Raw genomic sequence first — 144,179 nt, 5'->3', positions numbered from 1 at the left:
TTGTCTTGTTCCATTTTTGATTGTGAATTCTGGGTGTGTGGTGTTGGGTAGGAGGAGTGCGGCTGTGGGTTGGTCGTAAAGGGTCCTTAGGACTTCGAGGATGGGGGTCAGGAATTTGAATTTTTGGAGGGTGGCAAACAGAAACGGCCAGAGTAGGCGGTCAAATACCTTTTCAGCATCCATTGATAGGAGGAAGGTTTGGGTTTGTCTTCTGTGGGCCACCCAAATTAGGTTGAGTGCCCGTCTTGTATTATCCGCTACATGTCTTGTGGGGACGAAACCCACTTGGTCGAGGTTTATTAGTTTTGGTAGGAGTGGTTGGATTCGGTTGGCGAGTGTTTTAGTAAATATTTTAGTATCTACATTGAGTAGAGAGATGGGTCTAAAGTGTCCTGGGACTAAATGTGTTTTATCCGGTTTTGGGATGAGGCATATGTTTGTCCTGAGCATTTCTTTTGGGAGTGGGTTACCCTGGAGCAGCGAGTTCCCTAGCGTTGTGAGATGTGGTATTAATGTATTTGCGTATGTTTTATAATAGAAGCCCGTGAATCCGTCTGGTCCTGGGCATTTGTTGGGTTTGATAGTTTTTAGTGTGATTCCTATTTCTTCTGTCGTGATAGGGGCTGATAGCATTTCTATCGCCGTGTTTGTTAGTGATGGGAGGGGGGTGTTCCGGAGGTATGTTTCAATGTCGTGGTTAAGTGTTGGTGGTGGGTCTGGATTGTGGTTATACAGTGACATGAAATATTGGGAGATCTGTGCTATGCGATCTGAGCTGTCGTGTGTGCTTCCCCCCCGGGGAGTTTATTTTATTGACACGCTTAGTGTGTGATTTGTGACGTAGTTTGCGGGCCAAGAGGGTGTCTGCCTTATTTGATTTCTCATAAAAGAGCTGTTTGCTCCATTGTAGAGCTTTTTGTGAGTCCTTAGCCATGTATGATTTGATGGCCTGTTGGTGGGCTTTGATCTGTGCTAGTTGTGTTGGGGTGGGTTGTTGTTTATGTTGGCTTTCTAGGGCTCTTAGCAGGAGGAGGTGGTTCTCTAGTTCTTTTAGTTTTTGTTTTTTGTGTTTTGTGGCTTCTGCTACCAGTTTGCCCCTTATGACCACTTTGTGCGCAGCCTGTGGATTCTACTGTGTCCGTGTTTAAGTTGTATTCTGTGAGCGTCATTTGGATGGATGCCTTTATTTCAGGGTTGTGCAGGAGTGTTGGGTTTAGTCGCCATGACCATGATCTGGCTGTTTGTGGGATTGAGAGTGTGAGGGATATTTCTGCTTGGTCGGACCACGTGATCATGCCTATAGATGTCGTGATATCTTGGGTCATAAGGGAAGGAGATATCAGGAACATATCGATCCTGGAGTAGGAGAGATGAGGGTGAGAGAAAAAGGTAAAGTCGGGGGGTTTTGTATTCTCCAGATGTCGTGGAGGCCTGATTGGAGTACAAAGTTCGAGAGTAGTTTGTCCGTTTGGCATTGTCGGTCAATTTGAGGGTTTATGACCGCATTAAAGTCTCCCCCTATAATCGTGTGATGGGAGGGGAATAGCTTGAGGTGAGCCTTGATGGCCGTCCAGAAGGGTGGGTCTGGGTTATTGGGGTGATTGCATATTTTTGAGTGCCTTGCTGTCCTGTTATAGTAAGGAATCTGCCCTGGGGGTCGGCTATGGTCTGTGTGAAGCTAACGGGGCATGTGTTCTGGATGAGTATTGCTACTCCATTGTGTTTTCCGTTCAGGGAGTTTGCTAAGTGGCATTCTTTATAGTGTCTATTTTTAAGTGGGAATGGTCTCGAGTTTTCACAGTGCGTTTCCTGGAGGAGTATTATGTTAGCACCTGTTCTGTTTGCCCATCGCATCAGCTGGTGGCGTTTAGCGGAGTTATTCAGGCCCTTGCATTTGAGTGAGATACATTTCATTTTTTCCATTCTGACTATGGGTGTGGGTCTGGCTCGTGGTTTATTATGCGGAGGATCCGGGGTCTTCCACCCCTTGGGTTGGGTGGTTTTTGAGGGGGGGGTTGTGGTGGGTTGGGTCGCAGAATGGGGGTCTGGATGTCTATTGGAGGAGGGGGGGTATGTAGTGTGTGTCGGTATACCCTGGTCTTTCTATAGGATTGCCAGGTGGTGTTGTGGTATTGGGTATTGTGTGGTGCCTGTGGGGTGGGGTTCGTGTACTGTGGTCCCCTAGTGGGGGGTGTTGTGGTTAGTGGTGAGGGAGAGAGGAGGAAGGTTTTTCACATTCCTGTCTCCCTCTCTCCCCCAGCACTTTTGGCGCTGTATCACTCAAGGTTACTTAGAGGTTTCTTTGTCTTGTCATAGCTCTTTATGTCAGGGCGGTTTGCAGTTCGTCGTTTTGGGGTTAGGTGTTTCGTGTTCGGTTTCTCGTCCTGTTGTGTCGTGCGGTGGTTTGTGTTGTCTGTTACGAGGTTCGCTAGGAGGATAAAAAACATTAGAATATATATATACAAGAAAAACTTTAACAGTACTAGGGATCAATGATATGTAGCTTAGTTCAACCATTTGTCGTAATGTATGGAGACAGTTGTTGTATCTTAGTGATGAGCTCTGCCAGCTATATTGATATATTTCCCCTTCTCTTCATTTCTGTTTGACTTGTTCTGGTATTCTTGTCATCCCTTCTCTCCCCGCCCCCCCCCCCCCTTCTTCTTACGTCAACTTCGTTGTATATACCCCTTTTTTTTTTACAAGCTATGTATGCACTTTATTGCTAATTTCTATTTAAACAAATATATATTAAGTATATATACTGCTTTTCTTATATTTTTACTTCACTTACTATCATGTGTGTTTCTATTTAGTAATGGTTATTTCAATATACTTTTAATAACCATCTGTATTATACTTTTTGCCCTTTCCTATTCCATTAACCAATATGGCGCACATGGACTCATTTAACTTTACTCCCACTTCTTGTTGGAGGAAACTGTGTCTGAGGAGATCATCACCTACACCATTATAGTTATACCGGAAACGGATTTCCTATGTTCACAATATACAGCAGCAGCACTTTGATGATGCTCCTTCTGGGGCGGGAAATTTTACATTTGGGAGGTTTAGGATTGGATGGGCACTAAGGGCATTTTAAAATGTTCTGCCTGGAAACCGGAAATACCACCTGGACATACCATATATGGACATTATAATTACACACCTGTTTCTTACTTTGCTATTAAGTTATATATAAATAGTATGTCTTTATTTTTGTTGATAGATGCAGCTGAGGGAGACCTGCCATGGGCGTAGTGCTTTATATTTTCACTACCACTCTGTTTGTTGTGTTCTAATAAAGTGTATTTTATACTTATTATTTTGGTTCCTGATCTTATATTCTGATCCAGGCCCTGGGGAGTCAGCACAGCTAAACGGACAAGGGCACATGTATGAGTGTGGGGATGGTGCTAGTAATTGGCTATATGTGTTTAGGGGAGTGGTTATGGGTTTGTAGTGGGGCAGGGATCATCTTACCTCAGTGCCTTTTGGGATTCTGGCCAGCAAACATCTCCCCTGCCTCTGCGCTCCTGTTTGTCCTGGGCCTGGTGACTTTTCCTGCTTGAGAAATGGCTGTGGATTCACTCCTGCTGCCCTCAGAGCTGCTGCTACCCTGGATGGCGGTAGGCACCTTCAGGAGCCATGTGCTCCCCTCCAACCTGTGGCCACCGGTGTGGGATCACCCCCCCCCCCGCGGTCAGACCTCTCCTGGGGCCTCCCACGCGGCTACAGCCCTGATCCCCCCCCTTCGGGCCCAGTATGGGAGCTGGAGCCCAGGCCCAAGGCACTACCAGGCCGCGTGTCAGCTCCATCTGCTCCATCTGACACGCGGCCTACATCATCTGCCACCCCCCGGCCGTGGACAGCGGGCCAGGGGGGCCAGAAGACCTGCTGAGGATCCTGGGGGGTCTGGGAGGCCTTCCCAGCCCCCACGTGGTCGGCGCACGGCAGATCCAGAACCAGGCCGGTGGTGGTGAGTGGGCCCCTCAAGGGCCACGTGGGGCACGGCTGTGCTGCCGCTGGGGGGTGGAGGGGGGTCCTCCCCAGGCTCTGATGGCTCCTCTGGGGAGGAGGGTCGGCTGGGGGGGGGGGTCCCCCTCTCCTCCCCGGGTTCTATCCACAATTCCTCCCTCACCCCCTGGGGTGTCATCCCTTGTCCCCTCTCCCTCTGGAGTCCTCCCCTGCCTTGGTGTTTACCTCCTCCCCCCACCTGTTGCTGCTTGTCTGTGTCCCTCTCCCCTCTCTGTGCTCTGTCTCCCTCCCTCCTCCCCCCCCTGTTGCTGCTGGTCTGTGTCCCTCTCCTCTCTCTCTGTCTCCCTCCCTCCTCCTCCCCTGTTCCTGCTGTGCTGGATGTCCCTCCTCTCTCTAAGCCCTCTCCTGGCTCTCTCTCTGTCTGTCTCCCTCCCTCCTCCTCCCCTGTTCCTGCTGTGCTGGATGTCCCTCCTCTCTCTAAGCCCTCTCCTGGCTCTCTCTCTGTCTGTCTCCCTCCCTCCTCCTCCCCTGTTCCTGCTGTGCTGGGTGTTCCTCCTCTCTCTAAGCCCCCTCCTGGCTCTCTCTGTCTCCCCCTGTCCCTTCTGTCCCTATTCCTGGTCCCTATGTCCCCCATCTGGGTACTCACCTCGGCTGCCCTCCTCTGCGGGGCTCTCCACTGTGACCTGCCCGGCCACACAGCAGGGTGGGTTCTTGTCCTTTCTCAGGGGGGCGATGGGGAGGGTCCTCCTCCTCACCGGCCGCGAATCAGAGGCCGGGCTGTTGTTGAAATTTAACGACAGTCACTGCAAATGGGGGCATCTTACCGTTTCCAGCACGAATGTTCCACTTGTGGGGGAGCCCATCCCGCCTCCCACTGCTTCCCACTGCTTCAAGCGGGGTAAAGTTGGCGAGATAAGGGATTTGGGGTCAGAGGGCGATGGCGCCAGGGGTCATGAGCGCGATATGCCCTTGGCTCACCAGTTTATAGGAATCGTCGGGCGGCTGGCATCCTACTGGATGGGTTGAGCATGGGTTTTGGACAAATACCGTCTGATTCGCCATTTATCGTACCCCCGAGTGGGGGGGGGTTTGGTGAATGACGACATCTCTTGGGAACTCTGCCGGGTATGTTATGCATCCTTTGACGTGGCGGTTGACATGTTCAGGGCCATGGGCCCTAGGGCCTTGTTGGCCAAGGCTGATGTGGATTCAGCCTTCCGTCTACTGTCGGTGCACCCGGAATGTCATCATCTTCTGGGCTGTGTTTTGTAGGCATGTATTACATGGATATGTGCCTCCCTGTGGGTAGTTCCATATTCTGTTGTTACTTTGCATGCTTCAGCATGTTCTTGGACTGGGTGGTGAGGGAGGAGACTGGGATAGACCCCTTGCTACATTACCTCGCTGATTTCATTTGTGTGGGTCCTGCCAATTCGACAGCCTGTGCGCTGCTGCGACGGGTTCTGGGTGAGGTGTTACATTAGTTTGAGATCCCGTTGGCACACAGCGAGACGGTGGGCCCGGTCACTTGTCTCAGCTTTCTGGGCATTGAGATAGACCCTTTGGCGGGGGACTGCTGCTTGCCTTTGAATGTGATTCAAGGCTGGCGGCGCGAGGGGGCCTTGGCCATGGGGCGGCACGAGATTCAGCTGCACAGCCTGCAGTCGCACCTGGGTGATCTGAATTTTGCCTGTCGGATCATGCCCGTGGGGCGGGTCTTTAACCGGCGTCTGGCAGCGGCGACAGCTGGGTTCTCCGGGCCTCGCCATTTCATTCAACTCAGTCGACCGCTGCGGGAGATTTTGGCGGTTTGGGACTCCTTCTTAGCTGCATATCATGGCCGGTCCTCCTGGCAAAAGCCCGAGGTTTCTAACGCCGACCTCCACCTATTTACGTACGCGACTGGCGCGGTGGGGTTTGGGGCCATTCTGGGCTCACAAAGAATGTGGCCTTTTTGGAGCGTTTCCCCATTTTGGTGGTGGGGGAGGTCTGGCGGTCACATTTTAAGTATCTAAGGGTAGTGTTTCAATGTGACAGTTTAGGGGTTGTTCAAGCCATTACTCGGCTCACAGCCTCCTTCCCTCCAGTGGTTCACTTGCTTAAGGGGCAATCGCCTCACAGGCGGATCTGGAGGGGACGCCTTGCCGGCGGACTCATGGTCGCTCAGTCTAGCAGAGTTACGGAATGGGTCCGTGGATCAGTTTCCACGGCCACTTGGACGTTATGCTCCCGTGCATGTTGGGGTATTGGTGATTCCTAGTAGGCCATGCGGTGGTGGGGTATTGTTTGCCACCATTCGGCGCCCTGCGGGTCATATCACTATAAGTATTTGACAATCCAGGTTGGATGTTTTTCGGGAAGGGTATGGCGGTTCGGCTTTTGCACTTTTCCTTTGTAGAGAACTGTGAGCTGCACCCAGTATGCACGGGCCCTCTTTTGGGTTATGCGGATGGGATTTTCTCTTTCCCATTCCCAATTTTTTGGGTCTTTCGCTCAAGTCTGATGGTTCTGGGGATTGTCGGCAAGGAATCTTGTGGCATTCCTTTCGGTTTAGCGCTGCCTTGGAGGCTTTTAGGATGGGTATGTCAGCGCACATGGCGCGAAGAACCGGGAGGGGGTATGGTGAGATGTCTCGATGAAGTAATGCTGGTTTGTGGAATTTGTTCAATCCTTGGGGGGGTTCGGGTTCAATTCTCAGCAGCGGTGGCTCATCCATTCATTCCTTTGAGGTAGATAATTAAGTACCGCTTCCTTGTGTACAAGTAACAATTCCCAGGGTGCACTTGGAAAACAGATAATATCTGGATGTCCTTTTCCTGGTTATACTCCCAGGTGGGATGCGGGTGTCCGTCCGGGAGGTGAGCTATTGGGTTGTGCGCCTTCTGGAGCGGAGGTTCGTTGGTTTGGTACCAGAGGTATGAAATGTGTTCGTTTTGGTTTCAGAAAAGAAGAGAGATTATGGTCATAGAGATTATTATAATAAGTTCTGGATGTGTTATACAGGACTTGTCGTATGTTATAACAACAGCGGTTAAAAAAAATAAAAATAAAAAAAATAATAATAATAAATTAATAATAATAAATAAAAATAAGGTCATTTCCCGTATTTTTTGGCAGCGGGCCCATAATCAGTGCATGGTACGCTGCCGTATGAAGCAAAATTGGAGGGCCTTTCGAGGTGTTTGAAGGTAAGGGGATTTTGGTTTGCCACAGGGTGTTTTCGCGCATGTGGCAGCTACTGTGTTCCTGGGTGATGAAGGTCGGGCTAGACCTTTTTTCGTCATGCCATGCAGGAAGTGGTGGAACAGGCCTGGTTGGTTTTGGTGGGGCTCCCCGCTGATTTTAGGTTTAAAACAGCGGGGTTTGTGGCGGGGAGCGTGTCCTTGCCAACAGGGTTGGGGACCAGATGGAATGTCAGGAGATGGACATGGTGGGTCTCAACCTCCCCTGCTCTGTAAGGTAAACTTTTAAGTTACCGAATAGGACGTGCCCATCGAGCAAAAAGCCGGCTGGTGGTAGAGCATTTAAGATGATGGGAATTTTTGGTTTGGACGAGGGGGGAGGCGAGACACCAGTGGGTAAAGTTTTGGTGCATAGGCACCTGGTTAAGTTCGTTGGCAAGGACGGTTATTTAAGTTGGAGGCTGTAGGGCAATAAGTGTAATTTATATGTTAATTATGGTATGTATATATTTATATGTTTATTTATATTTGAATTAAAGAAAATTAATAAAGTTCGGATGAGTCCTACAGTTGTAAGTTTAATAAATGCTGTGGCCTGTTTCATCCAATATTCATTGTTTGTCATTATTGGGGGGAGAATTGGGGTAGTCTCCTTACTCTTAGTCGCACCACATTCCCCGCTACGTACATACAAGGCCCTGGGGAGTCAGCACAGCTAAACGGACAAGGGCACATGTATGAGTGTAGGGATGGTGCTAGTAATTGGCTATATGTGTTTAGGGGAGTGGTTATGGGTTTGTAGTGGGGCAGAGATCATCTTACCTCAGTGCCTTTTGGGATTCTGGCCAGCAAACATCTTCCCTCCCACCCACCCTAATTTTCTGTTTTTGTTCCGTCACAGCTAGCGGGGAGCGCATCCTTGCCAACAGGGTTGGGGACCAGATGGAATGTCAGGAGATGGACATGGTGGGTCTCAACCTCCCCTGCTCTGTAAGGTAAACTTTTAAGTTACCGAATAGGACGTGCCCACCGAGCAAAAAGCCGGCTGGTGGTAGAGCATTTAAGATGATGGGAATTTTTGGTTTGGACGAGGGGGGAGGCGAGACACCAGTGGGTAAAGTTTTGGTGCATAGGCACCTGGTTAAGTTCGTTGGCAAGGACGGTTATTTAAGTTGGAGGCTGTAGGGCAATAAGTGTAATTTATATGTTAATTATGGTATGTATATATTTATATGTTTATTTATATTTGAATTAAAGAAAATGAATAAAGTTCGGATGAGTCCTACAGTTGTAAGTTTAATAAATGCTGTGGCCTGTTTCATCCAATATTCATTGTTTGTCATTATTGGGGGGAGAATTGGGGTAGTCTCCTTACTCTTAGTCGCACCACATTCCCCGCTACGTACATACATGTATCCAGAATGAAAACACTAAGGAAACCAGATACACTACATCAAGCTGAGAGTGTTGAAAATACCAAAGAGTCCAGAGCCAACCTTGAGGGCTCTCTAATCCGTGAGTGTCCTTTGTATCTTTTATGCGGATACCACATTCTACAGTGTATGCTATGTTGCTTTTTTGTTTCCTTTAATAGATTTCTGCATACCTACCCGTATTGCTGTGATCTACAATAACCATTTGTGCGCTATCACCTTATTTTACACTCTAAGATTTTGTATGTATAAGTGTTTGTGGTAACACTTGGGTGAAATTTTGCTGCACTGGTTGTTGTTTTTGTGGCGCCAACATATCTTTATTAGTTTTGCCTTTTTTGCCTTTTGGATCAACAGCAAAAAACAGGTGTGAGGAAGGCTGAACTTGATGGACGCAAGTCTCTTTTCAGCTATCTAACTATGTAACTATGTAACTATGATGTCAGTGTTAGTATCTGTGTCTCTGTGCATCTGCATGTGTGTCTGTATGTGTGTCAGTGTTTGTATAGCTGTATCTATGGGTGTGTCTGTATCTGCATGGGGCAGAAGAGAAGTCAAGGAAGCCTGGGGCAGAGAAGAAGCCAAGGGAGCCTGGGGCAGAGGAGAAGCAGGGGGAACGTGGGGCAGAAAAAAAAACACGATTTGAAATAACAGCAACTATATTAATAACAAATATTTTGCTAATATGAGGGGTACAATTTATAGATATAGGCTGCCAAGGAGTACTCAAGTGAAAAAAGGTTGGGAACCATTGCAATATAGCATGGTAATCATGATTGGAATATATATAAGGATAAGTGAGGTTTCATGGACTAGATTCCATTCTGCGCAAAGCATGAAAAAAACAATTTAAAATTGTGAAGTGTTTAAGATATGATATTTTTAAAAATGTAGTTATCTTTAAATTTGTAAAAAAAAAAATGTGATTTGAGTCAATAGCATGGCTGCAGGAATAACCCCCTAAGGACTGAGCCAATAGTACAAGTTGTGATCAAAACAAAATGTAAAAACAAAACCTGGAATTGTTTTATATGTCTGTTCAACTGTAATTCACCTCTTTCATATTAAATGCAACCACACATATCATATTTAATTTTGTTCAGGAGAAACAGGGCTTTCATGGCACATCAAATATTTATATATTAAACATAATTTAATATGAATAAAATATAAAAATAAGTGAGACATTTAAAAATGTTAGTTTTTTGGTTCTGCATGGCATTTTAACTGTGAATGTCATACTAATGTTTGCTGTTACTGCAATAAAGTACACATATTTGTATTCAGCAATGTCTCACAAGTAAAACAGTACCCCCATGCATAGGTTTTATAGTGCTTTGGAAAGTTACAGGGCCAAATACAACACATTAAATTTTTTAGTTTATACACATTGAAATTAACCAGACTGGTTTTGTTGCATTGAGACCGTATAGTAGCCCAGGAATGTTTGTGACTAAGTGGCTGCTAAAAAAAAGACTGGACATACCCCACTTGCAATACCTTGGGTCGTCTTATTTTGCAAATGGCATGCCATCATGGGGGTAATTCTCATTCCTGTGCTACCATACGGTCTCAAAGGCAACATAACCAAGCGGGCAGATTTCAATGTTAAAAAAAAAGAAATTCAAGCCTTGTATTTGACTTTTGAAAACACCATAAAACCTATACATGGGGGTACTGTTAAACAAATATTGTATACACAAGTATTATTATTTTTTTTTAATAGTAAAACGTATCACAACAATTATGTTGCCAGTGAAAGTACTGTTTGTGAAAAATGCAAAAACCGGCACTTTCACTGATGATATCATCATTGTGATATTTTTTTTACTGTTTTTAACCCCTTAAGGACCAAACTTCTGGAATAAAAGGGAATCATGACATGTCACACATGTCATGTGTCCTTAAGGGGTTAAACACTAATATTTGTGTTCAGCAAAGCTCCCTGAGTAAAACAGTACACCCCCATGTACAGGTTTTATGGTTTTCTGGAAAGTTACAGGGTTAAATATAGGGCTTGCGAGCCAAATTCTCTGGCCTTTCTGCCTGGGTTGTCGGGCTGGTCCCTCAGATTGTAATTAATAAAATTACTTAATCATGTAAAAATATTATATAAATATATTTGAAACATTTAAATATGAATATATATAATTTTATTTATTAGTTTTATTCATATACAGCTATATAGAGAGAGATATAGATATATAGATGCATATATACATTTATAACGTCACTCTAAATGTATTTTGAATTTAATATATATGTATATTAATATCAAAATACAGTTAGAACAAATTTAAATCAGTATATATTTTTTAATGTATTTTTATTATTTTATTTTCATTTTATATATTTATATATATATATATATATATATATATATATATATATATATATATTTAGATATATATTTAACGGCATTCTAAGTGTATTATAATATAAATTTATATAATTATATAAATATATTAAAATACACTTAGAATAATAGTTTATGTGTGTGCATATAAAAGTACTTAGATCATATATATATATATATGATCTAAGTAATTTTATTTACTTTATTAAACCTTTTAACAACTTTTATTAACTTTGAAAACTTTTTTCCAGGAGCCTGAGCTGCAGCCCCCTGCAAGCACTGCATAAGCCAGCTATTCTGGCCATGTGATCGCAAGGACCCCACGATCACATGGCCTGGGAGGATTTAATCGTGCAGAGGAGGGCTGCCTGAGCTCCCAGGCAGACCCCAGGATCCCAACCCGCCCGTAGGATCGGCAGGGACGTTCTATGCCACTTTCCGGCATTTAGAGTCACGCAAAAAAGGATGGCATAGAACTCCCTCCATCCTTAAGGGGATAAACACAAATGAAAAAACTGTAGCAAAAAGAAATTCTAATTCCAACATGGGAGACAAATTAAATACTGCTAGTGCTAAAAGAACAAGTGTATTTGATTAACCTGTTTTAAGAGCTTTGTGAATAGTGTGGCAGGATAGCCAGGCTCTGGACAAACTTCAAAAGCAAGCTTTAGGATAAAATAGTAGTGCAGTTTATTTGCACTTTCCACAGGTTATACAATGCAGTGCTTCACAGAAATAAATTAAACAAAAATAAAATAAATCCTACTTCAACTTGTTCCACTGCAATCACTGGAAGAGCTCATCTTCATTCACCTTTTACTGTACTATTGCTGCATCAGCATCTTCTGTCTTTATAAAGTTCCTGGCACTATAGTGGTCCTTTAACAGCCTCCTCTCTCCCAGCTCTTAGACTCCCTGATGCCTTCAGAGGCTGACCCATTAAACCACTAGTGCAGGTTAATTACATTCACCTGAAAGGGCTGACTTCCACCAATTAAACCTATGATGCTGGGAATAGAGAGCCCTCCAATCTGTTAGTTACATAGAAAGCCTCTCTGACCCTGCCACAATAGATATAAAGCAAAATGTATATTATAAAAACATAATAAAAAAAAATACAGGGTCAACCTAAACAATTAAAGTGATAGTGCTTTGATGCATATACTCACAATGCATATCATATATCTGCTCTATATCAAATGAAAATGCTAAATCAAAATGGGAAATGCAAAGATAGGTGATTTTGAGTAGCCTTGTGAAATTTAAACTGTATATATATATTTTGTGTGTGTGTGTGTGCTGTTCCCTAATCTGTATTTAGCAATAACATATTATAATTTTCCTACCTTTGAAATGATGAAGGCATGTATATATTCTTGTAAAAGGTCAGCATCCTTGCTATCACTGGAAGATTCTTGTAATACATTGGTTCCACTGCAATCACTGGAAGAGCTCATCTTCATTCACCTTTTACTGTACTATTGCTGCATCTGCATCTTCTGTCTTTATAAAGTTGGAAAAAAAGCCTAGGGCAGAATAATATGCCAAACAATACAGAGCAAAGCCTAAACATGTTTAGTTTCATAAGTCCTGAATAAGTAATACACTGTCAAACATAAATGGTAACCTAAGCTAAGACAAGAAATGGCAAGTATCCAAGATACAATGCCTCAAGACTGGACCACCAGTTGCTACACAAGTACCAGGATTTTGTGCCTTGTGGCGAAGCTGTCTTGTAATATATATATTGTTCTAAAAAGCTTCTGCTTTCTTCTACCCAAATTCCTCCATTCTTTTCAGAAATATCCATTTTCAGAAAAGACGGACAGAAAATGTAAGTAGTCAAACTTTTGCTAATGGTTTTACATTTTATCAAGTTTAGAGACTGAGATGATGTCTCAGAACTGGTGGGAAAGAAAGATGTGAGAATGAGAATTAATGTGTAATCCTGAATGGAAACTTTGTTAGCAAACTGGCACAATGTTTCTGTAACAAGGCACTAGATAGTCGAACTTTTTGATTTTTGTTTTTGTTTTTAATGGAGCACTATACCATACCCACTGCAGCTAATCGTTTTACAAATATTTGGGGTTGAGCTCCTTCACAGAGCTTCCATTTGCTCGCCTTATTAGTTTATAGACTAAAATGTCATCTGTGAGCTAAGCCCTGCTAATGATTCAAGATGAACGTACCATGTTGTTATTGTTTACTACTTAGAGTAGAAAGTAGTCAAGCATTAACATATAGTTTGACTACTTACATTGAAGGCGTCTAGGCCCCTCCTAAAAAAAAAAAAATGTATAATACTATATATGGATAAAATAAAAGATAAGCTTCCCCTTAGAAGGTAAAGATATTAAATTGGGCTGCTTCACACAAAATAAGAGTGTTTAGATACAAACTGTAAATATAAACAAAGAATACAGTGTGAGCACTCCTCTCATAATGTAGAAATAAGTAAACATTGGTAAATCACTTTATGTAACACTCACAAAATACAGAAAACGGCACTATAACATCATGAAATTGTGCCAATAACAAAATATATATCCTAGCTATGTAGAAAGAAGATATTTTGCAACAAATAGTCTCAAAATGACACAGTATATAGATAGACTGTTGACTCCTTGTTCTCAAAAAAACACAAGGGGATATTCTACTAAATGATGCAAACAGCAATGTATATAAATATATATATATATATATATATACATACATTCAAATATAATATAATATATATATATATATATATATATATATATATATACATACACAGATATTATGGTTACCTTGCTTTTCTCTTTTTGTCCACTTTATTTACCGGCCTACAGCATACATCGACTATCAACCGACTATTTCCTTTTATTGTATTTCTCTTCACCAGAGTATTCCATATCATATGAGAATGCCCCGAACACTAATTGGAAGGCATGGCCTGAAGTTGTGGGAGGGGCTATAGACCTACTTAAGGGACTCCCCCCTTTCCCTCACTTACCTTCGTTGGTCTAGACGAATAGCCCCACCCTCCACTCCCATTAACTATATTTTCTCTATGTGAGAATGCCCCGAACACAAATATATATATACACAGATATTATCGAGCAAATAATATTAAGTAGCAATGGATCGGCACAGAGAAAAAGTAAGGACCACCATAGAAATAAAACTATGTCTAAACAAATCACAAGCATCTAAAATAAAACCATAATAATCTAATTTAGACAGTTTCCCCTTTTAAGGGACTCCAATTCTGTCTCACACACCGTTACCTTGTCTAATGATTTGCATGCCCCTCCCACCACTCCACCTTTTCGCATCATCCATTAATACAACTCCTAGAGTGAGCCCTCTTTTTTACAGGCCTACCGCATCGTCATATAGTATGTGTTATGTCTATACTGTCTCAAGTACTTTCACTCATTATGGCATTATGCCCCGAACACAAATAAACATTGTGGTGGACCGCCTGGCAAATACACCCCAAAAACATACATAGTTACATAGTTACATAGTTAGATAGCTGAAAAGAGACTTGCGTCCATCAAGTTCAGCCTTCCTCACACCTGTTTTTTGCTGTTGATCCAAAAGGCAAAAGGCAAAAGGCAAAAAAAACAAAACAAAAAAACCCCAGTTTGAAGCACAATTTTGCAACAAGCTAGGACAAAAAATTCCTTCTTGACCCCAGAATGGCAGTCAGATTTATCCTTGAATCAAGCAGTTATTACCCTACATTGAAAGATTATATCCTTGAATATTCTGTCTTTGCAAGTATGCATCTAGTAGCTGTTTGAACATCTGTATGGACTCTGATAAAACCACTTCTTCAGGCAGAGAATTCCACATCCTGATTGTTCTTACAGTAAAAAAACCTTTCCTTTGCCTTAGACGAAATCTTCTTTCTTCCAGTCTAAACGCATGGCCTCGTGTCCTATGTAAAGTCCAGTTTGTGAATAGATTTCCACACAATGGTTTGTATTGGCCCCGAATATATTTGTATAATGTTATCATATCCCCTCTCAGGCGACGTTTTTCTAAACTAAATAGGTTTAAATTTGTTAACCTTTCTTCATAGCTGATATGTTCCATTCCTTTTATTAATTTTGTAGCCCGCCTCTGCACTTTTTCTAGTGCCATGATATCCTTCTTTAGAACAGGTGCCCAAAATTGCACAACATATTCAATATGTGGTCTTACCAGTGATTTATAGAGAGGCAAAATGATATTCTCGTCCCGAGAATGAATGCCCTTTTTCATGCATGACAATACCTTACTGGCCTTGGCCACTGCTGATTGACATTGCACATTGTTGCATAGTTTGTTGTCTATAACAATTCCCACAAAGTCCTTTTCGTGTGTTGTTATCCCTAATTCACTTCCATTAAGGGTATACGTTGCTTGTGTATTCTTTACGCCGAAGTGCATAACTTTGCATTTTTCAACATTAAATTTCATCTGCCATTTGAGTGCCCAGTCCTCCAGTCTATCTAAATCCTTATGCAGCAAAGTGATATCTTGCTCACATTGTATTATTTTACAAAGTTTTGTGTCATCTGCAAACACTGAAACATGACTTTCAATGCTGTCTTCAAGATCATTTATAAAAATATTAAATAGAAGAGGTCCCAGAACAGACCCCTGAGGGACACCACTTGCCACCTCTGTCCAGCTTGAAAATTTACCATTAACGACAACTCTTTGTATTCTGTTTTTAAGCCAATGTTCTACCCAAGAACAAGCATTTTCATCGAGACCGATTTCCTTGAGTTTGAACACTAATCTTTTGTGTGGAACTGTATCAAATGCCTTGGCAAAATCCAAATAGATCACATCCACTGCAACACCCTGATCTATACTTCTACTTACTTCTTCGTAGAACGCAATCAAGTTAGTTTGACATGATCTGTGCTTCATAAAACCGTGCTGATTTTTGCTGATAACCATATTCTTCTCAAGGAATTCTTGAATATTATCCCTTAATAACCTTTCAAATATTTTACCAGCCACAGAAGTTAAGCTCACAGGTCTATAATTTCCAGGCAAGGATTTTGAACCCTTTTTGAATATAGGAACCACATCTGCCTTCCTCCAATCCTCCGGAACACTTCCTGAAAGAAAAGAATCTTGAAAGATTAAAAACAGAGGTTCACTTATTTCTACACTTAGTTCCTTAAGTACACGTGGATGGATACCGTCAGGCCCTGGAGCTTTGTTTATATTAACTTTCTTTAGTTGCTGCAGCACATTGTCTTGAGTTAACCAATTACAAGTATTCTGCAAGTTTTTAGTAGCAATCATTTGCACATCTATTGCCATGGGTTCTTCTTTAATATATACGGAGGAGAAATAGTTATTTCGAATTCCTGCCTTTTCTTGGTCTTCATTAACTAACACCCCCGTTTCAGTTTTAAGTGTACCTATACTTTCATTTTTGGGTTTTTTGGAATTTATGTACTTAAAAAATGCTTTGGGGTTGGTTTTGCTCTCTTTAGCTATCATTTTTTCATTTTGAAGTTTAGCAAGTTTAATTGCCTTTTTGCACGCATTATTTGCTTTCTTATATCTTTTATAAGATGCATCTGATTTGTCTGATTTAAATGCTTTAAATGCCCTTTTCTTATTTTTAATCTCTTGTTTTACTTCTCTACTAAGCCACATTGGTTTTAATTTGTTTCTTTTATACTTATTTCCCAATGGTACATACTGAGAAATGTACCTTTCTAATATTTGTTGGAAGATGATCCATTTATCCTCAGTGTTCTTTTCACTAAAGAGTTTATGCCAGTCAATATATTGTAAAGCTTCCCTTATCTTATTGAAATTGGCCTTTTTAAAATTATATGTTTTAGTATACCCCATGTGTTTTTGTTTTTTTGAGTTTATTTCAAAGGACACTATATTGTGATCACTATTTCCCAAGTGCTCACCTACTTGAATGTTGGTCAAAAGATCAACGTTGTTTGTTAAAACCAGGTCCAGACAAGCGTCCATTCTAGTTGGCGCTTGTACAAGTTGTGACATGAAGTTGTCATTTAACAAGTTTAAAAACCTAATTCCCTTTGCTGAGCTACTAGTCCCTATGTCCCAATTTATGTCTGGGTAATTAAAATCTCCAATAATTAAAGTGTTACCAAGATTTGCAGCTTTCTCAATTTGCTCAAACAGCTGTTTACATTTAACAAGAACCCCCTCAAGTGCTATAGCACCAGATAGCCTGGATCTGAGCACCCCCAACATATCCCAAAAGCACTCAAATCTCACCAACGCAGCCGAAACGCCACCAGGGTATAATTTAGACCGACCGCACACAAGGCGCCTTCCCAAAAGAGTTCCATGAATTCAGGCTGAGCGGTTGATAAAACCAATGAATAAACTATGGGGGGGAGGGGTGACTAGGGTCCCCCCTTTGTATTTAGTGCCCCCACTCACCGCTCAGGGGTGGGGGCCGGAGGGACAATAGGTCCCCCTTATTGTTATTTTTAGGGCCCCCACCCACCACTCAGGGGTGGGGACTGGGGGGGACAGTAGGTCCCCCCTTATTGTTATTTTTAGGGACCCAACCACCGCTCAGGGGTGGGGGCCGGGGGGACCAGTAGGTCCTCCTTTATTGTTATTTTTAGGGCCCCCACCCACCGCTCAGGGGTGGTTGCTGGGGGGGACAGTAGGTCCCCCCCTTTTGTTATTTTTAGGTCCCCCACCCACCGCTCAGGGGTGGGGGCCGGGGGGAGGACAATAGGTCCCCCCTATTGGTATTTAGGGCCCCCACCCACCGCTCAGGGGTGGGGCCCAGGGGGGAGGACCCGTTTTTTATTTTTGTTAACAGTGAGCACTGTGGCTGCACACTGTTTAATAGACATGCCCCTACTCGCGGTATTGCGAGTAGGGGCACAATTTACTAATACTAAGTAATTTTTACTTAGTATTAGTAAATTTGGCCACAAAAAAAAAAATAGGGGGCGGACCGAACATCGCATATGTTTGCCGTCCGTGGCGATCGCGAACACGCTATGTTCGCCAGGAACTATTCGCCAGCGAACCGTTCGGCCCATCACTACTTGCAATAGTGTTCTAATGGATCACCTATAGACTCACCCTTATTTTATTTTCTTCATTCTCAATCCCCCAATAAAATAAAGTTCTCAGTCCATGGGGATATTTCATACATATAATTAAAGAGAATAAAAAATGGGAAGGGGGGGGGGGGGGAGTGATAGTATATACTTTTTTAATATATGTTGTGTTTTAGTTGTTTCTTTTTAATTATGTGTATGAAATATCCCCATGGACTGAGAACTGTATTGGCTTGTCCTGATGAAAGTTTGTGATGGCAAACTTAAACATTTATTTTTTATCTTGTATGCAATAAATGTTAAATTTAAATTATTTAAAATATGTTTTAGGAGTGCCCTTGCCTTGCAGCTTGCAGAAATTAAAAGCTCTGCTGATCTGCTGCTAATGTCTTGGGGCCAGATACCATCGGGCATGTACACAGGATTTGTGGAGTCTATGAGGCATCAGAGCGCTTTTGACATTACAAGGGAGATCTACATGATATTAAACAATTAAAGTGAAAATGCTTTCATATACGCTATTATAACTTTAACTTGACTATAATTTTCATTTGATCTAGAGCACACATACGATATGCATTGTGAGTATATACATGAAAATATTAAATACACTTTAAGTTCATTTGGAACTAGCACTATTTAATTTGTTTCCAAGTTGAAATTAGTGTAAGGCCCGTCAATCTCTGGGTACTGTGACATAACACGATATGGCTAAATAGTGGAACTGAATCCCCATATTTTTTATAGATAGAGATAGATGATTTAAGTAGCCTTGAATTATTTAAAACTGTTCTTTTGAGTGTGCACTATTTTTATATATGTGATTCAGACATTTAAGCACTGATGGCATATATACAGTTAGGTCCGGATATATTTTCATTATTTTGGCTCTGTGTGCCATCACAATGGATTTGAAATGAAATAACAAAGATGCAATTGATGTGCAGACTAGGGATGTGCATGGGCAAAAAATGTTTTCGGCATTCGGGACTTCGGTTCGGCACTTCAGAAATTCAGCACTACGGAACTTCGGGTAAGTGTTGGGTTAGGGTTGGGTTAGGAGTAGGGTTAGGGTCAGGAGCACGGTTAGGGTTGGGTTAGGAGTAGGGTTAAGGTTGGGTTAGGGTAGGGTTAGGGTAAGGCGTAGGGTTAGGAGTAGGATTAGGATTGGGGTTAGGAGTAGGGTTAGGGTTGGGTTAGGAGTACGGTTAGGGTTAGGGTTGGGTTAGGAGTAGGGCACTTTGGCAATTCAGTTCGGTTTGGACTTCCAAAATTCAGCCATTTGGACGCGAACCGAATTGCACATGTCTAGTGCAGTCCCCTTATTTCAAAGGCTCAAATCTAAATTGACAAATTAACATAAATAAAATGTACATTTTATATACTTTGTCAAGAATCCTTTGCAGGCAACGACTGCTTGAAGTCTGGAACACATGCACATCACCAAATGCTGGGTTTCCTACTTTGTAAGGCTTTGCCAGGACTTTACTGCAGCTGTCTTCAGTTGTCATTTGTTTAAGGCTGTTTTTGCCTTAAGTTTTGTCTTCAGCGTAAAATGCATGCTCAACTGGGTTGATATCAGGTAATTGATTGTGATCTGTAAAGTGTCATTGAATTTGGCTGTATCCTAGCAGACAATATATCCCTATACACTACAGAATTAGTTCGGCTATTTCTGTCACATCATCAATAAACACTAGTGACCCAATGTCACTGGAAACCATGCATCATACTGCCTCCACCTTGTTCCACCTTGATCTTAGTTTCATTTGTCCAAAGTATGCTCTTCTAGAACTGGGATGCTTTGTTTTATTTTCAGATGTTTTTTTGGCAAAGTCTAATCTGACTTTTCTATTCTTGAGGCTTATAAATGGTTTGCAGCTTGTAATGAACCCTCTGTGATTGCATTTGTGATGTATTCTCTTTATGGTAGACTTGGTTAATTATATACCTATCACTTGCAGAGTGCTCTCAACTTGCCTGAAAGTTGTGAAGGGGTTTTTCTTTAACAGAAAGGATTGTCCACCATTATTTTCCTAGGATGTCTAGGCCTTTTTGTGTAACACAGCTCACCAGCTCACCAGTGCAGTCCAGTTTTTTTTTTTCTCAAAATGTACCAATCTGTTGATTTGGTGACTTCTAATGTTCCTGCTAAATCTCTCATTGAGAGCACCTTTGATCTCTTCTTGTGGGTTAAGAGCAATCTCTTCCACATGTGAATACCATGCCTGGAATAAACTCCATACCTATATGCCTGCCTAATTGATGAATTGAGTCAATTGTCCAATTACTTTTGGTCCCTTGAAAAAGCGATGGCTACATATTAAAAATATGTCATTCCTAAACCCTTCCTCCAATTTGGATGCAAATACTCTCAAGTTAAAGCTGAGAAACTGCACTTTTAGTCCATATTCATCATTTTACTGTAACTTTAATTTATTTTTATAAGCTGGCGAAAACTTGTTTTGGTGTCCAAATATTTCCAAACATAAGCAAAACTGGAAAATACCTTCCAGCTATGATGTAAGGAACAATTATAACAATAAAACCATATAAAAGAAGCTAAAGTAATAAATAAATCATAACATTAGTAATGAATGCCTACTAACACACATGAGGAGACAGTGTATATCCCTAAATGACAATCTTAATGACCCACTGATAAATAACAATACAAGGCAATTATATACCAGTCTTGGGGTGGGGGGTGAGGGATGTATGTGCATATTGAGCATATTAGGTGCCCCTGACAACCAAGCTTAATTTTGTGTGGTTTTTTTTTGTACAGCTGAACTAAAGTGTGTATATGTATGTGTATATATACATATATATATATATATATATATATATATATATATATATATATATAATATATATATATAAATATATATAGTGGAACCTCAGAACTCAAACTTAATCCATTCCCGAAGGCTGTTCGAGTCTCGAAGTGTTCAAGAGCAAAATTAACATTTCCCATAAAAAATAATGTAAAATTGATTAATCTGTTCCAGACCCTTGAACGTTCCCGTTCTCGAACAATTCGGAAGTCGAACAAAAATTTGGAATAAAACATGTCTCGCTATGCTAGCGACCTTTGGTACCCGAACATACACAAAGAGCCACTTCTCATTTTCAAGTCAGACAATTATCATAAATAACTGTAATAACACCAACAGTAAATTTTTAGCAAGTTGAAAGGCAGGAACCACACAAATAAATGTATGGTGCTTATTAGAGTAATCTCTGCATTTTTAATGCACATAAATTACAGCATTTTATACTTATATGTATGCATTAAAAATGCAGAGATTACTCTAATAAGCACCTTACATTTATTTGTGTGGTTCCTGCCTTTCAACTTGCTAAAAAATTACTGTTGGTGTTATTACAGTTATTTATGATAATTGTCTGACTTGAAAATGAGAAGTGGCTCTTTGTTGTATGTTCTGGTACCGAAGATCGTTCGCATACCGAGCCATTTTTTACTCATGTCTCTTTGTTGTATGTTCGGGTACCAAAGGTCGATCGCATACCGAGACATGTTTGACTCAAAATTTATGTTCGACTTCCGAATTGTTTGAGAACGGGAACGTTCAAGTTCCGAGGTTCCACTGTATATATATCACAATATTGTGTAGTGAAACAGACATTGACCTGAGAATAAAGTACAGTTGCCAATGAGTACCAAAATGGTATAAAGTATGGTCTGGTTGTAGGAATTTAGGTAGAATCTCTTAAGTAAACATCCAAATGTAATTAAGTGGATACTTGCACCTATAAAGTATTTATTGGTCATTTTGTCTGTCGAATAAAAGGGAAACATAAAAAAGAAACGTGAATGTAGTACAACATGACTGCTGTGAACCAAACTAATATTTAATATTCATAGTCCAAACAACCAGCCAGCTAGGAAAAAAAAAACAACTGCCTAGAAAAATTAAATAGAAAAATTAAACTCAGTGCCAGTTCTTGTCTAATTTTAGTAGCAGGTCAGTTTGCCTCAGTAGTTGTTTCAGGTCACCTTGTGCAATATTTTTCACCAGATGGCCTTGTTATATTTTTTATTTTTTTATATTCTTACCATTTATTGTATTTCTTCATAAAATAAAAGGGGATACAGAAAAAAAAGGGGGGGGGGGTGTACAACAAAAAAAGGAATCCATGTTATCTTTGTACATATCAAAAAGGACATTGTTGTCAAAACAGAGTGTTATCATAATACACATCCTAAGATTTGATCTAGGATTATACTTCTACTGAAGTTGATATGTTTATTTTAACCTATTAAACTGTTAAATAGAAAGTTCCCAACATTCTGTCTCTTCCTCAGTTTCTCTCTCTTTCCTATTATTCCCTTTTTTTTCTTTTAGATCTTATATCTTAAATATTTATCTCAACCTAAGTTTGTCGATTATTTTCCTGCTATACACCCACAAAAAATAAATAAAAAAATTCTAATACAAAATTATAATTTCCCTTTCTCTCTTTTTCCTTCAAGTATTGACATTTATGTTATTATATCAGTTTACTTCCAGTTGCTTCAATGCTTTTTCATCAAATATAAGTTTTTGTACTCCCTTACCTTATTGAAAATTGAGTAGGAATGTCAGGGTAGACATTAACTATTCAAAAGATAACATTACTCAAAACCCATAAGTCATCTGTTTTCTACTCAGATACTAATTCTTTTTATTAGATTCAAGGTAAGTTTTCCACATTTGGACTATTTGTGGGCTCAGCTTCCCTATTTTTCTTTGGTTCCACATTAATATTTCATATTCTACTGTTGTCGACATTACTTCTTCAATTTCTTGTAATGAAGGTAGATCTTTGGACTTCCAATATCTAGCAATTAATAAAGACCCTGTGCTCAGTAAAAGGAATATAATTTTCTTGATTATTTTAGTAGTATTACTTGGGAGTAATCGGAGCAGTATTGTTTTTGGGTCGTGGGATATTTGCTGATTTGTAGTTTGTTTTATTATTCTTTCAATTTTCTTCCATAATATATTCACCTCTTTACATGTCCACCAGACATGCAACATAGTGCCTCTATCTGTATCGCAACGCCAGCACCTGTCTGGAGAGTCCGGGAATATAGTATGCAAGCAGGCCGGAACCATGTACCACCTATACATTATTTTCCTTGTTACTTCTAAATGTGCGGTGCTAGTAGTTAGTCCAGAATGTGCGTTGAAAATGTGTTCCCATTCCCTTATTGAAATATTCTGTTGAAGATCTTCTTGCCAATATTGCATAAATTTCCACTCTGCATTTTCCACTGGGTTGGCTAATATTTGATAGCATAAAGGCAGTGATTTTTTCGGCGGGCTTAATGATAGACATTTCTCTTCAAACTTCGATATAGAGGATTGCATCGTTTCTGTTCTTACCCGAACCTTTTCTGTATCTAAGATCGCTTTAATTTGTAGGTATGCAAATGTGTAACTTGCTGGTAATGAAAACTCTTTTTGTAGAGTCGAGAATGATTTTAAACCTGCTGTGGTACATAGATGAAACAGATGTGTAATTCCCATTTTTTCCCATTTCTGATATGGAAACGTTCCATTGCAGACGTGTACAATTTTGATTGGAGTCGCTAAGGCCCATGGGTTGGCTGTACATAATTTATCTCTGTACATATCCCATATTTTCACTAGATGTTTGGTAGAGGGCAACATATTTAAGTTTAATTGTCGTAGTTGTTGAGGTTTCCATAATAATGTTGAAAGATCCTGTGGTCCGCAATAATTATTTTCCATTGCCACCCATTGAGGGATATAATTGGTTGAATGAGCACTGATCACATTCGTGAGTATAGAAGAGTAGTAATATGCCTTTATGTTTGGTATCCCCATTCCTCCATTTTCCAGGTTTCTCATCAATAATGTTTTAGGCATTCGCGGGTGTTTGTTACCCCAGCTAAAGCGAACCATAGCAGCTTGCATAGCTGTTATATATTTTTGTGGGAGTAATAAATTCAATGATCTAAAAAGGTAAAATATCTTAGGTAATATTGACATTTTAAGTGCTGCTATTTTCCCTACCCAAGATAAGAAAAGATTCTTCCAGGATTTTAGTTGGTTATCGATTTCCTTCATTAATTTCGTATAGTTGACTAATAGGAGATCTTTTTCTTTTTTAGTGATTCTAATGCCTAAGAATATTAAATGATCTTCTCTCCAATCATAGGAAAAGCTTCCTTTCAATCTTTCATCTGTAGCTTTAGTTGTGTTGAGACACATTGCTTGAGTTTTTGTCATGTTTAATTTATAATATGATTGTTGACTGTATTGCTGCAGTTCTTTATGTAATGAGGGAAGTGATATAAATGGTTGGGTAATTGTTAAAAGAATATCATCAGCGAATATACTAAGTTTATACTCATTATGACCCACTTGTACCCCGTGTATGTTCTCATTATTTCTTATAGATATAGCCAGAGGTTCTAGGGCCAATACGTAAAGGAAAGGTGACAATGGACACCCCTGTCGGGTCCCATTAGTGATGCTGAAGGTCTTTGACTTAAATCCTGAGTAGAGTACTGCTGCTGTTGGTGTATTATAAAGAGCTTCAACTGCTGAGATAAATCCGTGTGGAAATCCATAGGCCAATAATGTTTCATGTAAAAAGTCCCAATTTAACCTGTCGAATGCCTTTTCGGCATCTAATGATAACATAATGCTTTCCTGCTTGGTGGTCTGTAATATGTTGTATAGATTTAACACCTTTCTAGTGTTATCTTGACCTTGTCTGCCGGCCACAAATACTACCTGATCCGAATGTATTAATGTTGGTATTATGTCCTTTAGTCGCTCTGCCAAGATCTTGGCATAAAGTTTTGTATCTGTATTCAGTAAAGATATCGGTCTAAAATTTTGGCAGGACTTTGGGGACTTCCCTGGTTTAGGGATAGTGATGACGTGTCCCGACAAGACCTCAGGTGGAAAAGTGCCCATCGTTTGAACAGTGTTATAAAAGCTGGTAAGAGCTGAGGCTAATTCTTTCTTAAATATATTATAATATATATTAGTAAAGCCATCCGGCCCTGGAGCTTTTTCTTTCGGCATCTTATCTATTTGTTGGAGGACTTCTTCTGTAGTGATAGGTAAACAAAGCTTCTCTGACTGAATTACCTCTATTTTTGGAAAAGCAATCTTGGACAGATATGAGCGAATAGATGTTGGCGTGGGTATTGATTGTGAGCTCTGATTTTTTAGATTGTACAACGTTTTATAGTAATGGGCAAAAGCATTGCATATTTGTACGGGTTGCATGACTTTATGACCCAAATGTGTATTGATAAAAGGGATTCTTGTCTGGGCCTGCTTATTTCGTATTCTTTGCGCTAGCACTTTGGTGGCCTTATTTCCTAATGAGTATGATGTCGCTCTAAGTTTTTTCAATGCTATACTAGCTTTCTTGAATTGAATTGATTTGATATCTTGCTGGACAGACTTTATTTGTTGTTGTAAAGCTTGGGTGGGATTTGTTTGATTCATTCTATGGATATCTTGTAATTTCCTTAGTAAATTAATTAATGTTTTATGGTTTGTTTTCTTGATATACGACGCTCTACTCAGTAATGTGCCTCGAATTACAGACTTATGTGCCAACCAAAGTGTCATCGGGTTTGTGTCTTCATTGTCATTATACTCAAAATATTGTTGTATTTCATTCCGTAGTTTATCTTTAAATGTGGAATCATTAAGCAGCTGTTCATTTAATCTCCATGGGCTTTTGTCTTTATATTGATATGAGTCCAACAGGGTTAGTATCACTGGGTTATGATCTGATTCTGCTGTAACACCTATCTCACAGCTTTTAACCAAATCCAGATGTGTGCTGAGCATAAAGTATCTGTCTATACGTGAATACGTATTGTGCACTTGCGAATGATGTGTGTATTCTCGGTCTTCTAGATGGATCGTTCTCCATATGTCATATAAACCATACGAAGCTAGTGTTTTGTTAGAAAAGTATTATGTGTATGTAGAGCTGTCAAATCTGCATTAGGTTCCATTATATGGTTAAAAGCCCCACATATTATCAACGTTCCTGTTTGAACTTTCTCAATTTTTTCCAAGATAGTTGCCATATAGCTTGCCTGATTTTTATTTGGGAAATAGCAATTGACTATTGTGTAAGTAATATTATTTAAAATACAGATAAGGATAATAAATCTGCCTTGCTGGTCTAATTGCACTGATATTAGATCAAAAGCCAATGCTTGACTCACCAGTATTGACACTCCTTTACTTTTGGTTGAAGATGTAGCATGGTATTGATGCGGAAAGTTTTTCGCATTTATTGTAGGATTAGAGCTATTTTTAAAATGTGTCTCTTGGAGACAGATTATATCCGCTTGTATGCTACGTAATTCTTTCAATAGGGCATATCGCTTATGAGGTATATTTAAACCTCTGACATTGTGTGTATAGAGTTTAATTTTGCTTTTATTTACAATAAGCAATTGGAATTATTTTAGTATGCTAGCCTGAATGTCAATACAGAGAGAGAAAAAAAAAATAAAAAAAAATAATTTATAATAGAAAAGGGAAAAAAAAGACCTAATTGGGTCAACTATACTGATATGTGCCCTACTATTGGCACTTCTTCGTTGGGGGAAAATATAAACGGATCCGGTTTTGCCGTAAGCAGCCCCGGGCCTAGTTAAATCACAAACTTCTCATTGAGAATATCATAGTGGAGAAATAAGCACGTAAAGGAGAGAGGGGAAAAAAAAAAAAACACACACACACACACAACCCCACCCCCACCCCTCCCAGCCCTCCTTCTAATGTTGTCCTAAAACAATATTGTAACACCTGCATTCCGGTACATTACATCCTGTTCTGTACATTAAACAATTAAACATTAGTAGGTATACCTTATAACATCTTGTTGCATGAGTCTTAGAAAGAAAAAAAAAAAAATGTATCTTATTTAAGCTATTGTTGATTCCTACCTCTAAATTATATTAAGCGTTTAAACTCTAGGTAATATACCTTATAGTATCTTGTTACATAAATCATATAGAACAGTGATCTCTAGTGCACCCTTATGCACAGTAAAAATTATTCTGAATTGAAAAACAAATATATATCTTATTTAGTTTCTTTTTTATTAGAGTAATTAACTTTATTAGTTAGGTAAGCTATTGCTGGTTACTACCTCTGAGTTTCTTTAAACAAATAAACATTATTTATTATACCTTATAGGTTCTTGTTACATAGGAGAGAGGGAGGGTAAAAAAAAAGAAAAAAAAAAAAGGAAGGAAAGTGGGGTGTGGGGGGAGGACAATCCCATTTCCTACCCAATGGATTCTAACACTTTTCGAAGGGTGATGTGATTCCAATTCCAATTCCAATTCCAAAAAAAAAAATTGCCTTTAGAATTTTTTTTGCATTTTTTGCATTTAGAATTTTTTTGCATTTTTTAGACATACATGCCCCTTAAATATACTCATAATATGATTTCCAATATAAAATAATATAGTTTAGCATTTTCTCTATCCTATAATACCCGTTATTGTTTATTCTTTATAGTACATAGTTTAATATTAGTACTATCCATTCTATCTGAATATATATTTTATTGAGATTCTTTTTAGTTTAAATTAAATAACAATCTAGAGATTAACAACCCAATTTTAAATATATCGTCTGTCTAGTAATAATATCTCTATTATCTTTGCTGCTTTTTAAAATATGCTGTTCTTGTTCAAAAATTGGGTTCTCCTCCCGTCTCCTCCCCTCCCCCCTCCCCTTCCTCCCCCTCTCTCTCACTTATTTTTCCGGATTATTTTACTCTTATTAACACACATTGTATACATTATATACTATTCATTTTTTTCTCTTTTTCTCCTTTTCTCCCTTTCTTTTCCTTTCCCTTTCTCTATCGTTACACTTCCTTTCTCTCTTTCGTTTAACATAACAAACATAACATACTGTATAATTTTGGAAAAACTGATCAAGATAATAATGAGGATGATAGTCTCAAACCCTTGTTGAGTTCACAGGAGTCACCCAGGTCGCCAGAGTCACCCACATCGCCATTCTCCTGTCTCCCATCGAGACTAACCGCCACCAGAGAGAGAAAAAACAAAAACAAAAACAAAAATCAAGAATGAGGGGGAACACTAGTTTGTTGCTCAGGTTAACATATTCCTCATGATATCCTAATATTTTCCAAATGTTAGCCAGCAATCCTTAATGGCTAAATGGCTAATCGTCAGATGGGGGGACTGGTGTTAAACCCCATTCCTGTAGGAGCTTGAAGCCTTTTGCTGGTGATGACACAGCATAAAATTTTCCTTCTCTGGTAATGAACAATTTTGCTGGATACCCCCATTTATATCTGATATCATTGACTCTGAGTAGTTCTATAATTTCTTTAAAGGATCTTCTGAATCTTAAAGTATCCTCTGACAGATCTGCAAATAAAAGGACTTCTTTATACTTCTCTGGTCGATCTTCTTTTGCTCTATACACCCTCATTATTTGCTCTTTCACATGAAAATAATGCACTCTCAATAGTACATCTCTTGGGCTTGAGGCCGGCAAAAATTGAGGTCTGATCAATCTGTGTATGCGGTCCAGCAAAAACATATCTTGTGGCAAATCTGGTAAAACATATTGAAATATTTCTAACATAAAGGTCTCGAGCTCCTGTGGCCCCACCTACTTTGGGATTCCTCGCACTTTGATATTATTACAACGAGATCTATCTTCGAGATCCATGAGCTTGGAATCCTGAGATAGCATTTTATCCTCTAATACACTTACACGAGACTTTAGGCCTGTCTAGGCAATAAAGACCTCTTCTACCTTTGTCTCTAGATGTATAGTCCTTGTGTCTAGCTTAATTATTTCTTCTTTTAAATCTGCAATGGCAGTTGCCACAGTTGTCTGCATTTGAATAACTGCTTTATCCAGCATATCCTGTAAAAGCTTTGGTGTGAGGAGGCCCTCTGCTTTTTTGACAGAGGCAGGTTTAGGAGCAAGTCTAGGGTCTGTATCTGTATCTGAAATTGTATCATCTTCTGTCTCAGCGTCTGTTCCATCTTGGGCCCCTGTGTCAATAAGCTTACTTTGTGTTGCTCTGACTGCAAAAAAAGCCCCTTTATCCTTCACCTCCTTTACTTCCACCAGCTTCTTTGAACGATTTGATCGATTTGAGGACATCCCAGGGTCCTTAATTCCTTCTGGGTCACTGGTAAGGCTCTAATATTACGTCTCTCACAGAGCTGCACACTTAAAGTGCTTCTAGCTCCCCTTCTCCTGCTTCTGCTTTCTGTCTTTCGTCTCTCCGTCTCGCACCCTCTTCCCTCCTGCCACCTCCCTCGTGTCTACGTCTTTCCGCCCCTCTCTTTCCTCTCTTTTTTTTTTTACGTTTTTTTGTGCGGTTTTTCTCTGAGGTTCTTTTCCTTTTTCTACAACTCTTTACAGTTTTCCTCCTCTGCCTCCACCACTCCCCTCAGATCTCACATTAATCACTATCTGCCTCCGCTCACCTCCTCCAGCATCCGCGTCCGCTCACCTCCTCCTCCTCTCCGAGCATCCGAGCTCTCAGGATGCTGGCTGCTAGTTCACTCGAATGCTTGATTCTTCTCCTCCATAACACCGTAACTCCTTAACTCCTTAACTCCTTAACTCCTTAACTCCTTAACTCCTCTTGCATGAAAAAGGAGGTAACCGCAAGAAAGAGATTAAAGAGATTAAATCAATCAGTTTTCTTTTTCACAGCTCACTCAATGTAATGCAACGCAACGCTCAAACGGCCCGGGTCTGCAATCTCGGGTACTAAGCTGCCATAGCTTCTGCTTCTGCTTCCGGTTTCCGGTCACGCCCCCGGCTCTTTAGATGGCCTTGTTTTAGAGCTTCATATCAGTCCACAATTTCCAAAAAGAGTGAATTTCTAAGGCCTCAAGGTAGTCGGGGAACTTATCCACAGTAAAGACTGATAATAGAAAACATGTAGCAGAAATTGGCTTCAGAGTCCAGTGACCTTGTAGAGTGGCCAGGATAGGTCAGGAAATATCATAATGTGTTGGTCATCAAGAATAGAGTGGGGGAGTTGAGGATCTCCTCTTTCAGGGTAAAATGGTATATTTTGCAGATATTTTCCAGGAATATCATCTTTGGAAAGATAGGCTATGCAGACTATCTTATTATATCAGAGTCTATGAAATGTACTGAGTGCTCACACAAAGCTGATCTAGAAGGGCACCATATTGTCTTGTTCGTTGGGCTCAGCAGCCTTCGAGTGATCTCAGTAATAATTTCTGGAGTAGCCTGATATCTCAACCAGGGCCAGGTCGGCAGGGTCTTCGGAAGCTTGAGAGCACTTTCTATTGCCCATCTGTTCAATGTAGGATTTAGATGACTCGGGATTGCCACAGTACGTCATGAGCTCTCAGGGAACATGTCTGCTCACATGGAAGGTGAAGACACAACCTTGGCAGAGATATCCTTAGGCACATAAATTGCAAGGAAACAGCAACATAAATAATCTGTCTATTTTATTTTTATGAAGATGTTAGTTTAAGTAGTAGCTAAGGAAAGAATTCTCCCCACCTTGCTGTTCTCTTTCTCAACAACACATAGATCATGCCTTTCCTACCCTTCAGACTTTCTCCCCGGCTACTGAACAAGAGGTGGCTGTGCTTCTCCTCTCACCTCACCATGTGCCCTCTCGCTCCTGTCCCATCTCACCTTATCAGATCTCTCTCCCCTTGTCTTGTGCCTTCCTTAAAAAACATAGCCCTGATCCGCCCTTTTCTTAAGCATGATGCTACCAAGTTGCTTGTCCATGCTCTAGTAATTTCCCACATGGATTATTGTAACCCTCTCCTTATTGGTCTTCCCAAAAGCCGTATTGCCCCGCTACAGTCTGCAATGAATGCTGCCGCAAAGACTGATTTTACTCTCTAGTCGGTCATCTCACACCTCGCCCCTCAGTCAGACGACGTTGGCGTGGGTGCGTGGTTATTGACTTTGGCTTCATTTTGACTTCCCTGTATTCTGGTATCCTTGACTTTTGGCTTTCCCTCATCGTTGTGTCTCATTCTGTGTCCCAGACCTCTGTAAGTATTCTGACCATTCTAAGGACCGGTAAGACGTTACCTTTTAATCCTAGGTGCGATACAGTTCTACGTGCTGGATCAACTAGTAAACCTGACATCAATCAATTAAGAAATGCCTTAAAACCCATCTCTTTGGGAAAGCCTGTGGCCTCCCAGAGTAACCTCTACCTCACATAACTGTCTCTTGCCCTCTCCTAAAGGGCAGCACTTTATTCTCTCCTCCAGCTCTGCTTCACTCCCACCTTATTTGATTGCTGTTTCCTGTCCTAATGTGTTTTATACCCCACCTCCTATATTCTGTAAGCTCGTTTGAGCAGAGTCCTCTTCAACCTATCGTTCCTGTAATTTTTCTTGTAATTGTCCTATTTAGAGTTAAATCCCCCCACTCATAATATTGTAAAGCACCATGGAATCTGGTGGCGCTATATAAAAGGCTATAATAATAATAATAATAATAATAATGTACACATTATACTCAAAAGTGTCTTTCCTTGATTTGTACTGAAGATCCAATGCAGATTTTAGAATTAAACCATTTTAATTCTGATTCTCAATGTCACTTTATTTATACTGTCAAGATTGTTTAAGAAAATATAAACTGCTTACTTTGGAAAGAAGTTGGATTAACTTTGGTTTCCTTTTCCTTTCAGGTTATAAGGCATCAGGGAATATCCTGCCGATTGTATCAGAATATAAAGAAGTATGAGGCACGCCAGACTCACTCCCCAATCGTCGGCTAATTCTTTCACTCTTCGGCGGTGTGCCACAGGTGTATGGCTCTCTGGTCTGCTGGCCTCTGCAGCCGCTCCATGTGGGTTGCGGCATGCAGGGAAAGGAAGATGAGCACTGTCTACCCTCCGGCTCCCCTCCCCTCCGGCGGACAGCTTTTACTTTATGCCTGCTATGTTCCCCATTGCTCCCCTTCAATGTTGAGATCTTGGGGGATCCATGGTGGCTTGCTCAGGGGAAGCGTGGGAAACAACCAGTTAAATTCCCAAACGGACATAGTGTCCCACCAACTTAGGGGGCTTGGATGCCTACCTTTACTAGAGGGATCTCCTAATTATATAGGTACACATACCACTCCTTGTGGGAGGATCTCTACTGTAACATTCACTAGGGGACCCTTACACGCAGACAGGACAGAGTAGAGAGAATTTCAATATCGATCCTTAGAATGGTTGGGTTATGCAAAAAGGGATAGTCAAAACACTAGCCGAGGTAAAGGGAAACAGAGGGACAGAATAACGAGAGTCAAAGCCAAATATCAGTAACCAGGAAATCCAAATAAGTGCAACGATCAATGGTAAACCAAAGACCACAACAGGGCACTGAGGCAAGGGAGGGGTTAGCTTATATTCACACAGGGTGTGTCTAATTGGCTAACCTCCAATTAGTGTTAACCACAACACGTGGGAGGAGTTTCTTCCCTCCCTTGTGGTCTCTGAGGTCATCACTGTGTGCCGGGTCACATGACCGGTTGCAGCACACATATAAGCATGCTGCTCTGGAGTCAGACACACTGCCAGTCTGGAGACAGGGACCAGATGACGCCGCTCGCGGTGATGAGGTAAGCAAGGTCATCGCGAGCGGTGTGGGAGCGGGGGACCTGACATCTACTCCCTCTCACCTATTTAAGGGTTCAGTGTTCAGTTGTTCTGTGGACTCTCTAGGGATCACAAGCCAGGATTTACCTTTGTTAACTCCTACAAGCCCAAATTTGCTTCCATTAACCTTACCTGCCTGGACTTTGCCTTTCTTTACCCGCTTATATTTGCCTTTGCTAACCCTTACCAGCCTTGACTTGCCTTCGTTAACCCTCATCTGTTAGGATTTGCCTTTGTTAACCATTACCAGCCTGGACTTGCCTTTGTTATCCATTACCAGCGAGGACCTACCTTTGTTAACCCTCACCAGCTTGGACTTGCCTTATTTTTTCTCACTTAGCCTGGACTTGCTTGACCTAACCCCTGCAACCCTGGACCTTATAGTGAGCTTTGCTAATTTGTTTGCTTATCCTGTCTAGAAGACTTTCTAAACTGTATTTGCTGAATGGTCCTGGTCCTATTACATTTGTTTGAAATCCTGGATTTTCTCATTTATGCCATTTATTTAATCAATAAAAACTTTAAGTTTAAGTGAGTATATTTTGTTCAAATCTCTGCATATTAAGCACATTCACCACAAACCTGTGACCGTATCCTTTGTATGAGGAATCAACCGATTTAACAGGAAAATGGTGATGTTGGCTTTAAAAGTGGCAATTCCTTAATCCAGTCCGGGTTGGCAAAAATAGGAAAATCTGAACTGGAAAATCGAATGAAAAGTCTGTCCCGAGTCGTTAACATCAAGTCAATCCAATAAGAGGAATAAGAGAAAGGGGACTATAGGTTAGTAACTAATCAGGAAGAAAGCAGTGGGAGAATCCAGAGAGACAGGAAATCAGTCCAAATATAGTGGGAGCAAACAGTAAAAAATAAATCCAGAGAGGCAAGCTAAATTCTTTAACGCAAAGTCACTCCAAGTACAGCAAAAGCAAACAGTAGGATAATCTGGGGAGGCAAGAAAAAGTCTTTAATGGGAAATTAGTCCAAGGTGGTTAAGAGAGAAGAAGGTGGTTGGTCCAAGGGAGAAGCAGTGCGGAACCTGGAAAGAGGGCGATCACACTATGCCAAACTATGCTTTTATTACTGTGCATAGAGTCTCTTAAATGCACAGACATGTACCACATGTGTGATAAACTAGGTTATACAATAACAACTCATTAACAGAAAATGTAAATTGCAACATTGAGGCTAGTAGTAGCCAAGCTGTGATTACAATGCAGACAGAGTATTTCTCCTAATCAGCCTTAATTTTGCCATCTCAGGTCACTACATTTTGTAGTAAATTGAATAAGCCCAAATTGTAAATAATAGGAAGGGTGTATGAATTTGGCTAGACCTAGGGTAGCAAAACAACACTAAAGACATCATGTGTAGATGATTGTGTTTTTTTTTTATATATAGGACTGATCTATCCAACATGTATTGTGAATGCAATATGGGTTTATATATACACAAAAATAGGTCCTGTGCTCAGACTCCCACTATTCCTGGGCAGCAACAACAAACATATCACACATCAGCCCCAATACATACAAAACAAGCAAAGAAAAAGTTACCTGCGCACTAGCCCCAATCCTTATGCTTATTTAAATAAATTATTTAGTAACTCCAATGGCCATTAGATGTAAGCCTACCTGCCACGTCAAGGCAAACCCCTTTGGTGGATCCTACACTAGCAATTCACCCTTTTGTATGGGTTCATGTATGCCCCCAATTGAGTATTTGGGTAGCTGGATACAGTTTTAAATATAATGCGATATCAAGTTAAGGGAACACTCCAAGAATTAATGTAGTCTTTATGGTGCTAGTAGTTCCCTGGCGTCCTCCCATTGTAAGTAGTCAGACCACTTTAGAATGGTTTGACTTCTTGCATGAGGTCTGCTCCTGCCTCCACTGCCTAAGCTAGGGAGCCAGAAGCACTGCATCTATGAGATATCAGCTGAGGTTCTCAGGCAATGAGCTTATTCTGCACTTCAGGGCTTCGCTTATGATAGCTGATTAGCTGATGAAAACAACCAAGCAATAATTTATGGCTCTCTAGGCTCCGATAGTGAAGACAGGAAACAGCGTTGTCCGGTGGACCCTAACAAAGAAGTCAAACTGTACTAAAACAGTTTAAATGTTTACAATAGGGGTGACAGAGCACTCCTGGCACCATAACCACAATAGTGTTTTGTAGTAGTTATGGTGCTTAGAGTGTTTCTTTAATACTCATAAAATTATGCCTATCAAAACTTACATCCCTAAGAGCTCCAAGAGCCCCTTAATGGGGTAAAAGAATAGGATAACAGTCTACTTCACCTACAGTGAGGGGAAAAAGGTATTTGATCCCCTGCTGATTTTGAACGTTTTCCCACTGACAAAGAAATTATCAGCCTATAATTTTAATGGTAGGTGTATTTTAACAGTGAGAGACAGAATAACAAATACAAATCCAGAAAAACGCATGTCAAAAAGTTATAAATTAATTTGCATGTCAATGTCTTAAAGGGAGTGCTCCTAATCTCAGCTTGTTACCTGTATAAAGGCACCTGTCCACAGAAGCAATCAATCAGATTCACCATGGCCAAGACCAAAGAGCTGTCTGTCCAAGGATGTCAGGGACAAAACTGTAGACCTATACAAGGACCATCACCAAGCAGCTTGGTGAGAAGGTGTCAACAGTTGGTGCGATTATTCGCAAATGGAAGAAACACAATAGAACTGTCTGTCTCCCTTGGTCTGGTGATCCATGCAAGATCTCACCTCATGAAATTTCAATGATCATGAGAACAGTAAGGAATCAGGCCATAACTACACGGGATGATCTTGTTCTTGTTCTTCTTTGATCTTGATCTCAAGGCAGCTGGGACCATGGACACCAAGAAAACAATTTGTAACACACTACGCCGTGAAGGACTAAAATCCTGCAGTGCCCACAAGGTCCCCCTGCTCAAGAAAGCACATGTACAGGCCCGTCTGAGTTTGCCAATGAACATCTAAATGATTCAGAGGAGAACTGGGTGAAAGTGTTGTGGTCAGATGAGACCAAAATCGAGCTCTTTAGCATCAACTTGCTGTGATTGGAGGAGGAGGAATGCTGCCTATGACCCCAAAAACACCATCCCCACCATCAAACATGGAGGTGGAAATATTATGCTTTCGGGGTGTTTTTCTGCTAAAGAAACAGGACAACTGCCCCACATCAGAGGGTCGATAGACGGGGCTTTGTACTGCCAAATCTTGGGTGAGACCTTAATCCCATATAAAATCTGTGGAGTGAGCTGAAGGTTCGAGTTGCCAAAGGTCAACCTCGAATACCTTAATGACTTGGAGAGGATCTGCAAAGGGGAGTGTGACAAAATCCCTCCTAAGATGTGTGCAATCCTGGTGGCCAACTTCAACAAATATCTGACCTCTGTAATTGCCAACACGGGTTTTGCCACCAAGTACTAAGTCGAAGGGGTCAAATACTTATTTCACTTATTGACATGCACATTTTTTGACTTTTTCTGGACTTTTTTTTATTATTATTCTGTCTCTCACTGTTAAAATACACCTACCATTAAAATTCTAGACTGATCATTTCTTTGTCAGTGAGAAAATGTTCAAAATCAGCAGGGGATCAAATACTTTTTTACCTCACTGTACACTGAAAACATAAAAACGTAGAATCTGACAGCAGGTAGGAACCTGTGACGGCATTAGTTCCTGGCCTTATCTTATATCTAGGATAGCCTTATGCCTACCCCATGAATGCTTAAACTCCCTCACTGTGTTAACCTTCACCACTATAGCTGGAAGGCTATTCCATGCATCCAACCCTCTGAGTAAAGTAATACTTCCTGAAATTAGTTTTAAACCTTTGCCCATCTAATTTAAGACTATATCCTCTTGTTGTTATAGTTTTTCTTCTTTTACTTATACTCTCCTCCTTTACAGTGTTGATTCTCTTTATGAATTTAAATGTTAAATACATCTCATCTTGCCTCCAGCAATCCATGAACCAGTTTAGTAGCCCTTCTCTGAACTCTCTCCAATGCCTCAATATAGGACCATATCAAATATGCTATACTCTGCCCTTGGATGACATTGTGTCCACATTATTAAGCAGAGCATGATTGTCATGCAATATGGGAAAGAAAAAGGATCTCTCTGCTGCCGAAAAGAGTGAAATAGTTCAATGCCTTGGACGAGGTATGAAAACATTAGATATTTCATGAAAACGTAAGCGTGATCATCGCACTATTAAGAGATTTGTGGCTGATTCAGAGCACAGACGGGTTTGTGCAGATAAAGGCACACTGAGGAAGATTTCTGCCAGATCCATGCATTAGATCAAGAGAGCAGCTGCTACAATACCATTACATAGCAGCAAATAGATATTTGAAGCTGCTGGTGCCTCTGGAGTCCCACGGACATCAAGGTGTAGAGTCCTCCAGAGTCTTGCAACTGTGCATAAACCTTCTATTCGGCCACCACTAACCAATGCTCACAAGCAGAAACAGCTGCATTGGGCAGAAAAATACATGAAGACTAATTTTCAAACAGTCCTGTTCACTGATGAGTGCCGTGCAACCTTGGATGGTCCAGATGGATAGAGTAATGGATGGTTGGTGGACAGCCACCCTGTTCCAACAAGGCTGCAACGTCAGCAAGGCAGTGGTGGAGTCATGTTTTGGGCCGGAATCATGGCAAGAGAGCTGGCCGGCCCCTTTAGGGTCCCCAAAGGTGTAAAGATGACCTCTGCAAAGTATGTGGAGTTTCTTACTGACCACTTTCTTCCCTGAAGAAAAAACTATGCTTTCCGTAATAAAATCATCTTTATGCATTTCATAGAATACCTCTGCATCATGGGCTGCTATGGGGATAAAAGGAGAGAAAATTATGGTGTGGCCTCCATCCTCCCCTGACTTCAATCCTATTGAGAACCTTTGGAGCATCCTCAAGCAAAAGATCTATGAGGGTGGGAGGCAGTTGATATCCAAACAGCAGCTCTGGGAGGCTATTCTGACAACTTGCAAACAAATTCCAGCAGAAACTGTCCAAACACTCACAAGTTCAATGGATACAAGACTTGTGAAGCTGCTATCAAATAAGGGGTCCTATGTTAAAATGTAACGTGACCTGTTAAAATGTTAAAAATGTTAAAATGTTGTTATAAGTTTGATTGAAATAGCTTTTGATTTCAGTAAATATGCTGCAACCACAACAAATGACAATTTTCAATTCTTTACAACCTATAAAGTGTTTTGAAACTTACTGTGCGTAATAATTTGGAACAGTGCATTGTAAGTTTTTTATGTTTTAAAAAAATACTGTTATCATTAGGAGGTTTGTTCAATAAAATTTGAGTTGCACTCTTTATAGTTGATGACATGAGAATTATACTGACTGTTATTTACATCAATTAGTTAGGTAAATGAGAAAAATATAATTTGCATAATAATTTGGAACAGGGTGTAACCCTTCCTTTCTTCAGATTCCTTCTGAGAGAGAGACCCGGGAAAGAGAGCACAAGCAATCAGGCAGACCCCCCTTGGACCCATAAAAAAAAAAAAGTTAGCGCAATATTCACTATTACCAAGAGAAGCAGTGGGGTTCTATAATCCTATAGGGTTTCTATCTGCTGTAACCAGGAATTCCATTTCATATACGTTTGTTTTGATATACCTCTTTCCATTTTTAATTGGAATTTAAGCTGTTCTTTCACTGCTAGCCATATTGAACTAGAGTATTAGGCCCTTTCCAATTTCTCGCTATAGACATTTCTGCGGCTAACAGTAAATGTATTACTAGAGGGGTGTCAAAACCAAACAACTGTTGTACCTTTATTTGTAGTGAAAAAATACAGCTTGTTACTGATTATATTCAAAAAATTATAAATCGGTGGGCAATTCCACCACATATGTAAGTAATCCCCTGTCCGATCCCCACATCTCCAGCAAGTATGAGTGCTGTCTGGAAATTTTCTATACTATCTAGATGGAACTAGAAAGTGTTTTAAAAAATGGGATAACTAGAATTTATATTACTATTGATTAAATTAGAAAGAACCTACAACTTCTGTTAATACTACAAATAATAAAAGATGTACTACAGCTACCTTCAAGCTTACCTTAGGACAGTCACACAGTCAATCTATCAGGAACTAAAATAAACAAAATAAGAACAGCAACCAGTTAGCTTCACTGATTGCTGTTAAATAAACACACTAACTGAACTAAAAATCAGTTCAAGAAAAGTAACTGAGCCAGGCACCATGTGACAAACTGACTCAGTTTGTAGTCAGCAGCACTAAAATTTAAAAAAAAAAATGTATCAGGAATAGTCTCAAATTTAACAAGTGAGAAATGACAGGCACACCAAGACTCACAGAAAATCTGTAAGACAAGTAATGAGGCTAGCACAGCACAGAAGCACAGTGTTTCACCATCAAAACTCAGTCAATAAGGGCAGAGAAAGATCCCCTGCCTGCTTTTATACTGCTGTTTGGTTATTTTTTTAAATCCCCACCCTACAGCATCATGTCATAGGAGTGAGCTAATTGGACAAATGAAAATCAGCTCATTCCCATAACCCTCCTCTTTGTTTCATAAAAGACATCCGAATGAACGAATAAACGAATTGAGGCAAATTAGTTCATTAGTTTCTACCATCCCCATATGCTAAAGCAATACATTAAAAAAGCACAAACAGTTGATACAAATGCACAAATGATTTGTTCGTTCTGTGCGCAAATGTTCAGCTCATTCACATTATTATTGCATCCATGCATTTGTATTGCTCATTCGGCAGTTTGCATTGCAATACATATTACACAGATGAAAATTAAGGAAAGGGACCTCAGTTAAGAAAAAGGATAAATGAGTAATTTATTACACATGAGTTTACAGAGGAAGAGGTTCTATTTCAACTGTCAAAAGTAAAGACAAATATGTCAATGGGACCTGATGGAATACACCCAAAGCTATTAAAAGAGCTTAGTGGTGTACTAGCAAAACCATTAACAGATTTATTTAACCAATCATTGATAACAGGAGTAGTCCCAGAAGATTGGAAGTTGGCAAATGTTGTGCCCATTCACACGAAAGGTAATAGGGAGGAGTCGGGCAACTATATGCCAGTAAGCCTTACTTCAGTAGTGGGGAAAGTGATGGAAACCATGTTAAAGGAAAAGATTGTTGAACATCTAAAAACACATGGATTTCAAGATCAGAGACAACATGGGTTTACTTCAGGGAGATCATGCCAAACTAATCTTATTGATTTTTTTGATTGGGTAACTAAAATTATAGATCAGGGTGGTGCAGTAGACATTGCGTACCTAGATTTCAGTAAGGCCTTTGACACTGTTGCACATAGAAGGCTTATCAATAAACTGCAATCTTTAAGTTTGGATTCCAATATTGTTGAATGGGTAAGGCAGTGGCTGAGTGACAGGCAACAGAGGGTTGTAGTCAATGGAGTATATTCGAAGCTTGGGCTTGTCACCAGTGGGGTACCACAGGGATCTGTACTTGGACCCATTCTCTTTAATATTTTTATTAGTGATATTGCAGAAGGTCTTGATGGTGAGGTATGTTTTTTTGCTGATAATACTAAGATATGTAACAGGGTTGATGTTCCAGGAGGGATAAGCCAAATGGCTAATGATTTAGGTAAACTGGAAAAATGGTCAGAGTTGTGGCAACTGACATTTAATGTGGATAAGTGCAAGATAATGCATCTTGGACGTAAAAGCCCAAGGGCAGAGTACAGAATATTTGATAGAGTCCTAACCTCAACATCTGAGGAAAGGGATTTAGGGGTGATTATTTCTGATGACTTAAAGGTAGGCATACAATGTAATAGAGCAGCAGGAAATGCTAGCAGGATGCTTGGTTGTATAGGGAGAGGTATTAGCAGTAGAAAGAGGGAAGTGCTCATGCCATTGTACAGAACACTGGTGAGACCTCACTTGGAGTATTGTACGCAGTACTGGAGACCGTATCTTCAGAAGGATATTGATACCTTAGAGAGAGTTCAGAGAAGGGCTACTAAACTGGTTCATGGATTGCAAGATAAAACTTACCAGGAAAGGTTAAAGGATCTTAACATGTATAGCTTGGAGGAAAGACGAGACGGGGGGATATGATAGAAACATTTAAATACATAAAGGGAATCAACACAGTAAAGGAGGAGACTATATTTAAAAGAAGAAAAACTACCACAACAAGAGGACATAGTCTTAAATTAGAGGGACAAAGGTTTAAAAATAATATCTGGAAGTATTACTTTACTGAGAGGGTAGTGGATGCATGGAATAGCCTTCCAGCTGAAATGGTAGAGATTAACACAGTAAAGGAGTTTAAGCATGCGTGGGATAGGCATAAGGCTATCCTAACTATAAGATAAGGCCAGGGACTAATGAAAGTATTTAGAAAATTGGGCAGACTAGATGGGCCGAATGGTTCTTATCTGCCGTCACATTCTATGTTTCTATGTTACACAATACTGTACAGACAGTACACTGCCTGTCTGTAATTCAAAAAGCCGAACTAGTGATATGAATGAACGAAAGGAACATTCATTCATACGCATTCGTTAGTTTGGCTCAATCCCATCAGATTTGATGGGAGTGAACAGAAATAACAAATAAAAGAATGAATATATTGCCATTCGTTCATTCAGTTACTAGTTTGGCTTTTTGAATTACACAGGCAGTGTAATACAAAAAGCCGGATAAATGAACAAACGAAAGGCTCACGGAAGAATTTCGTTGGATGCCAATCAGCGCCCAGGGGCCAAGGGTTTTTTTTGCCGTCCAGTCAGAAGAAAGGGCACAAAGCCCTGTTTGAACAAGTGCTCCTTCTCTGATTGGTTGCCCGCTCCCTGTGGCGACCAATCGGCACTTTACTATTGCCGACCAACCAGTTTGAATCGGCACAGTCTTCCATGCGGCCAGCAGGAACCCTACGGCTGTGAGACCGGCTCACAGCCCCATATTCCCTGCTGGCGCGCACCCCTCTCCCGGTGGATACGCACCCTCAGACATCCGCAGGAGAGAGCGTTCTCCTGGGCAGCCTCGTAGCTCCCAGAAAGGGGACAGGGGTCAAGTGATTACAGCTCCTTTCAGAGCGGGTAGGATGGTCCCTGACACCGGGATCGAAGACAGTGTACACAGGTTGATTCGGGAGACGAGTGCTCCCCCTGGTGGGCGTTTGGCAATACGAACTGGCGGCCACCCAAGGGACGCATGCGCCGCTCGTTCCCTTGTGTTCTGTGGTTTTCACACCTTGATAGCGAGGTGTGAACATTCTATTTGGAGGATCGGGGTGGTCTGGCATGGTTCAGAAGATGAATGCTCCCCCTGGTGGGCGTTTGGCAATATGAACCGGCGGCCACCCAGGGGAAGCATGCATCGCTCATTTCCCTGCGGTCTGCGGTTTTCACACTTCGTTAGCGTCTCCTCTGGGGACTTGGCTTGATGGGAGTTGAGCCAGTTCTGGGTGGCCCTTGTGATGTGGCAGGCCCACTCCCCATGTCTTTCTCCCCTTTCCGGGTCTTCCTGAACTTTAGGTGTTACTGCTCGGGAGTGACAGCATACCTGGCCAGGAGGATCTGTTTGATGAAGGAATAGTCCCTGATCTGGTCTTCTGATAACACCCGGTAGGCGTCTGCTGCCTTCCCCACTAATTTGCTGGCCAGGATGGTGACCCAGTCAGTGGGGTCCATGTCTTGGAGTAGGCACTGGCGTTCAAAGTCTTGTAAAAAATCATCAATGCCTTCTTCTGCTTCTTTGAACTCTTTGAAAGCATTGTACGGTAGTTTGCGGGCCGGGGTGGTTGCGCTTCCCGGCGCCCTCTCTTCCATCCTCTCTCCATCTGGGTTCGCAGGTGGTCGCCCTCTGTGTATTGGCAAGGACATAGGCTTGCGCCTCCGAAAAGGTCCTGCTGATGACCTCCTCTGAGAGTGTCTCTCTGAAGTATGCAAGGCGCCGGTCCACCTCCTTGCGCATTTCCTCCTCATCTCCGGCCCCTGGCTGGGGGGTAGGTGCCTCACTGCGTGCCTGGTAATCCTCCATGAGCGCAGCAGTCAATTCGGCCTTGTTATGACCACCAGGCGTTATCCCTCTGGCTTCACACAAGCTAGTGTAGGTCCCTTCAGAGCACTGTAGTCCATGGGTCTGTTGGCAGGGACATGGGATCACGCCGCTTGCCACCAGTTGTAGCGGGACCTGGGTAACCCAGCTTGATATCCCCTTTGGTTAGCATAGGTCAGACCCATTTCCCCAGTAACCGGACGGGACACAGTTCCAGGATACAACTTTGACAATCTTTATTTGGGCACACAGCTTTTGATGTACAGACCCCCACAGGGGGTCTACATCCAATACAACACAAAAACACATACAGGAGGGGGCTGGGTAATAGATAACCATCTCCCACTCTGGGAGATACTAACTAAACACAGCGACACGCATGAATACATTTTACATTCAGGGGCAAACACTTTGGGGTCCGGCGCCCCGGGACGGGAAGGGGTTACAGGGTTAACACTTATATAGCTAAAAGCAGGGCGATCGGATGTACAGAGCCGGAGATATCAGTGTCGACAGTCTATGGCTCAAGGCTCTGTACATCCCTGAAAGCAGTTCAATGGTGTTGCTTGGTTTCGTCCGGTGAATTCAAACTTCGCACCTTAACTTAACTTCGCCAATCAGCTGAAAGGGCACTAACCAAATCGCGCCAACTAGCGTTCAGGGGAGGAAGGAGTTTCTCCGCCCAATCCGAAGGAAGGGTGCGAAACTCGGCTGCACCAATCGGTGCTCGGGGAGGAGGGGGGTGTCGCCACCCAATCAAGGGAAAGGGCGGTTGCGCCAATTCACTGCAACGCCCAGGGACAAAGGGGGGTTTCGCCGCCCAATCAGAAGAAAGGGCACAAAACCCCATTTGAACAAGCGCTCCTTCTTCGATTGGTCGCCCGCTCCCTGTGGCGACCAATCTGCGATTTACTCGTGCCGACCAACCAGGAGAATGGCGCTGTCGGGATTACTGTATGATCCAGCACGTAGAATTGTGTAACACAGGTGACTGATAGGTAACGTATTACCGGGCCTTAGAATGGCCGCACTAACGTACCAAAGAATAGTCAGGAATAGCCGAGGTCAGGGCACACAGAAAGGGACACAACGATAAAGGAAAGCCAGAGGTCAGGGATGCCAGAAAACAGGGAAGTCAAAATCAATGCCAAAGTCAAATAACCAGAATCAATAACGCGCTCTCGAACAACCACTAGGAAAAACACGACAGGGCAATGAGTGTCAGGTATAATGAGGTTTAAATACCTGTTCAAATTTTCTGATTGGTCGAAATCGGTCTTGGACCACAAAACGTGCGAGCGAGGTGCATGCGTGACACCACACGTGTGCTAACGTCGTCAATCACGTGAGCGGACGTGGGGGAATATTTTGCCATGGATCCGCAGCGGCCGGCATCCATTAACATGCCGCAAGTGTCAGTCATGCAGACGCACGGCCGCTGGGTGCAGAGACCGCAAGGTGAGGAAGAATATGTTACATACCCCCCACCTGAAAACTGCCCATGGGAAGGACCCGGCTTAAGAGGAAACTTAGCGTAAAAATAGCGAATCTTGCGGCCAGCATCTATATCAGATGCCGGAACCCAAGAACGGTCGGCAGGCCCATAACCTTTCCAATCCATCAAGTACTGCAAAGTGCTCCGAGAAAACCTGGAATCATTTATGGAGGATACCTCATACTCTTCCTGTCCAGAAACAACCAACGGAGGAGGAGGGACAGTTGGGACAGTATATTTATTGCAAACAAGAGGTTTCAGTAAGGACACATAAAAGGTATTGGGGATTTTCAAGGAGGCCGGAAGGGCCAGAGAGTACGCAACAGGATTGAGCCTACGAAGGACACGAAAAGATCAAAGGAACCTAGGAGCAAATCTCATGCTAGGGACTTTGAGCCTGATGTTACGAGAAGATAACCAAACCCCCTCACCCACTTGGTAAACAGGGCTGGCACCTCGACGCGTGTCAGCATAATGTTTGAAACGGTCAGCAGCAGTCCTCAGGGAAGAATGAACTTTAACCCAGGTATTATGAATGAAAGCAAGACGGTCATCCAAAGCAGGAATAGCTGTGTCAGAAAAAACAGCCAGGAGAACAGTAGGATGTCAGCCATTATTAACAAAAAATGGGCTATGTCCAGAGGAGTCATGGTCAGCATTGTTCCTAGCAAACTCGGCCCATGGTAGTAATTTGGACCAATTGCCTTGAGTGCTATTAACGAAACAACGCAAATATAATGGACTGGTTAGCCCTCTCAGCTGTACAATTAGTCTGGGGGTGGTAAGAGGATGAAAAAGACAATTCAATCCCTAATTGTTTATTGAAAGCCCTCCAAAACCAGGACACAAACTGAGAGCCTCTATCTGATACTATATTGTGAGGAATGCCATGCAGACGGACAATTTCTTGTATAAAGATTAGTACCAGGTCTTGAGATGATGGCAATTTCTTGAGTCGGATAAAATTAGCCATTTTAGAAAAACAGTCCACAACCATGAGAATAGTGGTATAACCATTAGAAGTAGGAAGTTCAACAATGAAATCCATGGACAAGTGGGAACTCGGGACCTCAGGAATGGGAAGAGATTGCAACAAGCCACAAGGGAGTTTATGAGTCTGCACATACTTCTTAACATCCTTCCTGAGGGAATCCCACCAAATGATCTCATGATAGCAGAAGTGGATTTATTTATACACGGATACATTTATACACAGCAGACACGTTGTTGTGAAACACCTTCATGATTTTAAACGTTTCCCCCAAGGGAACAAACAATCTGTCCTGAGGTTTACCGCAGGGCGCCTGAGCCTCTATGATGGAGACAAGCAGCGGAGAGGACAATGAAAGGATAGTGGAAGCAATGATACATTCCAGGGGAATGATATTGGACGTTTCTTGCTCTTATTTAGACTCAGTATAAAACTGGTGTCGGTCTTGACATTTTTAGAACAAGGTCTATAAGTAATAAGAAAATTAAAGCGAGAAAGACATAGAGACCACCTAGCTTATCTAGAATACAATCACTTAGCATCTCCTATGTAAGCCAGGTTTTTGTGATCAGTAATGATCAAAAGGGGGTCCTTGGAACCATCTAAAAGATGTCGCCACTCCTTGAGAGCTAGAATAATGGCCAACAATTCCCTATTGCCAATATCACAATTGCACTCAGCAGGAGACAACTTTCTAGAGAAGTAACCACAAGGATGCAATGGAGTTTCCTGGCTCTCCCTCTGGGAGAGAACTGTCCCTACTCCTGTCTCTGATGCATCAACCTCCAGTATGAAAGATTTACTGGTGTCAGGATGTATCAATATGTCAGCAGAGGCAAACCGCTGTTTGAGAGTTTCAAAGGCTTTTATAGCCTCCTTAGACTATATCGTACTGCTAGCCCCCTTGCGTGTCATATTGTTGATGGGCTCTATTACTGAAGAAAATCCCTTTATAAATCTTCTGTAATAATTGGCAAATCCAATGAACCTTTGAATGGCTATCAACCCACTGGGTAAAGGCCACTGTAGAACAGACTACAGTTTTTTAGGATGCATCTGAAACCCCGAGGCAGAAATATTATATCCTAAAAACTGTACTTCAGACTGGTCAAAGATGCATTTTTCTAATTTACAATAAAGTTGATTTTTTTAACAAGGTTTGCAGAACTTGCTTAACGTGCTCGTAGTGAGTCTGAAGGTCAGGAGAATAAATAAGGATATCATCCAGATAAACAAAGACAAACAAGTAAATGTAATCCCTGAGTACATCATTAATGAAATCTTGGAAAACCGCTGGAGCGTTGCACAACCCGAATGGCATCACTAGATATTCATAGTATCCACTTCTGGTATTAAGTGCAGTCTTCCACTTGTGGTTTTCCTTGATTCTCACCAAATTGCAAGCACTTCTAAGGTCAAGCTTAGTAAATACTTTAGCACCTTGGAGTCTGTCAAATAATTCAGCAATAAGAGGAATGGGGTAGGCGTTCTTAATGGTTATTTTGTGCAATGCCCTGTAATCGATACATGCGCGCAACTCACCATCCTTTTTATATACAAAAAAGAATCCTGCACCAGCAGACAAGGATGATTTTCGTATATGGCCTTTATTCAATGAATCCTTAATATTCATTCATCTACTCTCCCGAGGTGACAGAGCATAGACTGCTCCCTTAGGTGGCATAGCACTGGGTAGTAGGTTAATGGAACAGTCATACGGTCCGTGAGGAGGTAGAGTACTAGACTGAGTTTTGCTGAATACTTCTTTAATGTCTCGGTATTGTATAGGAATCTCAGGGTTTTGAGGTGTACTAGTGTGCAATTCAATAGTGCCCACTCTTTTGGTGACAAGGCCCCAGGGAGAGTGCGCAGCTTAGCGGACAGGGGCACATGTATGAGTGTGGGATGGATGATGCATGATTGGCTATATGCTACATGTGGGAGTGTGAGATGTGAGGAAGTGGGTGGTGACAGATCAGACTGACCTCAGTGCCACTTAGGAGCCGGGCCAGGAACAAGTTTCCTGCCCACCCCTCCCTTTGCTGCTATGGGCCCGGGGGGTTGTCACAGCGAGGCGGGGGTGTGTCCTTGCCAAATAAGGGATGGTTTGGTAGACAGGTCTCATCCTCCCCCTGTCACTTATGGTGAACCTGGAGGAGGTACCAGGTTTGACGTGTCCCCACTGGGTTGTAAGTCGACCAATGGGGATCATTATGGTTGGGCCCCACTGAGTTGGTGGGGAGCCCTGAAAAGGAAGATGTTTTTATTATGCCGAGGGGGGGAGGTGAGAGCCTTGGGGAAGTTAGATTGGCAAGGACGGTTTCTTTGGTTACTGTATGACTATATGCTAATTGTTATGTTAATTTATGATAATTATTATTTCGTTATATGTTAAAGGAGTTATACAGTATTTGGTTGTGTTAATAAATGCTGTGGCCTGTTTTCTCCAAGAAGTTGTCTGTCGTTATTTGAAGGGGTAAGTTATGGTTTTATGGGGGATGAAGGGAATGCTATCCAATGCCCACTACATACATGCAATATACACCTTTCATTACAATCCTTACCCCATTCTAATATTTCCCCATTAGCCCAGTCAATATGAGAGTTATGCTTGCTATGCCATGGAAAGCCTAATATGATAGGGCAAGGTTTCGTGAGTAATCAATGGTTTTGAGAGTGGTCTCCCATCAATAGCTTCAATGGCTAGGGTGATAGTCTCTCTTTGATAGGTATAGTTTTACCTTTAACAAATTGAACGCCCATTAGGTTTCCAGCAGCACCGGAATCCATCAGGGCTCTGCATAAAAAGTTTTTTTGTGTCAAAGGCGATAGAAATATCAAGGAGAAACCTATTTTTATTCTTTCCAGAATAAAACATATACCGGGTCTTAGAATGGCCGGACTAACGTACCAAAGAATAGTTAGGAATAGCCTAGGTCAGGGGACACAGAAAAGGACACAACGATAAAGGAAAGCCAGAGGTCAGGGATGCCAGAAAAATGGGAAGTCAAAAGCAATGCCAAAGTCAAATAACCAGAATAACCAGAATCAATAACGCGCTCTCGGACAACCACTAGGGAAACCATGACAGGGCAATGAGTGTCAGGTATAATGAGGTTTAAATACCTGTTCAAATCTTCTGATTGGCCGAAATCAGTCTTTGACCCCAAAAGGTGCGCGCGCGGCCCGTGCGTGACATCACGCACACGCTGAGCAGACGCCGGGCTATATTTTGTTGTGGATCCGCAGCGGCCGGCGTCCATTAACATGCCGCAAGTGTCAGTCATGCACGGCCGCTGGGGAGGCAGAGACCGCAAGGGGAGGAAGAATATGTTACAGGCGCGAAACCAGTTTGAATGGTCTTCCATGCGGCCAGCGGGAACCCTGCGGCTGTGAGCAGGGACGTATTAGCCGCGAGGCAAACAAGGCATTTGCCTTGGGTGGCATTTTCCAGGGGGTGGCAAAAAACGCCGCCCCCAAATGCCCAGGGCAAATGCCTTGTTAGCCTTGCGGCTAACTGACAAGCCCTCTGGGCGGGCGATCTGCTGGGCGGCGCTGGCGGGCTGCCGAGGGAGCACTTCCTCTGAGCTGTCTGCTCAGCTCCCTCGCGCGCCGCAGAGTGAGGCTGGGAGCCGGAATATGAGTATATTGATATTTTACTTCAACCATCTGTAAAAGAAATGAAATCTTCCCTAAAGGATTCCATGTCCCTTTTCCTATTCTTAAATTCTTAAATTTTATCTGGCATCCAAATTCGCTCTATACTATTATACCACATCATAAGGGATGTGAAGCAGTCACCAGAATATTAAGAGAAGAGAATAAGATTTCAGAATCCCAAATTAATTTTATTATAGAGGGTATTATGATTATTTTAACTAATAATTTCTTCTGTTGTTTAGCTTCTTTTTATCTTCAGAAAAGAGGTACGGCAATGGGGACTAGGTTTGCCCCCAACTATGCTAACTGATTTATGGCTGACTGGGAGGCAGACGCTGTATGGGGTGATCATAGCTGGCGGGCAAACCTAGTCTGCTATTTTCGCTATATTGATGATTTTTTATCTGGAATGGGCCAGAAAGTTCTCTTATATTGTTTTTAGAAATTTTAAATCATAACAATAGGGGTATTATTCTAACTACTGAATTTAGCAGAGAGGAAATCAATTTTTTAGATCTTAATATTTTTATCAAAGAAGCAAGATAAACACCAAAACCTTTTTTTTAAGAAGGTGTGTACAAATACTGTGATTGACCAAAAAAGCTGTCATTATACCCCGTGGCTTGAAAGTGCTCCAAAAAGCCAGTTTTTAAGACTAAAAATAAATTGTTCTATATCAGAAGATATTAATACACAAACCACCATTTTAAAAAATAAGTTTTTAGAAAAAAAATTACCCAGAAAATAAATTAAACTCTACAATTACGAAAGTAGAGCTCAAGGATAGAAATAGTCTCCTTAAATATAAAGAAAAAAGTAAAAATAAGAACGTTCCATCAATCCCAATTATATTTGACTATAATAATAAAAATAGAGACATCAAAAAAATTATTCAAAAACATTGGCACATTCTACTTCAAGATAACGTCTTGAATGATATCATCCCCCAAAACCAAATATTATCTTTAGAGGTGCCCCTAATTTTAAAACATTCTCACTAAAAACTATACAAAAAATAAGACAATTAAATCCTCTACTTTATCCAATGCTAAAGGTTTTTAAATGTAGAAAATGTATCATATGTAGAAATACAAAAGATTTGGTTCCAAATAAAATCACGGATTTTAAATCCAATATCACCAATAAATATATATAATATAAAGCACTTTATCACATGCAACACAAAAAATGTAATCTACCTATTGGACTGCCCTTGTGGCCTCCAATACGTAGGCATGACATCCAGATGTTAAAAAATTAGGATATCCGAACACTGCAGAAATATCAAGAATGGTTATGAAAATCATACGGTTTCCAAACATTTTCTGACACACCACCAAAAAAATCCTTGCGATCTAAAATTTACAGCCATTCAAACATGCACAACCCTATGGAGAGGAGGAGAAATAAAAAAGATATTGGGAAAAAACGAAATGGAATGGGTTTTTAACTTGAAAATATTAACACCAGATGGCCTAAATGCGGATTTTGACTTTTTTTAACTTTTTATAATTATCCCCTATAACACTGTTTTATAATTATAAATATCATTTATTAATTATACAAATTTTCTTTTTTAAGAAATAAATGTTAATGTTTACTCTCCACAAAATGATATATTTTACTCCAATATTTATCCTGTTAATAATCTTATTTATCTTACTGTTAATGATGTCTTTTATAAGAAAAAGGGTATACACAATATATTTTTCCCCCTATATTTAACCTTATTGTCCTTTTATTTCTATTTTTACTTTGTCTCTATTCTATTTTTTATAATATTTATAAACCCCCCTCTCCCCTTGACATAACCAGTATATTGCTTGTGTTTGCCTTGAAGGGATGGGGGGATTTGAATTTGTGGCCCTCAGGGGTTGGGTATATTCTGCTGGTGGTGCACAAGCCCACTGACCTGTTTTTCCAGCTCAAATGTAAATTTGCCCCTGTCAACTATGTAACATTGTTTTTAGTTTTTCTACTTCCTGTTTATATGTCCTTTGACCTGTGAAACATGCCATGTGACCTCATTTAGGGTCAAAGGTCAAATAAGACACCATTTTCAATTTGTTGATTGTTTGGACCTTATATAAACCCACATGTGCCAGGCTAACATCATGTACACATGAAGAAGCCTTTTGTGGCGAAACGCGTTGTTTTTTAATCTAAATAAAATTATTTTTTCAGACTATTTTAAATACTTTTATATTTATCCTCATTTTTTTACCTGGCATATCCTAAACATCTGAAGCTTTTATACCATCCAAAGAATCCATGGTGGGGATCGTACCACCCAGGCGCTTTACACAGAGCGATTTGTCTGCTCTGTAAATTGTAAGTACATCTCTTATTTTATCCAGCACTTTTTTAATATAGAGAGCACTATGGGCCTTCTCTTGTATTTTTATTTCATATAACCTGCACTGAAAATCTCGTGAGAGGAATATCCTACATGTGGGGAATTTAAATACCACTGTATGCTGTTTTAACTCGAGCTGGTTATAGTTCCCATAAATGTGAGTTGGCATTTCTTAAACTCAGTGTTGTCTGTAGCCATACTCCTTTAAGTTACTGCACCATTGGTCCCCTCTGTGTGTGTTTTTTTTTCTTTCATATATGCTGATGAGAACTTTGACCCAAGATGTCCAGAGAATTTCTGAAGAATATACCTGTGGATTAGAGACTTTCATTTGCCTGTTTCCTTGGTATTATTTTTCCTATTATACATTTTATTTATTTACTTTGTTCTTGGCGCACCCTGTAATTGTTGTTTCCTGTTTTTCCAGCCACAAGCCTAGCCTCGTAGCTCCCAGAAAGGGAACCGGGGACAAGTGATTACAGCTCCTTTCAGAGCAGGTAGGATGGTCCCTGACACCGGGATCAAAGACAGTGTACGCAGGCTGGCTCGGGAGACGAATACTACCCTTGGTGGGCATTCAGCAATACGAACAGGCGGCCACCCAGTGGACGCACGCACTGCTCGTTCCCTTGTGGTCTGCGGTTTTCATACCTCATTAGCGAGGTGTGAACGTTCTAATTGGAGGATCGGGGTGGTCTGGCATGGTTCGGGAGATGAATGCTCCCTCTGCTGAGCGTTCGGCAATACAAACCGTCAGCTACGCGCCGCTCCTTTCCCTGCAGTCTGCGGTTTTCCGACCTCGTAAGTGGGGTGAGAAGATTCTAAGTAAACATTCTAAATGAAGTGCCGGGGTGGTCCAGTGCACGGGGCTCCAAAAGGTATATTGCAGGATTTATGGAAAAAATTACTGAAGGGGAATGTGAAAGTGGGGGAAACACACTTTCTAGGAGGGTACATCTATACATATAAAACAAGGCAATTCACAGTTTAGGCAGTCCCGCCACAGATAGGATTGTTGAACATCTAAAATCACATGGATTTCAAGATCAGAGACAACATGGGTTTACTTCAGGGAGATAATGCCAAACTAATTTTATTGATTTTTTTTAGGTAACTAAAATAATAGATCAGGGTGGGGCAGTAGACATTGCTTACCTAGATTTCAGTAAGGATTTTGACACTGTTGCACAAAGAAGGCTTATCAATAAACTGCAATCTTTAAGTTTGGATTCCAATATTGTTGAATGGGTAAGGCAGTGGCTGAGTGACAGGCAACAGAGGGTTGTAGTCAATGGAGTATATTCGAAGCTTGGGCTTGTCACCAGTGGGGTACCTCAGGAATCTGTTCTTGGAACCATTCTCTTTAATATTTTTATTAGTGATATTGCAGAAGGTCTTCATCGTAAGGTATGTATTTTTGCTGATGATACTAAGATATGTAACAGGGTTGATGTTCCAGGAGGGATACTAAACTGGTTCATGGATTACAGGATAAAACTTGTAAGGAAAGGTTAAAGGATCTTAACATGTATAGCTTGGAGAAAAGACGAGACAGGGGGGATATGATAGAAACATTTAAATACATAAAGGGAATCAACACAGTAAAGGAGGAGACTATATATAAAAGAAGAAAAACTACCTCAACAAGACTACATAGTCTTAAATTAGAGAGGCAAAGGTTTTAAAAATAATATTCGGAAGTAAAGAGAGGGTAGTGGATGCATGGAATAGCCATCCAGCTGAAGTGATAGAGGTTAACACAGTAAAGGAGTTTAAGAATGCGTGGGATAGGCATAAGGCTATAAGATAAGGTCAGGGACTAATGGAAGTATATCAAAAATTAGACAGACTAAATGGGCTGATTGGTTCTTATCTGCCGTCACATTCTATGTTTCTATGTTTCTAACTGCTTAGTGGGAAAAAATTTTCCCTTTTGAGAAAGATGCAAACCATCTTTTTTGTTCAGTTCATTTCTATTACAAATAGAGCTACCATGAGAAACACAACCACATCCTTAATCCTAACACCATTCACCAAGCCGCAAGTTAAAGTTCCTTAACTGAAGCAATGCCTAGGTCTATTCACTAAACTGAGAATGAATTGTGAATACAAAGTTAATTTAAAACTTAGGGCCAGAGGAGCAAAATAATATTTCCAGTTTGGCTATTAGACCTTAAATTCGAAATTCACTTTGAATTTTCACTTTAGTGAATATGACTGACAGTATTGCTGTATGACTACATTGACATTGAAGCATTTTATTGGCACTGTCAGATTACCAAGATTTGGTTATGCCTTGTTGAAATGTTAATTACTTCTATTAAACTGTTTTAAAAAAGTAGTAAAATATTCCTAAACCGTTTTTTCCTTCATGTATAATTGCATAACTAATTAGTTTCCTTGTCCCTGCATAGTGGATGCGCTTATAAACTCAATCCTTAAAATCTTAATTATAATTATAAATAAACAGAATAATCCCAGGTATACTGTTATCATTATTGTCTGGTGAATCTACAAGCCCAGTAATCTATGATGTATATTTTATAAAGGATAAAAGGATAGACAGACAGAATTTTTCGACACTGCGCATCTAAGTGACGCATTACAGACCAAGTCAAATTTAAAATTGGGTCATGTTAGAAAACAATTAAATGAGCTTAGTTAATCCTCTTGCAAAGATATATCTCTAGTTGCAAATCAGCTTAGATAAATAAGGATTGGAGAATCACAACTGTTACATTCTATACCGACATGAGTGAGGCAGAAGATCTAAACTATCCAAAGCAACTGCTTGAATATAAAGATGGGTTCATGGTCTCGAAGGTGAGAAGGGAATCAATAATTGTGTCCTTGTATGAATTTGTTTGTGTGTGTATGTGAATGAACATAAATTCCTGGGACATGTGACAAATAACTGATGTCTAAGTGTTTGTCTGACACTTTTGTATTGATGTTACCTACTCATTTAGACGTGGCTTACTCGTTTAGCTTAAATTCTATGCCTATGTATGTTTAAAGAAGGTTTCTTCCATTAAAATAAGCATCACGACTAGGCAGACATTCAAAGTGACTAGTCACCAGAAAGACAAAGGATCTATCCAACTGACACCCCCTAATTATCACGATGACAAGCCTTAGATGACACATCCAAACTACCTCTGCTACACTATGAGACTTCCTTTCCCTATTTGTTCCACTTGTGAGTTTCTACATTCTGACTTTATATCTTTATATACTTAGTGCACTATGCCTGTTTTGCGTTATCTCTTGTAGATTATTTTTGCAGAATGCGCTCCATCTGAACTTATACATAAGCAGTGATTTATGTGTGCACATCTTTGGCTGTATTGGTCTTCTGTTTAGAAGTCATTTTGAGCTGATTGGGGAAAACACATTTTAGTATACATCTATATTTATGTTAGCTGGAATGGCCAAAGTACCATATGCCCTGATTTGTACCTGAACATTAAAAGCTACATAAACTCCCCTCTCCCTCAGTCTCAGTGAACAAAAAGGAAAACTAAATAAATGTTTATGTATTCTGAGGAGTCTTGAACAAAATAAATGTAACAGTCAAATCTTTATCTCTTAAAAATAAAAAAAATATAAAAATTCATAAAACAAAACTGGAACACCCAGAGCATTATATGAGTGATAACTATTAGGATTTCCGATTGGGTACCTCTAAACTACATTTTTAAATTACAAAAAAATAATAGCAATATTTTGGATTTTTTTTTTTTATCATATTCTTGTCTAAAACATATCAAGCTATTACTGTGTTTGACAATGTGCTGGGCTTATTGCTATATTTATTTAATTGTGTTTTTTACCAGTCACTGCCTGTAACGTAGGCCTTTATTCATTTTTCTATTCATTTGGTGTCTCATTCTCTTGGATCAGAGAAATAAGATGTAGCGTGGCAGGGGTGTGGATCTCTGCGTGGCAGGGGTGTGGATTCCCAGTTAGTGTCGGATATAATCTGGGCTTGATATTAGTATTCCATATGACAACAGAGCTGCTGTCCTTTCCGTTTTGTTAATTATCAGACATATAAAACAAGAAGGCCATTACTAAATATGTGCTTTCTTTTGCTCACAGACAATGTTTACAGCATGTGAACTTGGAGTCTTTGATTTACTGCATGAGTCAAGTGAGCCTTTATCTACAGCAGATATTGCCTCTCGTTTGGAGATAAGCATCGATGGGGCCGATCGTCTTTTGAGTGCTTGTGTATGTCTAAAACTCTTGAAAGTAGAAATGATAAATGAAAATGGTAATATATTTCTGAATTATTTTTAGTTTGCTTTTTTTTCAAATCACATATAATTTTATTAGAGCTTTTTACAGTAAAATATCTTCTTGCAGAAAATATTACCTTTATTAAACAATGCTCAAACAATGCAAGGCATTAGGTCCCTCATAGATAATATGTTTTATCAATTCACAATAAATATATTATGTGGATGAATTGTACTACACGTTAGATTACATAAATAAAATAATGAATTATGAAGAACCTACTAAAACTGCTTTTTTTCACTCTGATAAAAAAAATCTGACTATATTTTCAGTTGTAATGTCAATAACAAACACTAGGGTTTTGTCTTCAGCTACCAAATAACTACATATTTTATCTTAAAGAAACACTATAGTTACTCAGATCACTTCATCTCAATTAAGTGGTCTAGGTGCAGGATCCCTATCCTCTTAACCCTGTGATGCAAAGTAATGGGAAGGAGATACAAGGCCATAAGTAATAGGAAGTACAGAGAGAAAAAATAACTGGGTTATAAGTGATCAAACACTGACAGCCTACATACCAAACCTCTCCCTTTTCAACTAACTCAAAAGGACAGGATTGTAAAGAGGTATGTAATGTGCAGTGAAGTTCATCAGTGCGTGTGAGGCAACAAAAAACAACACGTGCTTCAGTGCTAAACTGATCCAACTCCGTCAAGAGGCAGTCTGTCCTTCCTATTACCTGTGCCCTTGTGTCTCCTTCACATTCATTTGATTGTCTACATACCCTACTTAGGGATTTACTAATTATAATTTTCAGGTGATAGGAGAACAATACACTACAGTTTCACAATTCTTTGACACTTGTTACCATATAAACTATTCCACTTTCTTTCCTGCCCTAACTTTAATTTGTTACTTTTTTCATATTGAATTAACCTGTGGAATTATCATTTTTGATAGGTTTATATTTGGCTGATCCCATAGACAGCATGTGATTAAAGCTTAGTAGGTTCTCACCACACATTGATAAATTGTATCACTAAATGCACAATGCTACTTATTAGTTGCTTTATCTTATATATGTCTTTCTATGTAGGGATCTTCGTATAACCAGGCAGGATTCATTTGTATGACATTAGTCCACTTTTTTATTTATTATCTTTTGTTAACTATATATATATATATATATATATATTACTGCTCCTCCTCTTATTTCCTCTATTACATTTTCTTACACTATAGTCACCAGAACAACTATAGCTTATTATATTTATTCTGGTGACTATAATCATTCCGTACAGGCTTTTTGAAGTAAACCCTGTCTTTTTAGAGAAAATGCAGTGTTTACATTACAGGCTAGGGATACCACCACTGACCACTCCTCAGATGGCTAGTAGATTTGCTTCCTATGCAGCACTGCCATTCAATGTCTCCACCATCTGCATGAAAGCACTGAACTTTCCTCATAGAGATGTATTGATTTAATGCATCTCTATGAGAATATGCTGGTTGACAAGGGCTGTGTTTGAATTGTGCTGGCTCTGCTCCTGATCTGCTTCCATGACAGTCTTAGTCAATCCTATGGGAAAGCATTGTGGTTGGCTCACTTCTGATGTCAAGCAGACAGATCAGGGACAGAGTCAGCAGCAGCAGATTTGACTAAACATAAGATTTTACTATATTTTGGGGGGCAAGGGAGGTGCCAGGAGGGCTAAATGGTGGTTTTAACACTATAAGGTCAGGAATACATGGTTGTGTTTCTGACCCTAGAGTGTTTCTTTAATCTATGAACCAAATGATGAAAAAAAAGATGCTACAAGTGTACCGTAAAATATATAAAATCATTTATATTATGCATATATTTTGCATTATACTAATTTTGGTCTTGTTTTAATGTTTGCCAATAAAACAGTCATTAAGCATTATTAGTGCCAACAGCTGGTAGATCAGCTAAAACATACAGACAGGTTTTCCATGGTCCATGATTGTCTGTCCATATATATGTTACAGTTAAAGTGCAGAAATCAGTTAATATAAACATTACCTAGGTAATGTGCAGATTAACTAGGCTGATCAGTTAAAGTGCCGAAAATTGTTTCATTTCTCAAATATTTCTCACATTACCTAGGTAATCTGCACATTACCTACTAGGGACTCGTTAAAGTGAAACATTGTAATTCTTTTTAATTCATCATTTATTTTTCGGTTATTAATAATTACCAGATCACTCGTGTTGAGGTAGGTCTTTAGCATTATTTACCAGCGAAAAGAAAACCAACATATATAACGTGTAAAATGTTTAATGCAAGAAATATATATGTTGCCAAGTACAAATGTAGCTGGCATTAAGCACTGTTCGCCTATCGATTCCCGTCGTAAATATTTCGTTTTCTTTTTAATTCTTAAGCTTGCTTTTTAACTTTTAACAATTCGTTAGTAAATAGCATCTGATATTCCGTTTTTAATAATGTTGCTATTGTATTTTTTTAATGCATTTAACATATATTGATACAGTGTTGCCATTGTGTGTGAAGGTGTGGAAATACTAAGAGTGAAGGGTGGTAATGTTGCTGAGATTATATTTAAGTGCTCATTGGGCGAACTTTGCAAGCAAAATAATTGTAGGTTTTACCTCTGTAAATGTTTGAATTTTTACACTTTTAAAGGTTAATGACACAATTAAACACTACTCTCTAGTTAAACTTATCCTCGCTTTATTGGGGGTCGAAACACGTTTTTAAGTACTTTATGGTGCTAACAAATGAGAAGGGATGTGTCCAATAACTATGGTCGTGTACAACTGATCGAGTTCTTAGGGGATATCTTTAACTTGCCCACATTATGCAGACCTAAATAAAGGCAATTTGAACATTAAAGAGCAAATTAAAATACAAATTGCATGCTTCGAAACTTCAATTTGATTTGTAACACAGCTGAGTTTTGGAAGATTAAATAAAAAACTCTTTGCACAATTTGAAGACCTGTGAGTGCTCCCTAAAACTTATTTCTGTATATATATATATTTTTATATATATATATATATATATATATATATATATAATGTGATATTGCAAATTGCTAATTGCATTTACAATGCATTAGACGAGTGAATTGCTCCAAGATGGCATTGTTATATTTTCAGCCACAGAATAAAGATAACGTAACATAACATTGGTACAGTTCTTTTTACAAAGCTTGCAATTTTCTACATGTATTTGCAAAAGGCATAACATTTTTTATTAATTCAACATGAAGTTTAGTTGAATGTCCATTTGGGTAAAGGAGAAGTTTAAAATATATATTTTCCTTGTTAGTGAACTTTGTTGAGAAACTTTAATGTGCCTTTTACTAAAGCTTTACAGATTATTATTTTTTGTGCAACAAACTTTTGCACTTTAATAAGACGGAAGCCGTTAATTACCTATGTAAAGTGCGGAAAAATCTTGATTCCGCACTTTAACGTAGCAAATCAGTTAATGTGCACATTAGCTAGGTAATGTGCACATTAGCTAGGTAATGTGCACATTAACGGCTTTCGCACTTTAGTGGTAACATATACATAACTCACATCTAATCCCGGTAATACCGACATCTAGTTAACATTTACTGTTTTGCAAATTTTATAAAAAGGCATGTTTCACATTAATTGACATAGCAAGGTCATTAAAGGTCAAATCTAACTACCTACGTAATTAAAAAAGCCTCTGTGTTAAAATGTTTAGTTTTGCTAATATGTCATAGTTAAATGCCTCTTTTTTAACCATTTGGAGTCTTTGACAGGTCCTTCTTTAGAGCACCAGATACCTACACCTTTTACAATAATGTTTAAACAGTAATTCTGGTACTTGTAAATGTTCTTCCCTGGTATTATTTTAAATTCACTTTCTTAAAATATGTAACAGCTTGTTAATACTGAATGCCAATTGTAGGAAAGTTTACTATATAACTTAAATGACTCATTTATCTTTTTTTTCCTTACAAAGAGGTCTATACAAATACAGATCTTTCCAGTCTATACCTCACAAAGTCAAGTCCAAAATCGCTTTACCACATGATGATGTACTATTCCAACACCCTGTATACATGTTGGAATTTCTTACCAGATGCTATAAGGTACACTCTACAATTATAAAAAATATTAAGATACCTACCTGGTACCTTATTGTTTATTCCGTAATAAGGTTTAGAAATATTATCTTTTTATATAATTATCTTGTGATTAAAATGCCTATTCTTTTTTTTTTCAGAGCTAGATTGCAAACCAAGTTAAAAACAGATGGCTGTCAATTGCTATATAAATGGTACAAATAACATGCTTAAAGAATATCAGGGAAACTCTGCATGTTAAAGTATATATAAACAAATTAGGTGAGAGCAAGAACAGTGGTACATACACCAGATATGTATAATAAAAACATGCGATATTACCATATATCTGGATGACCTAAAATAATAAAATACAAGACATAGTATAGCCTGTATACAAAGATAAAAATAGGTGAAGAATAAAATATCCCACTCACGTATTCCTGAGCCTTTATAAGTGGCTCAGACTAAAGGCGTATAAACAGGAGACCAAATCGCTGAAATAGTGATGGAAGATTCACTGCACACTTTAACTTTTCCTCCTGGACGTATTTTTCATAAAACACCAAGCAGGAATGTAGATGCAAGAATACAAACTTTAATTCACACAATACAGCTTAAAATCTGGATCTCCAGTAAAAGATATTGCACAACGCGTTTCGACCGAAGTCTTTTTCAAAGTGCTGAATTCCATAACGATTTGCAGTTTAAATATCATAAAAAAAAGCGCCTTTTCCGACTTGATTCCACTTCTTCCGGTTTCCGGTCACGCCATCTCACCTCAGGGTACTTCCGGGTCAGCGGTCATTTCTCTGTCCCTTTCGGATGACGGATTTCCGGTTTGGCGGAATACTTTTTCTTACTTGCTGAAAGGTTCTAAGTGCGCATGTGCGCTTACGAAAATGCCGAAAACATAGTCCATAAAATTAATAACGAATGGCAAACTGTTTTACAGTCATTTAAATACACAACATTTAAAAATATACTCCATATAAACACATAGACCCTAATTGAACAACTCAATCATTATTGTAGCGAAAAAAGGAAAAAGAAAGAAAGGAGGTGTTATTACATAAACATAAAGACATAAAAACATGTAAAAATATATATTTAAAAAATAATAATAACAAGATACCCCAAAAATCTTCTTGATAAGATAAAAAATATATATAATGTATAAAATACATATAAAATATATAAAATATATATATTATCATTTCCAGTACATTAAAGAGAGATACAGAACATTATAAGAAAGAGGTGATTTCAAAGTCAACGTTTAAACCTTCTGGAGTTACAGTGTTAAGGTTAAACATCCACCTCATTTCTGCCCTACTTAAAATATTATCCCTACATCCTCCTCTCCAATGTACTTCAATACCTAAAAATAAAAGGCCTTCAGGACTGCCCCCATGGTGTTCCAAAAAATGTTTGGAAACGCTGTGGTTCAAAAATTTCTTCTTTATATTATTAACCCCTTAAGTCCGGCGGACGTATATTTACATCCTTTTAAAAGCGTCTCTAAACGCCGCAGGACGTAAATATATGCCCGCCGTTTTTTTTTAACTTACCCGGTCGCCGGTGGTCCCACGCCGGCGATCGGGGTTGGGGGGACTCCCAGGGAGCCCCCCCGAGGCAGATCTGCCTCCTCCGGTCCCTCCCGGTCATGTGAGAGTGAGGTCCTTGCGAGGACCTCACAATCACATGGCCGGTATAGCTGGCTCAGGCATTGCCAGCAGGGGGACCAACTGTAATGACAGTTGGTCCCCCTGCTGGCTGAAAATAAAATAAAATTAAGTTAAAAGTGTAAAAAAAATATATATATATACTTAGATCATATATATATATATTATATATATATGATCTAAGTATATATATACACATATACACACATACACATACACCGTCTAGGTGTATTTTAATATTAATATATATATAATTATATATATATATATTAATATCAAATTACACGTAGACTGATACTGATTAAATATATATATAATTATTGTTATATATATTTATAAATAATATAAAAAAAATATGTAAAAAAATTAAATAAAAAAAATAATTAAAAATAAAATATTAAAAAATATATAGATGTGTTTTATTTCGTTCTAACTGTATTGTGATATTAATATATATATATTTATATCAAAATACATGTAGAACGAAATAATATATATATCTATATACATAAATATATACGTATATATCACTATATATATACCTATATATAAATAAAAATATTTAAAAAAAAAATATATATATATATACATATATATACACATATGTATATATATACATATATTAATTCTACACATATATTTATGTAATAATTTTACATAATTAGGTATCCTAATTAATTACAATTAGCGGGACCTGCCTGACAACCCATGCCGAAAGTATAAGGAATTTAATTTGCTAGCACTATATTTAACCCTATAACTTTCCAAGACACCATAAAACCTGTACATGGGGGGTACTGTTTTACTCGGGAGACTTCGCTGAACACAAATATTAGTGTTTCAAAACAGTAAAATGTATTACAACGATGATATCGCCAGTAAAAGTGACGTTTTTTGCATTTTTCACGCACAAACAGCACTTACACGGACGATATTACTGCTGCAATACTTTTTACTGTTTTGAAACACAAATATTTGTGTTCAGCGAAGTCTCCCGAGTACAACAGTACCCCTCATGTACAGGTTTTATGGTGTTTTCAAAAATTACAGCGTCAAATATAAGGCTTGTGTTTCATTTTTTTCACATTAAAATTCGCCAGATTGCTTACGTTGCCTTTATGACCCTATGGTAGCCCAATAATGAAGATTACCCCTATGATGACATACTATTTGCAATAGTAGACAACCCAAGGTATTGCAAATGGGGTATGTCCAGTCTTTTTTAGTAGCCACTTAGTCACAAACACTGTCCAAAATTGGCGTTTTTTGCATTTTTCACACACAAACAAATACTAACGCTAACTTTGGCCAGTGTTTGTGACCAAATGGCTACTAAAAAAGACTGGACATACCCCATTTGCAATACCTTGGGTAGTCTACTATTGCAAATGGTATGCCATTATGGGTGTAAATTTATTTCCTGGGCTACTATACAGTCTCAAAGGCAACGTAACCAATCTGACAAATTTAAATTTCTAATGTAACACGCTATATTTGACCCTGTAACTTCCCAAAACACCATAAAACCTGTACATAGGGGGTACTGTTTTACACGTGAGACTTTGCTGAATACAAATATGTGTATTTTATTGCAGTAAAAGCAAACCGTATTATGACATTGACAGTTAAAATGTCATGTAGAACTAAAAAAATAAAAAAAAATCTTATTTTCTCCCATGTTTTTCATATTAAATTATGTTTCATAGCTAAATATTTGATATGAAATGAAAGCCCTGTTTCCCCTGAATAAAATGATATATAATAAGGGGGGGTGCATTTAATATGAAAGAGGTGAATTACGGTTTGACAGACATATAGCGCAAATGCCAGGTTTTGTTTACATTTTGTGTCGTTCACAACTTGTACATTTGGCTGCGGTGTTAAGGGGTTAATGTGTTCTCCTATTCTAATCTTTAGTTTTCTAGTAGTTTTTCCCACATACTGGTACCCACATGGACAGGTTAAGAGGTATATAACATTAGTAGTATTGCACGTTATTAATGTTTGGATTCTGTGTTCTTCCTCCAGATTCTCTCTGGACGTAAACTTTTTTACACTTCTCCTTGGATCTTTTTTTAGCCTATATCCTGTGCAATCATTACAATAATAAAAACCTTTTTGATCCTCAAAAAAAATGGTTTCACTTTTATTTTTATCTAAAAAACTTGTAGTTAATGTTTGTCTAAAATTCTTGGCTCCCCTAAAAACAAATTTGGGCTGCTCTTTTATAAAAGGTAAAATTTCTAAATCTTCTTTTAAAACATGCCAATGTTTTTTAAAAATCTTACAGACTGCCTTATTATTAGTGCTAAAATTCAAAATAAGGGGAACTAGTTCATTCTTTTTCTCTTCTTGGTGTTTGTTCTTATATTGCAAAAGTTGATTTCTATCCTTTCTACTTATTTCATCTATAGTCTTTTTAATTGAAGTTGGGTCATATCCCTTGTCTATAAACTGTTGTGACAATTCTATTGATTGGCTCTGATAATCCTCTAGATTGGTGCAATTTCTCCTTAATCTGAGAAATTGTCCTTTAGGCACATTTATGAGACAGGGTTTAAAATGACAACTATGTAATTCAATAAAACTATTTACATCAACTTTTTTAAAATGAGTTTTGCTTTTAATTTCATCTGATTCTATAAAAACATCCAAATCCAGAAACGTGACATTCAAATCACTGATATTGTAAGTACGTTTTATAGTCCAGCCATTGGAGTTTAGATTTTCTAAAAAATTACCCAAAGAATTAGAATCGCCCTTCCATATGATGAAAATATCATCTATATAGCGTTTATAGAGGACCAGGTTTGCTCCCAGTTCCATGTCAGGTTGAATAAAAAATTCTTCCCAATGAGACATAAACAAATTTGCATAACTAGGAGCAAACCTGGTCCCCATCGTTGTTCTACTATTTACTTTTATTAAAAACTCTGCATGTTAACCTGTAAATCTAAGATAACCCTTTATCGCCGTTTTGGCATTCTATGGCGCTCCGCATTCAATGGGATTTAAAGCTGTGGCATAGAACGCCGTAATGGCTATAAACCCCAGAAGATTTGGTTTACTTACCTATCCGGTGCTCCACTTCACGTGGACTGCCTGACAGCCCCATCTGGTGCATTAGGCCCCCCAAGGCCATGTGGTCACTCTCACAGAGCAATGCCTGGGCTGTCAGGCAGTCCCCCCAATACTGTAGAAAGAAAAAAATAATAATTAGTAATGTGCAACACATAAATTTATATATATATATATATATATACACACACACACACGACACAAGATCCAGCGCACTCACCTATCCACTAAACAGCAACTTCAATGTTGACAGATTTTATTAGTTTTTATTTTTGCCTAGATTAGGTGTTTTTTAAAAAAAAGTAATAAAAAAAAAGTTGCTGTTTAGTGGATAGGTGAGTGCGCTGGATCTTGTGTTTTGTATAATTTGGCCCTCAGCATGTTCAGGTGAGTCCAGCCTCCCCCCCTGTATATATATATATATATATATATATATATATATATATATATACACACACACACTTTCATACTTAGCATTTTTTATTAATATATGTGAATATATATATATGTGTGTGTGTGTGTGTGTGTGTGTGTGTATATATATATACACACATATATTATTATAAAAATGCACTGATAATGAAAATATAAATATAAATATATATATTAACCCCTTAACACCGCAGCCAAATGTACAAGTTGTGATTCAAAAAAAATGTAAACAAACCACAGAATGTTACTATATGTCTGTTCAACAATAATTTACCTCTTTCATACTAAGTGCACCCACACTTATTATATATCATTTTGTTCAGGGGAAACAGAGCTTTCATTTCATATCAAACATTCACATATGGAACTCCATTTTATATGAATAAAATCTAAAAAACGTAAGAAATCTTGTTATTTTTCAATTTCAGCATGGCAATTTAACTGTTAATGTCAGAATACTGTTTCTGTTTTCCTGCAATAAAACATAATATTTGTATTCAGAAATGTCTCACGATTAAAACAGTACCCCCCATGTATAGGTTTTTGGGGGTTTTGGAACGTTATAGGGTCAAATATACGGCTTGTCCATTATTTTATTTTCTACATAGAAATTTGACAGATTGGTTTGAGTGGCCTAGGTTGCCTTTGAGACCGTATGGCAGCCCAGAAATGAAAATTACCCCCATCATGGCATACCATTTGAAAAAGTAGACATCCCAGGGTATTCAAAATGGGGTATGCCCAGTCTTTTGTAGTAGCCACTTGGGCACAAACCCTAGCCAAAGTTAGCGTTTGTTTTTTTTTTTTTTGCATTTTTCACATAAAATCTGTACTTTCACTGATAATATTATTGTTAGTATATAGTTTACTGCCCTGAAACACTCCTAGTTCTGTTCAGTGATGTCTCACGAGCACCATGGTACCCCCCATGTATAGGTTTTATGTGGTTTTGGAAAGTTACAGGGTCAAATATCCTCCTGTCCATTTTTGGTTTTCAACATTGAAAATTGGCAAAGCGATTTTCTGGGCCTATCTTGCCTTTGAGAGAGCATGGCAGCCTGGGTAATAACATTTCCACTATTATGGCATACCAATTTCAAAAGTAGGCAACCCAGAGTATTTCAAATGGTGCATTTTAAGATGTTTGGTCTAACCACTTTATCAGAAATGAAGGGCCCACATAGCGAAAATAGATTTATTTGTGATTTTTTCCACACATGAACTCACTTTTCACAGGACATTTCCTATTCCTGGTATGAGTTCTTGGAACAAAGCATCACTATTTTTTTTTTTAACATTGTCTCCTGAATATAACAGTACCCCCATGTACCAGATTTTTTGTTTTTTGTGGAAGTAACAGGGACAAATATATTAGATGTCCATTTCAAAGTTTGAATTTTGGCAAAGTGATTTTCTGGGCCTATCTCGCTTTTGAGAGAGCATGGCAGCCTGGGTAATAACATTTCCACTATTATGGCATACCATTTTCAAAAGTAGGCAACCCAAAGTATAACAAATGGCATAATTTGAGATGTTTGGTCAAACCACTTTATCAGAAATGAAGGGCCCACATAGCGGTAATAGATTTATTTGTGCTTTTTTCCACACATTAACTCACTTTTCACAGGACATTTCCTATTCCTGGTATGAGTTATTGCAACAAAGCCTCACTATTTTTTTTTAACATTGTCTCCTGAATATAACACTACCCCCATGTGCCAGATTTTTTGGTTTTTGGGGAAGTAACAGGGACAAATATATGAGATGTCCATTTCAAAGTTTGAATTTTGCCAAAGTGATTTTCTGGGCCTCTCTCGCTTTTGAGAGAGCATGGCAGCCTGGGTAATAACATTTCCACTATTATGGCATACCATTTTCAAAAGTAGGCAACCCAAAGTATAACAAATGGCATAATTTGAGATGTTTGGTCTAACCACTTTATCAGAAATGAAGGGCCCACATAGCGGTAATAGATTTACTTGTGCTTTTTTCCACACATTAACTCACTTTTCACAGGACATTTCCTATTCCTGGTATGAGTTATTGCAACAAAGCCTCACTATTTTTTTTTAACATTGTCTCCTGAATATAACACTACCCCCATGTACCAGATTTTTTGTTTTTTGGGGAAGTCACAGGGACAAATATATGAGATGTCCATTTCAAAGTTTGAATTTTGGCAAAGTGATTTTCTGGGCCTATCTCGCTTTAGAGAGAGCATGGCAGCCTGGGTAATAACATTTCCACTATTATGGCATACCATTTTCAAAAGTAGGCAACCCAAAGTATAACAAATGGCATAATTTGAGATGTTTGGTCTAACCACTTTATCAGAAATGAAGGGCCCACAAAGCGGTAATAGATTTATTTGTGCTTTTTTCCACACATGAACTCACTTTTCACAGGACATTTCTTATTCCTGGTATGAGTTATTGCAACAAAGCCTCACTATTATTTTTTAACATTGTCTCCTGAATATAACAGTACCCCCATGTACCAGATTTTCTGTCTTTTGGGGGGTAGTCACGGGGACAAAATATTAGATTTCAAAGTTGGAAATTTGGCAAAGTGATATTCTGGGCCTATGTGGCTATTCAGAGAGCATGGCAGCCTGGGTAATAACATTTCCACCGTTATGGCATACCATTTTCAAAAGGAGGCAACCCAGAGTACCACAAAATGCAGACTTTGAGATGTTTGGTCTAGCCATTTTAACAGAAATGCTGGGCCCATGTAGCGATATCTACTTTTAGTTTTATCTTTTTAATCACATAAATTGGATTTTCACTAGAAATGTCATAATCCTGGTATTAGTTAGTGCACTAAAACCTAAGTATTTTGATTGAACACTGTCTTCTGAATATAACGGTACCCCCACGTATCATTATTTCAGATTTTTCCAATAAGTACAAGGCAAAATATATTAGATGCCCTTTTAGCTTGTAAGTTTGGCAAAGTGATTTTCTGGGCCTATGTGGCTATTCAGAGAGCATGGCAGCCTGGGTAATAACATTTCCACCGTTATGGCATACCATTTTCAAAAGTAGGCAACCCAGAGTACCACAAAATGCAGACCTTGAGATGTTTGGTCTAGCCATTTTAACAGAAATGCTGGGCCCATGTAGCGATATCTACTTTTAGTTTTATCTTTTTAATCACATAAATTGGATTTTCACTAGAAATGTCATAATCCTGGTATTAGTTAGTGCACTAAAACCTAAGTATTTTGATTGAACACTGTCTTCTGAATATAACGGTACCCCCACGTATCATTATTTCAGATTTTTCCAATAAGTACAAGGCAAAATATATTAGATGCCCTTTTAGCTTGTAAGTTTGGCAAAGTGATTTTCTGGGCCTATGTGGCTATTCAGAGAGCATGGCAGCCTGGGTAATAACATTTCCACCGTTATGGCATACCATTTTCAAAAGGAGGCAACCCAGAGTACCACAAAATGCAGACTTTGAGATGTTTGGTCTAGCCATTTTAACAGAAATGCTGGGCCCATGTAGCGATATCTACTTTTAGTTTTATCTTTTTAATCACATAAATTGGATTTTCACTAGAAATGTCATAATCCTGGTATTAGTTAGTGCACTAAAACCTAAGTATTTTGATTGAACACTGTCTTCTGAATATAACGGTACCCCCACGTATCATTATTTCAGATTTTTCCAATAAGTACAAGGCAAAATATATTAGATGCCCTTTTAGCTTGTAAGTTTGGCAAAGTGATTTTCTGGGCCTATGTGGCTATTCAGAGAGCATGGCAGCCTGGGTAATAACATTTCCACCGTTATGGCATACCATTTTCAAAAGTAGGCAACCCAGAGTACCACAAAATGCAGACCTTGAGATGTTTGGTCTAGCCATTTTAACAGAAATGCTGGGCCCATGTAGCGATATCTACTTTTAGTTTTATCTTTTTAATCACATAAATTGGATTTTCACTAGAAATGTAATAATCCTGGTATTAGTTAGTGCACTAAAACCTCAGTATTTTGATTGAACACAGTCTTCTGAATAGAACACATGTAAAATGTTTCAAGGTTTTTATTATACCACAGGAATAGAACAGTACCCCCACATACACTTTGATCTGAAGGCAGAGAGAGGCAGATAGATCTTTGACTCAGATACTGTAGCATTAACCCTGTGATTAGTTTTTTGCTTTTTTTTTGTGAAGGCACATTTCAAATACTACAATTGTAGTAATTTGAGTTGTTTGGTGTAGCCACTTTAGAATGGCTAGCATAAACAGGGACAGGCCAAGGTCAGGGGAATCCAGAAGTAAGAGTAGTCGGTAAAGCAAGCCAATGGGTCAGTACAGGCAGCTAACAAAGCGTAGTCAGGACAAGCCGAGGTCAGTAATCCAGGGAAATCAAGCAAACAAACTGCCAAAGTCCCATACAGAGTGATTTAGAAGTTCAGCTCTGTATGGTAGACTTTGAAACAGTCTGCTATGCAGAGGCCGGGTTGAGATGGGCAGGTTGGGCAATAATAACTAGAGTCCTTTCGGACTCCTTTCGTGTAGCAAACACGGCACCTTTTTTGGGTATTTATTTTACGGGCGGTGGCAGGGATTCGGGAAGGGAAGTGTTTGCCACAAAGTCTTTGGAGATCTTCTGATCCCAAAGTGGGATTGGGGGGCTGGGTAAATAATAAATGAGACAAAAGGCTAAGAGTGAAGTCTAGGAAAGGGCAGGGCTTACCTATGACCTCTTTTTTGTAGAGGACATAGGCATTGAAAATTGCAATCTGGGTCACGTAGATTGCAATTTTCTTGTACCAGGTCCTTCTTTTCCGGTTCACTAGATAGGGCTGTATGCATTGGCCAGCCAAGTCTACTCCCCCCATAAACTTGCTGTAGTCTACAATGCACTTCGGCTTTTCCAGACGCTCAGTGCTACCTCTCACAGACACTGGCACTGTACTTTCGTCATGCATTGTAGACAGCATGTATACATCCTTCCTATCTGTGAAACGAAGGGCAAGCAACTCATCCTGGCGGAGGGCTGAAGAGGAACCTCTACTACTTCTGCCTCTTGCCAGGGTTTGGGGGAAACCCCTGCGATTCTTCCTCACTGTGCCACAGGCTAGGGTTTCAAAGTAATATAAATTTTTAAATAACGGTACACTGGTATAATAATTGTCAACCCATAGCCTATATCCCTTATTTAACAAGGGAAGGATTAGATCCCAAACAATCTTGCCACTTGTACCAACAGAATCAGGGCATCCTGGTGGGTCAAGATGGCTATCCTTCCCCTGGTAAATGCGAAACGCCCATGTGTAACCAGTACAGGATTCGCATAATTTATAAAATTTAACGCCATATCGGGACCGCTTAGAGGGAGTGTATTGCTTAAATAGCAGTCGACCTTTGAATTTCATAAGGGACTCGTCAATTGAAATATCTTTCTCGGGGATATAATTTTCAGAAAATCTGTCTGACAGGAGTTGGATAAAGGGCCGAATTTTATAGAGCCTGTCAAACAGTGGGTCATTTCTAGGGGGACACAGTGAGTTGTCATTAAAATGAAGGAATCGCAGCAGTCGCTGATAGCGATCCCTCTGCATAACCTCAGGGAAAAGAGGTGTAGCCAGGATGCGTTGCTTGCTCCAGTAGGACCTGATACTGGGCTTTTTAACAATACCCATCATTAGGGTTAAAGCCCAAAACCGCTTCATCTCTGCGACATCCGTGGGTCTCCACATATTCCTGCGATTATGATGGGACCCCGGATGTGCAGAGAGATACTGCATAGCAAACAAATTTGTTTGCTGAGTCATGAGCTCAAATACATCATCAGACATAAAGAGCTCAAAAAAACGAATTGGCTCGCAGTCGTCCACTGTTACAGTGATGCCAGGTGAACGGCGGTATTTCTGGTGCCATCATGTTTGAAGGCACTCAGTCTCCCTCTAGCATTGGGCATTCTGAGCGTCCTCTTGTGAGTGGTGGTGGGGCACCATCACTTGAGGTCTCACTCAGAGGCTCAATGTCAGAGGCAGTGATAGTGTCACTGTCTTGCAGAGTGTCACTATCACTGCCTGCCAGAATGGCATACGCCTCCTCGGCTGAGTAGCGACGTGCCATTCTAGGGGGAAAAATTAATTAAGTGAAAGGGGCTAACTAAGGGGCTAATTAATTAACTACCTGCCTAACACGCACTACCCACCCTCAAAAATAAAATAAATGTACTGATCACAGTATAGGCAGCTGCGATCAGTACTGAAAGGGTTATTTTTAAGTTTTGAAAAAAATAACCCTAAAAAAAAAGTCAGTCTGATCAGAGAGCCCTCTGATCACAGTGATCACTGATATAGTACCGTACAGCAGATATACTGTACAGTACAGTGATCACGGCAGCGGGGAAAGGGTAATGGAGATTTGGGTTGCTGCAACTGACACAAAGGGTCAAAAAAAATTATATATAGAAATTATTTATTTTGACCCCCCCAAAATTAATAAATATAGTAACAAGGGTACTAGATGCCCTAATCAGGTTGATCACAGTAATATGCTGCGATCAGCACTGAAAGGGTTAAAAAAAATTTTTTTTAAAACTTTTAGAAAAGTAATAAAACTTTTTTCTTTTTACAGGAGCTGGAAAACAACGATGTCTCTGCCTCTCTCTCTCAGATCGAAGTGAGGTGAGGAGAGGGGTAGAGATAATGTGTCAGCCAGTGACCTGAGGTCATTGGCTGACACATTCTAACAGTGATCACAGTGACTGGCTGTCACTGTGATCACCTCCTGCAGATTGGGTAATTGACCACAGGGGGGAGTGCCTGGGTGGTACAAGCACTCCCCTCTACCAATCTGCAGGGGGATCATGGCACCTGTTACATGTATCAGCCATTAATATATGCAGAAATAAGTTTTAGGGAACACTCACAAGTCTTCAAATCAGGCAAATATTGTTTTTATTTAATCTTCCAAAATTCATCTGTGTTACAAATCAAATCGATGTTTCAATCCATTCAGGTCTTTATCAAGATCCTTGATAAAGACCCTGAATGGGTCGAAACTTCGATTTTTTTTGTAACACAGCTGAGTTTTGGAAGATTAAATAAAAACTCTTTGCACAATTTGAAAACCTGTGAGTGATCCCTAAAACTTATTTATGTATATATATATATATATTTGGTGAGAAAAAGTGGGGAGGAAACAGCGCTACAGTACTGATCACAAGGGGGGATAAAGCTGCACACCTGAGAGGAAGGGCAACCCTCAAACCCTTCAGAGGATGGAGAGGACAAAAGACAACAAATACAGGGTGCGCTAGATAAAATAAAATAAAAGAAGGTGAAAAAAGTCTCTATAGGTACAGTGTAGACCTTGAGTAACTGTTCTTCTATTCTTGCTTTGGAATCTCAGTAGTCGAATATGGAATACAAAAGCAGAGAAGGGGGAGACCAATAGTGCAAAACCGTAATGCGGAAAGGATCACGAACAACAGAGACGTGGAGAAGTGCCAACTTACAATTTTTAGAGCTAAGCGCAGCTCTAGGTAAAACAGCATACAGTGGTATTTAATACTCCCCACATGTAGGATATTACTGGGCAATTGGAGGTATCTCCACACGATTCTTTAAAACTTCTGAGACAGACGTCAGAATATAAAATTTATAAAAGAGGGAAAAACTCAATGGTGCAATAACTTAGGTAATACTGGAACAACAGACAACACTGAGGTCCTAAGAGTGCCAACTTACAATTTGAAGAGCTATGACCAGCTCTGAGTAAAACAGCATACAGTGGTATTTAAACTCCCCACTTGTAGGATATTCCTCTAGTGATGCTTGCAGTGCCGGTCTTATGAAAATAAAATCACAAGAGAGGGCCCATAGTGTTTTCCATATATAAAATGACAAAGAAATAAAAAGAAACGTACTTACAGTGTTCAGAGCAGGCACACTGCTCTATGAACCAAGCATAGGTGGAATCCCTGGTGGGGATTATTAGGCGACTTTTGATCGACACTGGACTTCCTCCTGCTATGCATGAGGATTTCTAGTGTCACTGGAATCCCCAGAGAAAAGCATTGAATAATAACTTTGTTCAGTTCAGAAAAAAAGGAAACCGGGATAGTTACAAGGATTCATCTGAAGTACAGAAATTGAAATCTTAAAAATTGAGGGCCATTCGAAAATAAACAAACACCTGTTTAACTTTATATCTGTGAAAATTGAGTTTTTTTTCTTCTTCTTCATATCAATAATTTACAATTCGGTGGATTTGAAAAAAAAAATCAGTTTTTGTTAATGTTTTTGAAAGTTTTACAGAATAAAGAAAAACAGTTATAGGGCAAAACAGCTAGCCTTAAATCATATATGGAGGAACTGTGGATTCCAAACAGACACTCACTAGACTCCTCCTTCACGGGTACTTGGGAAGATGAATCCACCTCACAAACCCTACAATTCCATAGTTTAAGAAATATTATGTAAAAATTCTCTTACTGACAATTAACATTTAAAAAAAAAAATTACAATATAGAATCAAAAACTGAGGAGGAAAACATGAATCAAAAGGGCAAACCAAATTTACACATTTTTTTCTCTCCAACTAGGGATACCAATTGGCATATTTTTTAAGGGTTTTCATGTTTATTGTAAATTCACTTTTTTTTTGTATTAATCTGAAACTTTATAACAAAAAAATTAAACATGAGCAATACCGTTGATGAAATATAGACTTGTGTTCCCTATGAGTCATGCTAGCACTGTCTCTGACGCCTAAGGAACAATTTGTTCAGAGTAAAACAAAAACATTTTGTTTAAATACAATATAGAACATGGCTAAACATGCCAAATACTTTATTTTATTACAATTTTATTTATTCTGGATTTGATCTTTGTTTTTTTACTTTCATTCACAAGACATGCTCAGGATGGTAATAAATTACCAGTCATAATTATAAAACAAGTTAGTTCATATTATTTAAAAAGACCGTCTTCATAAACATACTTATTCCAGATTGCATGACTAATTTAATAATAACCTTTCATTGCATGACTAATTTAATAATAACCTTTGTTTATTTTTGCAGAGAAGGCAAAAACCAAAATGAAAGGGCTTTTAAAATATCTACAAAAGACATATTTGAAGCTATTTACAGGTAACAAATTATTTAGGAGATTTGTACACATTTAAAAAATGTGGTTCATCTGAATCATTGTTTCTAAAAAAAACAGGGTTATTCACTAAAGTGAGAGTTCAAGGTGAATTCTAAGTGAATTTCAAAATGAAGGTCAAAGTTGCCGAATTGGAAAAATTCTTAAAAGCAGCTATTTTCTATTCTGATACCTGAATATGAAATTGTTTTTGAATTCACACTTTAGTGAATAAACCTGTTTATTTTGGCTCATCCTTTGGCCAATTTGTTTGTTTGCTATTTTTAGCAACACAAAAAAAAAAAATGTGTAGCTATTTTTTTTGTATCTCCCTCCAGCCACTTTAAGTGTATCTTTCTTCCCTTTGGGTGTCTTTTTGTCCCCCCAGCTCTTCTTTATAGCCCCCTCAGACCTCTTCTGTGCACCTCTTTGTTCCTCCAGCCTGTGTGTCTCTTTGTGCTACACCAAGCCTCTGTGTGTCTCTCTGTACCCCCAGCTCTCTGCCCGCTCCCCGTGCCTGCTCACCTTCCTCCATGTAGCGTGGCTGAGTTGGCTGAGTCTACCCATCTGACAGGAAGCAGTTAATTGCACTGTTTCCTGTTAGGCCAGGAAGAGGATACATATGATCCTCTATCTGCAGCCTGCTCGGCCATGTACATGAAGTGAGCAGCAAGGGAGGAGCAATGTGCACTCCCTCCATGCCGATTACTAGGACATGGCCCCTGGGCCATTGTACCCTAGGCAGCCACCTAATTCACTTAACAGTTGAGACAGCCCTGATAATGGCAGTGTGTACAATCAAGCTTATTCAGTAAAATCTGAATTGCTCCATACGGAATAGGCCAGAATTGTGTCCAGATTTCAGTCTGTCTGGACACAGATTTTACATGATCGAACTACTTGCAGCAGTTGGTGAAATATTTCATTTTTAAAAAAAAAAAAGTAAAAATTCACAGTCATGGGAAAAAGAAAGTATGATTTAACAAAAATAAGGCTAAAATGTAGAAACCATGTGTGAAAAACTAAGTACACCTTATGATTCAAGGTTTAAACTTCACAGACACATATAAACACACTGATACACACACATATTCAGATACACACTGACACACACTGAAACATACACACACACGCTGACACATACAAACACCTTGACACACAGATACACACACTGACACAGGGCCGATCCAGGGCGGGTGCACAGGGTGTACTGCGCCCAGGCGCCAGAAGATGGGGGGGGCGCCGTGCGGAGCAGGCCGATGGCCTGTCACAGGGAGCCCAGCAGATGGCCAGTTGGAGTCCTAAGGGTGCCCCTGTAGCAACGCTTATTTAGCAAGGCAGCAATATATCGGACTCGGGTGAGGAATTAGGCAGGCGGCAGTGATGGAGTGCTGTCTGTGCTGATGATCTTCCTGCTCGTTTCTGCTTCCTCACACTCCCTCTATGGTGATGCCAGGAGCCGCAATATCATGTCACTGTGGCCCCACATCACTAAACAGTGTGAGGGAGCAGAGAGGAGCAGGAAGAGCATCAAAGACACTGTACCCCAGGGGAGAGGACCCATAAGGACTCCTAAAGGTAGCAGCAACAAGCGTTAAAATCAATTTGTGAGTGTGTGTGCAAGACTGTCAGTGGTGTATTTAGGATTTGTGCTGCCCTGGGCAGCACCCCCCCTAATTTAAAATTTCCCCACCCCTTGCTGTCAAGGCCGCACTTTGACTGACAGACGCTTACTCACTGACAGACGCACACTCACTGACAGACGCATACACTCATTGACAGACACACACTCTCATATACACTGACAAACAATGACATACACACACTATTACTTGGACACTCACTGACAGGCGCACACACTCAGTGACAGGCGCACACACTTACTGACAGACGCATACACTCACTGACAGACACACACTCTCATATACACTGACAAACAATGACATACACACACTGTTACTTGGACACACACTGACAGACGCACACTCTCACTGACCGACGCATGCACTCACTGACAGATGCACTCACTGACCGACACACACACATTCACTCACATAGACACACACACACTTACAGACACACACAGATACACACTTACAGGCACACAAATACACACACACTTACAGACACACACACACACACACTTACAGACACAGAAACACATACACACTTACAAACACAAAAACACATATACACTTACAGACACACACACACACACTTACAGACACACACACACGCACACACTTAAAGACACACAAACACATACACACTTACAGACACACACATTCACTTACAGACACACACATACACATTTCTCCCAACACTAACAAATTATTATTATTTTAAATTTTATTTTAAATCCACCCAGCCTTCCTGGGATAGCTGGAGTGGATTCCTTACCTGTCTAGTAGGGCTGCTGGGCGGGCAGTCAGGGGGTGGACAGGCAGAGTAGGCGGCAAGGGAGCTCTAATTTTCCTACTCAGCTCCCTCGTGCGCAGCTTAGTGATGCCGGGAACCCGTCTGACGTCATATTCCGGCTCCCGGCTTCATTAAGCGGCGCGGAGGGAGCTGAGCAGGAAGAGCTCAGGTGAGTATGCTCCCTCACTGCCTGCATCGGGGGGGGGGGGCTAAAAAGTGGCCAGCCAGCCAGCTCTTGAGCCCCCCCAGAACACGAGGCAAGCAAGGGATCTGCCTGGGCATTTTGGGGTGGCTTTTTTGCAGCCCCCTGCAAAGTGCCGCCCAAGGCAGAAGCCTTGTTTGCCACGCAGAAGACACGTCCCTGAAGACTGTGCAAGTGTGTGTATCTGTCAGTAAGTGTGTGTTTGTCAGTGTTTGTGTCTGGCAGTGTAACTGCCAGTGTGTGTGTCTTTCAGTAAGTGTATGTGTATGTGTCTGTCAATAAGTGTGTCTGTTATTGAGTGTGTGTCAGTGTGTGTGTCTGTTATTGAGTGTGTTTGTCAGTGTTTGTGTTTTTCAGTGGGCGTGTCTGTCAGTGTGTGTATGTCTGTCAGTACGTGGTTGTGTCTGTCTGTCAGTGTTTGTATTTGTGTGTGTCATTGAGAGTGAGTGCCATTGTGTCTGCCAGCAGGGCCAGCCTTTGGGGTGTGCAAGCTGTTCATTCACACAGGGAGCCATGACAACAGAGGCGCCCGGCAGTCAACACAGCTCGCAAGTTGGGGACACCAGCATATTAAATTTAAACGATTCCCTGGGGGTCCACTGGTGTGCACTAGCAGTAGTGCAGTCAGATCATATCCTCTCCCTCATTGTTCCGGTGCTCAGTTAGCGAGTCAGAGCACAGGCTAAGGGATTCTCAGCCTGTGCTCTGACTCAACATTGAACACCAAAGTCGCGACGGAGTGGTATTATGTAAATATTACTATTTACCACTGGACTGAGTGTGCTGTGTGTCTGTGTATGGGACTTTGTGTGTCTTATAATTTATGTGCCTCTGTGTTTTTATGAATGTTTGTAACTGTGTTAATGCATGTATGTCTGTTACTGAGCTTTGGTGTGTCTGTGATTATTGTGATGGTGTGTGTTAATTCATGTCTGACAATGTTATTCACTGAAACAATTGTCAGGAATTCAATGCTTCCAGCTTGACTATTTTGTCATCCACTCTGAAATCCACTTGTTTACAATTTGTAAATAACCCAGTATGTATGTATGTGACTGTGTATGGTGGTATGTGGCTATGTATGTGACAGCGTGTGTCTGTATGTATGTGAATGTGCGCATGTATATGTATACATGAAATATGATCTGTGGATTAATATGTATGTGTAATAATGAGTATATGGGGTGAATACATCACTGTACATATATAGCAAACTGAAATAAGGAAAACTATTTTACATAGAAGCTTTGCATAAAAAAGATATTCCTACAAAAGAGTTTATAGAGATAGTTGTTTAAGAGGGCCTCGCCAAGTCTAGAGCCACTGCTGCACAGAGGGGAAGCAGGAAGGAATGCATGCTTCTCCAAACACTAGAAACCAGGGACCTCCTCTCCTCTTCCCGGGGCTCATGGCATCAAGGACGGTGTGTATGTGACTGTGAGTGACTGTTGTTACTTATATTGTGTGAGTATGTGAATGGCTGTGTGTGTATATGTGACCAATACAGTGCCCATATGGCTGTGTGAATTTGTGTGTATTGTATTGTGTGTGACTGTCTAGGTATACATGTGACAGTATGTGTATAATTGTGTGTGTAATTGTGTGTTTATGTGTTTTGTGATTTAGAACGCTGAGTGCTGGACTTCCTTGTTTTGTGTACCACGTATTTCTGGAGATGTGGTCACCTCCTTAGCTTGGAGAACCACATTTTCTTTGCTTGTTTTGCCTTTTATACCATTCAAAAGAAATGGAATTATGTGACTGGAGTGCAGTCCCTTTTATTCGATACTAATGTGTTCAGTTTGCGATTATGGTGATGTCCGTATGTATATGTGACTGCATGTCTAGGCATCTATGCGTGTGTGTCTGCCAGTGAGTGTTTTTAAATCAGTGTGTGTGTCTGTCATTGAGAGTGTCTGTCAGTGTGTGTATGTGTCAGTAAGTATGTATTTGTGTGTCTGTAAGTGTTTGTGTTTGCCGGTGAGTGTTTCAAATCTGAGATTGTGTATCTGTCATTGAGAGTGTGTGTCAATGTGTCTGTCTGAGTATGTTCCTGTGAGCGTGTGTAAAATCAGTGAGTGTGTGTGTCTCTCAGTGAGAGTGTGTGACTGTCAATGAGTGTGTGTCCAGATGGAGAGTTGGAGTTGTTGCAAAGGGGAGGAGTTAGTAAGAGGACCACACCAACCTGGGGGTGCCCAAAAAAATTCTGCACCCAGGAGTCTGTGACCCAAGGTTCGTCCCTGCACTGACACATACACACATGCTGACACACAGATACACACTCTGATACACACAAACACACTGACACATACAATCACCCTGACACACAGATACACGCACTGATAAACACACTGGCACAAAGACACACACACATAGATACATACATACATGTATGTCTGAATTTTTATAGTTTAGCCACCCTCCTGTTAACATACCTTTTATGTGCAGTAAGGTGGCTTGCCTGTGGTCCTGCTGCTGGCTGGGTCTGATTGGGAGTGTTTATCTGAAGCTGGGTCTCTCTATGCTTCTCCCCTTCTTTTTGTGCTGCCTCCTTCTACTCCTCCTGAGCCTCATCTCCCTCCCACACGACTGTTCTTGTAGCTGGGAGGAAGTGAACTCACTACCTTCCAGGCTGCTGTTACTACAGAGGCAAAATGGCGCTGTTAAAGGACCACTGTGCCTGACTGGGCTTCTGGTCAGCAATATCCATCAAGTTGCCCTAAGTGCATGGGCCACCCGATGGGCCCCCATGTGTGTGGGTGCGGTGCTGCTGCATGGTGCCTATTTATATGCTTATATCAAAATGGTTGTTCTTTATTGTATGGAAGTGCTTACTCGATTGAGTATTACAGAAGAGGTAATATGGAACATTCACCTTCTTTGCAGTTCTATATCCAGGGTGATGCAATTGCCCCATGATGCTGTGGGAAATTGTAGCGGTACTTACCCTTTCCAGGGGCCGGACAGGGTCCTCTGTTCAAGCCATGCGCGGTCCTGCTGCTGCACGAGCCGCGCGCGGCTCATCCGACGGCTGTTACAGGAAGGCGGGCAGTGACCGCGAGAAGCGGTCACGTGTCCCGCCCGACTCTAAATTGGCAAAGGCCTCCCATTGGTCCCTGTCATGCCACACTCCCCATACACTTACCTTTTGGGGGCGTGGATATGACAGGGGCCAATCAAAATAGATGTTAAGGTGTATATATACTCACCTTTCTCCCTTAGTTCCTTGCCCTATCGTGGTTTCTGTTTCAGTTCCCTTTAGCGCTTGTTGTGTTCAGTTGTGTTCCTTCGTACTTGACCTTGGCTTTGTTTCTGACTACGTTTTCTCTTTATCCTTATCTGTTCTATTTGGCGGCTTGCTGTTTACTGTGTACCAGACCCCGGCTAGTCCTAGTTTATGCTGTCTCTTTGTGCCCTTGACCTCGGATCGTTCCTGACTCTGTACTCCTCTCATATACATCGAGTCCGGCCATTCTAAGATCCGGTAAACGTATCTCCCCTCTGTTTTGTCTTCTATTGAGTTGAATCCTGCGTGTTGGGGTATATTTTCGTTACATCACGATAGGGCCACGGACCCCGCAGATTTAGCTCAGCAGATGGCTTCTCATGAGGCTAGATTTGTAGAGCAGGATCACCGTATGGATCAGATAGCCCAGGCTCTCCAGACGCTCTTATGTCGAACTATTCCAGCAACCATATCTAACCCTCCTACACCTCTTCTTTCTGAAGTATCTACTTTGCCTAATACTTCGGACCATTTAACACCTCCTCCTAGGTATGGAGGAGGACTCAAAGACATGCAGAGTTTTCATTAATCAAATAGAATTCCACTTTGAGATGTATCCACGTTCCTTTCCCACAGATAGGTCTAAAGTGGGGTTCCTTATGCATCAACTTACCGATAAAGCACTTGAGTGGGCAAATCCTATTTGGGAGGCTAATGGACCTATGGTGCATGATTTCAATAGTTTCCTTACGGCTTTTCGTAGAACTTTTGACACAACTAAAAGGTCAAAAAATGCTGCCAGAGCATTAATGAGAATTAAACAGGGTTCTGTGGCTGACTATGCAATTCAGTTTCGTACCCTTGCTTCACAGGTAGATTGGACCAACAATGGGTTAACTACTGCATTCATGGAAGGTTTATCTGACGCTATATTGGATGAGGTAGCAGCTAGGGAGCTTCATATTGCATTAGAGGACCTTATTGACTACCTCATTGATATAGATAATAGGATTTGTGACTGGCTCTATACTAAAAACAGGAATAGACGTGAGAGTGTTAAAGTATCTGAGAAGGAACCCATGCAATTAGGGGTTGCCAAACTCTCTGATACTGAAAAATTACATAGGAGAAGGGACGGACTCTGCCTATACTGTGGTAGGAGAGACCATATGGTAAAAGAATGTCCCTTGCTTCAGGAAAACTCTCGCACCTAAGACCTTATAGGGGACTGACCTTGGGTGTGATATCTAAGTCTCCTAAATTGCCTCCTAACCGTTTGCTTCTCCCAGTTTCTTTGCATATGGGAGAGAGTTGCATAGCTGAGCACATACAAGCCCTGGTTGACTCCGGGGAAGCTGAAAATTTCATAGACTCTGGTTTTGTTAAGAAAAACAACATTCCCATCAGACAGAAGGAGATACCCTTGGCCGTTGAGGCCATAGATGGTAGACCATTAAGTTCTCCAGTTGTTACTCATGAAACTGTACCGTTACACATGTATACAGGGGTTTTACAGGTTATCACCTCTCCCTCTTCTCACGTTGTGTTAGGGTACCCATGGTTACGTGCTCACAATCCCATTTTCGACTGGGAGTCAGGGCAAATAAAATCATGGAGCGAAGCCTGCCACGAGTCTTGTACTATTGAAGTCACCCCTCTGAATTCTATTAATGTGCCTACTACTCCTCCTTTGTCTACTGTTATACCCCCTCAGTACTTATTTCTCAAGACTGTCTTCGATAAAAGGGAGGCTGACAAATTACTGCCTCACAGACCCTACAATTGTGCTATCGATTTATTGCCTGGCACTATACCCCCAAAGGGAAGGGTGTACCCTTTATCTGTTTAAGAAAACCGTGTCATGGAGGAGTATATTAAGGAATCACTAGAAAAGGCGTTTATTAGGAGGTCCTCTTCTCCGGCTGGAGCAGGGTTCTTCTTTGTATCGAAGAAAGACGGTGATTTAAGACCGTGTATCGATTATAGAGGTCTAAATAAAATCACCATCAAAAATGCATACCCTATACCTTTAATCACAGAATTATTTGACAGTCTCAAACATGCTACTGTATTCACTAAATTGGATCTTAGAGGTGCATACAATTTAATATGTATTAAGAAAGACCACGAATGGAAGACAGCATTCAACACTAGATCTGGCCATTATGAGTATACTGTTATGCCATTTGGTCTATGTAATGACCCAGCAGTATTTCAAGAATTTATTAATGACGTCTTAAGAGACTTTATTCACACATTTGTAATTGTGTACTTGGACAACATATTAATATACTCCACAGATTTACACACTCATCACAGACATGTTACAACTGTTCTAAAGACCCTTCTTGCTAATGGTCTTTATTGTAAACTGGAAAAATGTCTATTTGACCAATCCGAAGTCCAGTTTTTGGGGTATTTGATTTCTGCTAAAGGTTTTCGTATGGATTCCCAGAAGCTTTCTGCTGTCATAGAATGGCCTCTACCACAAGGTTTGAAAGCCATTCAGCGTTTTCTTGGTTTCTCTAACTATTATAGACGCTCTATTAAAGGTTTTTCCTCTATTGTAGCGCTTATCACCCGTATGACAAAAAAGGATGGCAATACTCGTATCTGGTCTCCCGAGGCACTTCAGGCTTTTGAATTTCTTAAAACAACGTTCGCCTCTGCACCTATTTTACAGCATCCTGTTCCCTCACTGCCCTATATTCTTGAAGTTGATGCTTCCGATATCGGGGTAGGTGCTGTCTTATCCCAAAGAGAGTCGCCTGAAAAGCCATTGTATCCTTGTGGCTTCTTTTCCAAACAAATGTCCAAAGCAGAAAAGAATTATGATGTGGGTAATTGCGAACTCCTTGCTATTATTTTAGCACTTAAGGAATGGAGACATTTGTTAGAAGGAACTAAGGATCCCATCCTCATATTTACGGATCGCAAGAACCTATCCTACCTTAGTGAGGCTAAAAGATTGTCTTCTAGGCAGGCTAGGTGGTCACTGTTTTTGTCTCATTTCAATTATATTATCACCTATAGGCCAGGTGATTGCAACACTAAAGCAGACGCTCTGTCCAGACAGTTCGAAACTGCTGACAAACAGGAGATTGATGTTACTCCTGTCATTCCCCCAGACAGGATAATAGCTACTACTATTTTGTCTATTTCCTCATCCCTCTTGCAGGCCATACAAGCGAAACAAAGCATGGCACCTAGCGAGAGGCCTACTGATAAACTATACATTGATGTTCCCGAGAGACGGGATATTCTGTCATTGTATCATGACACCAAGACTGCTGGACATTCTGGTATTTCCAAAACGGTGTCAGCTGTTTCTCTGTATTTTTGGTGGGATTCCTTGCGCAAGGATGTCACCGACTATATAGGTGTTTGTACTACTTGTGCCTGTATGAAATCTTCTCGTAGAGTTCCTTGTGGGCTGTTGCATCCGTTACCCGTTCCCGAGAGACCTTGGTCTAACCTGTCCATGGATTTTATTGTTGAATTACCCCCTTCGAATGGTAACACAGTTATCCTAATGATAGTAGATCGGTTTTCCAAGATGGCTCACGTTGTGTCTCTTTGCAAACTGCCCACGTCTAGGGAACTGGCACTTATCTTCGCTAGAGAGGTGTTACGGTTGCATGGCATTCCCGTATCTATTGTGTCCGATAGGGCTAGCCAATTTATTTCCAGGTTCTGGAAAGCCTTTTGTTCGGAAATGGGTATTACTCTCTCATTTTCTTCCGCTTACCACCCCCAGTCTAATGGAGCTGCAGAACGTGCCAATCAATCTCTGGAGCAGTACCTTCGTTGTTTCGTATCCCACCATCAGAACAATTGGGCTGACCTTCTTCCTTGGGCTGAGTTTGCTTGGAATAACGCTACTCACGATTCTTCCGGCAAAAGTCCTTTTTACGTTGTCTATGGCCAGCATCCCGTTGTTCTTCCAGCTGCTTTCTCCTCACAGGGCATGCCAGTTCTGGATGAGCATTTGGCTGGTTTGCTTAATACTTGGGAGCAGGTTTAGCGTTCTTTAGTGGATTCCGCTGCTCGCCAGAAGGTGCAGGCTGACAAGCATCGCAGGGCGGCTCCTTCTTATGTCGTGGGGGGCAGGGTTTTGCTTTCCACGCGAAATATTCGCCTCCGAGTGCCTTCTATGAAATTGGCTCCCCGCTTTATTGGTCCTTATCGTATTTTGCATAAGGTTAATCCTGTTTCGTATGCCTTGGGTCTTCCTAAGAATCTGCATATTCCTAATGTCTTTCACACTTCATTGTTGAAGCCTTACGTACGCAACCGCTATACCCGGCATACTCCTCCTCCCCCTCCTGTCTCTGTGGAGGGTCATGAGGAGTTTGAAGTTTCTGCTGTTCTTGACTCTCGTTTCCTTAGAGGTCGACTTCAGTACCTGGTGCATTGTAAGGGCTATGGGCCTGAGGAGCACAGTTGGATTTCCGCTGACGCTGTTCACGCTCCTCGCCTTGTGTGTTCTTTCCATTCTCGTTTTCCTGCCAGGCCTGGCCCTCCCACCCGGAAGGCGTGTCCTCAGGGGGGGGTACTGTAGCGGTACTTACCCTTTCCAGGGGCCGGCCAGGGTCCTCTGTTCAAGCCGCGCGCGGTCCTGCTGCTGCACGAGTCGCGCGCGGCTCATCCGACGGCTGTTACAGGAAGGCGGGCAGTGACCGCGAGAAGCGGTCACGTGTCCCGCCCGACTCTAAGAGCATGCCGCGGGTTTCGGGCGCACTCTTAAAGGGACAGTGGAAGCCTAAATTGGCAAAGGCCTCCCATTGGTCCCTGTCATGCCACACTCTCCATACACTTACCTTTTGGGGGCGTGGATATGACAGGGGCCAATCAAAATAGATGTTAAGGTATATATTCTCACCTTTCTCCCTTAGTTCCTTGCCCTATCGTGGTTTCTGTTTCAGTTCCCTTTAGCGCTTGTTGTGTTCAGTTGTGTTCCTTCGTACTTGACCTTGGCTTTGTTTCTGACTACGTTTTCTCTTTATTCTTATCTGTTCTGTTTGCCAGCTTGCTGTTTACTGTGTACCAGACCCCAGCTAGTCCTAGTTTACGCTGTCTCTTTGTGCCCTTGACCTTGGATCGTTCCTGACTCTGTACTCCTCTCGAGTCCGGCCATTCTAAGGTCCGGTAGACGTATCTCCCCTCTGTGTTGTCTTCTGTTGAGTTGAATCCTGCGTGTTGGGGTATATTTTCGTTACAGAAATATACTCTTGGACATCTGAAATGCCATTCAAGTAAATGCACGCTCAAGCATTTTTTTGCAAAGTACCTTATAAACCTCATAAACCTTTATGGCTCTCACATACATGGCATGGGACTTAAATTGGTTTTAGTACAAAATACATAGAACAATCGGGTTGTGGCAGGACAGGTAACCAGGTATATACAAATATAAAGAGAAAAACATATTTAGTCTGTTTTGTTTTTATCTTCAGCTACAAAAACAATCAATCATAACGAATACAAAAGTTCAGGTACGGGCTATCAGGGTGTATCTGGATACACTTGGCACATGCCATTTTATATTAGCATTAATTATGTTTTATTTTTTCCATTATCTTTTTGTTGAGCAATTTAAGTGTATTGCAGGGTTGAGTTATGACAAGCAGAAAATGAATCTCTGGGTTTATAAAAATACGTAGCACTGAAGAAAAACCTAATAAAGCAGAAGTAACAAAATAAAGCTAACAAAGTTTTTGACTTTGATTTATCAATTGTAGTAACATATGCTACTTATAAATTGTTAGAAATGTCCACAGCCATTAAATAATCAACCATTGCACTGTCAGCCATCCTGCCATTCCCCCTGAAAAATTAGTATTTCATAGAGATGGAATCTTTATGAAATACAACATTTTGACTGTGTTGGAATTTCAGTTAAATTGCAACCCCATCAAGAGATACACAGAGACCAAGTTTGGGCTATATATATTTCAACTGCTTGACTCTTGGCGGGCCCGGCTTCAGTATCAATCCTGTCAGCCATCCACAGTGACGGCTGCAAAGAATTGGTTTGTCTCTAATGGATCCAGCGGTCTCACGGGATCCTCTATAAACCTAAATGCTGTACTCTCAATGCTGTACACTCTGAACAGGACCCACCAGAACAAGATGGCCGTGCCCACGAGGGACACATTCAGTTAATTCAGTCTCACCTTTACCTGCCGCCCCCTGGCCACCAGACCCCCTGCGGCAATGTCACTGTCGGAGGTTACATAGTTACATAGCTGAAAAGAGACTTGCGTCCATCAAGTTCAGCCTTCCTCACATTTGTTTTTTGCTGTTGATCCAAAAGAAGGCAAAAAAAAAAAACAGTTTGAAGCACAATTTTGCAACAAGCTAGTAAAAAATTCCTTCTTGACCCCAGAATGACAGTCAGATTTATCCTTGGATCAAGCAGTTATTACCCTATTTTGAAAGATTATATCCTTGAATATTCTGTTTTTGCAAGTATGCATCTAGTAGCTGTTTGAACATCTGTTTGGACTCTGATAAAACCTTTGCAAACTCAGCAGCTTTAATGGTAAAGTATCGTTGCTGTACTAGTATTGATTATGCCAGTTTATGAAGGGAAACTGACAATGTTATTTACAAAAATTAGATTTCAAAGTGGATTTCAAATTTCAGACTAGAGTAGCCAAAGTGAAAGCATAGCTTTGTCAGAGATTTTTTTTTTTCATTTTGTCTATTTTGATCTTAAAAGGACACTATAGTCACTATACCCACTACAGCTTATTGCAGTGGTTCTGGAGTCTATAACATATCACTGAAGAGAAAAGGCGATGTTTACATTACTGCCTAGTAACACCTTTAGTGTCAGTCACTCAGACGACCACTAGAGATGCTACCTAGTTGCACACAGTGCAGTCCCTAAGTTCAGTATCTCCATGCTCTGCAAGGAGACGCTGAAGCCCTCTGTAGAGATACAGTTATTCAATTAATTTCTATGAGAAGATGCTGATTGGTGCAGTGCAGCATTTACCGCTCATGCATAATAGCCTCCAAATGCTTTGCTATGGAAAATTGATGGTCTCAGCCATGGAGGAAGGTATGATCCTGGACGCTCCAGAATCTGGTGTTGTAATCCAAACACACCATCAACTATGGCTAGTTTAGCTTGTTTTTACAAGAATACAGTGGTTAATAGCCATCTGAAATATTGTGGGAGCTCCAAGGAATCTATTTCTCCTGGCATGACCTGGGTCCATACATTTTACTTCTGTGCCTTTCATCCATGCCATCTACCTGATCAGCAAAGGATGTATGAGTTTGTTCAAACTCAGTGGTAAACACTTCTAGCAAGGTGAAAGACCCCAAGTGTCTTCATCCTCTGCTACTGGTTATCATCCAGTGCATCTAGAGCTTGGTTTTCAGAGAAAACCATATTCTTTTTGGCACACAGGTTCTAGATGTTTTTGCAGTACAGAGAAATACGTCTCCAATATTTTGGAGACTGTCTGTTTTGAGGTTCCTTGGCATCTCTGTTTCTTCACCATGCGTAAGGAAAAGTGTTTCTTCAATTTGAGGGAGATTCTGTAAATTTTGCAATGTTAAATAATATAGCAGCTATCTGTCTCAGAGCCCTGTAGAAGCATGCGTCCTTCTGTAAAGGTTACTCTCTCTAACTCTTACACTTTGAATATTACTCAACTATGTTTACTTATTGTGTATTAAAGATTAATTAAGCTCCCATACTTTAATCTTGAACCAATGTAAAATACTTTTTGCTAATGAAGACAAATGTAAAATACTAATAATTACTTTCTAAATTATGTTTTTGTAGGTCAGAGGATGAGATGAAAACCTTTATGCAACATATGGACTCAGTTTGGAGTATATGTGGAAAAGATGTAATTACAGCTTTTGACCTCTCCATGTTTCATAAAGTTTACGATTTAGGAGGTAACATGGTATAAAAAATGAACCACAAAAAAACACTTGCTTTTAATGAATATTTTAAAAATGAACACCATGGCAATCAGTTTTAGAGGCCTACAATTGGCACACAGTGGCAATCAGTTTTAGAGGCCTACAATTGGCACACCATGGCAATCAGTTTTAGATGCATAAAATTGGCATATCATGGCAGTTTTAGAGGCATAATTCTGAGATATCATGGCAGTTTTAGAGCGAGAAACTTAGAATATCATTGGCAATCAGTATTAGAGTGTTTTACTCACAGACTCAGTCAGAATCAGAAGTGCTGTGTTTCATACAGGCACCTCACATTGATTATCCCAGTGATGGAACTAATGTAGAGAGGGCCCTGGTGCAAGCATGTTTTCTGTGCCCCCCTCTAGTGTGGCCAAAAGGTAGATCCTCATCTCTCAGAGAACTTCAACAATGCTATACAGGTTTGAATTTTGTGTGTAGTGTTGGTGAGAAAGGGTTAAAGTGTGTGTGTGTGGGGGGGGGGGGGCAGGGTTAGAAAGGGTTAAAGTGGAGGGGACAGGGTGAGAAAGGGTTACAGTGGGAGTGGTGCAGGATGAAAAAGAGGTACAGTGTGGGGGCAGGGTGAGAAAGGGTTACAGTGTACAGTGTGGGGGGGCAGGGTGAGAAAGGGTTACAGTGTGGGGGGGCAGGGTGAGAAAGGGTTACAGTGTGGGGGGGGCAGGGTGAGAAACATAGAATGTGCTGTCAGCTAAGAACCATTCGGCCCATCTAGTCTGCCCAATTTTCTAAATACTTTCATTAGTCCCTGGCCTTATCTTATAGTTACGATAGCCTTATGCCTATCTCACGCATGCTTAAACTCCTTTACTGTGTTAACCTCCACCACTTCGGCTGGAAGGCTATTCCATGCATCCTCTACCCTCTCAGTAAAGTAATACTTTCTTCTTTTTAAACCTTTGTCCCTCTAATTTAGGACTATGTCCTCTTGTTGTGGTAGTTTTTCTTCTTTTAAATATAGTCTCCTCCTTTACTGTGTTGATTCCCTTTATGTATTTAAATGCTTCTATCATATCCCCCTGTCTCATCTTTCCTCCAAGCTATACATGTTAAGATCCTTTAACCTTTCCTGGTAAGTGTTATCCTGCAATCCATGAACCAGTTTAGTAGCCCTTCTCTGAACTCTCTCTAAGGTATCAATATCCTTCTGAAGATACGGTCTCCAGTACTGTGTACAATACTCCAAGTGAGGTCTCACCAGTATTCTGTATAATGGCATGAGCACTTCCCTCTTTCTACTGCTAATACCTCTCCCTATACAACCAAGCATTCTGCTAGCATTTCCTGCTGCTCTATTCCTGCCTACCTTTAAGTTATCAGAAATAATCACCCCTAAATTCCTTTCCTCAGATGTTGAGGTTAGGACTCTATCAAATATTCTATACTCTGCCCTTGGGTTTTTACGTCCAAGATGCATTATCTTGCACTTAACCACATTAAATGTCAGTTGCCACAACTCTGACCATTATTCTAGTTTACCTAAATCATTAGCCATTTGGCTTATCCCTCCTGGTACATCAACCCTGTTACATATCTTAGTATCATCAGCAAAAAGACATACCTTAACATCAAGACCTTCTGCAATATCACCAATAAAAATATTAAAGAGAATGGGCCCAAGTACAGATCCCTGAGTGACAAGTTCAAGCTTCGAATATACTCCATTGACTACAACCCTCTGTTGCCTGTCACTCAGCCACTGCCTTACCCATTCAACAATATTGGAATCCAAACTTAAAGATTGCAGTTTATTGATAAGCCTTCTATGTGCAACAGTGTCAAAAGCCTTACTGAAATTACTAGGTAAGCAATGTCTACTGCACCACCCTGATCTATAATTTTAGTTACCCAATCAAAAAAATCAATAAGATTAGTTTGGCATGATCTCCCTGAAGTAAACCCATGTTGTCTCTGATCTTGAAATCCATTTGTTTTTAGATGTTCAACAATCTTTTCCTTTAACATGATTTCCATCACTTTCCCCACTACTAAAGTAAGGCTTACTGGCCTATAGTTGCCCGACTCCTCCCTATTACCTTTCTTGTGAATGGGCACAACATTCGCCAACTTCCAATCTTCTGGGACTACTCCTGTTATCAATGATTGGTTAAATAAATCTGTTAATGGTTTTGCTAGTACACCACTAAGCTTTTTTAATAGCATTGGGTGTATTCCATCAGGTCCCATTGACTTATTTGTCTTTACTTTTGACAGTTGAAATAGAACCTCTTCCTCTGTAAACTCACGTGTAATAAGTGACTCATTTATCCTTTTTCTTAACTGAGGTCCCTTTCCTTCATTTTCATCTGTAAATACCGAACAAAAATATTCATTGAGGCAGTCAGCTAGACCTGTATCCTCTTCTACATACCTTCCTTCTTTTGTTTTTAATCTAACTAAACCTTGTTTTACTTTTCTTTTCTCATTTATGTATCTAAAAAAAGGTTTGTCCTCCTTTTTTTTACTGACTGTACTATTTTCTCTTATGTTTGTGATTTGGAAGCTCTTATAACTTGCTTAGCCTCTTTCTGCCTAATCTTATAGTTAGTAAATGCTAACTTTTTTTTTTTTTTTACTATTTTGGCCACATCTGTGGAGTACCACAGTGGTTTCTTGAATTTTTTGCTTTTCCTGACAAGCCTAATGCAATTTTCTGTTGCCTTCAGTAGTGCAACTTTTAAATAATCCCATTTCTCTTGAACTCCATTTAAATTGCTCCAGTCTGATAATGACTCCTTTACACATATTCTAATTTTAGAAAAGTCAGTTTTTCTAAAGTATAAAACTTTTGTTTTTGTGTGGTGTGACTCAGTCATTGTTCTTATAGTAAACCACACTGACGGATGATCACTGGATCCTAAACTTTTACCTACAGTAATATCGGATACCAAATCTCCATTTGTTAACACTAAATCTTGTATGGCTTCTTTACGAGTTGGCTCCTCAACGACTTGTTTTAGAGACAATCCCAGTAGGGAGTTTAGAATATGTGTGCTCCTGGCACAAGCAGCTATTTTTGATTTCCAATTCACATCAGGAAGATTAAAGTCACCCATGATGATAACTTCCCCCTTCATTGTCATTTTAGCTATTTCCTCAATTAGTAGATTATCTAACTCTTCAATTTGTCCTGGGGGCCTATAAATCACACCTACACGAGTTACTGTGTGATTACCAAATTCTAACGTAACCCAAACGGACTCTATGTTTGCCTCACTAACTTTTTTAGGCTAGATTTTATGCTATCCTTCACATACAGGACCACCCCTCCCCTTTCCTGCCTTCCCTGCCTTTACCTTTTCTATATAAAGAGTACCCTGGTATTGCTATGTCCCAGTCATTTTTCTAATTATACCATGTCTCAGTAACAACGACTAAACCTACACTATCAGTTGCCATTATTGCCACATGTTCATGGATCTTATTCCCTAAACTGCGAGCATTTGTAGACATGACTAAGCTTATCATTTTTTAACATACTTGTTACAGGCACCTTCTGTCCTTGTTTTTGGGGACAATTGGATTGATTTTTTATCACCCTTCCCCCCCCCCCTAGTTTAAATACATCTTAGCAAAACCTCTGAACTGCTCGTTGAGAACATTTGTTCCCTTTTGAGAAAGATGCAAACCATCTTTTTTGTACAGTTTATTTCCATTCCAAACAGAGCTACCCTGAGAAATAAAGCCAAATCCTTGCTCCTGACACCATTCACCAAGCCACAAGTTAAAGTCCCTAATACGCCTCCGCCTGTCGTTCTGAGTGTTATGCACAGGCAGAACTTCAGAGAATGACAGTGTGGAAGCAACCTGCCGTATATCATTGGCAAAAACACTAAAAACTTCCTTAACCTCTGAAACCTCATTGCAAGCCAAGTAATTTGTCCCTAGATGGACAAGTACATCCAATTTGCCTTCCTGCTTTGCTCGCTTAACAATATTACAGATACGTCTCCTGTCTCTGTGAGCAATAGCTCTGGGAAGACACCTCACAAGACCACCATTGTCCATCTCCACACCTCTTATGATGGAATCCCCCAACAACAACTGCTTTCTATTAGGCCTCACCATAGTCTCCAAGCCTCTCTCAACAACACCACTAGCCTCAGTGCCTCTCTCCACAACACCACTATCCACAGTGCCTCTCTCCACAACACCACTACCCTCAGTGCATGTCTCCGTAACACCATTACACTCTGAAAGTGCAGAAAATGAATTGTGTAGAGCAACAGACTGTGCAATATGCCTTTTATCCACAACTCTAAGTCTACCAGATCCTACAGTGATCCATCTGCCATTCCTAGTATGTCTCTGTGGCAGTGGCTTTGCAGCAGTTCCAGTCTGAGTTTGTTTACCACATAATTTACAAATCTCAGACTTCAAAAATACAATCTCCTGCCGCAAGATAGAGAACTGTCTACAGATTACACAACAACCAAACCTCCAAAAAGTGGAACGTGAAACAAATGCATAGCAACTATTACATTAAACTAAGTCTGCCATTCCAATGAGGTGAATAATTTAAATCAAACAAATCTTAACTTTTTATTTATCCTCCTGAATACCTCAGATTATCTCCAGGTTATCTCCAGAATATCTCCAACCACACACTTAGAAGCAACACTCTCCAGAATATCTCCAACCACACACTTAGAAGCAACCCTTATATAACGCCTAAAATAACCACCCACTAGGAATGTTTAACACCTGGGTAGGCCTCTGCTTATTTGCACACAATAGCTAATTAAACAACAATCAATAGCAAGTAGCTAACTAATCAAATCAAATGCCTTATAATTACTAACAGGAAATCAAACCTTGTGCAATCAGTAACCTTTTCCCACAGATGAATCTTACCTGTAACAGTAAAAAAGAAAACTCTTAGACAGTTGAAGCTTCTGTAAAACTCTCCAGAATATCTCTAACCACACACTTAGAAGCAACACTTAGATGAGCCAACCAAGCTATATTAGCCAAGCTAATGACAACAGTGTGGCAAGGAGAGAAAGGGTTACAGTGTGGGGGGCAGGGATATACATTTTTACAGTGGGGGCAGGGAGAGGACAAAGTTACAGTGAGAGGGACAGGGAGAAAAAGGGTTATAGTGGGAGAACAAGGAGAGAAAGGGTTACAGTGGGGGGCAGGGAGAGAAAGGGTTACAGTGGGGGGGCAGGGAGAGAAAGGGTTACAGTGTGGGGGGCAGGGAGAGAAAAGGGTTACAGTGTGGGGGGCAGGGAGAGAAAGGGTTACAGTGTGGGGGCTGTGTCCTACCTTTATTAAATCCCCTGGTGTTCCAGTGTCTCTCCCTGGTGGTCTGGTGGGAGAGACACTCCAATCTGTCTACCCAGAACCTGCGGTCTGCAGCTCCTCTGGGTGCAGAGCTGCAGACCATGTGATAGAGGTCTCAGGAGCTCCCAGAGTGTTGCCATGGTAATGCTCGGGATGCTTGCAAGACCTCTGTCACACGGTTTGCAGCTCTGCACCTGGCGGAGGAGTTGCAGACCGCCATGAATGCAGCTGAGCCCCCTCCTGGTGTCGGGTCCAAGGTCATGGACCGAGGGCCAGACTAATCAGTCTGCCTGACTGTTTCCTAGTCCTAGGTTCCTGATGGCCCTGAAGGCATGGGTCAGCGCGACCCACTGGGAAACACCCGGCAACCCACACTTTGGAAAACCATGTATTAGAGTGTTACTGCAGGTTACAGCGGCAACGATCTGAAACATTTCCAGTGCTGGCTGAGAGGAGCTGTCTGCACCTGCTGTGGGTGTAGAAAAGCTGCATTTCCCACCTGTGCACCAGGGATCAGCATTCCCATTTCCTGGTCCACGATAAGCCTCAGGTAGAGGTGAAAACATTTAATCTTTTTGTTAAGTGTTCTTGCATAGCAAGACCACTTAATGTTATCTCACATATATATTATTAAGTGTTCTTGCATAGCAAGACCACTTAATGTTATCTCACATATATATTATTAAGTGTTCTTGCATAGCAAGACCACTTAATGTTATCTCACATATATATTATTATTAAGTGTTCTTGCATAGCAAGACCACTTAATGTTATCTCACATATATATTATTAAGTGTTCTTGCATAGCAAGACCACTTAATGTTATCTCACATATATATTATTATTATTATTCTTATTATTCTTATTATAGCCAAATTTGCCACCCTAACTCCTCCCACAGTTTTTACACTACATAGACAAAAATATACCAAATTGTGCAGATTGTTCCCGATCGGATTGCTATTACTTTGTGGAACGTTTCGCTGAATGGTTCACGGAATATCGTCGTTCTTGTGGCGAAATTTGTCCCATAGGAATGAATGGCAAAGCTAGAGTGGGAGCTGGCAAAAGCTGAAAAATCAGGACATGATTTCTAAACTGCCACCACTCCCTCATTTTCAGGCCCACCTACACAAATCTTATATCAAAACGTTCAGCTATCCCTGCTGCCACTAGAAATGTCCACGGCTAAGCCATAGTCCTGATAGTTTTCACAATATGACCATTTGTTTGCAACTCACGCCTTCCATTGACATTCATTGAAACTCCACTCTGCAAAGCTCACATTTGAAGGGCAATTTCTAAACTGCGACTGTACCTTCATTGTTAATATCTCAGAGACATACTATACATCAAAATGTAGGTCTGGGTCTTGTGATTCTCACAATATAAAGCTCTTCACTGTAGGAATTATAGTTTTTAAAATACGACCGTTTGAAGATGGCAACCGCCAAAATACTCTGACCTGTGCAAGGCTGCAGCAGCAAGTGATGTCATAGACAAAGCCTTTTACACCTGCTAATTTTTTATAACTGTATGTTTTAATGTAACTGTGAAGCACTTTGGGCAACAACATTGCAATTAAATGTGCTATATAAATGATAACAGTTACTCCGCCCACTCCAGTTGTAGACTACTGGTGGAGGCAAGAACACTTCACAATTTCCCCAGAAATTGTAGCTTTTCTAGTTATTATTATTATTCTTATTATAGCCAAATTTGCCACCCTAACTCCTCCCACAGTTTTTACACTACATAGACAAAAATATACCAAAACGTGCAGATTGTTCCCGATCGGATTGCTATTACTTTGTGGAACGTTTCGCCGTATGGTTCTCAGAATATCGTCGTTCTTGTGGCGAAATTTGTCCCATAGGAATGAATGGCAAAGCTAGAGTGGGAGCTGGCAAAAGCTGAAAAATCAGGACATGATTTCTAAACTGCCACCACTCCCTCATTTTCAGGCCCACCTACACAAATCTTATATCAAAACGTTCAGCTATCCCTGCTGCCACTAAAAATATCCACGGCTAAGCCATAGTCCTGATAGTTTTTACAATATGACCATTTGTTTGCAACTCGCGCCACCCATTGACATTCATTGAAACTCCACTCTGCAAAGCTCACATTTGAAGGGCAATTTCTAAACTGCGACTGTGCTTTCATTTTTAATATTGCAGAGACATACTATACATCAAAATGTAGGTCTGGGTCTTGTGATTCTCACAATATAAAGCTCTTCACTGTAGGAATTATAGTTTTTAAAATACGACCGTTTGAAGATGGCAACCGCAAAAATACTCTGACCTGTGCCAGGCTGCAGCAGCAAGTGATGTCATAGACAGGGCCTTTTGCACCTGCTAATGTTTTTATAACTGTATGTTTTAATCTAACTGTGAAGCACTTTGGGCAACAACGTTGCAATTAAATGTGCTATATAAATAAATAATAACAGTTACTCCGCCCACTCCAGTTGTAGACTACTGGTGGAGGCAAGAACACTTCACACAATTTCCCCAGAAATTGTAGCTTTTCTAGTTATTATTATTCTTATTATAGCCAAATTTGCCACCCTAACTCCTCCCACAGTTTTTACACTACATAGCCGAAAATTTACCAAAACGTGCAGATTGTTCCCGATCGGATTGCTATTACTTTGTAGAACATTTCGCCGAATGGTTCACGGAATATCGTCGTTCTTGTGGCAAAATTTGTCCCATAGGAATGAATGGCAAAGCTAGAGTGGGAGCTGGCAAAAGCTGAAAAATCAGGACATGATTTCTAAACTGCCACCACTCCCTCATTTTCAGGCCCACCTACACAAATCTTATATCAAAACGTTCAGCTATCCCTGCTGCCACTAAAAATGTCCACAGCTAAGTCGTATTCCTTATAGTTTTCACAATATGACCATTTGTTTGCAACTCACGCAGTCCATTGACATTCATTGAAACTCCACTCTGCAAAGCTCACATTTGAAGGGCAATTTCTAAACTGCGACTGTGCCTTCATTGTTAATATCTCAGAGACATACTATACATCAAAATGTAGGTCTGGGTCTTGTGATTCTCACAATATAAAGCTCTTCACTGTAGGATTTATAGTTTTTAAAATACGACCGTTTGAAGATGGCAACCGCAAAAATACTCTGACCTGTGCCAGGCTGCAGCAGCAAGTGATGTCATAGACAGGGCCTTTTGCACCTGCTAATGTTTTTATAACTGTATGTTTTAATCTAACTGTGAAGCACTTTGGGCAACAACGTTGCAATTAAATGTGCTATATAAATAAATAATAACAGTTACTCCGCCCACTCCAGTTGTAGACTACTGGTGGAGGCAAGAACACTTCACACAATTTCCCCAGAAATTGTAGCTTTTCTAGTTATTATTATTCTTATTATAGCCAAATTTGCCACCCTAACTCCTCCCACAGTTTTTACACTACATAGCCGAAAATTTACCAAAACGTGCAGATTGTTCCCGATCGGATTGCTATTACTTTGTAGAACATTTCGCCGAATGGTTCTAGGAATATCGTCGTTCTTGTGGCAAAATTTGTCCCATAGGAATGAATGGCAAAGCTAGAGTGGGAGCTGGCAAAAGCTGAAAAATCAGGACATGATTTCTAAACTGCCACCACTCCCTCATTTTCAGGCCCACCTACACAAATCTTATATCAAAACGTTCAGCTATCCCTGCTGCCACTAAAAATGTCCACAGCTAAGTCGTATTCCTTATAGTTTTCACAATATGACCATTTGTTTGCAACTCACGCAGTCCATTGACATTCATTGAAACTCCACTCTGCAAAGCTCACATTTGAAGGGCAATTTCTAAACTGCGACTGTGCCTTCATTGTTAATATCTCAGAGACATACTATACATCAAAATGTAGGTCTGGGTCTTGTGATTCTCACAATATAAAGCTCTTCACTGTAGGATTTATAGTTTTTAAAATACGACCGTTTGAAGATGGCAACCGCAAAAATACTCTGACCTGTGCAAGGCTGCAGCAGCAAGTGATGTCATAGACAGGGCCTTTTGCACCTGCTAATGGTTTCTATAACTGTATGTTTTAATGTAACTGTGAAGCACTTTGGGCAACAACGTTGCAATTAAATGTGCTATATAAATAAATTATAACAGTTACTCCGCCCACTCCAGTTGTAGACTACTGGTGGAGGCAAGAACACTTCACAATTTCCCCAGAAATTGTAGCTTTTCTAGTTATTATTATTCTTATTATAGCCAAATTTGCCACCCTAACTCCTCCCACAGTTTTTACACTACATAGACAAAAATATACCAAAACGTGCAGATTGTTCCCGATCGGATTGCTATTACTTTGTGGAACGTTTCGCCGAATGGTTCACGGAATATCGTCGTTCTGGTGGCGAAATTTGTCCCATAGGAATGAATGGCAAAGCTAGAGTGGGAGCTGGCAAAAGCTGAAAAATCAGGACATGATTTCTAAACTGCCACCACTCCCTCATTTTCAGGCCCACCTACACAAATCTTATATCAAAACGTTCAGCTATCCCTGCTGCCACTAAAAATGTCCACAGCTAAGTCGTATTCCTTATAGTTTTCACAATATGACCATTTGTTTGCAACTCACGCAGTCCATTGACATTCATTGAAACTCCACTCTGCAAAGCTCACATTTGAAGGGCAATTTCGAAACTGCGACTGTGCCTTCATTGTTAATATCTCAGAGACATACTATACATCAAAATGTAGGTCTGGGTCTTGTGATTCTCACAATATAAAGCTCTTCACTGTAGGATTTATAGTTTTTAAAATACGACCGTTTGAAGATGGCAACCGCAAAAATACTCTGACCTGTGCCAGGCTGCAGCAGCAAGTGATGTCATAGACAGGGCCTTTTGCACCTGCTAATGTTTTTATAACTGTATGTTTTAATCTAACTGTGAAGCACTTTGGGCAACAACGTTGCAATTAAATGTGCTATATAAATAAATAATAACAGTTACTCCGCCCACTCCAGTTGTAGACTACTGGTGGAGGCAAGAACACTTCACACAATTTCCCCAGAAATTGTAGCTTTTCTAGTTATTATTATTCTTATTATAGCCAAATTTGCCACCCTAACTCCTCCCACAGTTTTTACACTACATAGCCGAAAATTTACCAAAACGTGCAGATTGTTCCCGATCGGATTGCTATTACTTTGTAGAACATTTCGCCGAATGGTTCTAGGAATATCGTCGTTCTTGTGGCAAAATTTGTCCCATAGGAATGAATGGCAAAGCTAGAGTGGGAGCTGGCAAAAGCTGAAAAATCAGGACATGATTTCTAAACTGCCACCACTCCCTCATTTTCAGGCCCACCTACACAAATCTTATATCAAAACGTTCAGCTATCCCTGCTGCCACTAAAAATGTCCACAGCTAAGTCGTATTCCTTATAGTTTTCACAATATGACCATTTGTTTGCAACTCACGCAGTCCATTGACATTCATTGAAACTCCACTCTGCAAAGCTCACATTTGAAGGGCAATTTCTAAACTGCGACTGTGCCTTCATTGTTAATATCTCAGAGACATACTATACATCAAAATGTAGGTCTGGGTCTTGTGATTCTCACAATATAAAGCTCTTCACTGTAGGATTTATAGTTTTTAAAATACGACCGTTTGAAGATGGCAACCGCAAAAATACTCTGACCTGTGCAAGGCTGCAGCAGCAAGTGATGTCATAGACAGGGCCTTTTGCACCTGCTAATGGTTTCTATAACTGTATGTTTTAATGTAACTGTGAAGCACTTTGGGCAACAACGTTGCAATTAAATGTGCTATATAAATAAATTATAACAGTTACTCCGCCCACTCCAGTTGTAGACTACTGGTGGAGGCAAGAACACTTCACAATTTCCCCAGAAATTGTAGCTTTTCTAGTTATTATTATTCTTATTATAGCCAAATTTGCCACCCTAACTCCTCCCACAGTTTTTACACTACATAGACAAAAATATACCAAAACGTGCAGATTGTTCCCGATCGGATTGCTATTACTTTGTGGAACGTTTCGCCGAATGGTTCACGGAATATCGTCGTTCTGGTGGCGAAATTTGTCCCATAGGAATGAATGGCAAAGCTAGAGTGGGAGCTGGCAAAAGCTGAAAAATCAGGACATGATTTCTAAACTGCCACCACTCCCTCATTTTCAGGCCCACCTACACAAATCTTATATCAAAACGTTCAGCTATCCCTGCTGCCACTAGAAATGTTCACGGCTAAGCCATAGTCCTGATAGTTTTAACAATATGACCATTTGTTTGAAACTCACGCCTTCCATTGACATTCATTGAAACTCCACTCTGCAAAGCTCACATTTGAAGGGCAATTTCGAAACTGCGACTGTGCCTTCATTGTTAATATCTCAGAGACATACTATACATCAAAATGTAGGTCTGGGTCTTGTGATTCTCACAATATAAAGCTCTTCACTGTAGGATTTATAGTTTTTAAAATACGACCGTTTGAATATGGCAACCGCCAAAATACTCTGACCTGTGCAAGGCTGCAGCAGCAAGTGATGTCATAGACAAAGCCTTTTACACCTGCTAATTTTTTATAACTGTATGTTTTAATGTAACTGTGAAGCACTTTGGGCAACAACATTGCAATTAAATGTGCTATATAAATAAATAATAACAGTTACTCCGCCCACTCCAGTTGTAGACTACTGATGGAGGCAAGAACACTTCACACAATTTCCCCAGAAATTGTAGCTTTTCTAGTTATTATTATTGTTCTTATTATAGCCAAATTTGCCACCCTAACTCCTCCCACAGTTTTTACACTACATAGACAAAAATATACCAAAACGTGCAGATTGTTCCCGATCGGATTGCTATTACTTTGTGGAACGTTTCTCCGAATGGTTCTCGGAATATCGTCGTTCTTGTGGCGAAATTTGTCCCATAGGAATGAATGGCAAAGCTAGAGTGGGAGCTGGCAAAAGCTGAAAAATCAGGACATGATTTCTAAACTGCCACCACTCCCTCATTTTCAGGCCAAACTACACAAATCTTATATCAAAACGTTCAGCTATCCCTGCTGCCACTAAAAATGTCTACAGCTAAGTCATAGTCCTTATAGTTTTCACAATATGACCATTTGTTTGCAACTCACGCAGTCCATTGACATTCATTGAAACTCCACTCTGCAAAGCTCACATTTGAAGGGCAATTTCTAAACTGCAACTGTGCCTTCATTGTTAATATCTCAGAGACATACTATACATCAAAATGTAGGTCTGGGTCTTGTGATTCTCACATTATAAAGCTCTTCACTGTAGGATTTATAGTTTTTTAAAAAACGACCATTTGAAGATGGCAACCGCAAAAATACTCTGACCTGTGCCAGGCTGCAGCAGCAAGTGATGTCATAGACAGGGCCTTTTGCACCTGCTAATGTTTTTATAACTGTATGTTTTAATGTAACTGTGAAGCACTTTGGGCAACAATGTTGCACTTAAATGTGCTATATAACTAAATAACAGTTACTCTGCCCACTCCAGTTGTAGACTACTGGTGGAGGCAAGAACACTTCACACAATTTCCTCAGAAATTGTAGCTTTTCTAGTTCTTATTCTTATTCTTATTATAGCCAAATTTGCCACCCTAACTCCTCCCACAGTTTTTACACTACATAGACGAAAATTTACCAAAACGTGCAGATTGTTCCCGATCGGATTGCTATTACTTTGTGGAACGTTTCGCCGAATGGTTCACGGAATATCGTCGTTCTTGTGGCGAAATTTGTCCCATAGGAATGAATGGCAAAGCTAGAGTGGGAGCTGGCAAAAGCTGAAAAATCAGGACATGATTTCTAAACTGCCACCACTCCCTCATTTTCAGGCCCACCTACACAAATCTTATATCAAAACGTTCAGCTATACCTGCTGCCACTAGAAATGTCCACGGCTAAGCCATAGTCCTGATAGTTTTAACAATATGACCATTTGTTTGAAACTCACGCCTTCCATTGACATTCATTGAAACTCCACTCTGCAAAGCTCACATTTGAAGGGCAATTTCGAAACTGCGACTGTGCCTTCATTGTTAATATCTCAGAGACATACTATACATCAAAATGTAGGTCTGGGTCTTGTGATTCTCACAATATAAAGCTCTTCACTGTAGGATTTATAGTTTTTAAAATACGACCGTTTGAATATGGCAACCGCCAAAATACTCTGACCTGTGCAAGGCTGCAGCAGCAAGTGATGTCATAGACAAAGCCTTTTACACCTGCTAATTTTTTATAACTGTATGTTTTAATGTAACTGTGAAGCACTTTGGGCAACAACATTGCAATTAAATGTGCTATATAAATAAATAATAACAGTTACTCCGCCCACTCCAGTTGTAGACTACTGATGGAGGCAAGAACACTTCACACAATTTCCCCAGAAATTGTAGCTTTTCTAGTTATTATTATTATTCTTATTATAGCCAAATTTGCCACCCTAACTCCTCCCACAGTTTTTACACTACATAGACAAAAATATACCAAAACGTGCAGATTGTTCCCGATCGGATTGCTATTACTTTGTGGAACGTTTCTCCGAATGGTTCTCGGAATATCGTCGTTCTTGTGGCGAAATTTGTCCCATAGGAATGAATGGCAAAGCTAGAGTGGGAGCTGGCAAAAGCTGAAAAATCAGGACATGATTTCTAAACTGCCACCACTCCCTCATTTTCAGGCCAAACTACACAAATCTTATATCAAAACGTTCAGCTATCCCTGCTGCCACTAAAAATGTCTACAGCTAAGTCATAGTCCTTATAGTTTTCACAATATGACCATTTGTTTGCAACTCACGCAGTCCATTGACATTCATTGAAACTCCACTCTGCAAAGCTCACATTTGAAGGGCAATTTCTAAACTGCAACTGTGCCTTCATTGTTAATATCTCAGAGACATACTATACATCAAAATGTAGGTCTGGGTCTTGTGATTCTCACATTATAAAGCTCTTCACTGTAGGATTTATAGTTTTTTAAAAAACGACCATTTGAAGATGGCAACCGCAAAAATACTCTGACCTGTGCCAGGCTGCAGCAGCAAGTGATGTCATAGACAGGGCCTTTTGCACCTGCTAATGTTTTTATAACTGTATGTTTTAATGTAACTGTGAAGCACTTTGGGCAACAATGTTGCACTTAAATGTGCTATATAACTAAATAACAGTTACTCTGCCCACTCCAGTTGTAGACTACTGGTGGAGGCAAGAACACTTCACACAATTTCCTCAGAAATTGTAGCTTTTCTAGTTCTTATTCTTATTCTTATTATAGCCAAATTTGCCACCCTAACTCCTCCCACAGTTTTTACACTACATAGACGAAAATTTACCAAAACGTGCAGATTGTTCCCGATCGGATTGCTATTACTTTGTGGAACGTTTCGCCGAATGGTTCACGGAATATCGTCGTTCTTGTGGCGAAATTTGTCCCATAGGAATGAATGGCAAAGCTAGAGTGGGAGCTGGCAAAAGCTGAAAAATCAGGACATGATTTCTAAACTGCCACCACTCCCTCATTTTCAGGCCCACCTACACAAATCTTATATCAAAACGTTCAGCTATCCCTGCTGCCACTAGAAATGTCCACGGCTAAGCCATAGTCCTGATAGTTTTAACAATATGACCATTTGTTTGAAACTCACGCCTTCCATTGACATTCATTGAAACTCCACTCTGCAAAGCTCACATTTGAAGGGCAATTTCGAAACTGCGACTGTGCCTTCATTGTTAATATCTCAGAGACATACTATACATCAAAATGTAGGTCTGGGTCTTGTGATTCTCACAATATAAAGCTCTTCACTGTAGGATTTATAGTTTTTAAAATACGACCGTTTGAATATGGCAACCGCCAAAATACTCTGACCTGTGCAAGGCTGCAGCAGCAAGTGATGTCATAGACAAAGCCTTTTACACCTGCTAATTTTTTATAACTGTATGTTTTAATGTAACTGTGAAGCACTTTGGGCAACAACATTGCAATTAAATGTGCTATATAAATAAATAATAACAGTTACTCCGCCCACTCCAGTTGTAGACTACTGATGGAGGCAAGAACACTTCACACAATTTCCCCAGAAATTGTAGCTTTTCTAGTTATTATTATTATTCTTATTATAGCCAAATTTGCCACCCTAACTCCTCCCACAGTTTTTACACTACATAGACGAAAATTTACCAAAACGTGCAGATTGTTCCCGATCGGATTGCTATTACTTTGTGGAACGTTTCTCCGAATGGTTCTCGGAATATCGTCGTTCTTGTGGCGAAATTTGTCCCATAGGAATGAATGGCAAAGCTAGAGTGGGAGCTGGCAAAAGCTGAAAAATCAGGACATGATTTCTAAACTGCCACCACTCCCTCATTTTCAGGCCAAACTACACAAATCTTATATCAAAACGTTCAGCTATCCCTGCTGCCACTAAAAATGTCTACAGCTAAGTCATAGTCCTTATAGTTTTCACAATATGTCCATTTGTTTGCAACTCACGCAGTCCATTGACATTCATTGAAACTCCACTCTGCAAAGCTCACATTTGAAGGGCAATTTCTAAACTGCAACTGTGCCTTCATTGTTAATAGCTCAGAGACATACTATACATCGAAATGTAGGTCTGGGTCTTGTGATTCTCACATTATAAAGCTCTTCACTGTAGGATTTATAGTTTTTTAAAAAACGACCATTTGAAGATGGCAACCGCAAAAATACTCTGACCTGTGCCAGGCTGCAGCAGCAAGTGATGTCATAGACAGGGCCTTTTGCACCTGCTAATGTTTTTATAACTGTATGTTTTAATGTAACTGTGAAGCACTTTGGGCAACAATGTTGCACTTAAATGTGCTATATAACTAAATAACAGTTACTCTGCCCACTCCAGTTGTAGACTACTGGTGGAGGCAAGAACACTTCACACAATTTCCTCAGAAATTGTAGCTTTTCTAGTTCTTATTCTTATTCTTATTATAGCCAAATTTGCCACCCTAACTCCTCCCACAGTTTTTACACTACATAGACGAAAATTTACCAAAACGTGCAGATTGTTCCCGATCGGATTGCTATTACTTTGTGGAACGTTTCGCCGAATGGTTCACGGAATATCGTCGTTCTTGTGGCGAAATTTGTCCCATAGGAATGAATGGCAAAGCTAGAGTGGGAGCTGGCAAAAGCTGAAAAATCAGGACATGATTTATAAACTGCCACCACTCCCTCATTTTCAGGCCCACCTACACAAATCTTATATCAAAACGTTCAGCTATCCCTGCTGCCACTAGAAATGTCCACGGCTAAGCCATAGTCCTGATAGTTTTAACAATATGACCATTTGTTTGAAACTCACGCCTTCCATTGACATTCATTGAAACTCCACTCTGCAAAGCTCACATTTGAAGGGCAATTTCGAAACTGCGACTGTGCCTTCATTGTTAATATCTCAGAGACATACTATACATCAAAATGTAGGTCTGGGTCTTGTGATTCTCACAATATAAAGCTCTTCACTGTAGGATTTATAGTTTTTAAAATACGACCGTTTGAATATGGCAACCGCCAAAATACTCTGACCTGTGCAAGGCTGCAGCAGCAAGTGATGTCATAGACAAAGCCTTTTACACCTGCTAATTTTTTATAACTGTATGTTTTAATGTAACTGTGAAGCACTTTGGGCAACAACATTGCAATTAAATGTGCTATATAAATAAATAATAACAGTTACTCCGCCCACTCCAGTTGTAGACTACTGATGGAGGCAAGAACACTTCACACAATTTCCCCAGAAATTGTAGCTTTTCTAGTTATTATTATTATTCTTATTATAGCCAAATTTGCCACCCTAACTCCTCCCACAGTTTTTACACTACATAGACAAAAATATACCAAAACGTGCAGATTGTTCCCGATCGGATTGCTATTACTTTGTGGAACGTTTCTCCGAATGGTTCTCGGAATATCGTCGTTCTTGTGGCGAAATTTGTCCCATAGGAATGAATGGCAAAGCTAGAGTGGGAGCTGGCAAAAGCTGAAAAATCAGGACATGATTTCTAAACTGCCACCACTCCCTCATTTTCAGGCCAAACTACACAAATCTTATATCAAAACGTTCAGCTATCCCTGCTGCCACTAAAAATGTCTACAGCTAAGTCATAGTCCTTATAGTTTTCACAATATGACCATTTGTTTGCAACTCACGCAGTCCATTGACATTCATTGAAACTCCACTCTGCAAAGCTCACATTTGAAGGGCAATTTCTAAACTGCAACTGTGCCTTCATTGTTAATAGCTCAGAGACATACTATACATCGAAATGTAGGTCTGGGTCTTGTGATTCTCACATTATAAAGCTCTTCACTGTAGGATTTATAGTTTTTTAAAAAACGACCATTTGAAGATGGCAACCGCAAAAATACTCTGACCTGTGCCAGGCTGCAGCAGCAAGTGATGTCATAGACAGGGCCTTTTGCACCTGCTAATGTTTTTATAACTGTATGTTTTAATGTAACTGTGAAGCACTTTGGGCAACAATGTTGCACTTAAATGTGCTATATAACTAAATAACAGTTACTCTGCCCACTCCAGTTGTAGACTACTGGTGGAGGCAAGAACACTTCACACAATTTCCTCAGAAATTGTAGCTTTTCTAGTTCTTATTCTTATTCTTATTATAGCCAAATTTGCCACCCTAACTCCTCCCACAGTTTTTACACTACATAGACGAAAATTTACCAAAACGTGCAGATTGTTCCCGATCGGATTGCTATTACTTTGTGGAACGTTTCGCCGAATGGTTCACGGAATATCGTCGTTCTTGTGGCGAAATTTGTCCCATAGGAATGAATGGCAAAGCTAGAGTGGGAGCTGGCAAAAGCTGAAAAATCAGGACATGATTTCTAAACTGCCACCACTCCCTCATTTTCAGGCCCACCTACACAAATCTTATATCAAAACGTTCAGCTATCCCTGCTGCCACTAGAAATGTCCACGGCTAAGCCATAGTCCTGATAGTTTTAACAATATGACCATTTGTTTGAAACTCACGCCTTCCATTGACATTCATTGAAACTCCACTCTGCAAAGCTCACATTTGAAGGGCAATTTCGAAACTGCGACTGTGCCTTCATTGTTAATATCTCAGAGACATACTATACATCAAAATGTAGGTCTGGGTCTTGTGATTCTCACAATATAAAGCTCTTCACTGTAGGATTTATAGTTTTTAAAATACGACCGTTTGAATATGGCAACCGCCAAAATACTCTGACCTGTGCAAGGCTGCAGCAGCAAGTGATGTCATAGACAAAGCCTTTTACACCTGCTAATTTTTTATAACTGTATGTTTTAATGTAACTGTGAAGCACTTTGGGCAACAACATTGCAATTAAATGTGCTATATAAATAAATAATAACAGTTACTCCGCCCACTCCAGTTGTAGACTACTGATGGAGGCAAGAACACTTCACACAATTTCCCCAGAAATTGTAGCTTTTCTAGTTATTATTAAGTGTTCTTGCATAGCAAGACCACTTAATGTTATCTCACATATATATTATTATTATTATTCTTATTATTCTTATTATAGCCAAATTTGCCACCCTAACTCCTCCCACAGTTTTTACACTACATAGACAAAAATATACCAAAACGTGCAGATTGTTCCCGATCGGATTGCTATTACTTTGTGGAACGTTTCGCCGAATGGTTCACGGAATATCGTCGTTCTTGTGGCGAAATTTGTCCCATAGGAATGAATGGCAAAGCTAGAGTGGGAGCTGGCAAAAGCTGAAAAATCAGGACATGATTTCTAAACTGCCACCACTCCCTCATTTTCAGGCCCACCTACACAAATCTTATATCAAAACGTTCAGCTATCCCTGCTGCCACTAGAAATGTCCACGGCTAAGCCATAGTCCTTATAGTTTTCACAATATGACCATTTGTTTGCAACGCACGCCTTCCATTGACATTTATTGAAACTCCACTCTGCAAAGCTCACATTTGAAGGGCAATTTCTAAACTGCGACTGTGCCTTCATTGTTAATATCTCAGAGACATACTATACATCAAAATGTAGGTCTGGGTCTTGTGATTCTCACAATATAAAGCTCTTCACTGTAGGAATTATAGTTTTTAAAATACGACCGTTTGAAGATGGCAACCGCCAAAATACTCTGACCTGTGCAAGGCTGCAGCAGCAAGTGATGTCATAGACAAAGCCTTTTACACCTGCTAATTTTTTTATAACTGTATGTTTTAATGTAACTGTGAAGCACTTTGGGCAACAACATTGCAATTAAATGTGCTATATAAATAAATACTAACAGTTACTCCGCCCACTCTAGTTAAGTGTTCTTGCATAGCAAGACCACTTAATGTTATCTCACATATATATTATTATTATTATTCTTATTATTCTTATTATAGCCAAATTTGCCACCCTAACTCCTCCCACAGTTTTTACACTACATAGACAAAAATATACCAAAACGTGCAGATTGTTCCCGATCGGATTGCTATTACTTTGTGGAACGTTTCGCCGAATGGTTCTCGGAATATCGTCGTTCTTGTGGCAAAATTTTTCCCATAGGAATGAATGGCAAAGCTAGAGTGGGAGCTGGCAAAAGCTGAAAAATCAGGACATGATTTCTAAACTGCCACCACTCCCTCATTTTCAGGCCCACCTACACAATTCTTATATCAGAACGTTCAGCTATCCCTGCTGCCACTAGAAATGTCCACGGCTAAGCCATAGTCCTGATAGTTTTCACAATATGACCATTTGTTTGCAACTCACGCCTTCCATTGACATTCATTGAAACTCTACTCTGCAAAGCTCACATTTGAAGGGCATTTTCTAAACTGCGACTGTGCCTTCATTGTTAATATCTCAGAGACATACTATACATCAAAATGTAGGTCTGGGTCTTGTGATTCTCACAATATAAAGCTCTTCACTGTAGGATTTATAGTTTTAGAAATATGACCGTTTGAAGATGGCAACCGCAAAAATACTCTGACCTGTGCCAGGCTGCAGCAGCAAGTGATGTCATAGACAAAGCATTTTACACCTGCTCATTTTTTTATAACTGTATGTTTTAATGTAACTGTGAAGCACTTTGGGCAACAACATTGCAATTAAATGTGCTATATAAATAAATAATAACAGTTACTCCGCCCACTCCAGTTGTAGACTACTGGTGGAGGCAAGAACACTTCACAATTTCCCCAGAAATTGTAGCTTTTCTAGTTATTATTCTTATTATAGCCAAATTTGCCACCCTAACTCCTCCCACAGTTTTTACACTACATAGACAAAAATATACCAAAACGTGCAGATTGTTCCCGATCGGATTGCTATTACTTTGTGGAACGTTTCTCCGAATGGTTCTCGGAATATCGTCGTTCTTGTGGCGAAATTTGTCCCATAGGAATGAATGGCAAAGCTAGAGTGGGAGCTGGCAAAAGCTGAAAAATCAGGACATGATTTCTAAACTGCCACCACTCCCTCATTTTCAGGCCAAACTACACAAATCTTATATCAAAACGTTCAGCTATCCCTGCTGCCACTAAAAATGTCTACAGCTAAGTCATAGTCCTTATAGTTTTCACAATATGACCATTTGTTTGCAACTCACGCAGTCCATTGACATTCATTGAAACTCCACTCTGCAAAGCTCACATTTGAAGGGCAATTTCTAAACTGCAACTGTGCCTTCATTGTTAATAGCTCAGAGACATACTATACATCGAAATGTAGGTCTGGGTCTTGTGATTCTCACATTATAAAGCTCTTCACTGTAGGATTTATAGTTTTTTAAAAAACGACCATTTGAAGATGGCAACCGCAAAAATACTCTGACCTGTGCCAGGCTGCAGCAGCAAGTGATGTCATAGACAGGGCCTTTTGCACCTGCTAATGTTTTTATAACTGTATGTTTTAATGTAACTGTGAAGCACTTTGGGCAACAATGTTGCACTTAAATGTGCTATATAACTAAATAACAGTTACTCTGCCCACTCCAGTTGTAGACTACTGGTGGAGGCAAGAACACTTCACACAATTTCCTCAGAAATTGTAGCTTTTCTAGTTCTTATTCTTATTCTTATTATAGCCAAATTTGCCACCCTAACTCCTCCCACAGTTTTTACACTACATAGACGAAAATTTACCAAAACGTGCAGATTGTTCCCGATCGGATTGCTATTACTTTGTGGAACGTTTCGCCGAATGGTTCACGGAATATCGTCGTTCTTGTGGCGAAATTTGTCCCATAGGAATGAATGGCAAAGCTAGAGTGGGAGCTGGCAAAAGCTGAAAAATCAGGACATGATTTATAAACTGCCACCACTCCTTCATTTTCAAGCCCACCTACACAAATCTTATATCAAAACGTTCAGCTATCCCTGCTGCCACTAGAAATGTCCACGGCTAAGCCATAGTCCTTATAGTTTTCACAATATGACCATTTGTTTGCAACTCACGCAGTCCCATGACATTCATTGAAACTCCACTCTGCAAAGCTCACATTTGAAGGGCAATTTCTAAACTGCGACTGTGCCTTCATTGTTAATATCTCAGAGACAAACTATACATCAAAATGTAGGTATGGGTCTTGTGATTCTCACAATATAAAGCTCTTCACTGTAGGATTTATAGTTTTTAAAATACGACCGTTTGAAGATGGCAACCGCAAAAATACTCTGACCTGGGCAAGGCTGCAGCAGCTAGTGATGTCATAGACAGGGCCTTTTGCACCTGCTAATGGTTTGTATAACTGTATGTTTTAATGTAACTGTGAAGCACTTTGGGCAACAACGTTGCAATTAAATGTGCTATATAAATAAATAATAACAGTTACTCCACCCACTCCAGTTGTAGACTACTGGTGGAGGCAAGAACACTTCACACAATTTCCCAAGAAATTGTAGCTTTTCTAGTTTAATTAAAAATGTTTAATTTTTTTTTTGTTGCTGTAACTTTTACTTCAGTCACTTACCTACCCTATTTTAGCTTCTAATCCCTCCATTACAGATCCCAAGCACCCACTACATGCCCCAGATCCCCTCTACTGTCCTTCCCTTCCCCCACTAAAGGCCTTACCCCCCCCCCCATTAAACGTCTTGCCACCCACTTCAGCCTCTAACCTCCAAAATGCTGCCTCTTACTGCCACTACTGCCCCATCCCTCTCTTCCACCCCCTACTACAGCACCCAAGCCCCTCAATACGTCTTATAACCCCTCTATACAGCAGCAAACATCCACTACAGTCCCTATACCAAGCTACAACTTCAAACCCCCACTACTGCCTTAATAAACTACTGGTCCTAATTTTTGAGGGGACAGCAAAGTTATACTGTTATACAGGCTGTACACTTACTACTTTACATTGTAGCAGAGTGTCATTTCTTCAGTGTTGTCACATGAAAAGATATAATAAAATATTTACAAAAATGTGATGGATGTACTCACTTTTCTGAGACACTGTAGTTGCTGTGCTGCAAATGTATCTATTGAATACCAAGGATGCATGGTACTGTTGGTAGGAACTTGGTGTTATAAAGGTCTACTCAGTAAAGAGAGAATTAAGATGGGAATTTTAAACTTTCATTTAAAATAGTGCAGCTGAGTTATCCAACTTGGCTACTTTGGCCTTAAGTTTGAAATTCCCATGTCAATTCTTTCTTTGTTGAGTAGACCCTATAATCTGCACTATGATAAGTAGGCAGAGATTAATTATGTGGGTTGGGCAGTGTGGGCGAAGCTTTGTGGCAGTGGCTGTGGTAAATTTTCAAGTAAGTAATTGATAACTGTGCTGCAAAGTGACCCTGGAATTCTTTTTCAAATGTTGGCAAATATGGAGTAGTACATGGTGGAAACCCCAAAACATAGAATCTGGAAGAGGAATTCAAGCAGACTCCTTAATAGCAATGAGGGTGTAAAATATACAATTTAAAAAACCATTGAGCGTGTACTAACCAGCTGCAAGTGAAAACATAAAAATTAAGGTGTGTGAAAATATGTTGCCACAAGGGTATGTCTAATTCTCCTTTAATGTGTTGCCAGTTACAATAGTTCCAATTTGTGAATATATTTGTGCAGTTATGAAATTTAGCAACAATTTGCTATTTGATGAGTAGTCATTACATGTTAACATGTCTTTTTAGCACGTTTTAGTACATGCTACCTAGTATATGCACGTGTGTTTATGCAATAGTCACACACTATTGTATGCAAGTTTATGCATACATACTTATTTTTTATTCTCTGTTAAAAATAGACCTAATACAGCAGTTTAAATAGAACATTTCCCTTACACACTAAATCAAATTAAAAATTACGGGAGTGTTATGGATTATACTGTTCACTTTTACTTGGATTATGCTGCAAATTTTACTTTACTCATTTGTTTGTGTTATATGTTATGTCTATGTTATGTTGTTTAGATTTACTAAATCTATCTTACATTTTTTTTAGGTTGTTCAGGCGCTCTTGCAAAGCACTTTGTTTCTGCATTTCCTGAATCTAACGTCACAATTCTAGATTTGCCTAAAGTGGTAGAAACTGCAAAAAAACACTTCATAATGGACAATGAACCTCGTATTTCTTTTCTTGAAGGTATGTGTGTAAAATTAGCAGTTTAAATTCTAAAAATGTATTTCAAATATTTCTTTTTTTTACATTTTTATTTTGGTTGTGCACACAAAACAAAGATGGTGCCCTTGCCACAACAGCATAGGTAGGCAAGCACAGTAACAGATAAAATATAATGTGGGTATGACAATTGCCGAATCTGCACATTTTTAAAATATTAATAACGAGTTAGATAATCATGTCCTGGTACACATCGGAATAGTAGCTGACTGACAAGCAGATCGTCCAGACATGGAGTCGATTGAGGAAGTAATATAGGAGTGCTAAACCAAGATATGATAACTGACATTGTGGTAGTCAAAAGAAAATAACACAACAGAAAATACAGTGCTAATCTTGTATGTACGTAGTGGGCATTGGATGAGATATCCCCTTCAAACCAACCATAAATCCCCCAATAACGACAGACACAAAAACTTGGATATAACAGGCTACAGCATTTATTATGACAAAAACGTCCTTGCCAATCTAACACATCCCTTCCCAAAGGCTCTCACCTCCCCACTCGGCATAATACCCTTTTGTAGAGACCCAACCATAATGCCCCCCACCATCCGGCTTTTAACTCGGTGGGGACATGTCCAACCTGGGACCCCTTAGGGTTCACCATAAGAGACAGAGGAGGATGAGACCCGGCATTATCCCCTTACTCATCTACCTGCAAACTATCTCCGACCCTATCTGGCAAGGACATGCCCCTGCCACAAACCCCACTGTTTTACACCTAAAATCAGCGGTGAGCCCCACCCAAACAACCTATGTCCTGTTCCACTGCCTCCTAGATTGCCAAATTAAAGAGGGCGTGCCCGACCTCAGCAAAATGCACCCACCTGGTCGAAATAAATTCGCCGCCTGTTCTAAACCTGATGGCAAATGGAAATAACCTGAACCCCCACTACAAACTTTGAAACCCACCTATTAACCCTTTTGCGGCAACGCTCCAGTGCACTGTGGCTGTGAGACTGCCCCCAAAAGTTTCCAGCAACTACTTCTGACCAGATTATACAGACGTCAGGGATCAAGATCAATAATAGGGACAAGTCCCTTCCAACCATGGCCACCAAACCCCCGCCCAGCGCGGTCCCCATATCTCTACCCCCCAGATGGATTACTAACACAGATGGCGCCCCTAGCATTCGAGAGAGCCTGACCAATTTAGGGAGGAGCCGGACCCACCTCACGCCCCCAGCGCCAAATTCTGAACTTCCGCAGCCGAAGGCATAAAACCGAGAAGCTCCCCACCGGCAGGACTGCTGCTTGCAGTGGATGTAGGAGTGCCCGATCAACAAGACCCTGGGGGGAACGAACCAGAGGAGGAAAACATTTAGCTCAGCAGACCGGCAGGATGCACATAGGAACTGTGTATTCCCACCTCCCCATCCTTTGCACCTCTTGCTCTGGCATACCCAGCCGAGAAGTCTCTGTCGCTGCACCAATTTGGAAAGAGTGCCCAACTCTGCACCCTCCAAACCCAACGCAGTCAACCCTAAGCGAAAGCACCTGGCATAACTGTGCAGGAGGGCACCCAATACCGGCCTCCTAGAATCCACAGAAATCCAAACCCTGCACAGACCCTAACCGCCTGCCGCACCAGAAAAACCTTGGTCTCAACCTTCCAGCCATGATATTTAAACAGAAAGCTGAGCCCAGATAAGCACAAGGACACCGCTGAAGGTGACTTACCCACCGTAACCCAACTACAAGAGCCGCAACAGACCCTGCAATCAAGCAGACGAATACTGAACGACCCCTACTTCCGACTTGAGCGCATGCCATTCCACCCATACCTTAGAATACCTGGCTCAAGTGGAACTAGACACCGATCCACAAACCATGTCCATCAGCCTGCTGTACCCAGGGACCACAGTTCCACTGGACACGGGTAACCCTCCTTGTCCGCGTGAGGCACCGCCACCCAGAACTCTTCCCACTGTGAATGAGAGAGAGCATCCGCAATCACATCATGAACCTCCGGAACATGTGGCACCCTACACGACGCATTGAGGCACAAGCACCACAGCACTAAGCGCTGAAGCAAATGGACCACCGGCGGAAAAGAGGCAGAGAACTGGTTAATTGCCTGCAGGATCCCTAGATAGTCACAATGAAAAATGACCCACTGGTCCTGCAGTCCCAAACCTCACAATTCCAATGCCACCACTATGGGGAAAGCTCAAAAAAGGCAAGGCTTCCAGTCAGGCGCAAGGCGCTCCATGCCTACGGCCAGGTATCGGAATACCAACGCAACCACAAGATTGCTCCAAAGCCGAGGGAACCCGCAGTGTCCGTATACAGGTGAAGATCCGAACTGGACACCACGTGCGCTTGCCAATAAGACCTCCCAACAAACGAAGCCAGGAAGGAATCCCCGACTGCCAGGACATCCCACAACTACCGCGTGAGCCAAGTAAAATGCCTAGGCCTCACCACCCAAGCGGTCGCTGCTGCCACGCTCCTGCCACGCTCCTGCCACGCTCCTGCTGAACACCTGCCCCATGGGCAGGACACGACAGGTGATATTCAACTCCCCCAAAAGAGACTGCAGCTGGCACAGCTGTCTCTGTTGCAAGCCCTGGGCCACCGCCACCTAGCAGCGCAGCCCTTCCACTTTATCCTGTGCCAAACGGCACTCCAAGACCACCGGATCAATCTTGATTCCCAAGAAGCTAAGGCCCGACATCGGCCCCAACATTCAATCAGGAGCCAGGTGAAACCCGAAGTGGCCAAACACCTTGTCCACCGTAACGAGCAAGATTCGACAAGCCGGGGTCTTTGATGAGCCCGCAAACAAAGAGATAGATCCCGACTCCTGCTTCACCACCCACTACAGGAAAGGGCTGAAGCATTCAAAAGAAAAACAGGATATGGAATAACCCATCGGGAGGCACATATCCACGTACTCCCGGCCCTCGAAAACACAACCGAGGAGGTGATGGCAGTCCTTTGCTGGCAGTGCCCCCCAGGGCTTGCCGCCCTGACCAGGCGAACAGCAGCATCGAATGAAGCGTAAGACACCTGACACAGCTCTGACGAGATACCATCATTCACCGAACCCCCATGAGTGTAAGACAAATGATGAATTGGGTGAAATTTCCCTGCCTCCTTCTTGGGCACCACGTGCAAATTGGGCAGCGGAAGGACATCAAATGGCCCTGCCACCCGCTCCAGCGATACCCCCTTCTGGAGCGTGTCTAGGACCATTTGAGGATAATCCAGCACCGATTCCAAGTTCCGAGGAGGGAATCCAGAACCCATGTGCAAACCCATCCAGAAGTAATCCCGCAGCCTGACTGTTCCCATATGTCCGAGCCAGGGGCGCATCTCGTTTACGATCACCGGCGTCTGCACCCTTAGCCCCCACATCCCATTTGTCACCCTTAAAACAGCGCAAGGCTGAGTGGGCACCACCGCAATGGTAGCATTCATGCTTAAACGGCATGACACACCCCACTGATTCTCATTGAACTTCCAGCAACAGTCTGGTCGTTGATGCGAGGCCAATGGGGTGGAGCCGCCCCCCCAAGAATGGAAGACATCCCCCCTCAGCGCACCGCCGGGCGAGACATGATGGAGAGCCACAGGCCAATGTCCATCTGATCCCATGAGATAGAGGGGCAACACTATATAATATGCCTAATAGCCAGTTTTTGCGTCTATATAAAAATTGTAGTGATCCAAAATTATTTGATGAACAGGCACATTTTTTTAAAAACTAGACTAGTTGAAAAAAATTATCACTCGAGGTCGCTAGATAACTTTATAGAGAAAATTAAAGAAAAAGAGCGTAAAGACGTCTTAAATCCAGATAGTGAGATATCTACTACTAAAAAAGAATGGGAACCCTTCAACTATTCCCATTGTTTTGAATTATAATGAAAATGCCAGACAAGTTAAACACATTATTAATAAATATTGGCATATTCTCAGATCAGATCCAGCTCTTAAAAAGATTACAGGGGAAAAACCAACTATAGTGTATAGAGGTGCAAAAAATCTAAAGCAACATTTAACCACCAGTTTTATTAGAGATAAAAAGAACAATACCAGATTTTTTAATATTGAACAGGGTTTGAACATGCATGCATTTATCTATGCATTTTTTTCTTTGGGGTTATATAAAAAAGTGGTTTGTAAAAACGGCAAAAAGCTCTCAGTTGCTACCTTTGCAAGCCCTCCCCTTCTATCCTAGCCAGACTTTATTTGACTGTCCAATAACAGACTCCCTAATGCAGCTCAATAAGAAGTCTTCACTGAGCTAGACAATCAGGAAGTAGCCGGACCAATTGTCTGACTCACAGCCAGGGGATGTAACTAAGTTAATGTATAAAAGTGCCAACTTCTATAGTAATTAGGCACTTTTTTGTACATTTTAAATAGAGGACACAATCTCCACACATAAAGTACTTTAGCAAGCTTTGTTTTAGGGATCTGGAGTTTCCCTTTAACGCCAAATTTCAGGTCAGATTAGCTGAACTCAAAGCATAGGTGGCATTGAGTTTTCTTTTTTATATCTAGTTCTGCACTTTTGATCTTAATGTTGAAATTCACTTTAATTTATCACTTTCCTGAGTTATTACATGGTAAACTGTAAAGCATGTGTTCCTCACAAATTATTTAAATTGGCATATTCAATTTCGTATTTTCTTACTGCTTTCCAATGATGGTCTCTTTGCTCTCCCACTTAAGGAGATTTCTTTAATGACCCAATTCCTGAAGCTGACCTTTTTATTATCGCTCGGATAATTCATGACTGGAAAGAAGATAAATGTGTCCAGTTGCTGACAAAAATTTACCAGTCATGCAGAAAAGGTAAGTTCATTTTTTTAGCTGATTATTTATTACTGTTTCATGCTAAATAAATAATATTTTTGAAGGCACTTCTAAAAATGTATATGTAACTGCTTAAAATGTATGTATAATTAATTGTGATACTCATTTAAGAGCCATAACTAATTGTCACTTAATAGCCTGGAGCGATTTTGACATTTTTACTTGTTCTTCGAAAAATAATTATCTAATATTTGATTTATAGTATATTAAATATAACATCAAAGTCCCCTACCCTCCTGCTCATACAACTTGCAGTTCTATGACCCTTTAGCTCTTGCGTATGTTCACCTTAAAGTGGCACTGTCCCACCCCCAAGTCAAACTCAGTCAAACATCATCTACTGAGACAAGCTACCGCAACTAAGTTTGTAATTTCCCCCAGCCGTCAACAGTAACGACTGTAGGGAATTAGCTCTTATCACAAGATCACAAGATCTTCTATAGACCTCAATGCTGTACTCTTTTGCATGGGGACACTGGGAGACCTGTTACTTAAACTAGAATAGAGCCTATATGATCAGAAGAGACACAGTGGTGGTAGTGGGGAGAAAGCGGGGGGTAACCCCTAATTGATTGGTTACTTTTAAATAAAACCATGCTAAAGAAAAAGGGGAAAAAACAAATCCAAAAACTACCATCAGGTGTCTCCTAAGAGCTGCAATTAGTAAATAATATCGAGGTGAAGCCTTTTCACTATTACATATAATAGTTTAAAATTTAACTTTTAATGTTTGTAGTTAATATGGGTCACAAAAAGAATAATAAAAATAAAGAAAAAAAATTGTAAAAATAACACACAAACAAAATAAAGCAGGATGTTTAGTCCTATTTTTGTCTGGTAATATATGTTGTACAGGCACGGCAACAGCTCTGAGGGTTGTGAATAGGTAGGAAGGTTATCTGTACATATTGGTGTCAGTGTAGCAAGTCAAAGTCTGGAGGAAAAAACGAGCTACAAATTACCTAGATTTAACTACAGTAGAGATCTAGTATTCCTTGTAGGTACCTACTTGACTAAACCCGTTTTTGACGCTACAGCCCCCCCAATATAGGATGAGATAACAGTATATGAGAGCTGAGCCTTCAGTCTGATGATAATCTGCCTATTCAGATGTATTACAGAAAGAAGATACAGGTTTAAGGGCTATGAGTAAATATTCACTCATTCCTATAGCAGGCTGATCGGAAGGGAGATACAAATCTGGTTGATTCTGTTACAATAAAATTCTTAAGTTACTTTGTATGTGCTCATTTGATACAGCCCGTTCTGATTTTCAGCCTATGAAGGTTTAGCGTGTCAAAGAGAGCTAAGCCTTCAGTCTAATGATTGTAGATTTTCTGCACTATAACACAGACGGATAGGAATAGAAGCTACACGAAAAGAGGTGCAAATTAATTATATCCTGAATTAGTGAAGGATCTAATGTGCCTTCGAGGGCACCCCTTAAATAAATTCCTGCTCTAGCATTAAAAAAAAAAAAACACTGTTAAACAAGGTAAGCAATATGCTCGTGCGGACTAAACATACGAAGACAGGATGCCTAAATGACAGATAAGTATACCATCGATGTCAGGTCACGGCGGTGTGTGTTAACACCTAAGAAGTGCCAGCTAGGTGTCCTGAGCCAGGATAGCTCATCAGAAGAGAAACCTGGGGACACTGAGACACTTGGGGACACTGAGACACTTGGAAACACTGGAAGTCGTGGACTCTTGGAGACATGGGGACACTGGCAATCTCCGTATACACTGAGAAAAATACCAACATTTGTATTGCCTGTATTACTGCAATACCAGCACCCCCCAGGCAGTCTCAAATACCTGCTTTTTTTCAATGGGCCTATTTCATGGGCATGGGCCTGGAGCTGCAGCTCTATCAGCCCCTATGTTAATCCAGCCCTGGCTCAAAGTGAGCTTTTCACATAGTCATTTAAATGCAAAGATTGTGCTCAGCTGCGGTGATACTAAACTTGCAGATCCTCAATGGAAACCCAAAGGGTTTAACCAGACCATTACAGGTTCTCTCTGCATTCCCCCTGCTGATTGTGCTGGGTTTGCCAGATGTTCAGCACTGGTCACACTGTCATCAGTAGAGGCTGCATGATTTTGTTTCTTAATTACATGGACATGTCCATGTATTGCTGGACACTGTCAGTAGATAGTGGTCACAATCCATTGTCTACTCTTTAAATTGGAAAGCAATCTGCTTATATCAGCACTAATATCAGCAGAGGTATTCCTTATGGTTAGGGTCAGGGCTGGGCTGGGAATAAAGAGCAGCCCTGGAAAATCCTTTTATACCAGCCCTATAATGCATCACTTCAGTATAGCATGCAAATACAGAAGTGGAAAGAAAGACAACATTGAAAATTCTTCCTGCAACTTGAAGGACACATAGAGCCCCCTTCAGCTTGCTAAAGTGCTTTAGGTGTTAACTGTGTGCCCCCCAATTCATAAAACTGATGATTTCAAGAGAAATTGTCATGTCTTTGAATTAGTTTTGGACCACCCCCTTGCAGTCTGCTAGCCAAATAAGAGAGTTATCTGCTAAATGGCTCCCTAATTTGGTATCCTCGACTATGACAAATCTACATAATAGACAGATGAAATGTCAAAATTAACAAAAGCAATTCTTCATTTGATCTTTCAGCTGTTTAGGATTTGCTATCCTTATGTGGGATTGCCATATTTATAAATACCAAATTAGGGAGCTATTTACTAAACTCATACACATTCTCATACACACATTTAAACACAGACATACTTAGCTTCCCTACCTGTGCCTGGGAGAGCTGAGATGGATCCTCTCTCTGGGGTTCACTGGGGCTGCTGGGTTCACTTTGCTCTTTCTGCACAGTTCCCATCCTCAACTTGAAGTGATACTAATGCTGGGGTGACTTCACATACCGGCTGCTAATACACTACAGAGTGTGAAAGGGAACTGTGCAGGAGGAACACAGTGAGTACATATCTCCCTTGCTGCCCATTCATGCTCCTACCAGTATATTTGTGCACCTGCCAAGTGAGAGCCGCCAAAGTGCAGGGCAGTGGCAGCCACTTAGTTGCAATAGGCTAGGGCTGGCCCTGCTTTAGACTGTATGCCCATGATTTTAACATCTGGATTAAGTAATATGGGTCAGTGTCAGGACTAAGTAATGCCAATTTTTTTTTAAATACAATGTATTTGATACAATTTTGTTTTATGCATATATACACTGTGATAAAGTGAAGGCAGATAGGCCTACAACATTTAACCCCAGGGGGAGTATGCGTAGTTTGTGTTGTAGGCAACACAAAGCTAAGTTTAGTTATAGGCACCTGGGGTGCAGCATTTGGAGAGCAGGGTGGGCCAATGCTCCACTCCACAGTTTAGTGGTTTTCTTGGGAGACATAGATCCAGGCCAGGGTTTTTTGGACTGTCTCCAACCCACTGCTCAGCTGCAGATAATCAGCTGTAGCAGTGGGAATAAACCCCTCCCTGATAGGCAGGTAAAGGGGGATTGCTGGCTTCCTCCCTGGAAGCAGGTAGGAGAGAGGCTGTTCTCCCCAGTGAGAGAGTCAAGGAGACTGAGCACTGGGAGTGCAGAAAGGAAAGCAGTCAAGGCTGGCTTGGAGCACTGGGAGTGCAAAAGGGAAGCAGTTAAGGCTGGCTTGGAGCACTGGGAGTGCAGAAAGGGAAGCAGTTAAGGCTGGCTTGGAGCACTGGGAGTGCAGAAAGGGAAGCAGTCAAGGCTGGCTAGAGCACTGGAGTGCTGAGAGCGGACAAAGACACTAGGTTGGTGAAACCAATAATTTTGTTCTAGTTTAACCCCTGAGAGATAGGGAACCTAATGTTAGTTAGTGATCAGACGAGCTAGGTTTTTGTTTATAGGGATTTGTGTTATATTTATGTTTTCATTTACTGCTGTCTCCTGTGTGGATTTGCAAATAAAGTGCCTGGATTATATGCAATTAAAAGGACTGTGCCTGTTATTTACCCTAGAGGACCGTGCTACCTGCTGACAAGGATCACAATATGGTGGAGGATGCGGGCACAGTAGCACATTGAGGGTCTGTGGGTGTGCCAGTCATCTGGTAGTTTGCTTGAGGACTTTTATTTTTGGCAGACCTGCTAATCAAATAAGTAGCACTGTAGCTTTAAGACTGTTGCCTGCTTGGTGCTATAATGGAGGACCTGCTGAAGGCTCTGGTACAGGCAACCACTGTACAACAAGAGGCCACTGCTATACAACAAGACACCAACCATTTCCTGGCTGCACAGGTTAAGAAGTAGGAGTATAGAGCTGCCCTTACTGATGTTTTGCAGATTACCCCCGGCAGGGAGCTCGTAACCAAGCTACTGACATCCTGCATAAGATGACAGAGGCAGTAGAAGAAGTCTTTTGCAAGCTGAAAAGCATGGAGGCAGCAAAGCGTGATGTTGAGAAACACACAGAAGAGAGAGAACAGGAATTAGAAGGCAAGAAAGATAAAATTGAGCCTGAAAGTAGTGATAATGTGGAAGATGGTGAAAATCCAGCTGGATCCTCCAAGGAACAAAAAGAAAAAAAGTTAGTAAAGAGTCCAGCAAAGCTAAAGGAAAAAGCAGAATTGCCAAGGCAAAGTAGCCGTTTCTGATCTAAGCCAAGAGAGAGCGATAGTTACAGAACCAAGCTGTGATGATAAGATGGGCACGTCCGCAGCTAAGCCAGACCAAGGCAAACGTTACAAAGTAGGTGACATTGGCGTAGCAGAATTAAATATTTCAGAGACACCTGGTATTGCTACAAAGACTTTGAATGATTGTTCGGGAGCCGTAGAACTGGAACTGCTGGCAAAGACTACTGCTACAAGGCCTGGGCACACTGACTACCTGGAACAGCTGCCAGATTCTAGGAACACAGTCATGGAATTAAAGGCGGGACTCGGAATGCCTGACCAGCTGTTTGATACTGGGACTGTCCTGACCCAGCGAGAGGCCATGACTGCGTCTCTGGACACCCCCAAGGGAGCAGGGAGACCGCAGATAGCCCAGAGGAAAGCATTGCTGACATTGAGAGGTGGCCACTCAAGGCCGAGCAAGCAGAGGATAACCCTGGGGAGGAATCCAGGCAAAGTAAAGATGAGCTAAGCTGGGAGTCTGGGCCTACAGCACAAGAACAGCGCTCCATACCAGGCCAGGCCAAGTATGATGGGATGGAGCTGAGATCAAAGGCTGCATTCATGCAGGAGGAGGTTGCTCTAGACAGCCTCCCTGGCAAACCCCCTGAGGATATAGAGATGAGACCTGTAGCATTAACCGTAGAAAGCAAGGAAGGTTCCCAGGGATTCACAGAACAGATGGAGGATGTTGTGAAGCCCTTCACGGAGGGAACTGTTCCAGTGGAGGATGAGCTGGTGACAGAACCACGTCTTGAAGAGGTTGAGCACCCAGCAAATTCGTCTCATGAAAGAATTGGACGTATAAGTGATATAAAAAAGTTAGTTACACGCAAAGCCTTTGTAAAGTTTGCGTTTGAAAGTAACTCAGACATTGAGAAATTATCAAACCAGAAGCTGCTGTGGATATGGAAGCAGATGATGATTGAGGGGAACTTGGCTGCTAAGGAGCCACATCGTATTGATCCTCAGCCGAGATCCGCTAGCAACCAGATAAGCGTGGAAACTGGAAAAAAAGGACAAAACCTGATACTGAGCCTGGGACAATATAACTATGATGGTAGAACGTACCTAAAAGTCCAATTTTGGCTACGAGACCAGACTGAGAAAAACTGCTTCAACTGCCACATGCAAGGCCATATTACATATAACTGTCCTGAGAGTGAAGAGACAATACAATGTGACATAGTAATAAGGTCTCTGCATAGGATTGTATTGACTTGCTTAAAGATGTGTATGGTGACTGGTGGTGGTGTTACTGCACAGCTAAAAGCGGTGATGGTGGTAGGGAAGAGTGCAGGAAGTGAGGCTACTTTGAAAAGTGTTCTGCTCCAGCCAGAAAAATGTGATATAAGACAAGTGATTAATATTGTGTGTACACATGGTGACACCCGCACATACCCCACGGCAGAGGTAGAGTTTGTTACAGAGGTTGTAAATGTTAAATGCCCTATAGTACATGTAGCTCAATCGCAAGAGCGAATAAGTAAGGCCAGGTATCCAAGTACCTTGGACCTGGTCATAGAGTATTGGCAGGTTCCCCTGACAGAGAAAGCAAAGGGAAGGGCAGCGTTTTCTACTCCCGAGGGGTTATGGCAACATAAAGTACTGCCATTCAGGTTGCATGGTGCAACGGCCCCCTTTTTGCATATGATGAATAGAATACTTTGGCCCCACAGAGAGTATGCAGCTGCCTCCCTTGGTGATGTGGTAATTCACAGGGTGGACTGGGAAGCACACCTGATGAAGGTCCAGTTAGCTGTGAATAATGTAAGGGCTGCCGCTTTGACCGCTAACACTAAGTGTTATCTAGGATTAGAGGAGGCTAACTATGTGGGTTATCCTATTGGATGGGGCCTCCTTACACTACAAGGGAGCAAGGTAGCAGCCATCTACAATAGGCCACTTCCTGTAACTGAGAAGCTAGTCAGGGCTGGTACAGCCGTAGGTGATATGAATGTTCACGGTTTGTGTTTGAAGGCCGCTTGCCCCGATGGGTCTGAGCTGGGGGGGGAGGATATGTGATAAAGTGAAGGCAGATAGGACATTTAACCCCAGGGGGAGTATGTGTTGTAGGCAACACAAACCAATGTTTAGTTATGGGCCCCTGGGGTGGAGCATTTGGAGAGCAGGGTGGGTCAATGCTCCACTCCACAGTTTAGTGGTTTTCTTGGGAGACATAGATCCAGGCCAGGTTTTTTTGGACTGTCTCCAACCCACTGCTCAGCTGCAGATAATCAGCTGTAGCAGTGGGAATAAACCCCTCCCTGATAGGCAGGTAAAAGGGGATTGCTGGCTTCCTCCCTGGAAGCAGGTGGGAGAGAGGCTGTTCTCTCCAGTGAGAGAGTCAAGGAGACTGTGAGCACTGGGAGTGCAGAAAGGAAAGCAGTCAAGGCTGGCTTGGAGCACTGGGAGTGCAGAAAGGGAAGCAGTTAAGGCTGGAATGGAGCACTGGGAGTGCAGAAAGGGAAGCAGTCAAAGCTGGCTTGGAGCACTGGAGTGCTGAGAGCGGACAAAGACACTAGGTTGGTGAAACCAATAATTTTGTTCTAGTTTAACCCCTGAGAGATAGGGAACCTAATGTTAGTTAGTGATCAGACGAGCTAGGTTTTTGTTTATAGGGATTTGTGTTTTATTTATGTTTTCATTTACTGCTGTCTCCTGTGTGGATTTGCAAATAAAGTGCCTGGATTATATGCAATTAAAAGGACTGTGCCTGTTGTTTACCCTAGAGGACCGTGCTACCTGCTGACAAGGATCACAACATGTATATTAATGCATTTGTTTTATATTAATATTAGTGTATAAATTATAAGCATAACACTCATACAAATCGTGCTTATAGTATATATTCATGTAAATACTAATATAATACATATATATTATTATATATGCATAATACCTTCAGATATCCTGTAAACTAAGTTAAACCTTCACACTGACCCATATACACATTGACACCAACACACACACATTCATAAAGTGACCCATACACACACCTACACACGCTGACCCATACACACATTGACAAAAACACAGACACACACACTGGTCCATACACACATACACTTTTAAAGACCCAACACACACATACCTGCACCCATAAACAACCACAGACCCATAAACAGGGCTCGAGTCCTGCAGGAACGCGTGGGAACGGCGTTCCTGCACTTTTCCACAGCAGGAACGCCGTTCCCATTACTAGTCCTGCAGGACCCAGGGCTGGCACAAGCGGCTGCCAGAGCAGGGGGAGTACAAATCCGAATCCCCTGCCTCTGACTGGGGACTCGGATTTTTAACTCACCTCTCCCCCTGCAGTCAGTGGAGTCGTCCGGCCTCTCCTAATGATGTCAGTAGGAGGGGGCGTGACTTTCTCTGCTCTTCTCACAGGACCGCTGGGGAGCAGAAAAAGCCACGCCCCCTCCTCCTGACATCATCAGGAGAGGCCGGCTTACTCCACTGACTGCAGGCTGCAGGTTCCAGATCCTGTCCCACCCCTCCTGGCCCAAGGTAAGCCTCAGGGAGTGGGGAAGGCACTTTAGGTTTTTTGTTTTTTTTGTCCCTTTCCCCAGTCCCTGTCCCCCTCCTCAGGCCCTGTCCCCCTCCTCAGGCCCTGTCTCCCTCCTCAGGCCCTGTCTCCCTCCTCAGTCCCTGTCTCCCCTCCTCAGGCCCTGTCTCCCTCCTCAGGCCCTGTCTCCCTCCTCAGTCCCTGTCCCCCCTCCTCAGTCCCTGTCCCCCCTCCTCAGTCCCTGTCCCCCCTCCTCAGTCCCTGTCCCCCCTCCTCAGTCCCTGTCCCCCCTCCTCAGTCCCTGTCTCCCTCCTTAGTCCCTTTCCCCAGTCCCTGTCCCCCTCCTCAAGCCCTATCCCCTTACTCAGTCCCTGTCCCCCTATTTAAGGCCCTGTCCCCCCTCCTCAGTCCCTGTCCCCCCTCCTCAGTCCCTGCCCCCCCTCCTCAGTCCCTGTCCCCCCTCCTCAGTCCCTGTCCTCCCTCCTCAGTCCCTTTCCTCCCTCCTCAGTCCCTGTCCTCCCTCCTCAGTCCGTCTCCCACGTCAGTCCCTGTCCCCCTATTTAAGGCCCTGTCCCCCCTCCCCAGTCCCTGTCTCCCTCCTTAGTCCCTTTCCCCAGTCCCTGTCCCCCTCCTCAAGCCCTATCCCCTTACTCAGTCCCTGTCCCCCTCCTCAGTCCCTGTCCCCCTATTTAAGGTCCTGTCCCCCCTCCTCAGTCCCTGTCTCCCTCCTCAGTCCCTGTCCCCCTATTTAAGGCCCTGTCCCCCCTCCTCAGTCCCTGTCCCCCCTCCTCAGTCCCTGTCCCCCCTCCTCAGTCCCTGTCTCCCTCCTTAGTCCCTTTCCCCAGTCCCTGTCCCCTTATTTAAGGCCCTGTCCCCCCTCCTCAGTCCCTGTCCCCCCTCCTCAGTCCCTGTCCCCCCTCCTCAGTCCCTGTCCTCCCTCCTCAGTCCCTGTCCTCCCTCCTCAGTCCCTGTCCTCCCTCCTCAGTCCGTCTCCCACCTCAGTCCCTGTCCCCCTATTTAAGGCCCTGTCCCCCCTCCCCAGTCCCTGTCTCCCTCCTTAGTCCCTTTCCCCAGTCCCTGTCCCCCTCCTCAAGCCCTATCCCCTTACTCAGTCCCTGTCCCCCTCCTCAGTCCCTGTCCCCCTATTTAAGGTCCTGTCCCCCCTCCTCAGTCCCTGTCCCCCTATTTAAGGCCCTGCCCCCCCTTCTCAGTCCCTGTCCCCCTCCTCCAGCCCCTGCTCCCTTCCTCCAGACCCTGCTCCCTTCATCAGCCCCTGCCCCCCTCCTCAGCCTCTGTCCCCCTCCTCAGTCCCTGTCCCCCCTCCCCAGTCCCTGTCTCCCTCCTTAGTCCCTTTCCCCAGTCCCTGTCCCCCTCCTCAAGCCCTATCCCCTTACTCAGTCCCTGTCCCCCTCCTCAGTCCCTGTCCCCCTATTTAAGGTCCTGTCCCCCCTCCTCAGTCCCTGTCTCCCTCCTCAGTCCCTGTCCCCCTATTTAAGGCCCTGCCCCCCCTCCTCAGTCCCTGTCCCCCTCCTCCAGCCCCTGCTCCCTTCCTCCAGACCCTGCTCCCTTCATCAGCCCCTGCCCCCCTCCTCAGCCTCTGTCCCCCTCCTCAGCCCCTGTCCCTTTCCTCAGCCCCTGTCCCTTTCCTCAGCCCCTGTTCCTCAGCCCCTGTCCCCTGTCCCTTCCTCAGCCCATGCCCCCACCCCTCCCCCCTCCCCCCTCCTCCTAAGCTCCCGTCCCTCTTCCTCAGCCCATGGCCCCTTCCTCAACCCATGCCCCCCCTCCTCCTAAGCTCATGTCCCTTTTTCCACAGCACTGTCACCTTACTTAGCCCCTGTCCCCCTCCTCAGCCCCTGTCCCCCTCCTCAGCCCCTGTCCCCCTCCTCAGCCCCTGTCCCCCTCCTCAGCCCCTGTCCACCTTACTCAGCCCCTGTCCACCTTACTCAGCCCCTGTCCACCTTACTCAGCCCCGTGCTCTTACTCAGTCCCTGCATACGAGCATCAGCCCCTGTCCCCCTCCTCAGTCCCTGTCCCCTTCCTCAGCCCCTGCCCCTCTTCCTCAGCCCCTCTTCCTCAGCCCCTGCCCCTCTTCCTCAGCCCCTGCCCCTCTTCCTCAGCCCCTGCCCCTCTTCCTCAGCCCCTGTCCCTCTTCCTCAGCCCCTGTCCCTCTTCCTCAGCCCCTGCCCCTCTTCCTCAGCCCCTGCCCCTCTTCCTCAGCCCCTGCCCCTCTTCCTCAGCCCCTGTCCCTCTTCCTCAGCCCCTGTCCCCCTTCCTCAGCCCCTGTCCCCCTTCCTCAGCCCCTGTCCCCCTTCCTCAGCCCCTGTCCCCCTTCCTCAGCCCATGCCCCCCCCTCCTAAGCTCCTGTCCCTCTTCCTCAGCTCCTGTCCCCCTCTTCAGCCCCGTGCCCTTACTCAGCCCCTGCATACAAGCGTATCATTTTTTGGGGGGTGAGGGGGGGGGGGCGGGGAGTGGATCTTGGGTGAGTTCCTGCACTTTTTTTACCCAGGACTTGACCCCTGCCCATAAACAAACACAGAAATACTGACACACACACACTGACTCTTAAACAAACACAGCCCCTGCCCCTCTTCCTCAGCCCCTGCCCCTCTTCCTCAGCCCCTGTCCCTCTTCCTCAGCCCCTGTCCCCCTTCCTCAGCCCCTGTCCCCCTTCCTCAGCCCCTGTCCCCCTTCCTCAGCCCCTGTCCCCCTTCCTCAGCCCATGCCCCCCCCTCCTAAGCTCCTGTCCCTCTTCCTCAGCTCCTGTCCCCCTCTTCAGCCCCGTGCCCTTACTCAGCCCCTGCATACAAGCGTATCATTTTTTGGGGGGTGAGGGGGGGGGGCGGGGAGTGGATCTTGGGTGAGTTCCTGCACTTTTTTTACCCAGGACTTGACCCCTGCCCATAAACAAATACAGAAATACTGACACACACACACTGACTCTTAAACAAACACAGACACACTCACACATATACATTGACCCATAAACAAATAGAGACACTGACACATATACACTGGCCCATAAACACAGACACATCAACACATACATAAACAAATTACAGATTCTCCATCTGCACAGTATTATTACCTGCAGCTTCCCAATGGTTTCCTGGGTCACCATTAGATCTGCAGGTCTGGAGCTGTCGCTTCTCTCCTGCTTGCACTGATTGTCGGCTACCGGGATATGACGTCACTCGGTATCCCGGCGGCTTGCTGCATGTCTGTTCATTGCGGGGAGCGACTATGTGATACCGCTCCTTGCAGCTACCCAGCAATTTAAAAGAAAAAAGAAAAAAAAAACTTTTACAGCTGCTGCAGCCCCTGGCCAGCGCAAGATTAACCGGCCCAATGGGAAATTTCACCATCTCCCAGTGGGCCAGTCCATCCCTGGTTAGGGTTGGGGTTAGATCAGGGATAGTGTCGTGTAAAGGTAAGGGTTAATGCTGTGCTAGTGTTAATGTATGGTTAATGTTATGGGTAAGGTATGTATATGGTCAGATGTAGTGTAAGCATTGGAATGGGGGTAGGGTTGGTATAGTATTAGGTATAGGGTTAGCGTTAATTAATTAAAATTAATTTAGATCCTAGACAAATTAAGCATTTAATGATCAGGACTGGTGCGTATATCCATTTTGAAATCTTTTACTTTAGTTACACTGCCTATGTAAAAATGATACGCACATTCCCCCCCTGCCTCCCCATTTTTAAACTTTTATTCACACTTAATGTTCCATTAGGGTTAGAAAACCTGTTTTGTCCTTAAAAAAAAAAAAAAAAAAAATTATAATATGTACTGAGGCACCTAAATAGAAACCCTTAAATTTGATGGAACAAGCACATAGCACAAATTCTAAGCTTTGTTTTGGATCATAACTTGTACTTTTGCTGCTGTCATTAAAGGACCACTATAGGCACCCAGACCACTTCAACTTAATTAAGTGGTCTGGGTGCCAGGTCCCTCTAGTTTTAACCCGGCAGCTGAAAACATAGCAGTTTCAGCGAAACTGCTATGTTTCATTGAGGGTTAAACCAGCCTTTCGTGGCTGTCTCACTGACAGCCGCTAGAGGCGCTTCCGCAATACTCACTCTGAAAATCACAGTGAGAAGACGCTGTACATCCATAGGAAAGCATTAAGTAATGCTTTACTATAACCGGTTTGAATGTGTCGGATCTGACGTCGGCAGGGGGTGGAGAATTCCCCAGCACAGAGGGAGCCTGGCGCTGGAGAAAGGTAAGTGGCTGAAGGGGGGGCCTGAGGGTGGGGGGGACCTAATGACGCTATAGTGCCAGGAAAACGAGTTAAGGGGATAATGAAAATGGGGACCAGGAGTAATTTTAAGTTCAAAATCTGGGCTTTGTACAAAGAAGGAAAAGGAAAAAGTCAATGGGTAATGGACTGTCCAGTCACCCCTTCCACCCTGGCAAGAACAAATCTTTCCACACATCCAGTCGGTTGTAGGGAGGAAAAACACAGTGCCCTATCAAATTATACCAACCGCATCTGCAGATGTAGCAGGCACTGCCTGACCCAGGCAAGAAAAGCAAAATCACTACATTTGGAAAAAACGGGAGCTGCAGGAACAGAAATGTTTATTAAAAATTTTGTGATTCAGATCCTGGATTTTACTAATTTAGAAACCACTTTAAGTTGAGAGGTGAATGACCAATTGTATCTCCACTAGCCTCAAGTATTAAACTGCAGAGTAGGGTAACTCTACTCGGAGAGTCTGAACATGAGGAAGGCTATTTGCTCAATCAGTTGTGGTTATATTTGTGAATAGTGGGGATTTATAATGTGCCCTGTAACAAAAAACATTAGTTCACTTGTTTAATAACAGTTGTTTATTAATAGTTAAATTGATTCTAGCGTTAGACTGGTGGTTACTGGTTACTGCTATGCCAAACCACTACCATTTACACCAAGTTGTTTTTATTGATTTAGAGGTTGCATTTTTATAGAAATAAACTATTTTTTGTTTGAGTGTATTCAGTCCAGTGTGTGCTATGCAAATGTGCAAGCATTGTGCAGTGTGCTGTCGTGTGCAAAAATGTTGCCTTACTAGTAAAGCCACCAAGCAGCAACTCTTGTTCAACACAAATTCTATTTTGCTGAATAAAGTTGTTAGTTTACACAATGCACATCCATATGCTAAGTTTATTTTAATAGAAACAAATCCACCATCAATGTTATGTCCTCCTAATACCACAAAGAAATTGAGGAAGGGTTAGGAAAGGGGGTTATATTCCCCAATCAACCATCATCAGTAGTGCAATGGCCTTTCAAAGTCTTAATTCTGCTTCCGTGGCCACAAGAATTGCTGACAACTCTGCCACTGAGGGCACCACTGCTATTACCACCATAAGTACCAACACTCGTAGTGATACTTGGAGTAGCATGCATGTCTTATTTACCAACCAGAAGGTGAATGTGTTTTACTCAGCTTTTTAAAGTTCCAATTGTGACTCAAAAATAGATATTAATTGGAGACATTTTTATCTTTTTGGTCTCTCTTACCAACCTGGGATGGGCTTGACCCTTAACCCTTCATTATGGGTACTCCCCTATTAGTTCAACATGTGTTCCTGTCACATGAGTGGGTTGTGATTGTTTTGGGTGCTGTGGAATTAGGGAATAAAGAACTTCACATTGTATTAGAGCCCATGTGTCATTTTTACCGGTTTGCGCCTGTTAATTGGAATTGAAGTATTTTGGCAAATCCTTAATCAGTTTCTTCCAGGTTTGATCCATCTGGACCAGGGAAGTTAAGTCCCAGGTAGGCAGGCATACGAAGATACTGGCAAGAATATTGATCTTGTATGGTGTGAATGGCAGCATTGCACATCTTCTCTGCTTCTATCACTGGCCCCGAAAAGCAGGGTTGAGTGGCATTTTCTTTTTACTTTGCTACACCACTTGAAGTTTGCCATGTCCTTTATCACAGCCATTTTCTGCTGCTGCTAAGCTTTAAATGGACTCTATAAGCACCAAAGAAATTAGCTTAACATAGTGATTTTGGTGTATAGATCATGCCCCTGTATTCTGTTTACTTTTCTGCCATTTTGGGATTAAAGGGACACTATAGTCAGTTTATTGTATTTTGTCTGGTGAGTATAATCATTCCCTTCAGTCTTGTAGCAGTAAATACAGTTTTGTTCTGAGAAAGACAGTGTTTACATTACAGGCTAGGGATACCTCCACTGGCCACTCCTCATATGGCTACTAGAGGTGCTTCATGTGGAAGTGCTGCACAGTGCATGGAACTCTGCATGGAGACACTGAACTTTCCTCATAGAGGTACATTGATTCAAAGCATCTCTATGAGGAGATACTACTGTTTGGCAAGTACTGTGTTTTGCGTGTGCTGACTCTTAAGATGTCAGCAAAGCAGGCAGATCAGGGGCAGAGCCAGCGGAAGCAGCAGACTGGAATAAAAGTAATATATTACTATATTTAGGGAGAGCAAAGAGGACCAGGGGGACCTAGATGGTGATTAAACACTATAGGGTCAGGAATACATGTTTGTATTCATCACCCTATAGTGTTCCTTTAAACCACTTTGTTTATGCAGCCGTAGTCACACCTCACTGTATGTGACGTACACAGTCTTCCTACACATTTTCTGTAAAGAGAGAACTAATGTTTAAACTTCCTCTATTGCACAGCCTGTTTAATCTAGAATATCTTGTCTCTTGCTCTATAAGTAGCCTGGATGGGCCTCCAAAGTGATTAAATATCATATAACCGCAGGAGATTAAAACTTCTAAAGTAAACAAACTGTGCTGTCAAGTCAAAGTTCATAATTTAGTTATCTCTTGCAATGATATACACAGGTTTTCTCCTTTTGATTCCTAAGTATCATGTAATGCAGTAATGTGATGTGCAAATGCAGGGGAGGTAAGTCATATTTTATGTACTTACCTCTGCTACTCTGATCAGGGATTGTAGAGCCAGATTTTGCTGAGTTTTTTTGCAAGAAACAAATTTGCTTTGCACAGGTGCTAATCACAATGCACACAACTGGAATATGAATACACTTTTTTCATACTACATTTATACTTGTTGTTGGTAGTGAAGGGATTATCCTTAGCACAGAAAATGCTGTAATAATGTTTCTGCTTAAAATTTACAATAACTTATCTGTTGTATCTTTTTATAATGCCCTTAGGAGGTGGGGTGCTTCTTATTGAAGCTCTGCTAAGTGAGGACAAACATGGCATGGTAACGTCCCAGCTGTACTCTCTGAACATGTTAGTCCAGACAGAAGGCAAAGAGAGAACTCCATCTGAATATAAGAAACTACTGACAGCCGCAGGCTTCACTGACGTTCAAGTGAAAATAACTGGGAAAATCTATGATGCCATACTAGGAAAGAAATAAACCTGCTTTTTATTTTTATTATTATTTATAGTGTTTTTGCATGTCGTGTTAGCATTAGATATTTGTTTGCTTTCTCATGCATGCAGTGAATACTCCATAAATATCCTTTTCAGAATAAACCCAGAACTATACAAGCTTTACAGCACTATTATGCTTTGTAAAAAAAATGTTGTCTGATTATATACTCTTACAGACTTTAAAAACAGTAATTTATTTCTGCATATTAATATACATGTTACAGGAAAACTGTAGCATTAGGAATACATAAATGTGTTTCACAAACCCTAGCACTGTGAGTCTTCTGGAAATGTTTGTCCCCAGTCTCAGCTCTGTGTGTCTGTTAAAAACATGCTGCCAGACCATCCCAGGTTTCCAGGTATAATTCCACTATTGTATTGTTCCGATTTCTCAATTCTTCTTTTTTCAGATTGGATTTTTCTGTGCTGAAATTGCAATAGTTTCATATTTTAGCTCATTTTATTGTATGCATTTTAAATCTGTCAGTGTCAAAAGTATGCTACTCACATTCTTTAAAAATGCACTAGTGATATCTTGGGGGCTCATAGGGTTAAACCAATAAAATACTTAAAAAAAAAAAAAAAAAAAAAAAGGCTATTTCATATGCATCCAATAGATCAGGGTGTGGGGATGTGGGGCTTCCAGAGAGGGAGGGTAGACTTAATATACATGGAGTCTGGCTTAGCCCTGTCCAAAATAGTGTGATCCCTATCTACATGCAGTAATAATAAATGCCATGGTCAATGAGTCATTATTTAGACTTCAATGCATTTCAAAAACAACAAAGGTAATTTCAAAAACAACAAAGGTCACTGTTACATATAGTTACATAGCAGAAAAGAGACTTGCGTCCATCAAGTCACTCCATAAATGTGTGACCTTGTGTCCTACGTATAACCCTGTTTATGAATAGATTTCCAGATAATGGTTTGTACTGGCCCCGAATATATTTATATAATGTTATTATATCCCCAAACTAAAGAGATTTACATTTTTTTAACCTTCCTAACTAAAATGCTCCATTCCTTTTATCAATTTTGTAGCTTGTCTTTGCACTTTTTCTAGTGCCATGATATCATTCTTTAGAACAGGTGCCCAAAATTGCACAGCATATTCAAGGTGTGATCTTGCCAGCGATTTATAAAGAGGCAAAATTATATTTTCATCTCGAGAATTTATGCCCCTATTTATACATGACAAAACCTTACTGGCCTTAGCAACTGCAGATTGACATTGCATATTGCTGCCTAATTTGTTGTCGATAACAGTTCCCAAATCCATCTCGTGTGTGGTTATCCCTAATTCACTACCATTTAGGGTGTAAGTTGCTTGTGCATTCTTGACCCCCGAAGTGCATAACTTTGCATTTCTCTACGTTAAATTTGATCTGCTATTTTAGTGCCCAATCCCCCAATCTATCCAAATCCCTCTGCAGCAAAGCAATATCCTGCTCACATTTTAGTACTTTATAAAGTTTTGTGTCATCTGCAAACACAGAAACATGGCTTTCAATGCCCATTTCAAGATAATTTATAAATATGTTAAAAAGAAGCAGTCCCAAAACAGAACCCTGAGGGACTTACCACTTTTGTCCAGCCTGAAAATTTACCATTAATGACAACTCGTTGTACTCTCTGCTTAAGCCAATGTTCTACCCAAGAACAAGAATAATCATCAAGACCAATTTCTTTTAGTTTCAAGACTAACCTATTGTGAGGAACCGTATCAAATGCCTTGGCAAAATCCAAGTAGATCACATCCACTGCAACACCCTGATCTATACTTCTACTTACTTCTTCGTAGAATGCAATTAGGTTAGTTTGACATGACCTATGTTTCATAAAACCATGCTGATTATTGCTAATAACACAGTTCTTCCCAATGAATTCCTGAATATTATCCCTTAATAGCCCTTCAAATATTTTCCCAGTCACAGAAGTTAAGCTCACAGGTCTATAATTTCCAGGCACGGATTTTGAACCCTTTTTAAATATAGGAACAACATCTGCCTTCCTCCAATCCTCCGGTACAATACCTGAAACAAAAGAATCTTGAAAAATTATCGTCATTAATCGTCATTAATATATACTGAAGAAAAATAGTTATTTAAAATGTCTGCCTTTTCCTGGTCTTCATTAACTAACAGACCCATCTCTGTTTCCAGTGTACCTACACTTTAATATTTTATTTTCTTAGCATTGATGTACTTAAAAAGCTTTTTAGGGTTGATTTCGCATTCTTTGGCTATCAATTTCTCATTTTCTAGTTTAGCCACTTGAATTGCCTTTTTGTAAGCATTATTGGCTTCCTTATATCTTATATAGGATGCCTCTGATTTGTCTGATTTAAATGCCCTTTTCTTATTTTTAATCTCTTGTTTTACTTCTCTACTAAGCCACATTGGTTTCAGTTTGTTTCTTTTATATTTATTACCCAATGGTACATACTGAGAAATGTACCTTTCTAATATTTGTTTGAATAGTTTCCATTTATCCTCAGTGTTTTTATCACTAAGGAGTTTATGCCAGTGGATATGTTGTAGAGCTGCCCTAATCTTACTGAAATTAGCTTTTTCAAAATTATACGTTTTAGTATACCCCACGTGCTTTTGCTTTTTTGAGTTTATTTAAAATATTACCATATTGTGATCACTATTTCCCAAATGCTCCCCTACTTGAATGTTGCTCAAAAGATCAACATTGTTTGTTATAACGAGATCCAGACAAGCATCCTTTCTAGTTGGTGCTTGTACCAGTTGTGACATAAAGGTGTCATTTAACACATTCAAAAACCTGACTCCCCTTGCTGAAGTACTAGTCACTCTATCCCAATTTATGTCCGGGTAATTAAAATCTCCAATAATTAACATGTTACCCCGATTTGCAGCTTTCCCTGTATGCTCTAACAGCTGTTCTTCCTCATTAATATTTACATTAGGCGGTTCATAACATATCCCCACCTGTTGTCTTATTATTACTGGTTGCAGGATATGTCAACATTTGAATTGCCTTTTAGCAAGAATATGCAAGTACACATGAATATTAAAAGGACACATGAGGATATATCATAATAAATGAATATGGTTTTCTTGAGGCAAGATGTGTGCCTTCATCCTGTAGAAAGTTTACCTTCCTGGTAATAGTGAAGAGTGTACATATCCCTAGAGGTAAATGCAGATTTCCTTAAATAAACTGTCTATAGAAGTGGTTTCCAACCTTTTTTCACTTGAGTACCCCTTAGCAGCTCATTTCCATAAATTGTACCCCTCCCATTAACAAAATGTTTGTAATTAATATAGTTGCATTTATTTAAAATGTATACAATTTCTCTGTCCAATATTCCCTCTCTCTTCCCTAGGATCTCCCTGCTTCTCCTCTGACCCAGACACACAAACGGTCACACATGCAGACACATATAAAAAAACACTGACACACATATAGATACAGACATACACACACACACACACACACACCTGCAGATACACAGATGCAAACACTGACATACATGCAGACACACACATACAATGATACACAAACATACAGATAAAAATGCTGACACACATATAAACACAGACAGAATAAAACACTGACACACATGCAGATACACAGACAACTAGATACACACCCTTACACACATACAAGTACATAGATACATAGCCTGACACATATGGAGGTACACAGATACAGACACACACACACACTGACACACAGATACTTACACAAGTACATACACTGACACATATGCAGATACACACACACACAGATACACACAATGACATGCAGATACAAACCCTAGCACTGTGTGTCTTCTGGAAATGTTTGTCCCTAGTCTCAGCTCTGTGTGTCTGTTAAAACATGCTGCCAGACCATCCCTGGAATAGTTTTACTATTGTATTGTTCTATATTCTCAATTCTTTTTTTAATTTGGTTTTTCGGTGCTGAAATTGCAATAGTTTCATATTTTAGCTTATGTTATGCATTTTAACTCTGTCAGTGTCAGAAAAATGCCACTCACATTCTTTGAAATGCACTAGTGATATCTCGGGGGTTCAAAGGGTTAAATCAATAAAATACTTTTTTTTTTTTTTTTTTTAAACTATTTTGATATTTCATATGAATCCAATAGATCAGGATGTGGGGACATGGGGCTTCCAGAGAGGGAAGGTAGACTTATTATTATAGCCCTGTCCATAACAGTGTGATCCCTAGCCACATGCAGTAATAAAAAATGCCATGCTCAATGAGCCATTATTTAGATTTTCAAAGATACAAAAAGCACAAGAAGTATAGTGAGTCTCCTAGTTGTCACCAACACCCGGGTTAAAGAGAGACTATAGTCACCAGAACAACTACAGCTTATTGAATTTGCTCTGGTCAGTAGAATCATTACCTTCATGCTTTTTGCTGTAAACATTGTCTTTTCAGAGAAAATGCAGGGTTTACATTGCAGCCTAGTGATAACTTCACTGGCCACTTCTTAGATGGCTGTTAGAGATCCTTCCTTGGTCATGCCTGCCTAAAATGCATCCAAACATTCAGTATCTCCTCCCTCTGCATGCAGACACTGAACGTTCCATATAGAGATTCAATTCAACTCTATGAGGAGATGCTGATTGGCCGGGGCTGTGTTTGAATAATGCTGGCTTTTCCCTGAGGCAAACAGGGCAGAGCCAGCAGCTTCAGGCTTGAATACAGTAAGATTATTACTATACTTATGGAGGCATGGGGGCCCAGGAGGGCTAGATGGTGGATTTAACACTATAGGGTCAGGAATACATGTTTGTGTTCCTGACCCTACAGAGATCCTTTAACTCCAAACAACCGTGATAAACACAAAATGCAAAAGAAATGGTGTAGTGTGCTACAATTACATGTGTGAGGGTCACCAATTAGATAATAAACATACACTGGTTATCGGTTTCCCAAAATATACTGGTAGTACTCCAGTTAGGAAATTATATTCCACTTAAAAACATAAAACAGAACATAGTGTAAAACTGTTAAATACAATGATAAAAAAATAAGGTGGTGATTAATGCACTCACTAACAGTGGCCAGAAAGACATGTATGTGCGTAGTGGGGAATGTGATGCGACTAAGAGTAAGGAGACTACCCCAATAACGACAAACGATGAATTTTGGATGAAACAGGCCACGGCATTTATTAAACTTACAACTGTAGGACTCATCCGAACTTTATTCTTTTTCCTTTAATTCAAATATAAATAAAACACAAATATATATACATACCATAATTAACATAAATTAACACTTATTGCCCTACAGCCTGCAACTTAAATAACCGTCCTTGCCAATGTTGAAGTAGAAAAAAATATTACCAGGTTCAATAAAAGCATTTTAATTGACCATTATAATACACAGAGATACCTCATGGAGATTGGCAAGAAGCAATCTAACATCATATTAGAATGCCCCACGTCTTATACTTTGATCACGGAAATTGTCTTTGTTACGGTATAACCCGGTGTAGTGAGGGTTAATACCGATTAAGGGATTCACCTTTACAAGGGAACAGCAGCTTACAAACGCTCGAACGGGAAACATACGAAATCCTTCTCTCCTGGAACAGGCAAAAGAATACTTCACAGTAGCAATCCCCCCAATCACGAGACCAAGGGTAAAACAGGATTCTGATTTATTGAGGGCTACTTGCCCAGTATTTATGCAGGTCTCCCACCTAGTGGACACTCCCGTAGGGGACCAGTTGGGAGACTGTGACAAGGGACAGACACGTATCAATGACAGACATACAAGGGGTAAAACATTCCCAGGATACACTGCGTTCCCGCCTCTCTGTCCTGGGGATAATTGGGAAGTAATTCAATTATCTCCCAGGACAGAGGCAAATCGCCATTACCCACAAGGTGACAAAAGGAGAGGGAAATGCAATAAAAAAAAATACACAATGTCACGAATTATACATAAAACATATACATGTAACACATCCCCAGATAGCTTAGGTCTGAGCGCACATTATTACTGAATGGTGCTCAGACCACACACATACAGTTCAATTGCCATGGAGTTAAAGTCTTTTATTACACAAATAGGCTCCAGGGCATAGCTATCTGGGTACAACATTCACTAAATACAAAGTCCCGATTGTTCCGGCGTTCGGCAATACGACCAGGGTTAGAAGCAGGGAAGGCTGGCGGCTCAGCGGTGTTCGCGAGTAAAAGTGTCCGCTTTTAGTTCACTGAGGCTGGGCACACCACTGGCTGTCTGGGTGCTGTAGAATGCCGCCACCGTGCCGCCATATGTAACCACGACCACACGGTAACAGTCCATTAAGCTGCGGTTAACCGCAGCTACTGGGTGGGCAATTGACGGCACACGCTAGCTACGGGGAGGTCAATTGGCGGCACACCCCAGCTTTCCGGTGGTCGCGCCTTCGTGCGTCTTTCAGGAAATAACAAGGGGACATACGGGGGCTGTACGGGCAAGGAAATAACCAAACAAATAGACGAACGGAGGGAGCATAAACACAATACACAGACAGACGGTTCTGTCACACAGCTCCCTCCTTGTGGGACACTTCGGCAGACCCAGCTTGACCCTTGTGGGTTAACTTGGGGATGACCGGACTAGGAGGCCGGAGTGGTGTCCGTTTGCCGGCACAACCCATCGGCATTGCTGTTGTGCTTAACGGGTCGGTAGCTGATGATAAAGTTATATGGCTGCAGGGCTAGGTTTCAACGTAGCAACCTGCCATTGTCCCCGGAGACCCAGTTAAGCCAGACCAATGGGTTGTGGTCAGTCACAAGGGAAAATTGCTGCCCGTACAGATAAGGACTCAATTTCTTCAGTGCCCAGACCAGGGCCAAGCACTCCTTCTCCACTGCCGCATAACTCACTTCTCGAGGTAATAACTTTCTACTTAAGTATGCAACAGGGTGCTCTCCTCCATCCTCCCGGCTTGGCTCAGCACAGCCCCCAGTCCATACATGGAAGAATTTGTATGGACGAGAAAACGTTTGTCAGTGCCTGAAATGCAGCTTCACAAGCTGGAGACCAAAGGACCTGCTTAGGTAGGTTCTTCTAAGTCAGGTCAGTCAGGGGCTTGGCGATAGTACTGTAGTCAGGGACAAAACGTCGGTAGTACCCTGCCGTCCCCAAGAAGGCTAGTATTTGGGTCTTAGTGATAGGTGTGGGCCAGTTAGCCACTGCCTCTACCTTGGCTGGCTCCGGTCTCTGGCTCCCACACCCCACTCTGTGACCCAGGTACTGCAATTCAGCCATGCCTAGATGGCACTTGTCTGGCTTCAAGGTTGTCACAGCTTACCTTAGTGGGAGTCCAGTATGCAGAGATATGCTCATCCTTGCAATTAAATACAGGCCAAGGTGGTCAGGGAAGAACTCACCTGGCCTGTGAGTCTGTGCACGGGGGCTGTGCAGGATGATGCTCCAAGTCGCAGTACAGATACGGACATAAACAAGAGAATTGTCCTCGGTAAGCCAAAGGTCAGTGGGTGCCAGAAATCAGGATAAACGAGTAGAAAGCCAAGGTCAGAGGATGCCAGAAGTCAGGATACACGAAAATAACAAGCCAAGGTCAGGAATCAACAGGAGAACACTGGAACACAAAACAGCAAAACGGGAACCAGAGTCAATGAACTGACACTGCCCTCAGGGAGAGGCAGTGTTTTATACCTGGCTAATTGGGCCATCAGCTTCAGGTGTGCTGAGAATATTGGAGCAGCCACAGATAACGTCCAGCCCCCCGTGTTGGATACAAGGCAAGATCGGACTATAGGCTATACTTGGTGGCTCAGAGGAGAAACAACAGGCCCAGGACCGCAAAGTACCCAGGTTCAAATCCCTAGACATTTTGGGGTGAAGACTGTAACCCTGTAGCAGCTCGTCAGACCAGTCAACGGTATGGTAGGGAATGGGGGAGTCCCATAGGTCCATACGCCCCTCCCACAACTTCAGGCCAAGCCTTCCAATATATGCCATTAATAATAAAATAAATAAGACAAATTTGTATAAAAAATATTAGTTTTTTTACATAAAAATTGGTTAAGAATCACATGAAGGCCATAATGTCGACATTAACATTTAAACCAGGATCTCCCAATGTCTTAAGTTTATATATCCGTTGGGTTTCACGTTGACACACCTTTTTCACTATATCAATCCCAAAACATAAAAATTGCTTAAAATCAAAGCGTCTAGGTACACTGTGCTAGGTACAGTGTACCTAGGTACACTGTGCTTTAAATCTTTTTTCGTAATGGCTGTTGATGTTCCAAGATGCGTTCCCTAAGGGTTCCTATTGTACGTCCCACATATTGCGCCCCACAGGGGCATTGTAATAAATAAACCACATTTTTAGTGAAACAATTTATAAAGTGCTTAATTTTGTAGGTCTGTTTGGTTGCAGAGCTACTAAATTCCATAATTGAACTGGGAGGATGGTTACACATCTTGCAGTGCCCACATTTGAAACAGCCATGCTATTGTGACACCAGATATGAGTGGCAAAGTGGACTGGCAGAGATTGGCAGAGTACACGCTGAAGGCCTGACACACCCGCTTGAAGGACACTGACTGCTATTAGCTTACAGTGAAAAACTTTTTTTCTTTTTAAAGGCACGCTATTGTGACACCAGATATGAGTGGCAAAGTGGACTGGCAGAGGTTGGCAGAGTACACGCTGAAGGCCTGACACACCCGCTTGAAGGACACTGACTGCTATTAGCTTACAGTTAAAAACTTTTTTTCTTTTTAAAGGCACACTATTGTGACACCAGATATGAGTGGCAAAGTACACTGGCAGAAGTTGGCAGAGTACACGCTGAAGGCCTGACACCCACTTGAAGGACACTGACTGCTATTAGCTTACAGTGAAAAACGTTTTTTCTTTTTAAAGGCACGCTATTGTGACACCAGATATGAGTGGCAAAGTGGACTGGCAGAAGTTGGCAGAGTACACGCTGAAGGCCTGACACCCAGACGCTTGCAGACAACTAACTGCTATTCAATCTATTACAGTGAAAAAAATTTTTTTGTTTTTAAATGCAAGCTATATATGAGTGGTGGCACTGGGCAAGTGGGCACAGTATCCACTGTGAGCCTGACACAGAAGCTGGCAGGCAGGCAGCTGAAAAAAAAAAGCAGACTGATGTTCTAGCCCTAAAAAGGGCTTTTTGGGGTGCTGTCCTTACAGCAGAGATCAGATGAGTATTTTTCTTTTTAAAGGCACGCTCTTGTGACACCAGATATTGTGGTGGAATCTCGGTAAAAATTAATTTAGTAGGCCGAGATTACCACGTGGCATGTGTACGTGCATATACTTACGGTTGGTTGCACGTGGCAAAGATACGATCAATAGTGTACGGAGCATGTGCGAGAATACCGGATGTAGTATTCCCCTCCTCCATTGTGCTGGGCAAGCCATGCGGTCAAACAGGACGTTAGTTCTTGTTCGTTTGATTGGGTAAGAGAATGTGTGGGTGGAGCTACTTATGGGTGGAGTTACATGCTTATATAAGGAGCCTACACTATTGTCCGGGGCTCAGAACTTGTTGTATTTTGGTGACATTAGTCCCTCTGAGTCCCGATCGGTGAACCGAATAAAGAATCTCTTCCTTCCTGAAGAAACCTGTGTCCATCTCTCTGTGCTTGGCTTCTGTCAGTTTCTCCGGTATCATTTGGTGCATTGGCCGGGAAGCTCATCGTTCAACGGTAGCTGAGAAGCAGAGGCGTGAGACGGTCTATCTTTGCCCACGTTCTCTACGGCTGCACCCCTGAACTTCTGCGTGGACCTCCCTTCGTCTCGGCGCCACTGGTTTGTTGTCCAGGAGATCATCGGCCTCTACGTAGTAAGTGCTGGGGTGTCCCCGTCGATGAGTGAGAACTCAGGTTCAGGAACGAGGAGGTAAGACGACCGCTGTTTTAGACGGCGGACCCACTAGGGGTATTGGATACCGATTGTGCGGTAGGCCCATAAGGGGTTATTTGGAATCTGTCCACTCCAGTGGAGGGAAGGAGCGAAGGCCCACCGCTCAATTAAATGCCCTTTAGTAAGCCCGTTTAATTTTGGTTTGGAGTCAGGCGGGGTTCTGGTGTAAATAGCCCTAGCCGGACACCGGTGTCTTGTCTAGACTAGCGTTCTAGGGTGTATATTTCGTTCGCTAGGTCGGAGGGACCGGGAGACTAAGCGGCGCCTGTGTAAATTCGGTTCGCTAGATCTCAACCTATCTTGGCTAAGTGGGAAGGCGTGTAAATTTGGAACTCACTAGATTTTTGATAGAGTAAATAGACTAAAAGGGTGCTGTTGTAAATTCCGCCCTCTAGTTCGCTATATGTGGTGCTTGGGCAGTGTGGCTAACCAAAACGTATGTAGATAGTTTTAGGTAGTCCATCAAGGTACTGGCCAATAGATTAGTTGGGAATTGTAAATGTGCTAAAGATTGTTGTAGTAACGTGTATATCTTGCTAGATAGCGTGAGCTCTGCCGTCTAGCGAGAGTGTGAATAGTGTGTAATTGTATTATAGCGCACGGTACCATAACCATGTATAATTACTGACACTGTAAATAAGTACTAATAATTGTCATCTATGTTGCATGTTTTAACACCATAACCACTACTAATTGTACTGTGACTTTAAATTGTACTTTAACCTATGCTAACCGTACTTTAACTACTGTTTGTAAAGACGATGTTACTGGGGTATGTTATAGACGGGTAATTCAAATATAGGGAATTATAGCGTGTAACTAGTGTGTGTAAAGTTTCTGTTGGAAATGACGCTCCATTGTTAAGTATGGGCGCGTCGGATTCGACGATTTTGGATCCCTTAGGATGTATGATAAAGAATTTTAAAAAGGGATATAAAGCATGTGATTTTGGGGTAAAGATGTGTTGTAGGGAATGGCCTACTTTGGTTGCCGCATGGCCACCACGTGGCAGTTTGGATCCTAATCTGGTACAGCGTGTACACGTGGCTGTATCAGGTAGGCCTGAACTTTACGGCCAGTTTCCATATATTGATTGTTGGAGGCAGGCCGTAAAAGACTCGCCAAAATGGATCCGAGTATGCCACGAGGAACAATGTCGCCTCATGGTGGCCAGGACTCGCTTGTCCACTAAGGCCGTAATTACGCCCATTTTGGGCACGCCCCCTGAGTCTGAGATCCCTATGCCGCCCCCTTACTCCTCCTCCACCGGAAGAGGAAGAGGAGGTGCTGCTGGAAATGCTCCTCCCCTTTCCCCGTTGTCCCCACCTACTTCCTCCTCTAGCTCAGAGCCCAGCCCTCTTGTTTCGAACCCTCTCCTTCCGATACCTGCTTCCGTTAACTCCACATACCCAGATTTGGCGCCATATCTAGCTTCCGGTCAGGCTCCCCCTAGCCCGGCCCGGAATATTTTACTCACCAACCTTCCCCATAGTAAAGCTTCCCCATCCCCTTATCTTACTACCCCTCGACCGGAACCCCTAACTGACGCATCTTTACGAAGCCCCATATTAACCCGACAACTGACCGGTACTCTTCAACCCCGACATTATCAAATGCCACTTCGATTGACTCCTAGCCCGACACACATTAACGATGACGGCCAGATACAATACGCTGATCCAGTCTACGTTTATGTTCCTTTTACGACTACTGATCTCTTTAATTGGAAGACCCATAACGCCTCTTACACCGAAAAGCCTCAAGCCATGACGGATCTGTTTACTTCAATAGTCCAGACACATAATCCCACTTGGGCTGATTGCCAGCAATTATTAATGACATTGTTTAATAACGAGGAAAGGACTAGGATAAATCAAGCAGCAATTAAAGCGCTGGAAGAAGAGGCCCGTACACAAAATCAGGCCAACCCAGCAGCATGGGCCACAGCCCATTATCCAAACACCAATCCAAATTGGAATGTCTATGGCGCAGACTTGGTTCATTTAAAAGCTTATAGGGACGCTATTATTGCTGGCATGAAAGCTGGAGGAAAGAAGGCGATTAATATGTCTAAGACTGCTGAGGTTTTGCAGAAATGTGATGAATCACCCAGTGTCTTTTATGACCGATTATTGGAGGCATACCGCTTGTATAC

At 41.2% G+C, this 144,179-nt stretch overlaps 1 protein-coding gene across 1 annotated transcript; it reads left to right on the top strand.

Moving 5' to 3' along the window:
- Positions 1-54,012: 54,012 nt before the first annotated feature.
- Positions 54,013-132,445, top strand: ASMT (acetylserotonin O-methyltransferase). The gene is made up of 8 exons (XM_063450179.1): positions 54,013-54,098; positions 55,377-55,551; positions 59,504-59,633; positions 73,862-73,930; positions 87,576-87,694; positions 111,555-111,695; positions 116,418-116,540; positions 131,871-132,445. The coding sequence occupies exons 1-8, from the start codon at positions 54,027-54,029 to the stop codon at positions 132,080-132,082; spliced, it is 1,041 nt and encodes a 346-aa protein (XP_063306249.1). The 5' UTR covers positions 54,013-54,026; the 3' UTR covers positions 132,083-132,445.
- The last annotated feature ends 11,734 nt before the right edge of the window (positions 132,446-144,179 follow it).

This window comes from Pelobates fuscus, chromosome 1 (assembly GCF_036172605.1).
Source record: "Pelobates fuscus isolate aPelFus1 chromosome 1, aPelFus1.pri, whole genome shotgun sequence".
Lineage (NCBI taxonomy): Eukaryota > Metazoa > Chordata > Amphibia > Anura > Pelobatidae > Pelobates > Pelobates fuscus.
The sequence above is the reverse complement of the archived record's forward strand: the minus strand, read 5'-3'. Positions and strand labels throughout refer to the sequence as shown.

Excerpts from the sequence above, each read along its gene's own strand:
- ASMT (XM_063450179.1), top strand. The coding sequence starts at position 54,027 with ATGAGTGAGGCAGAAGATCTAAACTATCCAAAGCAACTGCTTGAATAT. Across the intron at positions 73,931-87,575 it reads ATATTTGAAGCTATTTACAG|GTCAGAGGATGAGATGAAAA; the intron begins GTAACAAATTAT and ends ATGTTTTTGTAG. Across the intron at positions 87,695-111,554 it reads TAAAGTTTACGATTTAGGAG|GTTGTTCAGGCGCTCTTGCA; the intron begins GTAACATGGTAT and ends CATTTTTTTTAG.